The sequence below is a fragment of the Marmota monax genome, unplaced genomic scaffold, assembly GCF_021218885.2.
Source record: "Marmota monax isolate L192 unplaced genomic scaffold, Marmota_monax_Labrador192_F-V1.1 WCK01_AAM20220418_F8-fsc00365, whole genome shotgun sequence".
NCBI lineage: Eukaryota > Metazoa > Chordata > Mammalia > Rodentia > Sciuridae > Marmota > Marmota monax.
In genome coordinates, this window is record NW_026694544.1 from 88,984 (window position 1) to 233,162 (window position 144,179).

At 35.8% G+C, this 144,179-nt stretch overlaps 1 protein-coding gene across 1 annotated transcript; it reads left to right on the top strand.

Annotated features, from left to right (window-relative positions):
* Positions 1-32,769: 32,769 nt before the first annotated feature.
* On the top strand, positions 32,770-97,780 carry Lca5 (lebercilin LCA5). The gene is made up of 8 exons (XM_046420695.2): positions 32,770-32,913; positions 55,856-56,214; positions 60,808-61,337; positions 88,920-89,057; positions 90,096-90,192; positions 91,175-91,317; positions 93,253-93,385; positions 94,975-97,780. The coding sequence occupies exons 2-8, from the start codon at positions 56,016-56,018 to the stop codon at positions 95,817-95,819; spliced, it is 2,085 nt and encodes a 694-aa protein (XP_046276651.1). The 5' UTR covers positions 32,770-32,913; positions 55,856-56,015; the 3' UTR covers positions 95,820-97,780.
* Positions 97,781-144,179: the final 46,399 nt, after the last annotated feature.

A 144,179-nucleotide genomic window follows, 5' to 3' on the forward strand; every position in this document is an offset into this window, starting at 1 on the left:
TTCTCTCTTTCCCCAACTCTGTCAGATACACAAAGAGGTACATGTCTTCTTCCACCAATACCACTGTATCTATATGTTGATGATGCATTGAAAATATTTTGGATATAGAGGACTAAATAAAATTTATCTCTAAAATTATTTTTGTCCTCTCCTCTTTTAAAAACATGGCTATAGCCAGGCATGGTGGTGCTTGCCTATAATCACAGCAGCTTGGGAGGCTAAGGATCGTAAGTTCAAAGCTAGTCTCAACAACTTAGTAAGGCCTGAAGCAACTCAGAGAGACCCTGTCTCAAAATTAAAAATTAACAAAAGTGCTGGAATGTTGCTCAGTGGGTAAGCATCCGTCGGTTCAATCCCCGGTACCAACCAACCAACCAACCAACCAACCAACAAAAACATGGCTGGTAGAAAAATCTAAGCACATATGTGGCTTGCATTCAATTTCTATTGGGCTGTGCTATTTTAGGTCATTATGATTTGTTTTTCTGTTCCTTGCAATAAAGGAATACTAATAATTGTAGGATCAGAACTAAAATGTTTCAAATGTTGTATCCTAAATCCTTATACACTCTGTAAATTATAATTTAAAAAAAATTTTAACTGTATTTGGACACAATTCCTTATTTTATTTATTTTTTATGTGATGCTGAGGATCCAACTCAGCACTTCGCACACGCTAGGCGAGTACTCTACCACTGAGCTACAACCCCAGCCCCCATAAATTACAATTTTTATGCCTCTTTTTTTCCTCATTTCACAAATACTTGTCTCATAGTCCTATAGGTGCTTCTAGTCATCGTTATCCAGTCTGCGGCTATTACAGGTACTTACTATCAATACATTAATTAGCCCTTCTCAGCCTCATTCTAACCTTTATTTTTTCCTTCTCATTTAAATGTGTTTCCTTTCACTAATTTCAATATCTAAGCTACCCCTTTTCCCAAATTTATGTCTTGTTTAGGGCATGCTAGGAGTTTACTTCTTATCCTCTCTTCTTTATTCCTTCAGTTTCCCAAGATGGAGTACTATTTTTCCCACATTGAATTCCTTCCTGAACCATTGGCAAAGCTGTCTCCTTCAAAGTACCTCTCTCTTTCCTCCTGCCCTACCTCCCAATCTCATTCACCTTTCATCTGGAAATAATTTCAAGTCTAGAAAAATTGGAAAAATAAGAAGAGTACAAATAACACTCATACATTACTCAGTTTTTGCCTACTGTTTTACCCCCATTTGATTCCCCTTCTGGGTTCAACACATCGCTATTTTTCTTTCTTTCTTTTCTTTCTTTTTTTTTTTTTTGAAATCATCTGAAAGTTATATGCATCATGTTTTTTAGCCCTAAACACGTCCAGATATATTTCCTAAAAACAGAGGTTATTATGGTTTGAATATGGGCTCAAGTGATCCATCTTCCTGCCTCCCACGTGGCTGGTACTACAGGTGCACACCACCACTCCTAGCTTCATTGATCTAATACTTTTATTTTGGGATTCTAATTTTGTCAGTTGACCAGCCATGTCCTTTATGGTATCTTTGTTTCTTCTAGTAAGAATTCAGTTTAATATCAGGTATCACATTTTGTTTTCATGTCCCTTTATTCTCTATTCTGGAAAAACATTTCCATAGTCTTTCATGACATTTACAACTTTGAAAAGTACACACACACACACACACACACACACACATGCTGCTTTCTAATAGAACATTTCCAATTTTGAGTTTGTCTTGTTTCTTCATGATTAGATTTGTGTTATCCACTCTCAGCCAGAGTGTTTGAGTGGTTTTGAATGTTTTTTCAGGTGTCACATCACATGGTGAGACACACAATGTCTGTCTGTTCCTCATCGATGGTGTTAATTTTGATCATCCATCAACATCTTGAAAATTATCATTTTTTTCTTTGTTAACTATGAAGGAATCTGCACAAGACAAATATCCTGTTCTGCGAAGATTTAGAATATATTGATAATCTTGTCTGTTCTATTACCATAATGGTGTCAAAAAATGAGGATTTTTCTCTCTTCAATACTCCCTCCACATTTCATAGTCAGCACTCTACATTTTACTGGAAGAAAATGTACATACATATGTATTTATTATTGGTACAAACTCACAGATTCCTATTTTTTTCAAAGGTTTATATTCATTACTGTACATAAGTTTTTGATGGTCAAATCATCCCAGATTCGACCAGTGGGAGCTCCCCTCATCTGGCCTCTGTGTCCTTGTGACAAATTGACAACCTCCTCTTCCTTCTCCTTCTCCTCCTTTCTCCTTCTTTCTAGTGCTGCTTACTTTCCGGCATATCCAAATGTTTCAGATTCATGTTGCGCCTACCTTGTCCCAGCAATGGAACCAACCATTCCTCCTAAAATCCCTGGTTTCTTTCTTCATTAGAGACTAATACCTGAGCTTGATGTTATGCAATGTCAGTTCCCAGGTCTTTTCACTGAATGGAAGTCTTCCTGTTTCCTTTTCTCAGCAGTACCATTTATGTCAGTCATCCCTAGCTACATTTAAAAATATATATTTTTAGTTGTAAATGGACACACAATACATTTATTTATTTGGTGCTGAGAATCAAACCCAGGGCTGCACACGTACTAGGCAAGTGCTCTACCACCAAGCCATAACTCCAGCCCCCCTAGCTACATTTGATTCTTTCATCCTGTGTGCATCGGCAATACACTGTTATTCTACCAATCAATGTTAATTCCTGACTTTGCTCATTTACAAATCCAAGATAGCTTTTCCGTTATTGTTTGGAAATTTGGTACGTGCTTGCTTCGTTTCTTCTCTCATTTTGAGCCCTGGAAGGCACATCAGTCTTTTGTGTGTGTATGGTGTATATGTGTGTGTATGTGTGAGATCAGGTTGTGATTTGTTCCATTTTACATTCTCATTTTGTCAGTTCATACATCAAATTGGTCTCCCATTTAGAGAATACTATTCTTCCATCACCTTTAGTCCTTTTTATCTTGTTAAACCTGATGGACTAAATCTTTTTATCTTGACTTGAATTTTTTCATTAAGTCATCCATTCAATTTATCAGGCTTGTGTTTGGTATTCCAGATAATATGTGAAAGAAAGACACACCATGTGGTAGTACTTCTATTTACAATGCATGCCACCAAAATATTGATAGTATTTTTCACTCAGATAGATATTTATTTTACTAATCTAATGTTGCAGATGCTTGAACGTTTTCATAATTAAAAGGTAAATTTGAAAATACCCAAAGTACCAAGAATATATCGTATAAGTCCACTTCCGCTCATCATCAGAAGTTTTTGCAGAGCAACAGCTGTCACACCACTGATCTGGTGGACAACTAGGAATGCTCTTGTGATACATCATTCTTATATAGTGGAGAACTGAAGTAGAAGGTTTTTTTTTCTATTTATTTTAATAAATATTTAACAATGTTTAATTAATAGTCTCTATGGTTTAAATAACCTCAAATATATGACTTTCTCCTTTGAAAAAGGATTTTTAAATTTGCATATATATGATGTATTTATGCAACCATGTAGAACTGGATTTGACACCAGCATCTAGCGTTAGTTATCCTTATTCAGGCAACACCCTAAGCAATTGCTTACATGGTTTATAGAGGTGGGCCCTTCTATATGTTAATACTCTCTTCTGCCCTAACTGTGCTGTCTACAGTCTCTCTATCTCTGGAGCTGAGCCTTATACAGTAGTTCCAGCAGTGGGTTCTGCACACATCCTCTTACCTGTTATTCATTCCCTACAGTTAGGTCCCTTCCTTTCTTGAATATATCACTCATTTAAGTGAAATTCATTTGACTTTCATAGGAAAACAATGTGCGGAAGTGTTCAAATCAGTTTTCTCTCCTAGGAGATTCACATTTATGATATTAATTTGCATAGTAAACATTTTCTTCCCTGATAGCTCCAAGGAAAACAATAACCTGGTCTATTTTGGGTGATCATAAGTTCTTAAATCAGTGAGGTTCAAAATAATAAACTATAATATCTATAATAGCTTGTCCATTCCAGCCTGATTAATTCCAAACTTCCTGCAATTAGGGTAACTTTCCTCCTGGAATCACTCTGGGGAAAGTTTTACATGCCAAATGAGACATATAAATGAGTAATTGTCTCGTAAAATATTAAAATTTACTTAGGAAAATGATATTATTTGGACATCCAATGTTTGTTGGCTGAAGCAAGGTTGTGTCCTAGCAAGATTATCCACAACTAATTACAATGCACTTTCTTTTAGTGCTCATTTAGTCCAAATGTAAATATTCCAAACATAATTATCTTTGGAAGGCTATGCACAGTAATGGTGCTACAATCTGGGAGCATTCCCAGTGGAATAGCTCTAGTTTTCTCATTTCTCTATTAATAGTTCCTCACATTTTTTTCACATTACAGATGTTCTTTGAATATTTGTGCTGGATGCTTTTTTGTTACTGTATGAATTTACATCTTATATATTTTAATAATTTGGAAAACTCAATATCTTTATAGGTACAAGTTAGTTTTTCTCTTTATGAACCACCCAAATTGTCATGAATTTTTTTTAAAAAAACAGGGTACGTATTAATTTTCATGATAATTAAAATGTGACCCACAATAATAATTCTGTATTTTCTTTTCCCAGTTATCTTTTTTAACATCACTTAGCTTTGAAATAAAAATACAAATTGTAGATACTTTGTAAATCTGTTGATTAAAACTCAAAGACTTTTATGAATTTTCCTCAGAGATAATTAAAATTTATATAATATAATTTAACTTGGATATCTAGGAGTCTATGATAGTGCATCAGAGAAGGAATCTAAATTGACAATTAAGTCAAGTATGTCCATGTTAGACAAATCAGAACATTTATCTTAAAAACAAATAACAAAATTCTTGTAGTTCTAGAATTCGAAGACAATGTTTTTGCACACCTAATAAAATTTTAGTTAAGCTTATTTCTTTTTTAAAAAGTTGCTACATTTGTGTTGTCTCATCATTTTTACAAATATTCTTAATGATTTCTCAAATTTAGAGGAACTGATGGTGTTTTAAAAATGAAAAATTTCACCTGGCATGGTGGCGCATGCCTGTAATCCCAGTGACTCAGGATACTGAGGCAGGAGGACTACAAATTCAAAGCCAGCCTCAGGGATTTAGTAAGGCCCTAAGCAACTTAGTGAGAACCTGTCACAACAACAACAACAACAATTAATTGCAAGAAAAAATATGCCATGTCCAAATATTAGTGCTAAGAATTTTTTGAATAGTACTTAAACAAAAATAAAAAATGTGATAAATAAAACTTCCTAAATAAAAAAGAAAGGATTATTCAGGTTATTTATCAAATAATTCTGATTTCAGGGTAGTAGGAATCTTTGTTTATAATCTGTATCTCATATAATTTCATCAAACATACACCAAAAGTATTTAAGAATTTAATAAAATTCAAATTTTATAAAGGAGAAACATAAAATAAAAGTCAATATCCAATCTCAGCAAGTAGAAAACAACTAAATTTGAAATAATGAAAGATGGCACACATACAAAAATGACAAATTTGATCTTAAACATTACAATTTTCGCAATAGCAAAAAATATAATCACATTTAAAAGACAATAAGCTGAGGAAAAAAGACACACTACATATTATAAAATATTAGTCTAAAAGCATAAATTTATTATTAAAAATACAAAGTCTCCACTAAACCTATTCATAGAAGTTATGAAAAGACAGTTGCTTAGGTAAAAATTAAACATGTTAACAAAAGCAGAAAACTCTAATGCCATTAGAAAACTCTAAAAACATTATCAAAATTAAAGTACTAGGTACAAATAGATAGCTCTTTTATCTCTCCATTTCATATTTCAAAAATAAAAATACTGAATGAGGGTATGTGAAGGAGGTGGAAACTTACAAGGGGAGGGATGCAGGGGGGATGAGGACTGAGGACTCTGACCTTTAACAATTTCCCTTATCTGCCAAAGTTCCCCTGTCAAAAGTAAGCCCACCAAGAGTATCTCACAAACACCTTCCATAGGTGCTAAACCCTATAAAACCCATACCCTTGTTGTAGCCAGTCGCCATTTTCCTCTTGAAAATGTGACCCTCTGCTGCTTAATAAAGTATTGCTGATTCTTCGGGGTTTGTCTCTCTTTCTTTTTCCTTTTTGGATTCTCTTTCATTTGCTTTCGGTAAGGATATAAACACCAGACATTTTCATACTTGTTGGGAGTATAAATTTGTTGAAATGTTTTTGTTTCTAAAATATCAGAAAGTCTTAAAATCATTGCATCCCTTTACCCAGTTCCACTTTTTTAAACTTTCACCTTTGAAGAAATTCTTTTTAAAAAGTTTTAATATACAAACATAAAATTATTATACAAGTATTTATTTTAAAAAAAAAAAAAGGTGGGCTGCGGTTGTGGCTCAGTGGTAGAGCACTCACCCAGCATGGGTGAGGCACTGGGTTTGATCCCCAGCACCACATAAAAATAAATAAGTAAAGGTATTATGTCCATCTACAACTAAAAAAATATTAAAAAAGAAAAGAAAAGGAAAAAAGGTATCATAAGTAGTAATGTAGTTAAATATGTTATGTTATATGTCTAAATTAAACACATTTTAAGATCATTTTGAAGTGTTTAAAGAAAATATTTTGGGGAGTTATAATTAGCCTATAAATCAATTTGAGATGATTTGACCTCTTTATTCAGTTTTCCTTTCTAGAGACATGATATATTTTTAGCTTTTCTGTATGTAGGCCACAGAATATTACTGTTGTTAAAGAAGTATTTTTCTTTTACATTATCTAGATAGATATTGCTAAATATATCAATATCTGTAATAACAATATTTATCTACATAATAATATCTGTCATATTCTCTAGCTAGATATTGCAGGTATGTTACAATAATATAATACATTTTCTTTGTAATTCACTAAGCAATCATCTAATTTAATTTTCAAAATAACTTGAGGAAATTAACATTATGCTTTTCATTTTACAAATAGGGGAACTAAAACTTAGGGACTGTGAGCAACTTGCGCCAATTTGCAGCTCCTGAGTGACAGACCCAGGTCTCTCTGACTTCTGACTTCAAATCCTTTGCTCTTAACCATGCCAATCTGAAATACGAAAGCTATTGAATTTTATATTTTTTCAACTTATATTTCAATTGACTGAACTTTAAGATTTAGAGAAAAGTACATTTGAATTACAAATTTCAAATCAGCATTCTTTATTCCCTCTTGCAGATTCCTCAATAAATCTCCTATTGAATTTCAAAGAATACTCCAGAAACAAGAACTCTCAAATGACTGTCAGTAGTGTTTGTCAAGAGAAGATTAGAAAGGCTCTATTAATATTTTTGCATACATTATGTCCTTTAGCACAAACTTGTGATTTAGAAGTTATGCCTCCTCCCCCCAATCCCTGGAATTTATTATATTAAAATCTTCTAGAAATTCCTACTTAATTTGTTATACATTAGACAACCATTATAATGATACAGTATTAATAAACCTACTGTAGGTCACAACAGAGAAAATAAAAGGGAAAGATAGGCCATTTGCCTCTTCGAAGCTCATGGAGATTTGAACTTGTGAGCTGAAGTTTCTCAACATTGTGACTCAACTGACTACATAATTTTTAAAAATGTCATTAAAAAATGGATGGTGACATATCATATAGAAGCTTATGAATAATAACTGTAGTATTTCCTTAAGATGAAGGGGGCTTAGAACACAGGATTAGATCATATAATTTTTCCCAGAACATTGTGCCTTAACAGAAATATTTAATAGGAAAAAAGACAATCCATCTGTCTTATTAGATTTAATTACATCAGGACCTTGGTGTTCTGATGGTCTCTGTTCATTATGATTACAAGAATCATCTTTGCTTTGCTCTATCATGTTTGCACATTCATGCAAGTGGTGAAAAACAAACATACAAATAAGTCCAAACCAAAACACATACTGAAGTTTTGGGTCTCTTTTCACTGGCGCCACAAGTTTGGATTAGTTTTCCTGAGTTGATGAACTCTTCTGCACTCAGTTCATCTGGAACATATGTCTATTTAATCTAAAATTGAGGTTTTGTTGTGATTTTGAAGAGGTTTGTAGGAATCCAGTCTTGCAGAGTATTTCTATATGACAAAACATACAAGCACCATCTTTCTTAGTATTCTGCATATTTTATCAAAGAAACTCTGGGACTGGCAGGTGAAAACTCAGAGGCCATGACAGAGAAGGTGAGTTCTAAAACTAAAACTTTGTTCTTTGACTCACATCAATTGTTAAGTCTGTCTTTTCTTCCTACATCTGGCTAGTAGATAATGTAAGTGCTTTTCAAAGAAATAATGCAATAATGAGCAGAAAGCAGATTCCAGATTAAAATCCTCTCTGATAAACTTTGATTATGATTAAAATTGATAGTCTGAATCATCAAAGTAATGAAGGGGCTGATTCCAAATCCTAGGGCACTGGGTCTCATGCTTAGAATACCTTCAATTTTAAATCCTATGATGTTCATGAGAAGCATCTACCTTAACTTGAATATCAAATGAGTGATATAGCATGCTCAGAAGCTGGTTGTGGTTGGGCACAGTGGTAATTCCAGCTTCATGAGAATCTAAGGTGGAGGATCCCAAGTTAAAGACCAGACTGGTCCACTTAGCATGACTCTGTCTCAAAATAAAATTTCAAACAGGGTTGGGGATGTGTCTCAGGTATCTCAGTGGTAGAGCACTTGCCTAGTATAGTACACTGGAGGCCCTGGGTACAATTCCCAACACTGAAGAAAAAAAAAATAAAAGAAAGAAAGCTAGGTATGAAATTCATAAGATATAGAGTCTGTGTTTTGACAGATTTTTCCAAAGCAGCTTGGATTATCTGAAACCAATGCTTTACTATGCGTATGAATTACCTGAATTGAAGATCCTTATTTCATAGGTGTGGACTGGGCCTAAATTTCTGAGTGATTCATAGTCATGCAAATACTGCTTGTTTGTGGATAACACTTTGAAAACCAAAACCTTGACCAAGAAGATCCAGCTGACTTTTAGACAACCCAATGTACAGGCTGCCCCTGCTCCCTGAATATGTCAAAACGTTCTACAACTCCACAGAATCTTCATCCATAGAACCTATAGATGAAGTTTTGCAATTCTGCAGAAATTGTGTATAGTTTAAAATATCTTTATAGCCTGCAATGGAAAAAGTCCACCAGAGGGATCAGAAATAGACCTCCAAAATGTAACAAAAAAATGTCCTTCAAAAAGTAAAAGTCCTTCAAATTTTGGAAACATTGCATGAAAACTCCCGAATGACCTTCATTTGGCTTTCTTAAATGGTGTATATTTCTGAAGGAGCTCTTCAGATAATAGATGGGCATAGTACCCTTTTCATGTTCAACCAACAGTGCACCCTTGACCACTGACTTCTATAGATACTCTGCTAGGTTTTGCATGAAGTAATATGTCCTTCTAGGGCATTCACCAGTGAAAAATGAAAAGAAAGGCAAAGACAGAGACAGATGCCATGAGGATGACATTAAAGTACATGTAGGACAGTTTTGCTACACAGTCTAATAATTGATCCAGTATTACAGCTGCTGTGAAAAGACACCTCCTGCAGCAACCAGATGCTTCCTGATAATATTCTACCCTAAATACACCATGTGTAGCAACCATCCCACAGAAGTACTGAACACCCTGACTCCTTGGCCTAGTGAGAAGAGCAATGGGTGATCATGAAACTAACTCTGTAAAATCATGTCTGATTGGTGGCAGGCCAAAACCAGGAAAGAGCAATTTTTTAAAAAATAATCTATTTGGTGGCAGATTTTTATCTGGTTGTAATAAATAAGAGACAGGGGAAATGGATTTGATAGTCTCATCATATATAAAAATCTAGATGGGCAGAGGATACAGCGGTGAGAAATCCAGGAGCAGCTCAGTAAGCTCCATGGCTGGTCAAACATTTTTTCCCAGTGCATAGTCAGAAAGAATATATTACTTTCCTGTACCAGTTCCAACTCCTTCCCTTTAGTGCCAAATTCCTCTTCCTGCTATCAGCAGCTACAATGCTCAGTCTCTCCTCTTGTCCTTCAATTAAATATTGTTTTTAATTATTTATTTGTATGTATAATACTTCACAGAAAACCCATGGTTTTGACATTTTCTTAATAATGATTTTTTTCTATTTATACAAGTAATAGAGATACCACGGAAAATGTGGAACTGTAGAAAACCAAAAACAAAAAAAAATGTTTTTGTTTTTGTTCTTAATTCTTTTTGATTACAAACAACCACTATTGAGCTGAGGGATGTGACTTGGTAGCAGAACACTTGCCTAGCATAGCTGAGGACCTGGGTTCAATACTTAGCACTGCAAAAAACGAAGAATAATAAACACACACACACAAACACACACCACCACCACCACCAACAACAACAACAACAACAAACCACTACTAATATTTTGGTACATTTCCTTATATTTTTCTCCTACTAAGCATTTAAAAATTAGCTTGTTTTGTTGAAGAACTATTAAAACACAAAAGAAATTTAAATTATACAAATGTGTTTGTGTGAAACTCCCCCTCTCCCCATGCCTGCATTTCCTGTACCAAAGTCTTACTCCCCAGAGATAAACTTTCAGCAGTAACCCTTGTATGTTTTTAAAAGCATTCTTGTTTGTTTGTGGTAGTTATTCTTAACCTAAAATAATACATATCACTTGTAGTTTTTGACTTGCTAATTTTAGACAGCATTTATCTACTTTTTGGTATGAAAGATAAGGAAATTAGGATACTTATAGAGACACCCTATCTTTCCCCTTACTGTTTTTTAGTTATTTTTTTAATTGTTGAAATTTGTATTGTGGATGTTGTTTCATAGTTTTAAGTAATTCTCATATGCTGAGATTATACACTAAATTTGGAAATGTAATCCCAGGGGAAAGACAGGAAAGGGGGAGTGGGAGGATCCAACTGTCTTCAGAACTTTTTAAGAACATTTCAGTGTGCTTGCCCCATCTTGAACAAAATTTTGCAAATGCTGCCTTTGAAGTTAGGAATTTTCCTGGGCATCCTTTGGAAAGGATCCCTCTTACCTCTGAAGTTTGGGGCTGTCATTTTTTTAATTTTCAGTTTATTCCTTTAGTCTAACCTGGTTTTATTTCTATTTTCTAGAATTTCCTCAGACTGGTGATTAACTGCTGACATTCTCTGCCTCTCACCCTTAATATTATGCTCTTAATCTTTAAAACCTTTTTTTTAAAAAAATTTATTTAATGTCTTTCTATTCACTGGGATAGTGGCCAGCAGAGAGCTAGATGTGTGAGTTCTGTCCACCACTTACCAACACTAGGAATGATATTCTTCATATGGCCATTGCTTGGTTTCAGTCATCTTGTTACAAGCTTGATTCTTATTAATGAAATTAATTAATTTGGATCTTTCAAAGAACAAGGTCATAGGACCACATCAATATTTGTTCAGATGCTAGGGACCTGATCTCCTTCTTGCCTTTTGTCTGTCTTCTGCTACAGGACCTGGTCCTCTCATTGTTTCCCTCATTAGATCCAAAGTTGTTCCACCCAGGTACTTATGTGTTTCCCCCAAACCATTCTGCAAAAACCAAAGGGAAGTTAAGGAGTAATTAGGTCCCACTTCTATTTCAAACCACATTCATTTATTTACATTCAAAAATATTTATTTAAATGCCTTTCTAGTGCTGGGCCCTTTTCTAAGATCCTAGGCACAATGTAGAGAAAGAAACAGAGAACTGCTGTCCTCATGCTTACATTCTAGAAAGCAGGGACACAATATATCTTATTTGACTGCAGCTTTTAGGTCTACACAAATTGTCAAACAATGGGAGGAAAAACCATGTAATGCTGCCAGATTAGTAAACACATTATCAAGATTCCTAGCTGGCTTATCAATACCCCAAATTGTCTCCTGTTAAAAAATAAATAAGAGTCTTTGCCCAAAGATCGGTAGATATTTAATAGTGATAATAATCATATTTAAAGAGACATAAATTCAAATATTAAAAGTTAAAAATACCACCAATGTTTTACAATGCAGTATAGTTTAAAAATTGACATATGTATAAAATGGAAATATGAAAATATTATAGATGACATTTATAGAGATTTTTTTTGGCTTTTTTTTTATTGGTTGTTCAAAACATTACAAAACTATTGACATATCATATTTCATACATTAGATTCAAGTGGGTTATAGAGATTTTTAAGATGATAAAATTGTATAATTATTAAGCAAAAAATCATGATTCAAAATTATGTATGTAGTCGGATTCTATATATTAATTGAGTAGTCTCGGCTTAGCAGGATATTAATTAAAAGTGTATCCTGCCTACCCCCCCCCCCCCCCCCCCGCCATTCACTGCTCTCAAGTATGCTTTGTTGAATTCCAGATTCCTATCATTATAACATTTTGGACAAATTTCATGATATTTTACTTTCTACTTCTGAAGCATACTATTAAAACTTCAGTTTCATTTCTGAGTCAATTTCTTTTCCTTCCCTGCAGCAGAAGCTAGAACCTTGACAGTGACTGAACTTGGGGAGTAGTAGGGAGGTAGAACCCTGGCTCTGGAAGAGGGTGAGGGTAGGCACCAACTTCTTATATGAATGCCTCCTGTGGGGGGACTGCCCTCACTCCAGTTCAGCATGTGCAGGTTTGATCCTAGTGTCCCAAAGGCTAAGATGGTCTACAAGCAGTCAAGTGTTCCCTTGGACAATAATCATCTTTACAAAAGTCTGCTTTGTCACTGTGAGGAAGAGAAGGACTTCCCTCAGGTTTACTAGCAGTTTACCCTCCCAGCTTCTCTGGGTTGTGCATCTATCCCACCAACAGCCTGAAGGCTCTTATACTTTTCCTTGATATTTTCCTCCTTCACATGGAACTACTCAGAGTTCATTGCCCTGTCGTTTAATGTCATGGAGAACCCAACTGGGGGCAAGAGTCCTCATCTTCTCAGGCATATTATCTCTTTAGCAGTCGTCTTTCTACTTCCACCTTCAGAAAAATTTTAGATGAGAAATAGATATTAGTCTCCATAGATGTTCCATGAACTATGGGGAACTCTCCCAAAGACTGTATCAAATGCTTTATTCCAATGGCAACACAGTGACAAAGAGGCTGCAATTTAGCAGGCATCTGCTATGAAGTGAGATGTCAATCTCCTCTTCTTTGAGGCACCCTGGATTTCCTCCACTCAGTCCACCCACTAGGCTTTGGCAGTGTTAGAACCCTCCCCAGAATGCAAATCTGGTTTCTTACCTCATTTCCTGTACATAGATCTACCTCTCTTTTTGTGAGGTAAAGACCCAGAGAAGAGTTTCCTAGGGTGTAGGTTTATGGTAATAAGGTTAGCTGTACACTTTTTAACTAGCCATGATGAAAAGTTTTGAATCCTAATTATTGATGGCTCAGCTTGGACAGTAATTACAATTCTAAGGTAACAGGAAAAATCCCACCCAACATTCCACTTAGCAAAAGGGGTAAGGGGAAGATTAGAGACAATTTCAAGCTTTCTAAATTTTACTCCACTCTATGTATTGTTTAATTGGTCTAGGGAGAAAAGTTCTTAGTTCATTCAACTACTATGGTTTCCCTGTGTCACAGTATTAGGGTCTAACTTGCTTTTATTTCCAATTATTAATTTTGATAATATGGTTGGAGCAAAGCACATGAAATTGCTGTTCTGTTTTTTCTACACTGCTACCTCATTAGTATACCATGACTTCAATTCCATTTGTTTCCTCTGTACTGTTGATTACTTACATTTTTTTAATGTAAGAAAATTTTACCATTACTGGAAAGTCAGAGTCATTCATACATGAATACTGACAGGATGGAGACATATTAGTTAGAAACTATTGCTTGCAAAGGTTATGTGCAAAAAGCCTGCCTTTCCTTGTTAAGAAAAAAAATAGCATTGTTAGCAAGGTGCTAAAGAGGACAATCAGGCTGTTTTCTCTTTCCTGAATGTGAAAAGATCTGAAGCCAATGTTATTTAGTATTCTATCTAAAGACCACAAAAACAGCTTCAAGTACTGCTATTGCTAAGGAGCCAACATTTTGGGCAACCCTATTTTGTTGTCATGGTTTTTTGTCATATTTTACGTTGCATTCTGTTTTTTTCTTAGCGTAAACAGTTATGTACATGCAGCGAGAGGGAACGTTAACTAATAATCCCCTTTAGACTTTCTTTTCCTTTGGAATCACATTTCTGAAATTACTTTCTTATTGATTTAATTATAAAGATAACATTTTCAGATGCTGAGATAAAGAAGATTAATGGAAATCACCAAGGCATAACATTGGTTTAAAAAAAAAAAGGAAGGAAAGAAATTTAAAAAAAATGTTAATTCCTCTTTAATAATTCAATACTTGGTGATTTGAAAGTTTTGGGGAAAATCACCTGAATAATCAAGCCAGAATCATTTGGACGGATTAAAGCTCAAATTGCTGCAAAGCAGCTTATTTTTTTTTTTTTTTTCATCCATCACCATGGATACAAAAGGACAGCTGAAGTGCAGGCGTCTGACATCACAAGCATGCCCAAACAGGCCCGGAGCAGAGCCGCAGGAGAGCGCAGCAGCGCCACAAAGGACCAGGAGAAAAGCAGCGAGGAAGGGGAGGAAGAGGAAGACAGAATCAGGTCGTTGTTAAGATGAGTCAGGAGTTCAGATGGGAGGATTAAAACCGAGGAGACACCAGGCCAACCGGGAGGCCTGAAGACTGCTGCAGTTGTTTATACCGACCTCTCAATAACCTTCTTAGCCAGGAACAGAGCCAGGAGGCTGAGAGAAGGTATATCAGGTCGCCTGCTGCTCGAGCGGCAGTTTCGATAGTTTCTCTTCACATTTTGCTCAGGCTTTAATTTTAAATCATTTGAAACGTTTGTAATGTGAAATATTTAAAAAATAATGTTCTTAGAACTTTTACTTGCCTAGCTCACCTAATATTAAAAAAAAAAAATCAATCCCCAAAGTAGCTGAATACTCCAAATAACAGCTTGAGACAATCAAAGGAATCAATATCCACTGGGCAATAGGCAATGGTAAATACATACTGAGAAAAATTGCTCTTTTAAATGTTGACTTCGAATTCAACAGTCACGAACAGACATGACTTCTATTTAGGGTTATCTTTTATTTGTTTTATTAACTTAAATTTTTGTTTCCTGTTAAAATGCAGTGTATTCCTTCTCAGGATGCTGTGTGGAATGTAAAGACCTGGACTCAGGAACCTGGATTCAGAGGTGTGCTGATAAAGGTGTAACAAGGGCTCCCAGGGCTCCCAGGGGGAAACTGGGATTTTTGTGGCAATTGATTTTTATGGTGAAAATATTTTCACCATGGCTGATTTCAACATTTGGCTTGAAAAAATTCTGAAAATATAATAGTCAGCGTTTGCAAGCTAGTTCCTCCTGACTTCGGGGCAGGGGTGATGGGGTTCTAGTGTAGTTCTGACCCCCAGCTGGGGTGGAATTTTGAGCACTTTACTGAGTTTCAGTTCCCTTATCTGATGAAGGAGCTGGAGCTGAGCTTAATCTTTGGTTATGGAATTGTACATGGGTCTACTCAGTGAATTCTTGGAGGCCACTTATGGAAGAGGGCATGTCCGAGATCCTGAAGTGTTGAGGTTTTGCCTCTTTACAACCACTTAGACTTTGCACAATGGTCCTGATTTTAGCTATCATATAGTAATTTAGATTTATTTATATCATTTGAAAAGAAAAGTCCATCACTAAGGGAAAAATAACATTAAAAACCACTTGAATAATTGATCTTAAAGGTCTACTTACATTTGTAAAAAAATATTGATGCAATAAAACTAAAAATGTGAGACAGACACCAATGTACTGATGAACTGATTGTGAGTACTGGACTCACAATAGTAATCTGTATTTCATTATTAAATCTTAAAAACTGGCTGAAAGAGACAACTGTTTGAGTGAAATTTTACCCATGGAATCATAGACTTGTTTAAAACGAAAAAGATCTTAGGGATAATTTCCTCTAAGAAGTTTCAAATATGCCCAAAGTTTTCATTAGAACCCCCTCAGAAGTGTGTGTGTGTGTGTGTGTGTGTGTGTTTAAGTGTAGGCTAAACATTTGTACCCAGCCAGCTCCCATGCCTTCCACATAGAAGCAGTTCCTATGTTTTAAATATGGGCTTCCATATAAGATTTCACTTGAGAAAAGGGTTATGTGGTAGGATAGTAAAGATGCCATTTGCTTGTTTTTCTTAATATATCCAGAAACTAAGCTTTAAGGAGCTCCTGGTCTACTATCTCACAACCAGTAAAAGGTGAAATCATGAGTGGAATTAAAGTCCTAGGTTTCCATACCAGCATTATTTTCCTTTCTAGAAGCTGGTCAACTGAGACCATCATTTCCTACTACATGCCTCTGTGTAAATAATCTGAACTTTTGCTTTCTCATAAGGTAGACACGACCCACATGTGACTAGTGAGTACTTGAAATGTGGCTAGTCCAAATTGAGATGTGTTGTAACTGTGAAATATATAATAGGTGTCAAAGTCTTAGTACAAAAAAAACTCATTGATGATTTTAACTGCTGATTACAGGTTGAAATGGTAATACTTTGGATGTATTATGTTAAATAAAGTATACTTCAAGAACAAATTTCTCTTTTTAAAAATTTATTTTAATGTGACCACTGGAAAGTTTATAATTAAATATGTGGCTCACATTGTATTTCTACTAGACAAATCTGACTTAATGGTAGGGTCAATTTCCTTATTGATACAAATGGAAAATATCCATCTGACCTTCCCATTTCTCAGGGTTGTTTAAGATCATATGAGGTAATCTTTTTGAAAGTACTCTGCAGAGTGCTACACATATGTAAGATCACATTTCAAAATGTTTTTTGTTTATTTGGTCACTAACTGTGGTAGTTATTCTCTATAAGGCAGTAAATATTTTATAGTCTTTTTTTTCATATATATCCATCCCATAAGGGAGAAATAGTTGTGTAGGCTACAAACATAATAGCAAACACATTCATGGAACCTCCTCATTTATATACTGTGAACACAAGACTGTTAGACTAGAACCAACTGCTGCTAAATAGTAACAAGTACATTCCAGAAACTTCTTTCTCCTCAACTTTCACCTTCAAACTTTTCCCTTGGAGTTTCTTTTTGGTAGTACTCAACAGTGAACTAAGTAACAAGGTAGTCTGGGAAGTGTAGTTGCTAAGTCCTAGCTCCAGCATCATAGAACAGGACACAGAAAGGTAGGGAAGGGTCTGAGAAACAGTAGCCATATAACTGGCACAATTCCAATTAATCTTTGGCACTGATATAATGATAGCATTATATCATTATATATGACTGTGACTCAGTGACAGTCACCAGTGGAAGCTGTTGGGTTCTAGAGAAAAGAGGAATAGACTGCTGTCTGATAGAGCAGTGGTCCTGCTTTCTTGCTTAGCAGGGGTTAACAGTGAAGACAGACATGTCCATTATTAGGAGACACTTTCTGTGAGGTCCCACAAATTATTGACAGGAAAGCCTTTTGGGGATGGAGTACTTAAAGCACAGGGAGTCAAAAGATGACAAAATTTGGTTGAATTTATCTGTATTTATAGACTGGGAATTTAGAATTACCAGTGTTTTTCTTAAATTTAAAAACAAACTCACCAGACTGGTCTCTGAACATATTTGATTAAAATTATCATTATTATTTTTGGAAACATATTGGTTTGGTCTTGTAGTTCTAGTAACAATATTCCAGTTCTTCTTTGGAGAACCACTGCTCTTTTCTGGAAGAACATGAACATTTTGGTTACTTATTCACACACTTTCCCCTTCCCCTGCCCAGGCAACAACTTGACCGCAATAATTAGTTCATGTTCACATGTGGATGGTTAGAATTAGATCCCAATTCTAATTCCAATTCTAGATCTGGGTCAATCAGAAAAATATGTTCTTTCTCCATTGGGGTTGGTAGGTGAATACAAGGTAAGTTTGGAACTATGGTGGCCATATCTGAAAGGACAAGTCTTCCTGAAATCAAACCATCTCATAGACAGGTATATATCCAAGAGGTCTTGGATTGTGACTCAGCGGCAGAGAGCTTGCCTAGCATATATGAGGTACTGGGTTTGATTCTTAGCACCGTATACAATAAATAAAATAAAGGTCCATCTATATCTAAAAAAATATTAAAAATAAAGAAAGGTATATCCAAGAGATAAAGGGAAGAACAAAATCTTAATGACATCACACACTGGGAGCCAACTATTTGGAGCTAGGTCTTCTTCTAGATTTTTCTATTATATAAGCCAATATATTTTTTCTGTTTAAAATTATTAAAATTACAGTTAAGTTTACATATAGCAAAAATCACTTAAGTTAAATGTATATTTTGATGAGTTTGAATAAAGAAAACCTTATTTTAACCACTATCTCAATCAAGATTTAGTAGGTTTATATTATTTAAAAAAAATCCCTTTTACTCTTTTTCAGTCAGTCAATGGCATGTTTTTACCAGCATAAATGAATTTCGCCACTTTTTGAACTACTTATTAATGGAACTAGATGGATTCTTTTTAAAATTGAAATGTAATAATTATACATATACATGGGCCATAATGTGACATTTTATATAGAATACATTCTTTTGTATCTGACATCATGTCCTTGAAATTCATCCATGTTGATCAGTAGTTCATTCTGTTGATGACTAGCATTATGTTGAAAGGAGATATTGTACTTTTTAAGTGTATTTTCATTTTGATAGATACTTAGGTTTTTTTCTGTTTTGTTTACTATGAATAAAACTGCTACAAACACTGTTGAACAAGTGTTTTTTGATGTTTTTATTCTCTGTAAATATTTGGAGTAAAATCACTGTCATGTTAGAGTTGTATGTTTAATTTCATAAGAGAATGCCATCTGCATTTTTCACCTGCATGCCCTATAGATATCTCAAACATTGTCCCCTAATTGCTTATTACTACCATCCTTTACCCTCTCACACTTCTGTTTGCAATACCTTGGTGAAGGATGCCAGGTTTCTTAGAAATTTAGTGTCAACCTAGGCTTCTCTTTCACTCTCTCCCATATAAACCAGTTACCCAGTCTTGTAACACAGGTGGAACACATCCTTTTTTTCTTTTTTCTCATACTATGACTGCAGCATGACACAGTGAAGTTATTTCCAAATGTTATTTACTTTGATCCATAATGTTAAAAAATACATATCAGATGTATTTATGAAGAAAAAGTTTCACAAAATGATATTTATCCCTACTGTATACAGTATAATCTGTTATATTCTACATCCATTTAAAAATTGTGTTTATAAACTATTAACTGATTTGATGATTCATTAATGATTTACAACTTCAATTTTAAAAGTAGGTGATTGAAAGTCAGGTCTTATAATCAGGCAAGAATTTAAAAACTTACTCCTCGATTTTGTAACCTCACGTTAAATAAAGCACTTGCCCTCTTTCAGTCCCAAGTTCCACTTATAACAAAGAAATAATAATAATAATAATAACAACAACAACAACCACCACCACCACCACAACAACAACAACAACAACAATAATAATAAATCATGGAGTTGTAGTAAGGATTAAAATGAGTATGTAGAACTATAAGCTCTGGGCCAGGAACAGATCCTGCTCAATATTATTTGATCCAGACCTTCCTCATTTCTTGCCTGTTACCTGTCCTTTTGTGAAGTTTTTTAAGGTTTGAGCTGATATTTCTGCTTGTCTCACTCTGCATGATGCCACTGAGATAATCTGTCTAAAATGCAGACCCAATCATATGAGTCATCTGTTCAAAAATTCATTTGTTGCTCCTATGACTTTGGGGACTAAATATAAACTTCATAAAAAGGCATTTAAATATTTACCCTTTGAATCCCCCCAGTGATGACCACTTTCTCTTCCAAGGTACCCCCCTCTCCCATCTTGCCTCACTATTTCTTCCCCTATCACATCTTACTAAATGATTTTTCCTGACTCTGTAGTGTCTGGGAATATACTAATTTGTTTCTACCTTATGTATCTTCCAGCTTCACTTATGATGTGCTTTTATGTGACATAAACTTCATTTCAAGAGTTATTTCTGGGAAGCTTACCTGGCTACCAGGCTGAGTTGAATATCTCTTCTAAGTCCCTTATGTATACCTTTTATAATCACCCTTACTACACAGTACTTGCAATCAGAGTTTGACTTCTCCTCTTTGTTCATTAGACATTGAACAGCTTGAAGATATGTCTCTATTCTTTATCTCTGTATTCCCCAAGGTGACTGATAAGTGCTTCAGTATGTATTTAATGAATGAGCCAAAGTTTCCTTCTAACTTAGAAATTTTCCATTGCAAATATGGTATGCCATTTTCCTGTTTACACCAGAGAAATATCTGGCTATTTTATTATGCCATAATACCAAATAACAAAAATGCTTTTTAAAAATCTAGCATATTTATTGTCAATTAAAAATATAGTGATTGCTTTTAACAATTTCCTGTGCAATATTTTCAGGTGAAAATAGGCAATTGCTTACTAAGGAACTAATATTGATATATTCTTCCTTTCAAATCTAAAAATGTGAATACAAATAGAACTGCCATAGTTTCCCTTAGTGTTATTCCTACTGCTTTGGAGGTAGGATTTGATCTATAGGCAAATCTACTTAAAGATGTAATTGTGGAGAAACAGATTCTGAAAACAAGTTTTTTTATGTAAGACAAAAGCAGAAGTACCCCAAATTTAAAAAAAATCATGAGATTCATATATTATTGATTTATCATCCAGTTATATGAAAACTACTAGTAAACAATATCAATGGTTTAACTTCTTTACCAACAAAATAACTCCAAAATTTCATCAAGCATTTTAAAAATTTATCTTTTAAACAACAATAATCGAATAGCATTATCGTTCTATACTGCAAAGACAAATAATAACAGTCAAATTAGACTAAGTTTGCTTTTGTAAAAACAGTTCAATTTCTAGGTCTCCAGTTACACTGCAGTGTATACCCAACTCAATTTTTCCTAATCCATTCAATTTCTTTTATATACCTGGAATGTTAGTACTGTTTAAAAGTTAATATTATATGCTAACAACCTATTATTTATCTATAATCTATTAATAAATAATCTCACACCAAGAGTGAGATTTAAATTGTTTAATTTTATTATTCATCACATTTATGTGAAACATAGAAAATTGACACTGATTTATTTTTTTTTAAAAAAGAATGGTATTAAATGGACAACTGAACTTAATAATTAGATTTGTGTGCTTTTCAACATATTATATATAGCATGTCTTGCCTTTAAAAATTGTGGTCCTTGTAATTCTGGATGGTCTACAGGTGGAAAAACTACTTATTACTTTGCCTATTAACAATAAGAAGACATTCCTGTTAAAGATAATTTCAAGTGATAGAAATGTAAAAATGTGGTTTTGTTAGCTTTCTTTTTTCTTTTATGAAAATAAGAATCTTATGTAGAATGTAGTGAAATGAAATGGCAAATCATATAATCTGAGAAAATTCTAGTCCCATAAAAAAATGATTTACATGAAAACTATATAACATCATGTAAAAAAATTTTTTTTTTTTAGGGGGGGAGGAGTACCAGGGATTGAACTCAGCGGTACTGGGCACTGAGCCACATCCCCAGCCCTATTTTGTATTTTATTTAGAGATGCCTTGCCATTGCTGAGGCTGACTCCCAGACTCCTGCTGGAGATTATAGGTGTGTGCCAGTGCACCTGGCATGTAAAAACTTTTTAAGTTGGTATCACATACTTAGGGATAATTTAAAAGTTAATTCAATAAACTGTTTTTTTATTTCTGGAAGTTTATAATTTTTTTTCAAGATCAGATAAAGTCACTGTTATTTTTAATATGATAGGATGAATAAAATTGTATCTTGAAAGGATGTGTAATATATGTTACAATTAGATGATTTTGTGGAGATGGGTTGGCCTTTTAGATATTTTCTTGCTTACCAGTAATTCCTTTAACCTGTAGGTAAAAGATACTTCAGGTGCTAAAATTTGAAACTGATGGATTTTGAATTTGACTGGGTTTGTATCCTACTGTTACCACTTATCTGCTGCTCCACCTTCTAAATTTCTGAATCTGTTTTCTCAAGTATAAACAAAGACTAACAATACCTGTCTAGAACCACGGATGAAGATGGAATGAGATTGCATAGCCTGTAATATTCTAAGCGCTGAATAGATGGTTAGTTTCAGTCTTAGTTGTCCTTGAGTGCCTGCAATCCCTATTTGACTCTGTGATAGTCATTCATTTGTCCACATAAATGTAGTATGTTTCTCGATTTCACCCAGCAACTTCCTTTAAAAGCAATACACTAAGACATTTATTCAACTATCCAGTACTACCAGAGTCAATAATAACCAGCAAGCTATTTTAACAAAGAGTATTAGGAGATAGATTAACTGATGAAAAATGTTTCAGCGCAATTTTAGAGATTGCTCATTTTATTTTCACTAACAGTCGATTGTCATCTTATACAGATACGTTGTGTATAACGAAAATTAGATTTAATTACAGTGTTGTTTAGGTGGGTTAGTCTGTAACTTGAAGCAAAATATATTGACAGGATAAAATGAAATCTCTGAAATAGTGCACAGGTGGAAAAAACGGAGACGCAAGAAATTACCATATTTAATTACCACATTTAATAGTCAGAAGATTGATTAGAACTCATTTGCACTCCAGAATTAGATTTTCTGCAGGTAAAAATCCAGTGAGAAATGAACTGCAAAAGCAGCAGAGTATGGGGTTAAATCATCTTGATGAGAAGGCTTAGAGAGATTTAAAATCCTTAAGAGGATTTTCTTTTTATTGTTTCCTACCTTCTATACTTAATGCTTTTTAAAGCACCGCTGACGTTTAAAGGGGAAAATACAGCATAGAACAAGTCTTAGGCTACTAACATGCACTTTGGTACACTTCCTTTAAAAAGCAGTGTGTGCAACTGTATTTCAAAAACGGTTCCACTGCAAACCTGTTTCACAACCTAAAAAGCCAAATTTAAGGCATGTTCGTCATTGACGAAGGCCCAAACCTTGCCACAGGAGCATTAATACACCAACCTCAAATGCTTCTGAAAATCAGGAATTTCAGCAAACAGACCGAGAAGTACGAGCCACTTATAATTTTTTTCTGCCTCATTTAAAATCATGCTATTTCCAATGCTTTTTAATTACGCCGTCGCCAATTTTACATTTCATTTCACGGATGCTATTCCCCTCCGCCCGCGTTCTTCCCCCATCACAAAGGGCCCCAAAAGCTTCGCAGCAGCGCTTCGCGGGGCACAGACCAATACGCCCCTCAAGCGCAAGGAGCTTCGTGGCGAACACCCTCCTTCGCGAGCGCTGTTACAGCTAGAGTGATCGACCAATAGCCGTCTTCTGTCGCATTCGTCGTCCCGCCTTCCAATTTCACTGAAACCAATAGAAAAGGCCATCTGGAAAGAGAGGCCAATGGGAACCCAGCGAGAAGCATCATTGGCTGAGGGAATCCCGCGGTGCAGTCTGGGCCTCCGCCTCCGTTACCCTGGAGCCGAAGTCGCCGTACCGCTGCCACCCAGGAGCCGCCGTCCCCGCCCCTACCCCTTCCCAGTGTTCAAACTTCCCGCACCCCGGCAACCCCGGCACCCACCCGCAGCTTCCGCAGGAGCCTGGCACCCGCACTTTGGCGGCTAGACGTCGGGGTCCCGGCTAGGAATTCGGTCCAGTGAAGAAAGGCAAGGAGGCGGGACGCCGCGTTGGTCTCCTGAGGAGCCGAGGAGGGTTGGGTTTGGGGAGGGCGTGGAGACCAGGGTAGGCCCGGGTGTGAGGAGAGACGGGTTGGGCGGAGGGGAAGCTGACCACCGGACGTTTGAGGATGGGATTGCAAGCGGAATTATTAAAGCAGGGGGTTTGAAAGGATTAGGGATGAGGGAGGATTTGGGGACCTGGGGGAGAAGAAAGTCGTAAGAAAATGATCTCGGCAGCTGGGAGAGTTGGGATGAGAGGAGGCTGACAGGCAGATGGGGAACTGGCAAATTAGAAAGAGAAAGAATTGGAAAAGGCAGGTTTATTTGTTGGGAAGAGAAGGAAGCAAGCAGATCTAAAGAAGCGACTAACGTTATTAGCAATAAACAAAACCCAGGAGGCCTGTAGAGACTCAAGATGGTACAGAAGGGACGGTACCAAGAAGGGGGAGACTTTTGGTACCTCGGGGATAACAGGTTTATTGTTATTAGACCATGATTGGAGTGGAAAGGCACTGTTGTCTAGGTTGTGAATTTTTAAAACATCATTCAGGGATGGGATAAAAAGGCGTAAGTTAATTGAAGTGGACACTCAGCGTTGTGTTATGTATGTTGAATGAACCTGGGTACATTGTTTTAACTGGTTCTGTTCACCTGAATTTAAATCCCTCTTTTGTTTACTCTGTGGTCCGGAACAGAGTACTGACATTGATTAGTAATAAGTTACTAACTTTTACAGCATATCTCAATTCTGATGAGCTACATTTCAGGTGCTTAGTAGTCACAGTATTGGACAACAGAATTGTAAACTATTTGCAGCTTGATAATATACTGTGGTTTCCTTATGCCTTTAACTTTTGCATATGCTGCTTCCTCTTGTAGAAACAAGGTCTTCCCTTACTTACTGCTTTCTTTTACTAACCTCATTAAACACCCATTCCCCTAAAATTTACAGCCTGTCCCCTAAAGTTACATTTATGCATAACTTTTACTAATACCCTGAGACTCAATTTAGGTATTATTTCCTGTGGAAAGCATCCCAAAGTTTTCTTTCCTCTTATCTTGGTTCTGTGTTTACTTAGCCGCTTATACTTCCTTTTACATCATAAGTTCTTATACTCTGTTACATTATCTTTCTCTTCTTGGCAAGAGTTTCTTAATGGGAGGACAGCAGAAGTATAGGGCTGGGATTGTGGCTCAGTGACAGAGTGCTTGCCTCACATATATGAGGCACTAGGTTCGACCCTCAGCACCACATAAAAATAACTAAACAAAGATATGCCCATGTATAACTAAAAAAAGAAAAAAGAAGAAGAAGAATCATCATCTTACTCATTTGGTATTTCCACTTCATGTGTAGTTTAGGTTGTAAACAAATGTTTTATGTTTGAATGAAGAGAGGTTTTGTGATGACTTTATTTGACTGACTAAACTCTAAGAATACATACTGCAGCAAAGATGCTTTCATTTGACCCGTTATTTCAAAATACTGTTTAAAAGAAACTGATAATACCTTAAATTTTAAATCTAGCATTTACCATGATCTGACTGATGCTATTTAAAGTCATACTTAAAATCTACAAACAGTTTTAATTTTTTAGATGTTTTACAAAGTTTTATTTTAACATAGTTTGATTTTTAAGGAAGAGTAGTTATTGTGAAAATAAATGTAGTAGGACAAGAAGATTGTTTATAAATATGAAGGAACATGTAAATAAAGAAATGAGAAAACTTTACTTGGTTTATTTGTTTCTTAATCTTTTCTGTTTTGTAGAATAAGCAGTTATAGTTTTAATGTAGCAATATAGCTTTTACCTTTATCTCATCTGTAGAAACTTCCTTTTGTTTTTGGGGAAAGAGAACTCCTTGGTTGTATCTTTCTTTTAGTTTATTTTCATTTTACTCACCAGCTGCCTTTTGGGTGAGCTCTTTTACCAAAAGCAAAGGTAGTTAGGCAACAGTGTTTCATATAAAGAAACTTAGCATAGGAACATGTCAAGGTATTAAGAATTCTTTGTTGCATGCAGTTTCCCCTCTTAAAATGAAAAAAAAAAAAAAAAAACCTTAAAAAAATCAAAAGCCTTTCTTTGAATCATGTAAATAAGATATGATTATGATATTATATACTGTAGGTTTACTTTGTTTCATTTGAGACTGAATATAAAGAAAACATTCTAGCACTGAAAGAATTTTTGTTAATCTTTATTTTCCTGACCTGTTAGATGTAATATATATTGCTTGAGATTTTTTTAAAAAGGAGTTTATTTTGGGATAAAAAATGACAAGTATTAGATTTGACAGTTTTGTATCACTGCTGTAGTAACACTCTAGGCCAGTTTTAGAAAAGAAGCTACATTACCCAACCCCCACTCAGCCACACATCAATAGGAAAAACAGATAAATAACTAATTACTGATTCAATCCTGGTCACAGTGAATTAGGTTTAATTAGTTGGAGAACTACACAGTGTATAAATCTTCAGTGTGCTACCTATTAACCTAGATAATTTTTTTCTTTTCAGAGAAAAAATTCATTTAATAATATAACTAGATTATATTAGTCAAATAGAAATTATTAATATAAATGCAGCTAAAATTTATCATTCTGAATCCCTGTTAGGTCTCTCGTTATTTATGTCCAGAAAAAAATATTCCAACTTAATGATGGCAGAGTTTCTGAGCAAAAATTTGATTTGCTAACTTTTCTCTCAGGAATTTTAGAGATTTATTTATGTCTTAGGCAATTATTTTTTTTTAATTGTTTATTGTTGGCTGTTCAAAACATTACATAGTTCTTGATATATCATATTTCACACTTTGATTCAAGTGGGTTATGAACTCCCATTTTTACCCCATATACAGATTGCAGAATCACATCAGTTACACATCCATTGATTTACATATTGCCATACTAGTGTCTGTTGTGTTCTGCTGCCTTTCCTATCCTCTACTATCCCCCCTCCCCTCCCCTCCCCTCCCCTCTTCTCTGTCTGCCCCCTCTACTGTCATTCATTTGTCCCCCTTGTATTATTTTTCCCTTTCCCCTCACTTCCTCTTGTATGTACTTTTGTATGACCCTGAGGGTGTCCTTCCATTTCCATGCAATTTCCCTTCTCTCTCCCTTTCCCTCCCACCTCTCATCCCTGTTTAATGTTAATCTTCTTCTCATGCTCTTCGACCCTACTCTGTTCTTAGTTACTCTCCTTATATCAAAGAAGACATTTGGCATTTGTTTTTTAGGGATTGGCTAGCTTCACTTAGCATAATCTGCTCTAATGCCATCCATTTCCCTGCAAATTCTATGATTTTGTCATTTTTTAATGCAGAGTAATACTCCATTGTGTATAAATACCACATTTTTTTTTTATCCATTCGTCTATTGAAGGGCATCTAGGTTGGTTCCACAGTCTAGCTATTGTGAATTGTGCTGCTATGAACATGATGTAGCAGTGTCCCTGTAGCATGCTCTTTTTAGGTCTTTAGGGAATAGACCGAGAAGGGGAATAGCTGGGTCAAATGGTGACTCCATTCCCAGCTTTCCAAGAAATCTCCATACTGCTTTCCAAATTGGCTGCACCAATCTGCAGTCCCACCAGCAATGTACAAGTGTACCCTTTTCCCCACATCCTCGCCAGCACTTGTTGTTGTTTGACTTCCTAATGGCTGCCAATCTTACTGGAGTGAGATGGTATCTTAGGGTGGTTTTGATTTGCATTTCTCTGACAGCTAGAGATGGTGAGCATTTTTTCATGTACTTGTTGATTGACTGTATGTCCTCCTCTGAGAAGTGTCTGTTCAGGTCCTTGGCCCATTTGTTGATTGGGTTGTTTGTTCTCTTATTGTCTAATTTTTTGAGTTCTTTGTATACTCTGGATATTAGGGCTCTATCTGAAGTGTGAGGAGTAAAGATTTGTTCCCAGGATGTAGGCTCCCTATTTACCTCTCTTATTGTTTCTTTTGCTGAGAAAAAACTTTTTAGTTTGAGTAAGTCCCATTTGTTGATTCTAGTTATTAACTCTTGTGCTATGGGTGTCCTATTGAGGAATTTGGAGCCCGACCCCACAGTATGTAGATCGTAGCCAACTTTTTCTTCTATCAGACGGCGTGTCTCTGATTTGATATCAAGCTCCTTGATCCATTTTGAATTCACTTTTGTGCATGGCGAGAGAAAGGGATTCAGTTTCATTTTGTTGCATATGGATTTCCAGTTTTCCCAGCACCATTTGTTGAAGATGCTATCCTTCCTCCATTGCATGCTTTTAGTCCCTTTATCAAATATAAGATAGTTGTAGTTTTGTGGATTGGTTTCTGTGTCCTCTATTCTGTACCATTGGTCCACCCGCCTGTTTTGGTACCAGTACCATGCTGTTTTTGTTACTATTGCTCTGTAGTATAGTTTGAAGTCTGGTATCGCTATACCGCCTGATTCACACTTCTTAGGCAATTATTTTGAAAGAGGGAAAATTTAATATTTCCTTTAAAACAAAAAAGGTAAATTTTATTAAATTAAACTGTTGATATCCTGTTCGGAAAAAAGCATTATGGAATAACCATTCTTTTCACAAATAATGCGTAGTGGTGTCATTATCATGGTAATGATGACATGGTTTCTGTTTGCATGGGTCTCACATTTAGTAGGACTGGTAAGATCATAAATGTAAGATGATTTGTAGTGGTGACAGGTCTATGAAGAAAACAAAACTGAGTAATAGGATAGAGTTAATGAACTCAGTTTAATAGACATGCAAGTGGAGCTGATTTTGAGAAGGTAGCATTTGTGTTGAGAAAAGGAATAAGAGAAGGAGCCACCTTTGAAATTCTAGGTAGAGGGTGCAGCATGTACAGAGACTTGGCATGTTGGAAGCACAGAAGATCAGCTTGCTTGAAAGGGGAGATGGGAGGAGTAGCATGAGATAAGGGTGGAGGAGGAGGCAGAAGTGCTGAATCTTATAAAAATTTGTAGACCTCAAGGAATCTTATGGCCTTAGGAGGCCATTGAAGCAGGAGAACAGTGCTATCTGATCTGTTTCAAGTTGCATTTTCTGACTGCTGTGCAAAGAACTGGCTGGAAATTGAAGCTTGAAAGCATGGTATCAGGAGGCTATAGCAGAATTGCAAGTGAGTAAAGATGATGACTCAGACTTGGGCTCTAGCAGTTTAAATGGTAAGAAATAGTCAGATCTGGAATATATTTTGGAGATTAAACCACCAGGATTTGTGGATGACTTGGTATATTATGTGAGGGGAAAAAGAAATCCAGCATGATCCTAAATTTGTGACGTAATTAAGTAGATAGAGATGCTACTTAATGAGATAGGGAAGAGTTGGGGTAGAAAGGAGACTGATGGCCATTTGAGTTTTGAAAATGTAAATTTGAAATGATTTGTCAAATAGGAAGGTGGATATATCAGTCTGGAAGTCAGATTTATATGTGATCACCTGAGAGAGAGTGTACATAAAGAGGGCTGGTGTGTGGTGCCATGGGTATTCTAGCATTTAGAGAACAGGAACAGTGGGGTAGTAAGAAAACCAAAAAAGCAGATGGCTATGAAAACTAAGAAAAGAGAATGTTTTAAGAAAGGGAGGATGATATGGGTTGAATCTGCAGTATCTCTCACAAGCCCCTGTGTTGGCTTGGTCCCTAGCTGGTGGTACTCTTGAGATATGGTGGAACCTTTAGGAAGTGGGGGCTAGTTGGGAGAGGTAGGTCACTAGATTGGGGGTCATGTCCTAGAAGCGTATATCTTGACTCTAGCTCCTCTCTCTCTCTCTCTGCTCTCTGGCCACTATGAGGTGAGCAGTTTTGCTCCATCACATATTCTCTACCTTAATGTTCTGCCTCATCAAAAGCCCACAGCCACAGAGCCAGACTGTGAAGTGAAACCTCTGAAACTGAGCTATATAAATCTTTCCTTCTCTGTGTTGATTTTCTTAGGTCTTTTGTCACAGTAACAAAAAGCTAAGAGAGGGAATGGTTCAAACACTGCTGTGAGATCAAGTAGGAATAGGATAGAAAATTGACTATTGGATTTAGGAAGATGAATATCGTTCATGATCTTGGCAAAAGCTGTCTCAGTGGAGTGGTGGGCATGAAAACTTGACAAGTGTGTGTTCCAAAGAAAATAATTGTTGAAAACCAGGTGGAGTTTACATTCTAGATTATAGATTACTTTTCAAAAAAATTAATTGGAAAATTAGAATAGAGAAATTGGGTTGTAAATATTATAGGACATGGAGTCAAATATCAGCTTCATTAGAGCTTCTTTGTTGATATGAATGATCATATAAAGAAGGTACAATTGTACAAAGCAGAGTTTTTGATATGGAGAAAAGCGCATGGTAAAAGGTTTAACTTTCAAAAGGAACAGAAATACTCCTTCAGTTTTACCAGGTTGGGAGGGCAAGGAGTACCAGGATAAATACAAATGGAGGAGGCTTCAAAGATGAGGTAATGCTCATCTGATTGTTGTTTTTGAAATATGGATTTGGTCACTCATCTAAGAGTTGGAAAACTTATATTTTATTTCATGTTTTATTAAGTGAGCTTTGTGACCTCAGATAAGGTACTTGTGACCTTGAATAAGTCATTATTTTTTTCTGGGCCTCAGTTTCCTTAATCTTTGCAAAGAAAGAAGTGATTCCCTAGAGTCTTTTCTAGTGCTCCATTGTTATATAATCTTATTAGGCTATAGTATGGTTTTTATTTCTTTATACTGTGTAAGAAAAATTAATAATTATTGTTCTAATAGTGGCTTTATCTGGTCATTATCTGTTTCCTCCTCTCCCCTTTTGGTCCAAATTTCCGGGTCTTTTTTCCTTTAACTTGTCTTTCATTTGCCTATTTCATTGGCTTGTTTGAGTTGTTTTTCTGAGAGCTCTGCCAGCCCTGCAACCAACAGTGTTTCTGCAAGGACTGATTTCTTAACAGTGAATTTTTGTCTTAAGTTTTCATTCTCAAGGAAATCTTAGCTATTTGAGTTGCCATATTTTCTGAGGAATATTTGTTTATTAAATGTCATGAAGAATTTTAAAGTAGTATGAGATGAACAAAATATGTAGATTAGAAATGCCCCTTATTTCAAAACAGAACTTAAGTAATCAGAAATGACAAAAATAAGAATATATTCTATAGTGTTCCTGGGGCTATTCTTCATTTATCATTAAGGGACTATTTTTTCTTCTTCTTCTCCTTTTTTAAAAAAAATATATTTAGTTGTAGATGGACACAATACCTTTATTTAATTTTTATGTGGTGCTAAGGATCAAACCCTGTACCTCACATGTGCTAGCCAAGTGCTTTACCACTGAGCTACAAACCCAGCCCAGGGAAGTATTTTCATGTAATTAGTATGTAATCTTTTGGGGGAGCATGTAAAGGATACATACATAATTTATTGTGACTGTTTTTTAAAGTGTTTTTTCTACGGAAGAGTTAGATCCTGTCTCAGTATGTTGCTCTTCTTGGTTTCCTCATTGTTTGAAATGTCATCTGTATCTTCAGTAATTTTTTTTTTGACCCAATGGGTGCATGCATTGAGTAGTAGCTTCATGAACTTTGGAAAATTGATGGTTTATGTCAGATTGTTGAAAAGGGTAAGAATAATTTTTAGAAATAATTGGCTCAAAAATGACATATTTGTTGTTAAAGATATAGATCTGACCATATATACTTGGTCTCTTATCTTTTTGGAGATAACACTAACATAATAAAGAAAAAGAACAAGCCTATAAACATTGAAGAACTATCAAGATATTCTCAGTAGATGTTTTAGTCCACTTTTTTTTTTTTTGCTGCTGTGACTTAAAGATCTGACCAGAACAATTATAGAGAAAGAAAAGTTTATTTGGGGGTTCATAGTTTTAGAGGTCTCAATCCATAGACAGCAGGCTTCATTCCCCAGAGCTCGAGGTGAGGCAGGACATCATGGCAGAAGAGTGTGGCAGAGGGAAGCAGCTCACATGATAATCAAGAAGCAGAGAGATTTCACTCACCAGATGCAAATATATACCTCAAAGCCATGCCCCAATACCCACTCCTCCAGCCATACCTCACCTGTCTCCAATTACCACCCAGTTAATCCCATCAAGGATTAATTCACTGCTTTGGTTAAGGCTATGACCCAGTTATTTCTCCTGAAGCTTCTTTCATTGTCTCACACATGAATTTTTGGCACCTCACATCTATACCATAATAGTGGACAAGAGATTATAACATGTTTCTGAAAGGGGCAGAGAGTAGTAATGGAACAAACAGAGAAAACTTTGTCCAAAAATAATCAAGAGAGAGCGGCAACAAAGGAAGAGTCTGATGTATCTAATAAAATCTCAAAATCTTGAGAATTAAAATGTCAAAGAGAAAGGATGATTGAAAATTGGAAGGGAGGAATAAATGAAAACTTTGTAAAGAACAATTGTGCCTCCTTTTCCACCTAAGCCCATGCAGTGACAGTTACTATTCTACTCCCTGACTCCTCACTCCTTTCTCTCTTTCTACAAAATATACAGAGGTTATTTCTTCTGGAAATAAAAATAAAGAGGAATAGTAGTATTGTCATGGTGGATATTTGTGCCTGGAGATAGTTTTTAGGCAGTTTCTTATATAATGACTGATTCTTTACACTTCATTTTAAAACAAAATGTACCAGTCCAGAAGCCTCACTAATAATGCACAGTGTTTCTATTTATTCTTGTTAAATGTGAATGTTATGGTTTAGATATTAGGTGTCTCTCATGGGTAAGACAATGCAAGAAAGTTTAGAGGTAAGATGATTGAGTTATGAGAGCCTTAATCTAATCAGCGCAGTAAATCTAATAGGAATTAACTGGTGGTAACTGAAGGCAGATAGGGTATGGCTGGAGGAGGTGGGTCATGCCCATGGGGTATATATTTTGTCCCTTTGAGTGGAGTAATTAGTCTTTCTCTCTCCGCTTCCAGGTGCCATGTCTTTAGCTGCTTTCCTCTACCACACTCCTCTGCTGTAATGTTCCATCTCACCTAGGGCCCAGAGCAATGGAGCTGGCTGGCTGTGGACTGAGACCTGAAACCTTGTGTTCCAAATAAACTTTTCCTCCTCTAAAATTGTTAGTGTTAGGTTTTAAGGTCACAGCACCAAAAAAGCTAACTAAAACAAATGGCCAACGAAGAATTCTCTTCAAAGAAATAAAATTAATAGTGTATAAATAAAAAGCCTATGATAAACAGAAGAAACTGACACTATGTAAAAGAATCCTCAAATTAGTAGAGACAAACAGGAAAGTGCATGTTTACTATTCTCAGAAATGAAAATATATTGCCTCAATAAAGCAAGAACAAAGTAATTATTTTAAAATCAGAAAGGAGAGTTCTTTGAAGTGAAAATGTTGGCGCAGTTTTTATTTTTGCTTATTCATTCATTTATTTTGGTACTGGGCATTGGACTTGGTCTTGAGTGCTTTACCACTGAACTACATCTCCAGACCTTTACAGTTTTAATTTTGAGAAAAGGTCTTGCTAAGTTGCTGAAGTTAGCCTTGAATTTTGTGATCCTTCTGGCTTTGCCTCCCAAGTTACTGGAGTTGTATGTGTGTGCCACTATGTCTAGTAGCACAGTTTTTAAAAGTTGATGGTTATGAGGATAAACCAAATTAAAATTCTTTGAAAATAGATCAAAAAGATGAAGAGAGCAGGTCTGTTATTTAACCAGCAGAAGTTTCAAAATAGTGGAAATAATAGAGGTCAATTATCAGAAAAAATACAAGTTTCCGTATTAAATGAAAAAAGTTTTCTGCTTATCTTGGGTGGTTTTTATTTCCTTTTTTATTTCAAAGATAACTTTGCTAGATATTGCAATTTTGGTTGATAGGTATTTTCTTTTACGACTTGGAACACATCATTCTAAACCTTTATGGATTTTAGAGTTTGTGCTAAGAAAGCAGAAGTAGTTAATGTTACTTGATGTTTTTCTCTTGAGGCATTTAAAATTCTATTCTTGTTCCTGTGTTAGGCATTTATTTTAATTATACTATGTTGTGAATCAGTTCTTTTTTGATCTTGTCTAGGGTTGTTAATGCATTCTGTATTTGGATATCCATCTCATTCACAAGGTTTGAAAATTCTAAAAAGGTTATCCATTCCATTAGTCTGCATCTCATACCTCTCTTTGATTCCAGTGATTCTTTAATCTGGTCTCTTAATATTGTCCCAGTTGTTCTATATTCTGGTCTTGGTTACTTTTTTCTTTTCTTTAATACTGTCTGAATGTTCAAGGCCAGTCACATTGTCTTCTAGCTTTGAGATTCTGTGTTTAGCATGATCTGCTCTATCATTAGAGAGACTTTCAACTGAACATTTTTATTTGATTTATTGTCTTGCATTTCTAAGATTTCTGTTTGGTTCTTTTTCAGTATCTCTTATCTCCTTTTTGAATTTCTCATTCATATCCTGTATTGACTTGAATGTTCAAAATGTGAAGAGAGAGAAAGTAAAGTGATGTAGCAAGGGATTGCTATAAATGAGAAGGAGAAAAAAAATGAAAGAAACAAGTAAAAGAGATAAAAAAAGAGAATTTGTCTATTAAGGGAGAAGGAGAGAAAGAAATAAGAGAAACAAAAACAAAACAAACATTCTAATGCTCAAAAGACAATACAAAGAAAAACAAGTTTTAAATAAAAAGTGCTAAAAATGAGAAAAGAAACAAATATGTGTATTATGTATCCATGAACCATATATTCATGAATCAATCTGTACAGTAAGAACACACACACAAGATTCTTAATGAAAAATGGAAGAATTGTATCCATTGAGGTGGTTGAAAGTGTTAACAAGGATGAATAGTAACTGCCTATGCTCAACTGCCCTTCTTTTCTTTTCTTTCTTTTTTTTTTTTTTTTTTTGTGGTGCTGGGGATTGAACCCAGTGACTTGTGTAGTGAGGCAAACACACTTCCAACTGAGCTATATCCCCAGCCCCCTTCTTTTCATTTTGTCTTGGGCTATATACCACTTAAAGCAAGGGCTGGGGTTGTTAAACTCTTCCTCTTATTGTGTTGCTCACTGAGCTGTCATCTGCAATGGCCTATTACTGAGGCTAGTCGAAATCACTCTTAGCTTCCCTTCTCACCAGGGAAGGTAGGATGGAATGGAAAGTAGTGTCAATTGGAGTTTTGTCTAGACAGACCAAATCAGTGTACTTGCAGGGTAGAAACTGCTGGTGGATTTCTAAGTGGGGAATTTCAGTGCCTGGAGTATAGCAGTAGTCAGGCCTCTAGAGGGGACTTCATTGGGTGGTGGTGTCTGCTCTGTCCCTAAGGCTAGGCAAACCCTGATCTCTGCTGGAAATCTGGATTTTAGAAGCCTCCTAAGAATTCTACTCAAAGGGTAGGGGAGCCAATCCTTCCACATGTCTCTCATAGTCTACATCAATGAATACAGTTTTCAAGGCTTAGTCCCAAAATGTTTCCATGCCTATCTGTTCAGTTTCTTGACCCTTTTCAGCAGGTCACATGAGCTGCTTGACTCAAAAGCGAAGTAAGTTGTACTCCCCTCTGTATCTGTGATTTGAATTCCCCTAGTTACAATCTTCTCTGTGCCTGTTTCAATCATGTAGGCACTTGCTGGGAAAGTATGGCAATATTTGCTTTGATTTCCTGGGCTTTTGCAGCAGCAAACTGCAGTATGGCCTCCTCAAGATGGCTCCCGGCTTCAGTTCTTTGCTTGCCAGTTAAGAAACCCAGAGCACTTTTCAAATACCATTTGCTGTGCAGCCTCTGAATCTGCTACATTCAGGCCACTTTTCTTTTCTACAGGTTTTTTCATCCCATGTTTGTTGGCGTTTGTTATCCTTCCCCTCAGTAGTGACCCAGTGCTGCCACCACCACTGTAACCAGCTTGGTTCCAATGTACTCTTCTTGTACTTTGTTCAGTGCATGCAAATTTCTGAGTCTCTAAGATACTCTGATATCCAGTATTGAATTTCAGTGAGTTTCTGCTTTTACCCGCCTCGATAAGAAGTAGTACTCCTACTACTTGAATCCCAATCCATGGAGCAAATGGAAATGCAGCCTTCTTCTAATCCACAATCTTGAATAATCAACAATATTTAGAACATATGAATTATTTATTTCTGGAATTTGCTGCTAATATTTTTAGACCCAGTTGACCATGGGTAACTGAAACTATGGAAAACAAAACCATTGATGAAGGGGAAACTACTGTAAGCATAAAAGTATAAGCCATTAAAATGCCTTTCTTAGGGAATGGGACTTGGATAATGGGACAACGTACATTTCCTTTTTTTGTTGTTGTGTAACTGTAGATGTATTTGGGAGGAGGAGAAAAAAGAGTGTATTGTGGATTCTTCCCATTGACATTAAAAACTGCTCTGATTTAGATGGAATAAATCTTCTGTTATGCAAATATGAACAGAATGACTTATTTTTTCCATTAATTTACTTTTAATTTTTAATAGAGTGCTAAATTTTATTTTTGTATTATATTTCACATATAAATGATGTATAAATAATAAAACACAAAATTATATTTTATTAACACATTTATTTTCCAAATTAATGAGTTTCTGTATGGCATTTCCATACACATGTATAACAGTGCATTGATCATGTCCACCTTCCCTTCTACCTTCTGTCATACTCTCTACTCACTCCCCTCCTACGAGTACCCTTCCTAGTACCTAAATTGCCTCTATTTTCAAGTTATCTTTTATTTAGTTTCCATATAATATATATTTACACATGTATATACACATAAATGCACACACATATGTAATAATGTAATATTATTATTATTATTATTATTATTATTGTTTTGTGACTGTTGTGAATGATTTACTTGCCTGATTTCTTTCTCAGTGAGTTCATTATTGATGTATAGAAAACCTGCTGATGTTTTGTGTTGATTTTATATCGCTATTTTACTGACTTTATTAGTTCTAAAAGTCTTTTGGTAAAGCATTTAAGATTTTCTATATATAGAATCATTTTAGTAAACTGGGATTATTTGACTTCCTTTCCTATTTATATGCATTTTCTTTCTTTCTGTTAGTGATTGCTTAGTTTAAATTTCCAGTACTATATTGAAGAAGAGTGGTAAGAGTGGGTACCCTTGTCTTGATCCTGATCTTAGAGGAAATGCTTTTAGTTTTTCCCCATTCAGTATGATTTTGGCTATGGCTTTGTCATATATATCATTAATTATATTCAGGTTTGATCCTTCTATACCTATTTTATTCAGGTGTTTTACTGTGGAGGAATGTATTGTTCTGTTAAAGACTATTTCTGCCTTTGAAATGATGCCAATTGAGATTTTTCATCAAATGATATCAAGTGATATTTTCCCTTCATTCTCTTTATGTGCTCTATTATGTTTATTGAATAATATGTTGAACCATCATTGCATCTCTAGAATGAAACCAAGTTGATCATGGCATATATGATCTTTTTGGTATGTGCTATTGAAAACTATTTGTAAGTATTTTATTGAGAAGTTTTATATCTGTGTTCATCAGATATGTTGGTCTGTAGTTTTTTTTTTTTTCCTTTTTTTTTTAGTTGTAGTTAGACACAATACCTTTATTTTATTTATTTTTATGGGGTGTTGAGGATTGTGGGGCTCTCTCTCATCCAGCGAGGAGGTCTGTGGAACAGATTAGAGGACAGTGTGGCTGCAGAGTCCCTAATCAAGACCTTTGGAGACCAAGCAGGAAGCAGGTCTGATTTTACTGCACAGTTATCATGTATATATACTCAGGCAGTAGTTAAGCAGATTATAGGAAGCCACCAATGCAATTTCTGCTAACTGTTCTTGCAGCGACCAGCTAAGGAGTGGGCTATGGAGCAAGCACAGGAACTTCAACACATGGCCTCACCTCCAGGGCTGTGCCTTCGGGGGTAATATAATTAGTGATAATGATATGATAATGTACCTTCGGGGTAAGGAGCCTGCCACTCACACACCTAGCATGAGGGGAGTGGCCTACCACTCAGAGCCCTTAATGTATGCCAAGTATGCAGCACTCCATGCACTTGTCCCCACAGAGGATCAAACCCAGGGCCTTACACGTGCTCCATGATTGTTCCACTGAGCCACAACCCCAGCCCCTGGTGTGTCGTTTTATTTATTTATTTATGTCCTTACAAGGTTTTGGTAGCAGGTAATACTGGCTTCAGAGAATGAGTTTAAAAAGGATTCCTTTCTTCATTTTATGGATAGTTTGAGAAACATTGCTGTTTTTAAAAAATCTGATGAGATTTAGCAGTGAATTCATTGGGTCCTGGGCTTTTCTTCATTGGGAGACTTTTTTTAATGACTCAATCTCATTAGCTATTGGTATACTTTATATATATAATATATATATATATATATATATACACATATATATTATATATGTATATATACACACACATATATGTATATATATGTATACTTAAATATATTTACATATATGTTTGTGTATGTACATACACACACACACTCTTGGTTCAATTTTGGTAGATCATATGTATCCAGAAATGTGTCTGTTTTCTCTGGATTTTCTAGTTTTTTTAGCATAGAGTTTTTTTTTGTTTGTTTGTTTTTTAACAATATTTCCTAATGATCTTTTGAGTTTCAGTGGTGTCTGTAATAGTATTTTCTTTTTTTAACCTCTGATTTTATTTATTTGGATATCCTTTTTTCTTTTGGTTAGTTTTGCCAAAGGTTTGTCAATTTTGTTTGTCTTTTGAAAGAACCAACTCTATTTCATTGATCCTTTGTATTGCTCTTTTGGCCTTTATTTTATTTATTCTTTCTCTGATCTTTATTATTTCTTCCCTTCTACTGATTTTGGATTTAGTGTATTCTTAAGACCTTGAAATTCATTACTAGGTTATTTATCTGAGGTCTCTGTTTTTTTTTTTTCCACTAAAGCATTCATCACTATCAACTTTCTTCTTGATACTCCTTTCTCTGTATTCCATATGTTTTGATATATTGGGTTTCCATTTTGATTTGATTCAAGAGGTATTTAAATTTCCCCTCTGATTTCTTAAACGACTCAATGTTCATTTAATAGTGTGTTTAGTCTCTATGTATTGTATCATTTCTACAGTTTCTCTTGGTGTTGATTTCTAGTTTAATTCCATTGTAATCAGATAAGATGCAGAAATTATTTGTTTCAAGTTTTTGAATTTGTTAAGACTTGCTTTGTGAGCTAATATATGCTTTATTGGGGGCAGTGTTAAATGTACTAATGAAAAGAATGTACATTTGGTAGCTGTTGGATGGAATGTTCTGTAGATGTCTTTTAAGTCCAGTTTACTTATAGTATAATTTATCTCTGATGTTTCTTTGTTGATTTTTTTGTCTGGATGATCTGTTAATAAGACTAGGGTATTGAAGTTAACCACTATTGTATTGGGAACAATTTATTCATTTATGTAGTGTTTGGTATATGAAATTAGGTGCTCTAATGTTTGGTGCATGTGTATTTATAATCATTATATCTTCTTGATGAATTATTCCATTGATTAACATGTAACAACTTTCTTTGTCTCGCTTAATTTTGTCCTAAAGTGTATTTTATTAGATATAAAAATAGCTACTCCTGCTTGCTTTTGGATTTCATTTGCTTCGGATTTTATTTTCTAGCCTTTCACTTTCAGTCTGTGTATGTCTTTGCAGAAGAGGTGAATTTATTGTTTGGTCTTGTTTTTTAATCTACTCAACAAATCTGCATCTTTTAATTACAGAATTAAGGCCACTTATATTCAGGGTTATTATTGAAAGGTATGTATTTGTTGTCATTTTATTGTTTTTCTTGTGGTTGTTTTAAATATTGTATGTTCATTTTTTTCTCTTTAGAAGTTTGATAGTGTACTATATTGATAAGTTTTAATCTTTCCTGTTTCATTTGCATGTCTGATGTTCTGGTTATATTTATCCTTTCCTATACTCTGTGATTATATTTATCTTTCTTCCTTTTCTGAGTGTAGGATTTGCTGTTATCTAATGCTGGTCTTGTCATAAATTCCCTTAGTTTAGGCTTATCTTGGAAGGTCCTTATTAATCCTTTGATTCTGAAAGAAAGATAATCTTGCTGACTATAACCTCTTGATTGGCACTTGTTTTCTTTCAGAATTCATAATACCTCATCCCATACTCTCCTGGCCTACAGAATTTCTACTAAGAAATTTGTGTGTGTTTAATGGGTTTGTCTTTAAATGTGCCTTGGTACTTTTCTCTTGAAGATTTTTATTTTCTTTCTTCATACTGAACTTTTAGCATAGTAACTGTATTGTGAGAGATTCTTTCTGGTCATGTATATATGCAATTCCAAGTGCCTTCGTACCTAGATGTCTGTGTCTTTCCCAAGAGTTGGGAAATTTTCTGCTTTTATTTCATTGAATAGGTTTTTTTATGCCTTTAGCCTGTAGCTCTTCTCCTGTGGGTATACCTGCTGTGTGGATGCTTGGTCTTTTAATGGTGTCCTGGAGATTTTTTGTTTTGTTCATTCTTTTTTTTCCCACTTATTTCTATCTTAATGTAATATCAGGCTTGTCTTAATATCTCCGATAGTCTTTCTTCTGCTTGATCCAGTCTGTCCGTAAGACTTTCAACTGAATTTTTATCTGATTTATATGAACTTTTCATTTCCAATATTTCTATTTGGTTCTTTTTCAAAAACTCCATTTACGGAAATTCTCATTCATATCTTGCATTGTCTGTTTGAATTCATTCAGTTGTTTATTTGTATTCTCTTGGAATCTATTGAGCTTTAAAAAATCATTCTTTTGAATTTTTGTCCAGTATTTTATCTAATTTGATATCTTTAGAATCTGTTACTATACAACTATGAACTTTAGAAGGTTCTTATTGCCTTATTTTATCATTTTTTGTTTGTATGTTGTGTTTGTACATCTCTTGGGATGGATAGCTCTTCCATTTCTATATGAGAAACTTCTTAACTGGCCTTCTTTTGATGATGTATCTTGAATATCAGTTTATTGTGTAATGCTGGGTTTAATTCCAACTGGACTTTGTAACATGGTCTCCCTGTGGCGTCTTCAGCTGTGATTAGTAAGTTTTGACACAATGTGCAGTGTATTGGAGCCTGAGAAGCCCACCTTTTTTTGAAGGCATTGCAAGAGTGGGATCCCTTTGATAATTTAACTAAATGTGGCATAGACAGAAGGGTTGAGTGGCACTCTCTGTGGTTACTCCTACAGTGGGAATATATGCCTCTATCAGGTGGTAGAGGTTTCCATAGTCACTTGAAAGCAGTTCTCATATTGACCCTTCTAATCATGGTGAAGGACTTGAAGCTTTTTATCCTCTGTTTAGACATTGGTCAGTTTCTGGTTTTTCAGGTGGAAATGCAGGGACCCAGATCACAGCTCCAACTCTGTGGCACTCAGATTCACACTTGTCAGTGATGTGCCATCTTTAGGATGTTTTTAAAAAAAAAACAACACTGAGGACTCACATAGGCACAATGTCCAAAATGGTTTTGTTATTTCTTTCTGCTATTATGGAGGGGGTACCCAGGAGGGAAATGGTAGAGCCTTTCCCCCATTTGTGCCCACTTTGGGATGGGCCATTAGCTAGGGGCTTCTGTTCCCTATATTCTTTAAGTTGAAGTATCTGCCAAGGTTTGAGCAGGACCAAGTCACAGCTAGAGCTAGGTGTAATTCCTCTTAGTGGGATTTGCCGTGTAGTTCAGGGCAGAGCACCTTCTCAATATGTGTAAAGTCCTGGGCTTGATGCCTAGCACTGTTGGGGCTGGGGGGAGCAAAACCAAGAGATAAGGGGGAAACATGTAGCATAAAATATTTTAAAAATTTAACGTTAAAATTTTAAAAAGTTCAAAATGGGGGAAAATTAAAGAGTAGAAAAGAAAAAAGGTATAAATAAAAATTTATTTCGGGGGAAGAAAGGATGATTGCAGCTTATGCTGATCAAGCCTTCTCTGTGGGTCTTCTTAGGCTGTGCACCCTGTGGACAGAGAGAAAATTAAGGATTATTCACAGGCCCCCATTCTCCATTCCTTTTTTTTTGTTTGTTTTGCTTGCCAGGTGGCTAGCAGGAGTGATTTGTGGCTGAATCTAGTTGGAATTCCACTCAGCTTTTTTTCATGCTGAAATGAGCTAGCACAGCATGCAGAGCTATCCAGGCAAAGATTGTCTCCGTAGCTTTTTGGGTTGTGGATCAAAGACTGAAGCTGCAGTGTGTTAGCAAAGTAGTACAGAATTCAGATTTCATTAAGCAAAGATTCTCTCTGGAATTTTTTGAACTTTCATTCCTTGGGCCGAGAAAAATCCAGTTTGTCCCTAGATGCCCCAAGTGGGTAGAGAGAGCTGTGGACTGCCTGAGAGCTGTACTGGGAGGGTGGCAGTGGGTTCTGTATAGTTCACCACCCACAATCCTGGTGCTCCCACACATGACTTGCATACCAAATCATATATGACTGTTTACTCTCATGGACTTGTCGGGTTTCTCAAACTATAGATTTTAAAGGGAAGTACCTTCCATTTCCCTCCACCTCACAATCTGGTTTCTCATCTCAGAATTCTCATCAGGTTTGTGTTAGATCTCTTACCTGGGCCAAACCAATTCATGAGGCAAATACCCACTTAACCAGTATTGTGAAATTGCTACAGGGTCTACTAGGGTCCTTGAGAAAGGAAAATGCTGGGCCCTTTGATCTCCACAGCAGTAAGCTCAGACAACAGACCCTTCTAGTATGGCTTCCAGTTACAACTCTGTGAAAATACACTGGGAAGTGGGGAGAAGTTTTTCAGAGTTAGCTCACTATGCAGTTCCTGATCCTTTATCTGTTTAGAGTTTATGGCTGCAAGATTCCAAATTCTGTATATGCAGCTCTCTGGGACTCCCCCTTTCACCTATACCCTGGTGGTGAAGTATTTCTTCTCTCCTTGCCATGCTGCTCTGAGGTCAGTTCTGGGATACTGTTTCTTCCACTATTTCAATATTCAAAATCCCAGGGTTTCTCAAGGTCTCTTTCTCTCTACTCTTGAATTCCAGCACTCTCTCATAGCCACTCACCTCAACAAGCAACTACACTCATTATTTTGGTTCTGCCTTGTGGAAAAGCAGGCAGGTGCTAGGTGCCACTAATCTGCCATCTTGAAATCATCTTTTTATTATTAGCAAAGCAAAAGTCTTTGACAAGGACCTGTCAAAGACTTGTGTTTGAATTATAAATAAATCTTGTGTTGAATTATAAATAAAATTGCTGATGTTTACCAAATACTTAATTGTGTAATAGTTATTGAATTATCCCATTTAATCCTTACAGCAATTCTCTAAGGCAGTTACTATTAATAGTCCTATTTTACAGATAAAAAATTTTAAAATTTTAGATTTAGATTGATAGATTAGGTAAAATCCAGATTTGCACAGCCAATGAGGTGTGAAGATACTTCCTTGCTCTTACTCATTATCCTTTTTCTTATTCACATACTTATTCATGTGGAAGTGTTTTCTTTCAGGATTGCAGAGTAAAAGATTCGGGCTGATTAGATTTATTTTTAAAACATTAGTATTTGCTGATTTAAGATATAATAGTGAGTTTTAACAGAGATTGAGTTTACTAGATATTACTATATCAGAAGTAAGATCAAAGTTCTAGGTTTGGGTTTGGGATACGGCTCTGTGGAAGAGTGTATGCTTAGTATGCAACATGACCCCGTGTTTAGTCCAGCACCAAACAAACAAAATACTTAAATTTGTATTTCGTTTTTTTAAAATCTTTTTTTTAACTAAGGAAAATTTTGAACAAATACAGAAGTAAACTATCAGAAAATGAAGCTGTTAAGTCTTTATCACCAATTTACAAAACTATCAACTCATTGCAAATCTTATTTCATTCTCCCTAGTTTATTTTGAAACTAACCTCAAACATTTAATTTTACATGTAAATACTTGAACATATATCTCTAAGATATAAAAATTCTTAACAACAAACAAACCATAATATCACTATTTTATCTAAAGCAGTTATTCCTTAATATTAAATAGCCAGTGTTTAAACTTTCTCACTTATCTTTTTGTTTTATACAACTTTTTGAATCAGGATTGAAATAAAGTCCATAGGTTACAATTTTTATGATTTCTTAATAATAAAAATCTTATTTCTTAAGACTTTCTCAATATATAAATACCATCTTCCTATTCTGCTTGTAATTTATTTGTTGAAGAAACATTTTTCTTGTAGAGTTTGCCTCAGTTTGGATTTTGCTGTTATTTTCCTTGTACTTCTATCCTTCTGTCAGGGTGGCTGGTGCAAATATCCATGAGAGACACATCTCTGAGTTCAAACAAAGATTTATTGACAGAGAATATCTGCCAGGCTGCCCTTCTGCAAGGTGCAGTAGCCTGCTGGAAAAAACTTATTTATTATATAGTCATGTACAATGAACTAGTAAAAAATAACCCTTCTGGTCCTATGATTATTACTTGGTATCTGTATTGTGGTTTCAGTAATTAGGGACTCTTTGGGGGCAAGCCTAATGGGAAGGTCATGCCTGGGTGGGTAGGTGATGATTTTTAAAATGGAGTTACTTTTGCGTAAGAATCTAACACCTTGTATTTTCTGTAAATTGTCATTTACATTTAGAGGATTGATCAGATTTAGATTTAACTCTTTGGGGAGGGAAGGCAAATACTTCAGAGGTATTGTTGTGTACTATGAGGAGGCACATAATATCTGTTTGTTTTGTTTTTTTTTTTTTTTCACAACATGTTAGCTTTGCCTTTTTGTAACCAAAATAGCTGATAAGAACAACTTAGAGGAAGAAAGTTCATTTTGACTCATGGTTTTAGAGGTTTAGTCCATAGCAGGCTGACTCCATTGTTCTGGGTGCAAGGGGAGGCAGAATACCATGGCAGAAGGGTGTGGCAAAGGGAGCACTGCTTACCTCATGGCAACTTAGAGCTGCAGGGAAGATGAACCCTTTCAGGACATGCCCCCTATGACCACTCCTCCAGCCATTTTCCAATAGCCTACAGTTAGCATTCAGTCCATCTAAACTAGAATGGACTGATAAGTGTATAGTGCTCATAATCCAATCATTTCACCTCTGAATATTCTATTAATAGCAGCTTTTGGGGGGATACCGTATGTCCAAACCGAAATACTTGGTTATAGCAATTGGTATTCATCATCTAGCTTTATTATTTCATTAGTGGTTACAAAATGTCAATATTCTAATTCCTTCACTGCAATATTTTCTTTTCCCTTTGTTTTCTAAAATAATTCTAAAGAAATACTTTCCCTCATGTGCTACATTGTTATTTTAAGATACAGCTTTTGGCATTATAGGCAATATACTCATTTTTACCCCTTTATGTATCAATTTTAAGATACAGCTTTTGGCATTATAGGCAATATACTCATTTTTACCCCTTTATGTATCAATTTTCTAATTAATGAGTTGGTTCTCTAGCATCTTCCAAAGGTGACTGATTTTTAAAAATATATGATATGAGATTACATATATTTTATCTGTTTTAATCACTTATTGATGCAATTCTACGCATGATGAACATTTCCCATCTTTGGCTAGCAGAAGCGTCTTCAAATTGGCTCTTCAGCCCTTTTGGTAGTTCATCAGTAGTGTCTGATATCTTCCTTGCTTTCTGAAATGACCAAACCTCTAGATTTCTGATTTATCTTTTATATTTCGTCCCTCAGACATGGAATTAGACATTTACAAGGAGCTTTAGTTCTTTTATTGGGAAGTGGCATTCAGAAACCACATTTGGGTGCTAGTTTATTACAACTCGTTTGATTTTTTTTTTGTGTGTGTGTGTGTGTGTGTGTGTGTGATTAAACCCACAGGTGCTTAACCACTGAGCCACATTATTTTTTGAGATAGGGCCTTGAAAAGCTGCTGAGGTTGGTTTGAATTTAGAATCCTCTTGCCTCAGCCTCTCAAGCCACTGGGATTACAGGCATGTACCACCACACCTGGTTCATTTGTTTTTTATTTCTAGAATTTTTGAGTGGACAGCTAAGACTTTTTTTTTTTTTTTTTTAAAGAAGTCATCTTAACTTCTTAAAATCTGATCTTATCGGAGTGAACACGGAGCGCTGGGCGGCCGAGTTCCGGCTCCCGGAACCGTCCTGGAACCGCCCTGGCTCCGGGCTGCGGAGCCTGCGGAGGCTGCTTCTTGGACCCTGCTAATATCAGAGCAAACACGAAACACCAAGAAGCCGAATTCCAGCTCCCGGAACTGAGCCCGCGGGGACTGCTTCTTGGAGCTTACACTTATAGGAGCTTACACCGAGCACAGAGCGGCCGAGTTCCGGCTCCCGGAACCGTCCCGGAACCGCCCTGGCTCAGGGCTGCGGAGCCCGCGGAGGCTGCTTCTTGGACCCTGCTACTATCAGAGCATACACCAAGCACTAAGCGGCCGAATTCCGGCTCCCGGAACTGAGCCCGCGGGGGCTGCTTCTTGGAGCTTACACTTATAGGAGCTTACACCGAGCACGGAGCGGCCGAGTTCCGGCTCCCGGAACTTCCCTGGACCGGGGCTAGGAGCCCGCGGAAACTGTGTCTCGGTCCGGGTCCTGCTGAGGGCAGGTCAGGACTCACCCATTGCTTGGGTAGCCTGGCAAGGGGAACGAAATGCTGCCATTCGCATAGGATACCAACATGGCAGAGATCTGATGTCAGCAGAAAGCGGTGGAGGAGAGATCTTCATCAATACCAGCGGTGACATAAGCAGTTGGTCTCCTGGTAAGGGGGGTGAGGCTCAGTCACCCGAGTCTCCTCAATTTGTCCTCGAGCCAGAGGGAAGGAGCCGGGCCGCCGCCAGCCCCCGGAGCAGGCCCAGCGGCTCGCCAGCGTGGTGACCGCGTGACCCCAATTGGAGAGGGGGCGGAGCGGAGCCGCCACCCACACCCGCCAGGTGGGCAGACCCACGACCCAGTAGTACATGGGCGTGGTAGGAGGGGCAGGGCAGAGCCGCCCTTCGCGCTTGCAAGGTAAACAGACCTGTGACAGCCTGGCGGGTCAGGCCCAGTGGCCTGCCAGTGTGGTACACACGTCACCCCAACTCGAGTAGGGGCAGAGCAGATCCTTATCCCACGCCCGGATCAGGCCCTGCCGGTGTGGTGGTCACGTGACCCCAATTGGAGTGGGGGTGGAGCGGAACCGCCACCCGTGCCCGCAGGGTGAGCAGACCAGTGATCAACCTGCAGATCAGGCCCAGGGGTCCGCAGGCGTGGTAGGAGGGGCAGGGCAGATCCGCCGCCCGCGCCTTCAAGGTAGGCAGACCTACAACAGACCGGCGGATCAGGCCCAGGAGCCTGCCGGCGGGGTACAAACACCACCCTAATTGGAGTAGTGACAGAGCAGAGTCGCCTCCCTTGCCAGGAACAGACCCAGCATCCTGCAGGCGGGGTAGTCACGACACCCCAATTGGAGTAGGGGCAAAGCAGAGCCTCCACCCGTGCCCGAAAGGTGGGCAGATCTGCGACCGACCAGCGGGACAGGCCCAGTGGCCTGCTGGTACGACAGACACGTCACCCCAATTGGAGTAGGGGCAGAACAGAGCCGCCACCAGCTCCCAGAACAGGCCCAGTGACCTGCCGGCGTGGTAGCCACGACACCCCAATTGGAATAAGGAGAGAGCAGAGCCGCCGCCCGCACCTGCAGGAAAGATACGCAAGCAGTATGAAAAGACAAGGAAAGAAAGGACCACAAGCAATGCAGGTCAACGCAACTTTAGAAGAGGTAACAGCTGCAGCAGATGGAATGTCAGATAAAGAATTCAGGATATACATGCTTCAGATGATCTGGAGTATCAAGGAAGACATTAAACAGCAAAATCAGACAATGAAAGATCACTTCGACAACGAATTACGCAAACAAATCCAGGAAGCAAAGGATCAACTATACAGGGAGATAGAGGTTATAAAAAACAAGCAATCAGAAATCCTAGAAATGCAGGAAGCAATAAACCAACTTAAAAACTCAATGGAGAATACTACCAACAGAGTAGAACACTTAGAAGATAGAACATCAGACAATGAAGACAAAGTATTTCAACTGGAAAAGAACATAGACAGCTCAGCAAGACTGTTAAGAAACCATGAGCAGAACATCCAAGAAATATGGGATAACATTAAGAGACCAAACTTAAGAGTCATTGGGATACAGGAAGGTACAGAGCTCCAAACCAAAGGAATGAGCAGTCTATTCAATGAAATAATACAAGAAAACTTCCCAGACTTGAAGAATGAGACAGAATCCCAAATCCTAGAAGCCTACAGGACGCCGAATGTGCAAAATCATAAGAGATCCACACCTAGACACATTATAATGAAGATGCCCAACATACAGAATAAGGAGAGAATTTTAAAAGCTACAAGAGAAAGGAAGCAGATTACATTTAGGGGCAAGCCAATCAGGATAACAGCTGATCTTTCAACACAGACTCTGAAAGCTAGAAGATCCTGGAATAACATATTTCAAACACTGAAAGATAATGGGTTCCAACCAAGAATTGTGTATCCAGCGAAATTAAGCTTCAGGATGGAGAATGAAATTAAAACCTTCCACGATAAACAAAAGTTTAAAGAATTCGCAGCTAGAAAACCATCTCTTCAAAACATCCTAGCCAAAGTATTACAGGAAGAGGAAATGGAAAATAACAATGAAAACCAACAGTGGGAGGTAGGACAGTAAAGGGGGGGGGGAAACAATCAAAGAGGAAAACAAACAATGTTTAGTAACAGAAATAAACAAATATGGCTGGAAGAACAACCCATATCTCAATAATAACCCTAAATGTTAATGGCTTAAACTCACCAATTAAGAGACACAGGCTAGTAGAATGGATCACAAAACAAGACCCAACAATATGCTGCCTACAGGAGACGCATTTGATAGGAAAAGACATACATAGGCTGAAGGTGAAAGGTTGGGAAAAATCATATCACTCATATGGACTTCGGAAACAAGCAGGCGTGTCCATACTCATATCAAATAAAATAGATTTCAAGCCAAAGTTAATCAAAAGAGATAAAGAGGGACACTACATACTGCTTAAGGGAACCATACACCAACAAGACATAACAATCATAAATATTTATGCCCCAAACAATGGTGCAGCTATGTTCGTCAAACAAACTCTTCTCAAGTTCAAGAGTCTAATAGACCACCACACCATAATCATGGGAGACTTCAACACACCTCTCTCGCCACTGGACAGATCTTCCAAACAAAAGTTGAATAAGGAAACTATAGAACTCAATAACACTATTAATAACCTAGACCTAATTGACATATATAGAGTATACCACCCAACATCAAGCAGTTACACTTTTTTCTCAGCAGCACATGGATCCTTCTCAAAAATAGATCATATATTATGTCACAGGGCAACTCTTAGACAATATAAAGGAGTAGAGATATTACCATGCATCTTATCTGATCATAATGGAATGAAACTGAAAATCAACGATAAAAGAAGGAAGGAAAAAGCATACATCAATTGGAGAATGAACAATAGGTTACTGAATGATCAATGGGTTATAGAAGACATCAAGGAGGAAATTAAAAAATTCTTAGAGATAAATGAAAACACAGACACAACATATCGGAATCTATGGGACACATTGAAAGCAGTTCTAAGAGGAAAATTCATTGCTTGGAGTTCATTCCTTAAAAAAAGAAAAAACCAACAAATAAATGATCTCATACTTCATCTCAAAATCCTTGAAAAAGAAGAGCAAAACAACAGCAAAAGAAGTAGAAGGCAAGAAATAATTAAAATCAGAGCTGAAATTAATGAAATCGAAACAAAAGAAACAATTGAAAAAATTGACAAAACTAAAAGTTGGTTCTTTGAAAAAATAAACAAAATCGACAGACCCTTAGCGATGCTAGTGAAGAGAAGAAGAGAGAGAACTCAAATTACTAGCATACGGGATGAAAAAGGCAATATCACAATAGACACTTCAGAAATACAGAAGATAATCAAAAACTATTTTGAATCCTTATACTCCAATAAATTAGAAGATAGTGAAGGCATAGATAAATTTCTTAAGTCATATGATCTGCCCAGATTGAGTCAGGAGGATATAGAAAACCTAAACAGACCAATATCAATTGAGGAGATAGAAGAAACCATAAAAAGACTACCAACTAAGAAAAGCCCAGGTCCCGATGGGTATACAGCAGAATTTTACAAAACCTTTAAAGAAGAACTAATACCAATACTTTTCAAGCTACTTCAGGAAATAGAAAAGGAGGGAGAACTTCCAAATTCATTCTATGAGGCCAACATCACCCTGATACCTAAACCAGACAAAGACACTTCAAAGAAAGAAAACTACAGACCAATATCTCTAATGAACCTAGATGCAAAAATCCTCAATAAAATTCTGGCGAATCACATACAAAAACATATAAAAAAAATTGTACACCATGATCAAGTAGGATTCATCCCTGGGATGCAAGGCTGGTTCAATATACGGAAATCAATAAATGTTATTCACCACATCAATAGACTTAAAAATAAGAACCATATGATCATCTCGATAGATGCGGAAAAAGCATTCGACAAAGTACAGCATCCCTTTATGTTCAAAACTCTAGAAAAACTAGGGATAACAGGAACATACCTCAATATTGTAAAAGCAATCTATGCTAAGCCTCAGGCTAGCATTATTCTGAATGGAGAAAAACTGAAGGCATTCCCTCTAAAATCTGGAACAAGACAGGGATGCCCTCTCTCTCCACTTCTCTTCAACATAGTTCTCGAAACACTGGCCAGAGCAATTAGACAGACGAAAGAAATTAAAGGCATAAAAATAGGAAAAGAAGAAATTAAATTATCACTATTTGCAGATGATATGATTCTATATCTAGCAGACCCAAAAGGCTCTACAAAGAAACTATTAGAGCTAATAAATGAATTCAGCAAAGTGGCAGGATTTAAAATCAACACGCATAAATCAAAGGCATTCCTGTATATCAGCGACAAATCCTCTGAAATGGAAATGAGGACAACCACTCCATTCAAAATATCTTCAAAAAAAATAAAATACTTGGGAATCAACCTAACAAAAGAGGTGAAAGACTTATACAATGAAAACTACAGAACCCTAAAGAGAGAAATAGAAGAAGATCTTAGAAGATGGAAAAATATACCCTGTTCATGGATAGGCAGAACTAACATCATCAAAATGGCGATATTACCAAAAGTTCTCTATAGGTTTAATGCAATGCCAATCAAAATCCCAATGGCATTTCTTGTAGAAATAGAGAAAGCAATCATGAAATTCATATGGAAAAATAAAAGACCCAGAATAGCAAAAACAATGCTAAGCAAGAAGTGTGAATCAGGCGGTATAGCGATACCAGACTTCAAACTATACTACAGAGCAATAGTAACAAAAACAGCATGGTACTGGTACCAAAACAGGCGTGTGGACCAATGGTACAGAATAGAGGACACAGAAACCAATCCACAAAACTACAACTATCTTATATTTGATAAAGGGGCTAAAAGCATGCAATGGAGGAAGGATAGCATCTTCAACAAATGGTGCTGGGAAAACTGGAAATCCATATGCAACAAAATGAAACTGAATCCCTTTCTCTCGCCATGCACAAAAGTGAATTCAAAATGGATCAAGGAACTTGATATCAAATCAGAGACGCGCCGTCTGATAGAAGAAAAAGTTGGCTACGATCTACAGTCGGTGGGGTCGGGCTCCAAATTCCTCAATAGGACACCCATAGCACAAAAGTTAATAACTAGAATCAACAAATGGGACTTACTCAAACTAAGATGTTTTTTCTCAGCAAAAGAAACAATAAGAGAGGTAAATAGGGAGCCTACATCCTGGGAACAAATCTTTACTCCTCACACTTCAGATAGAGCCCTAATATCCAGAGTATACAAAGAACTCAAAAAATTAGACAATAAGAGAACAAACAACCCAATCAACAAATGGGCCAAGGACCTGAACAGACACTTCACAGAGGAGGACATACAGTCAATCAACAAGTACATGAAAAAATGCTCAACATCTCTAGCTGTCAGAGAAATGCAAATCAAAACCACCCTAAGATACCATCTCACTCCAGTAAGATTGGCAGCCATTAGGAAGTCAAACAACAACAAGTGCTGGCGAGGATGTGGGGAAAAGGGTACACTTGTACATTGCTGGTGGGACTGCAGATTGGTGCAGCCAATTTGGAAAGCAGTATGGAGATTTCTTGGAAAGCTGGGAATGGAGCCACCATTTGACCCAGCTATTCCCCTTCTTGGTCTATTCCCTAAAGACCTAAAAAGAGCATGCTACAGGGACACTGCTACATCGATGTTCATAGCAGCACAGTTCACAATAGCAAGACTGTGGAACCAACCTAGATGCCCTTCAATAGACGAATGGATAAAAAAAATGTGGCATTTATACACAATGGAGTATTACTCTGCATTAAAAAATGACAAAATCATAGAATTTACAGGGAAATGGATGGCATTAGAGCAGATTATGCTAAGTGAAGCTAGCCAATCCCTAAAAAACAAATGCCAAATGTCTTCTTTGATATAAGGAAAGTAACTAAGAACAGAGTAGGGACGAAGAACAGGAGAAGAAGATTAACATTTAACAGGGATGAGAGGTGGGAGGGAAAGGGAGAGAGAAGGGAAATTGCATGGTAATGGAAGGAGACCCTCAGGGTTATACAGTGGAGGGGGTAGAGAGAGAGGAGGGGAGGGGAGGGTGGATGATGGGAAAGGCAGCGGAGCACAACAGACACTAGTATGGCAATTTGTAAATCAATGGATGTGTAACTGATGTGAATCTGCAATCTGTGTATGGGGTGAAGGTGGGAGTTCATAACCCACTAGAATCAAAGTGTGGAATATGATATGTCAAGAAATTTGTAATGTTTTGAACAACCCACAATAAAAAATTAAAAAAAAAAATAAATAAAATAAATAAATAAATAAATAAAAAGAAAAAAATAAATAAATAAATAAATAAATATTAAAAAAAAAAAAAAAAAGAAGTCATCTTAAGTTCATACTGATACTTGTAATTCAAATTTTGGACTTCAGAATTTTAGAGTTTATATTATTAGATAAATTTTGTCTTTTCCTGTTGAAAATTCTAGTGACCATGCTCAACAACAATAATTACTCATTTGCTTTATCTTAATACATGTATTAGTCTGAGAATAACAATACCAATGATACAATTACTGAAAATAGCCCTTAATTTATTGCTTTGTCACTGGGATATATCTCTCTGGGGAAATAAAGTCAAGTTGTGTTTTAAAGTTATTTGAACTGGTTACTTTGTATATTTTTGCCACTAATTATATATGCAGTTAGAGTGATTTGTTTTATTTTCTTTTGATTTATAGGAATTGCTTTATAAAAAATTTTATTTTTAAAAATTTATTTTCAAAGTCAAGTCTACACATAGGTTTATACAAGAGTTTAGTTTCCATCCCTTTTCCAAGCTCTTTTTCCTCTGTTATGCTGTAGTTGTTTTTTTCAATAAGCTAACCACCATACATTTGGCCTTTACATTTTAAATTAATTAAAATTAAAAATTTATTTCTCAGCCATAGTAGCAACATTTCAAGAGCTCAGTACCACATGTGACCAACTACTACACAGGACATAACAAATTATAGAACCTTTACATCCTTGATGAAAGTTCTATTTGGACAGTCTACCCTAGATAACTCATTTTTAAAAATTAAATATTTGATTTATCTTTCCACTTTTTAAAAAATATATGTTATTCTCCTTTGATAAATAAGGCTGTGTACTTATAAAGAAATAAATTTATTTGAAAGAACTTTATTTAGCTCATAGTTTTATGGGGTGTTCCATGAATGGGTAGCCCTGGTTCTTCAGCCTTTGGTGAAGGCCTCATGGTGGATGTCATACACTGGATGAAAGTATGAAGGATGAAAGAAGAGATCATATGGTGAGATAGGAAGCAGAGAGAATCAGGGTGCCTGAGTCTTTTTATAATAACTCATTCTCTTGAGAATTTAATGGAAGATTAACATTCATCTTTTCCAAGGGTGATGCTCCTGTGACCTAATTACCTTTTATTAGACATCATCTTTTAAATGTTCTACCAATCTCAACACTGCTCCACTGAAGACCAAGCCTCCAGCATAGGAACCTTTGGGGAAAAAACATATCAAAACCATACTACACACTATATATGCTCTTATCTATCTACCTTTCTTAATATATTTTGGAGAATTACTCAGATTGCTAGCAAATATACAAAGAAAGTCCTCATTATTTTAATAGCTCCATAGTACTGCATTGTGTGGATGTTTCCAGTTTCTAAGGTCAGTTTCTTATTGATGGTCGTTTTGATTATTTTAGTCTTGTGCATCTGTTCATTTATTCCTAGGATTACTATACTATTAATGCTAATTTCATCAATAAGATTATTTTTTCCAAATATTAAAAGCAACTGTTCTCATTTTAAAAGTAGTCTAATGTGAATGTATTAGAAAACAAAATATTTTAAAGGAGAGATACAAAAATCTAAACCAAGTTGCTTAGGCAGACACTATATCCATGAATGTATGATAAGTCTCCCTTCCTCTTCCTTAATTATAGGGAATAAAGTGTATCTTCTGGTTGCTAATGTGAATGTGGACTAAATTGTAAATTGCTTTGTAAATTGTTTTCAGTTATTTTAAAAGGAGGATCAAGGCAGGAGGATCAAGAGTTTAAATAGGAAGAATACTTAGTAATTTAATCTTCTTTTCAATAAATATGTGCATTGAGATCATACTATATAAACTAGTTGGAATTTGTTTATTTTACCACAATAGCATAAGCATTTTTCTTGAACACAAACTTTTTGTAAACAAATACTATGCTGTATGGACTTTATAGTACATAAATTATATTCTTAATTAATCTGATGGTTATATATCTAGGTTGCTTCCATTTTTAAAAAAATTGTACTGTCCTCCATTAGACATTTGCATATGACTTTCTCCCTATTTTTAGAGTCATTTTCTCAGAATCCAGAAATGGTTTTATTGAATCAGAGATTAAAAGCACAATTAGCCCAGCATGGTGGTGCACACCTCAGGAGGCTGAGGCAAGGAGGATCAAGAATTCAAAGCCAACCTCAGAAACTTAGCCAGGCCCTAAGTAACTTAGTGAGACCCTATCTCTAAAAAAAAAATATAAAAAGGACTGAGGATGTGGCTCACTTGTAAAGCACCCCTGGGTTCAATCTTTGGCAATAGAAAAAGATGATGATGATAAAGAAGCCGGTTGCAGGGCGAGAAGGAACAACAATTAAAGTCTTAATACATCTTACCAACTTTTTTCCCCCAAAATTCCATGGATTTTTCCTGATGGCAGCTCTGCAAACAGTGTTATTGTTTTGAAAAAAATTTAATAATATGATAGCTTTAAAAATGTTATGAGGATGAACATTTTTGTGTATCATTTGTATTGCCTTTTTGGGTCTTATATATTTTGTCCTCATATTTTTCTTCTTAGGTAATGTGAGGTATTTGTTTACATGTTACAAATGGTAACCATTTTCCTGTCATGTTTGGAAATATTTTTTGTCAAATGCCTTTTCTTTTAATTTTTTAAAAGTATACTTAATTTTTACATTTTTTGTAGTAAATATTAGGTATTTTTCTTTGCACAGATTTGCAAGTTCGTTCTCCCACTAAGCAAAAAAAGAAAAATATTGGTGGTTATTGCCCTGTTAAGATTCAAGTTTTATGTTTATTATAACTCTTAAGATTCAAGGGAATCAAATTAGTTAACACTTATTTAAGTACTTTGCATGTTATCTTCTTTCTAGGCCATGACAGAAACTGTCTTTTGTCCAAATACTGTCAAAAACTTATGTGTGAAAATAGATAAATTATAGCATCTTATAAAAATTATAAATGGTATATTATTTTTCTTTTAGTATTTTACATTATAATTAATTGTAGAAATGTATTCCATGAATGCATGATAAGTCTCCTTTCCTCTTCCTTAATTATAGGGAATAAAGTGTATCTTGGGTGCTAATGTGAATGTGGACTAAGTATATATCGTGGAAAAAATAAATTGCCTGGAAATAATATTATGAAGACTATGAAAATGTTCTTCAGTGTTGTCATCAATCTATGAATTTATGTGACTAGAGACCATTTTTCAAAACAATGGGGGAAAGAGCAAAAAGTCCAAATGCTGATCAAGAAAGAAAAGCAGACAAACAACATAGCTCTAATTATTCCTCTGAGTTTGGAACTACATCCCAGTCTTCTGGTCAGTCATCGCCAGTTAGTCCTTCTTCACCTACAGTTACTATGGGAAAAACTTCTAAAAAACAAGCATCAGATAACCAAGTATATTACCAATGTAAGTATTCTTTAGAAGAGTTCTGTGGATCTAGAAGATTATGTACAATGCTTAAGGAAAACTTGTACGAATGGAAGTCTTCTATTAGTATGTATAGTGTTATACACGTGGATGTAGGCTGATTTACATTTTTAATAGGCTATATTTTAATAAATTTATATAAGCCTTGCTAATGGGTCTATCTGTTCCATTTTTAATATTCAAAATCATGCATTATACAAAATAAAATAACGTAAGGCTGCTTATTTTCTCTTCCTCCTAAGTAAATATTTATTTTTGGATCTCTAAGGTATTTCCTGTAAAGGCAAAACCAAAAGAAAACCTACGAGACAGTTGTACTTTTCTGTATCTTCATTTTTAAAAAGTAGTGAAAGATATTGATATAAAGTCGCTAGGGGCATTTTTATAGTTTGAGTGAAATTATTTACCCTTGGTAATTTATTGCTGACTCCAGAAGTTTGAATTAAAACTAGGAATACGGTTGGAATTTTGGACTACCAGTCTAATTTTTTTCCTTGTGTTACGATCTCCATTATAATCATTAAAAATATTTTTATTATTAAAATGTTACTATTCTGGAACATATTTGGTTACCTAGTGTTCTATAATTTCTTCATTTTATTAAAGTTCGGGTCAAGAAATCTCGTTGTACTGAGTAACAACAGCCTAGAAAAATATGGTAAATGTATGTGAGGTAATTATTGTATGCATTTAAAAAGCACAGTTATAACAGCAGTAGCTTAGATTGGTAAAACTTGCAAGGCAGAAGAGTGATAAAAATTAGAGGCTGAAAGAATAATAGAGGCCATATCATGAAATACCTTGCATCTTATGATAATATAATTTAATTAATGTCTATTTCTGTGGGGAATAGTTTTGAAAAGATATATGCATGGGTATAATTTAATTTGCTTTTATAAATTTTTACTTTGAAAAGTGATGATACTATTAAAAACTACAAAGAATATGTATTCCTTTTGAAAGCAGTCTTTTCATGGACCCCTAATTTAGCCCCTATCTGGCTACTCAGGGATGCCCATATTTCTAACAATTGAGTGCCTCCCCCTGCCACAAGCACAGTGTTTTGGGGGGATGGTGGGGTATGGATCCCTTCCTCCAAACCTGTTTCAGTGAGAAGATCTTGTTAGTTTCATAATTGAGAGCATGATCTTAAGCTTCTGTTTTATAATTAAGAGCAAATATCTTTTAGAATTGGATCTTAGAAAATGCCTGTTATTCCTAAGAAATTATTAACATACTTAAGGTATTATTAAGTAAGGAGTACTTTAATTTTTCCTTCCTCCCCCAAAAGCAACTTACCAAGTCACCCAATTAGAGTCAGAATTTGGTAAGCCTTATCTTTTTGAGAAGATATGGAGAAAAAGCTGTGAAAAATGGTTCCAGTATCAACCAGGAATTATCAATTATCATTTTCCATCTGTCTCATATTGTTTTCTGTTTTCCACTGTCTTTTGAATTAAAACCTGTGTTCATTTGTCCATCTTAGATCAAATAATAGAACTAAACTGATATTTTTATTTGAACACCAAGTTAATTTCTCTAAGTTTTAATTGCAACTAATATAGATTAAGGAAAAACAAATATGATGAAAGCAGTATCTTAATCACTTGAATTCTCAGGTTTTCATGTTTTATAGTATATTCTTTCTTTTCTTATAAATTTTCAGCAAATCTTATTTTTAAAATAAAATAATATTATTAGAATTTCTTTGTATAATAACATATTTTAGGGGAAGGCTACTGGGACTTTAACTCAGGGGCACCTGACCACGGAGCCATATCTCCAGCCCTGTTTTGTATTTTATTTAAAGACAGTGTCTCACTGAGTTGCTTAGTGTCTTGCTTTTGCTGAGGCTGGCTCTTTATTTGAGCCGCTGGGATTATGGGAGTGTGCCACTGCACCTGGTTGTATAATAACAATAATAGTTTTGGTTATACATGTTTGTATATTACATATTTATTTCTTATCAGTAATATAAACGTATCTTGATTTTTTGTTAGATACAGAATTTATTTTTACTGAATTTTAAAAATGAGTCACATTTCATTTTGAACAACTGAAGTAAGAAGAAAAAACCCAGTATCTTTCCACCCATTTTTTGATAGTGACATAACAAGGGAGAGAAGAATGTCAAACAGGACAGCCAATTATCTTTTTTCTTCTTACTTCTATTAACATTATATTTCATCTCAATTTGAAAACTATCAACATGTATCAATCCTTTCAGAGTAGATAGTCTATAACTCAAAACTCTGCTATCTCAGTTGTTAAGAAGGAAAGGAAATTTAAATAATGGACATTCCAAATTCAAAATTACATTCTAAAGCAATGTTGTCTAATGGAAATGTAATTCAAGTCACAAATGTAAGCAACACATGTCATTTTATATTTACTAGTAACTACATCAAAAAAGAAAAATGGGTGAAATTAATTTTACTTAACCCAACATAAAGTATTATTTCTGTATAGTCAGTATGAAATAGTATAATGTTTTGCATTTTTAAACTAACTGTTCAAAATCTAGTATGTATTTCACAGTTATAGAATATCTCTATTCAGACTACCACATTTCAAGTTTCTCCAAAGCTGTATGTGGCTAGTGTCTACCATCTTGGATAGATATAGTTTCAATCAGTCATTCTCTCATTTCTTTTATTGCTGCCACTTTTTTTTTTTATATCTGAACATTTATAGAGCTAGAATTCTAAATCAGTGTACATTCAAAACAGTCTGTGAAATTTTCATATTTTCAATGAAACTTTATAATGTAAAATTATAAAAATTAGTTGTTATTTTTTCTTGTTTCCTTAATGAATCAGGTATCCATGAATAGTGAGATGGGGAAGGGTATAAGATTGGATCTTTCAGTTTTTCTTTTCTTTCTTTTTAATCTGGAATGTATTTCTTCCTTGAGAGGAAAAAAATGAGGAGAAAAAAACCCCTCAGAGATTAAAGTTTATTATCTTAACTCTGGCAAATTTTCAGATGACTCTTTTAAAGGGCAAGTAGGTACTTCTGTATATTGAGGCTTAATTTTAATGAACTTTTAATAAAAATAAAACATACCAAATTTTTGAGAATGTTACAATTTAATATGTAGACTTTAAAATATTTCATATGCTTATTTTTAATAGAATGTGATCTTTTTTTCTTGTTCTCAAATTATGTTGATGTTTTGATATGAACATTACACAAAAGAAATTTCCCAAGAAAGTATATAGAAACACACTTGTACAACTGTTTTCCTTTGTTCAGTTTCTGATAATTGGGATATAAGTTCTTATTACTAACAGAGAATACTTTGAAGAAGTTCCTCTTTTACATGTATACCTTACTTAACAACAATCTATTTATGTATATAGTGTTATCTTCATCCTGTGTGTTGAGAAAATAGAATTGAAAAGGTTTAATTGAATTGCCCAAGGGGGTTATTAAGTGGTAAATCTCGAATCTCAAATCTTCTCACTATACTATAAGCTGCCATTCTGTTTCCCCAAATGAAGAAAAGGAGTTGTAATTAATACAGAAGAAAACTTTTCATGTTTAAAATAAGGATTACAGCTGGGCATCATGGTACATACATGTAATCCCAGCAGTTTGGGACGCTGAGGCAGGATTGTGAGTTCAGAGCCAGCCTCAGCAATTTAGAGAAGCACTAAGCAACTTAGTGAGATCCTGTCTCAAAATAAAAAATAGAAAAGGGCTGGGGATGTAGCTCAGTGGTTAAGCCCCTCTAGACTCAATCCCTAGCACCAAATAAATAAGGATTCCAATTTTCTTGGCATAGATGACTTAAATATCACAATGTTTTGGCCAATGTTTATTTTATAGCATTCTAATGCTAATGATGCCCCTGTTTGAATTTTGACTTGTCATCTCATAAAATTAAAGGTGGTTAAAGCCTGATACTGCCATCTTTTTTATTAAAATTTTTTTAGTAGTAGATGGACATTATACTTTTATTTTATTTATTTATTTATTTTTGTGTGGTGCTGAGAATCGAACCCAGTGCCTTACACATGCTAGGCAAGCACTCTACCACTGAGCTACAACTCTAGGCGGCCATCTTTTTAAGCAGTGTGAATAATCCTTCCCCCAATGGTGGGGATTGAACCCCAGGGCCTGGTTCATGCAGGGAAAATGGGATGCCATTTTTGATGGATAGAATATTCTTTATCTTTCTTAGAAGACCCTAAACCTTTCTTAATAGAAATATATTAAGAGCTCTTTAGGGAAGTGAGTACCTAAACCAATATGTTGGCGCTCGAAATAAAATCTGATATTTAACAAAATATTGGAAAAAATCTTTTTTTTTTTTTTTTTTTTTTGGTTACTAGGGATTGAACTCAGGGGCTCAATCACTCATTCACTCACCTCCCCCTTGTAAGGCTGGCTTTAAACTTGAGATCCTCCTGCCTCAGCCTCAGGAGCCACTATGCCTGGCAGGAAAAATTCTTTTTTGAAAACAAAAATAAAGAATGTTATGGACTCACATGTGTTTGGATGAATAAATGATACTACATATACATTTGGTATAGCTTTCACTGTATATTATTATTGTCTCTTTTTTAGCCTCTAGGAAACCAAGCCCTAAGGGTCTACCAAACAAAAAAGGAGTCCAAGTGGGGATTCGTTCCCAAAGCCTCAATAGAGAACCACTTCGGAAAAATTCTGATATTGTCACAAAACGGGTTCTTTCTGCAAGACTGCTAAAAATCAATGAGTTGCAGAATGAAGTATCTGAACTTCAGGTCAAGTTAGCTGAGCTGCTAAAAGAAAATAAAGCTTTGAAAAGGCTTCAGTACAGACAGGAGAAAGCCCTGAATAAGTTTGAAGATGCAGAACTTGAAATCTCACAACTTGTAGTTCGTCATAACAATGAAATTACAGCACTCAAAGAACGCTTAAGAAAATCTCAAGAGAAGGAACGAGCAACTGAAAAAAGGGTGAAAGATGCAGAATGTGAACTATTTAGGACAAAATTTTCCTTAGAGAAACTGAGAAAGATCTCTGAAGCTAGACACCTACCTGAACGAGATGATTTGGCAAAGAAACTAGTTTCAGCAGAGTTAAAGTTAGATGACACTGAGAGAAAAATTAAGGTAAAATTTTCACAGCTTCTAATTGTGCTGTCTTGGATTGTTTTTCATTGGACATTTCATATGCTCTGATTAAATAGCTTGTTGCAATTTCATACTTGTTTATAAATGAAAATGATTTTTAGTATTATCCAAGTAAGAAACTACAGAAAATTTAAGATTGTATATTTAAGAGCAAGATGCCAAAAAGATTGTATATGTTAATAAGCCACATATTGATGAATGAATATTTAATTCCAGGGATCTTAGTCATTTGAGGGAAAAATTCTTATTTGGCTATTTGATTGTTTCTTTAAAATTGAAAATTATACTATAGTAGTGAGGCTACATAAAACTGACCTTTCAGGACTATAACATAAGAAACCTGATCTATGATTTCCTTTTTGTTCATTTGTAATAGATATGCATAATACATCATTTGGGGCAAGGTATGTTCCGTACTCCCCAAAACAAAACCTTATATAAGGGTAGATGGTAGAATATTGAATAACTAATAGGCCTGAGAGTAAAAATCTTTGGATTTTTTTTCCTTTTTTTAGAGAAAGGAAGAAAAAGAGTCCTATTTCATGACTTTTACACATGGAACTTATATTAGATTGCCACTTGCTATCTAACAAACAGAAACCTTATGTTGGGTTCTGTTACTTATAATTAATAAGTAGTTTAGAAAGTAAAGGTAAGCAAAATTTATGGGAATGATGTCTGCTGTGAGAGCTTTCTGAGCAAAGAACACCCAGAACTGTAAGTAAATTAAGTTTCTGTACTGTATTAATTATTTTTTAATACATAGCCTGTTATAGTACTTAGTCTGTATAATAAGCATGGCTGGTATACCAATGCCATGCACAGGGGCAGTGGCTTATTAAATACAGTGTGTATTAGTGGACAGAAAAGATTCCTAGTTTATTCTCTAAATTTTGCAGTCATTATGTTAGGGTTATTTACCATGGGGTGGGATGGGGACTGAAAGCAATTATCATCATTCAATAAGGAATTGGCACTTGAATTACTTTCTTGTTTTTAAAGTACTTTCTTTCTTTCTTTTTACTTATCAATGGACCTTTATTTTACTTATTTTTATGTGGTGCTGAGAATTGAGCCTCGTGCCTCACACATGCTAGGCAAGTGCTGTACTACTGAGCTATAACCCCAGCTCCTTGAATTATTTATTTATTTATTCATTCATTTATCTATCTATCTATTTATTTATTTGTTTATTTAAGCAGGATATGAAACATTTATTCACAAGCTGTTGGTGCAGATTCACCAGCAGGTGCGCCAAGGAACAGGCTGCAAGTCCATATCCTTAGACCCCCTCAAGGGGTTAGAACAAATTTTTGTTTTTTAACTGATTTTATTTTTTAAATACATGACAGAAGAATGCATTACAATTCTTATCACATATATAGAACACAATTTTTCATATCTCTATTTGTATATAAAGTTTGTTCACACCAGGGAGGGAGTAGAAGGTTATCAATAATGGTGGAATGTGATGGACATCATTATCCAAAGAACATTTATGAAGACATGAATTGAATTACTTTTTAAAGGGAATTAGAACATGTGCCACATAATGGATTTTTAAATTAGGAATAAATAAACCATGGCCTGGTGTGATGGCCTAGGCCTGTAATCCCAGTGGCAAGCGCGGAGGAGGGAGGATTAAGAGTTCAAAGCCAACCTCAGCAATTTAGCGGGGCACTAAGCAACTCAGTGAGACCTTGTCTTTAAATAAAATACGAAATAGGGTTGGGGATGTGGCTCAGTGGTTGAGTGCCCGTGACTTCAATCCCTGGCACCCCAAAATGAATAAATAAATAAATAATCCAAAATGCTGATTAATATATGTGGTAAAAACAGAGAGGATGAATAAAACTACAGAGAAAGAAAGAAATTACAGTGCATACATACATATAAACAGCTGTAAATTGCAGTTCTCTCTTATAGCCAGTTATGAAGGAGGTTGATGGGTGGGTGGTAGAGGAGAGAGCAGAAACAAGGATAGGAAAAATGGGAATAAGTGTGTGGATTCCAAGTTGTAGATGAAAATAAGTTGTAGATAGGACTGTTCACTTGGGAGCACAAAAATCTTTCATCTGTAATGATAAGTCTTTGAAACAGTTAACAATATAGTGTCCTCAATCTGTTTTTCATACTGGATTTTTAAAATCTTAATATTTTAAGTTCACTGTAGTTGGGCATGCATATGTAAGAAAATTATAAGAAAGATTCCATATACTTTTTACTTAGTTTTCCCCAGTGGTAACATATTACATAACTATAATACAACATTCTAATGAAGAAATTGGTTGTGATTCATTAATATAATCCATCAAACTTATTCAGCTTTTGATGATATATATATTTGTGTGTGTAGTTACATAAAATTTTATCAAATGTACAGACTTGTGTGACCATGAACACATTCAAGATACTTAATAGTTTCATTACAGGGATCTTTTGTGTTACCCTGATATAGCCATTGCTACCTCTTCCCTTCCCCTCTAACTTCTGGCATTTACTAATCCATTTTCCATTTCTATAGTTTTGTCATTTTAAGAATGTTATACAAATAGAATTATACAGCATGTAACCTTTGATGTTGGCAGATTTCACATATACACTCATCCAAGTTGTTGAATGTGTCAGTAGTTTCTTTTTATTCCCAAGTATTATTCCATGGTATAGATGTACTGCGGAGTGTTGCAATGTATCCTGTTGAAGGGCATTTGGTTTATTTCCAGTTTTTGGCTATTAACTAACAAAACTGCTATGAGTATTCATATACAGATTTTTGTGTGAACAAAAGTTTTTATTTCTCTGAGCTATATGTCTAAAAGTATACCTGCTGGGTTGTAAGATAAATATATGTTTGGTTCTGTATAAAACGCCATTCTGTTCTAGAGTAGTGGTACCATTTTACACACCAGCAATATTTAACTGTCCATTTTCCATATTCTTGTCAGTGTTTGGAGTTTATGCTGTTTTTAATTTCAGCCATTCTAATAGCTGTGTAATACCATCTAACTGTGATTTAATTTGCATTTTCCTAATGGCTGAGGATGGATAATCTTTTTATGTGCTTATTCAATATCTGTAGGTCTATTTATTTTCTTTGTTTTGCCATTTAAAAAATTAATTATTATTATTATTTTGTGGATGGGCACAATACCTTTATTTTATTTATTTATTTTTATATGGTCCTGAGGATTGAACCCAGTGCCTCACATGTGCTAGGCAAGATCTCTACCACTGAGCCACAACCCCAGCCCTGTTTTGTCATTTTTCTAATTGGATTATTATGCTTTTCCTGTGGATTTTTTAGAGTTCTTTATATATTCTTGACACAAGTCCTTTTTCAGATGTGTGATTTGTAAATATGTTCTCCCAATCTGTAGCTTGTCTTCTCCTCCTCTTCACAGTCTTCTGAGAGAGTTTTAAATTTTGATGTGATCATATATATCATATTTTTTTCTTATTGACTGTGCTTTGGTGTTAAGCCTAGGAACTCTTTGCCTCTATCCCAGTTGCCTCAGAGTATCTATCGCCTGTACTTTTCCCAAAAGGACTTTCCTCCAGTTTTACTGAGGTATAATTGACGAAAATTTTACACACACACACATACACACACACATTTAAGGTATACAATTTGGTATTTTAAAAAAGTTTTTTTGTAGGTGTAGATGGACACAATACCTTCATTTTATTTTTTTATTATATGTGGAGCCAGGGATCAAACCCAGTGCCTCACGCATGCTAGGCAAGCGCTCCACTACTGAGCCACAACCCCGGCCCCACAATTTGGTATTTTATAAAGATTTTGTTTTAAGTCCAGGATTTATATTTTGAGTTTAATTTTGGGGCAGGGTGTCGAGATTTAGGTTCAGGCTTTTATTTTGGGGGGGGGGGGGGGTCTGTGGATGCCCAGTTGCTCTAGCCCCATTTGTTAAAAAAAGGCTATTCTTCCTCCATTGTATTGCTTTGACACTTTTATCAAAAATTAGTTGGACACATTTTTGTGGGTTTATTTCTAGATTCTCTGTTCTGTTCTATTAATCTATGTGTTCCTCCTTCTATCATTACCATACTGTCTTAATTTAAGGATTCCTAGTATGCCTTAATGCCAGATATAGTGATTCTTCTCATGTTACACTTTGTTTAAAAATTTTTAGCTACTTTAGGTCCTTTGCCTTCCCATATAAATTTTAGAATAAACTTGTTTATGTGTACAAACACCTTCCTGGTATGTTGATAAGAATTGCATTAAATTGATTTGTGAAGAATGACATCTTTACTATATTGAATCTCCCAATTCTTAAACACAGTATGTCTATTTATTTAGGTTATCTTTGATTTCTAAATGGTGTCAATTCTTTCTGGGTCAGAAGGTTACTTTTAAATTTTTATTTTCTTATTTCAAAACTTCTGTTGTAAAAATTATTTTCACAAAGAGCTGTGAATGTTTTATGCACACAGAGGAATAACTTGATTTTAGTTTACTCCCAAGTTTTAAGATTATTTGGTTTATAAGTCTGAGCCTCCAAATTTAATTGATAGATATAAACTGCTTCCTTTCTGCTATAATTGAAATTATATTGGAATCAACATTAATATGTAATTATGAAGTTACTTTTCTGAAATCAACAATTTCACTTTCCTGTCACATCTTACTAGCTCCATTCTGAATGGTATAACCTTTGCAACCCATCTGAGAGCATCTATTCTTTATTCTAGCTTGCCTTTTCAGACTTCCTAAAACCTTTGGCTTTTAACTATTAAATATAGTTATATCTTTCATAATCTCAGTAATCAATCAAGAATTTGAAATAGTTTCTACTGAATTTCTTACTTGGCTTTGAAATTTAGCTTTTGTCTTTGTGCATTATTCAGTTTTCCAAATTTTACTTTGTCCAAATTAAATTAATCTTCTTTTTTCTAACAGTAGGTTAAAGTCACTACCACTAATTGACTAAGGGAAAAAGCTAAGAGCTTGTTTGTGGTGTTTCATTTTGCAAATTAACTAAAATGGAACAAGTCCTGGATATTGAAATTGTGGTAATATTGCTGGTAGCGTTCTCAGGTCTATGCTATCCTTTCCTAAGGATGACTATCTGTATGGTGTTTGATTTTTTATTTGTTTTTCTTTTGGTATATCTTTCTGTTTTAAGAGTTTGTCCTTAAGCTAAAATTTGTGGCAGGCAGCTTTGTTTATAGCTTGTCTCATATCTAGGAAGTTTCCAGCTACAAATTCTTATTCTTCTTGTTATATTTTATTCTTAAGGGGAGGATAAATTGTCACTTTAAGTGTACACTGAGCTACAAAACCTTTCCCTCTTAATATCAGTTTGTAAGATGGGTGCAGGCTCATTTTGTTAGTTGATGGAAATGACAGAATATGTAGGTACTCAGTAATTTAGAAATGGATACATAGTTAGGAACAGCCAAAGGTGTCAATGGAGACAGCCTCATGACAGTTGCCTTTCCTCCTGTAGGAAATCAGTCCACCTGTATGATATGGTTTGTTTCAATCCCAGGACAATACCAGGGATGAAGAACTACTTGATGGGTTAACTCTTTTGAGTTCTATATAAAGGATAAGTAGCTATGTATTTATTTATTCAGAATTGACTTTATACCCTTATTTTGGCTTCTGTTTTGACAGATATATTTATTTTTTTCTCATAAAATAGTGCTTTTTAAAAGTTAAACAAGGGGCTGGGGATATAGCTCAGTTGGTAGAGTGTTTGCCTCAAATGTACAAGTCTCTGGGTTCAATCCCCCGCACCCCCTCCCCACGCACACACAAATGCCTGGTTTCTGTTCTCAAGACTAAAAGGTTCAGGGGTCACTCCAGGTGAACTGGGCTAACTGGGCTGTGCAAAATAACCACACAAGAGATACAAATACCTTTTTCTTTGGGGTCGCTGTGACGGTTCCGCTGACCTTAAGAGTCCACAGGAAGAGAGAGAGAGCACACACCGACCCCTTTTATTGAGGAGAAGCTATTCAAATGAGGCAAGGGGTCAGGTTTCAGGGGGCTGAGTCTATCTTCATGATGTCCACTGTCAGCAGGTTGACTGACACCTGAGTAGGCCACACCCAAGGGCACAGTAAGAGAAGGGGACACACACAAGGCACTTCCATGGAAGATTCTATCCTAAACAGGGCAAGGGGTTATATTACAAAGGAACAGGGGAGCGTAGCTTCACCCATGGGGCTGTAGCAAGACACACCCATGCACGAGACACTGACTCTCGAACCCAAGAAGGGTGGGGAAATCTCTGTCACATTTCTGTGACTGAGCACCTCAGCACTCAGCCGGGGAGTGTGACTCAGTTACGTACAAGGTTGGTCTCCCACGCACAAAAGTTAAAAACATTAACTGATGTACATATTAATGGGGTACCATGTTGTGTTTTGATACATTATATGTTTTGATACATATAATGTTTAAATCATATTAACCATATTTATCTCCTCATATTTCTTTATGGTGAAAACTCCTTTCTTCTAGCTTTTGAAATGAACAGTACATTATTGTTATCTATAGTTACCTTACTATATAGGAACATACCTTAATAAATTTATTCAATAGAGTTCTCTAATTTATCATTTTAATCTTTAATATTTTATACATATTTAATACTTAAAACTGCAAAGTATGCACAACCTAACTTTTAGAACAGAAAACTTTTTAAAATTATATAATGCAGTGATTTTCAAACTTTTGCTGCAAAGACTCAGTAGTATTCTTAAAAATTATCTAGGAACCTCTCTAGTAAAGCTTTTGTAAAGTCTATCTATTGCTGCTTAATCACATTAGAAATTAAAGTTGAGAACATTTAGAAATATTTATCCACTAAAATAGAAGACAGCTCATTACATTTTACAAAATCTTGTATATTTTCCAAGCCAAAAATAAATCAAGTTAAGAGTGGCTTGTTCCATATATTTGTAAATTTCTTTAATATCTGGGTTAATAAAGGACAGCTGGGCCCTCACATTTGCTTCTGCATTCAATCTGTTGGAGTATGTTGTTGTGTTGATAAATGTGAAGAAAATTCAGCCTCACACAGATGTCTGTATTAGTTAGAAATTGGAGGAGTATTTAATAGTCTTCTCATATAACTGGATATTTTTCTTTGATAGAATATCACTTACACCAAAATGTAACAAGTGATATTCTATCTAAATAGTTATAAAGTGGAATCTGAAGCCATATTGGAACTTTGTATATTCAGTCACATTAAAACCTATTGGTGTCTAATCTCACTGGATTAGATGTTTTATCCTTCACACATTGGTCATTTGGAAATATTGAGTTATGTAGATTTTTAAAACGTACATGTTTCATTATATAATATCACATGGCATATAGCCTTTGGAAAACTTCACGATACTCTCATGACACGATGTGAGTGAAATTAGCAAATAATATCTTATTATTCTAAAATAATTTTGACCTTGAAGACTCTCAGAAGTATCTCAGAGATCTTTGGGGGTTATTACACCATTCTTTGAGAATCACTGATTTAATATAAGCAGTTCTTTGTTAGCATTTCCTTATTAGTGATTCCCCAATCAGCAATTTCTTTCAGTGACTATCCCAACTGTACCATCTCATTCTGGGCCTGGGATTGGCCTCAAATAGGGGCTCAGGTCATGTTTTTCCACCCTCTTACCACAGATAGTAGCAGGTTATACACATTGCTTGACATGTTGTTTTTCATGGAAAAGTATTTTTTTGGCACTTTGAACATAGCATTGTCTTAATTCTGTCTTAATTCCTTTGTAAAAAAACTTTCATGTTTCTTCCTGATCAAGAATGCAGTAGCAGATTAATAGGTATAACCAACAACATGTCATAAAGCAAATATCATGAATTGTAATTATCAAAATAATCCATGATCATTAAATAGGAAATTATCTTCTAAGTTTTATGAAAAGATAAAAAAAGTAATTACATGTACATAATTATTAAAAGAACTCCAGTAAACTGTAGGATATACATTGAGAATGTTAAAAATCCAACTGTATTTTTAACATCAGATGGCACAGAGTGAATTACTTTTTAGGGATAAAATAATGAAACTCTTAAGATTTTATCTCTTTTTAGATATTTGTAAAGATTTTGGGAAATGGTTTGCGTATCATAGAACACAGGATCACAGAGCTGTGAAAGAAGTTTGATAGATTTTTTTCCTATGAGAGACTGGAATTCAAATTCCCTTGGCCCTGAAGCTACCCTTATGTATTTCTTGTTGATAAAATCATTATTTTATTTTATAGTTGTTCCTCACTATAAATAATTTTCAAAAGTAAGAATTCACCGTTATCTTCCCATTACTCATTGGGCCAAGTAGGTCCATTTTCCTTCCTCTTTCCCTGCCATGACTTAACTCTAGTTCCTTCTCTGAAAGATTTTCTGCCCTTTTGTCCTTCAGAAACCCAAATCACAAAGCCCTATCTTTGTTTCAGTTACCTGTTCTGAATTATTTTTAAATAAGAACATCTAATTAGGACAGAAAATGGAGGTAAACCCAATAGGTCAGCTCTGTTCTTGTCTTGCTTTGACGTAGTGTAACACTTTTAACCCCAGGTTCAGTTGATTTGTCTGAGGAATTAAATGGTATGATTTCTGAGGCAACTTTCAAATCTAAAATCTGAGGAGCCTGAAGTCATGCTTTTAAAGTTTTCATGTACCCAAAATGTTTTTAGCATGGTGTACTTTTATTCCCCTTTAACAACACCAAAATTAAGGACCTATTGATGAATGTTGAAGAGATGAAAAATTCCTAGTATTGAAAAACAAATTGTTTGTAAAATAAAATTTTTACAAAATAACCCAAGGAATTGCTGAGTTTTATTTATATATATGTGTGTGTGTGTGTGTGTGTGTGTGTGTGTGTGTATATATATATATATATATATATACACACACACACACATATATATTTATATGTATATATCATACATACATACACACATACACGTATTTATATAAATAATATATAAAAGCAGTCTTTTATATTTCTGGAGAGAAAAGACTTAAATGAAATGAGATCTGTGATCAAAGAGTAAATTTTAGAATGATTTCAGAAATTAACTTTTTCAGGGACCTTAGAAACTACCCATTTATTTTTAGACAGTTATTAAAGCAGTTTTATGTTAATATTCAAGATAAATTTTATTGAAAAAGTAATAAAACCACTAAAAATGGGCTTAAAATTCAAATAATACAAAAAGGTATGCAATGATGACTTGTTTCTTTTCTATACTGTTTGTAGACCCATTTCTAAGAAACACTTTGAAGAAATTGTCTTTTCCTATGCAAGCTTGTATCTGTATATTAATGTCATGTTTTTCCATCCTCTTACCACAGATAGTAGCAGTTTATACACATTGCTTGACATGTTGTTTTTCATGGAAAAGTATTTTTTTGGCACTTTCAACATAGCATTGTGTACATGTATATCATGTACACACATATACACAAACTTGCACTTGCATAATCAGTTTCATGCTTTTTTTTTATAAGATGCATACTAGTCTGTATAGATGTGTCATAATATGATGAACCTTTATTTTGATTTTTTTTAGTTATAGATGGACACAATATCTTTATTTTGTTTATTTATTTTTATATGATGCTGAGGATCAAACCCAGTGCCTCACATGTGTGAGGCAAGTACTCTGCCACTGAGCCACACCCCAGCCCCAAACCTTTATTTTTAACATACTGATTTCTTGTTCTGGAGTAGCATAAAAGATGCCTGGCATTAAATATATATGTGTGTATGTGTATATATATGTATGTGTGTGTGTGTGTGTGTGCCATATAGAGATGTATATTAGTATAATGGAAAATTCCTAGAGGAGGAAGTCTTTGTCTCAGTAAAGCATTTTAAAATCATCTTTTGTTATTTGTTTATATAAGGTTTTAAAGAGTGCTATAGGCTAATAGTTTTTTTTTCTTAGAGCAATTAAAGTTAAATCCTTCCTATTGGGGGAGGATTAAATTAGTTTTTCTTGTGACTAGTATATCATCAAGAAGATTTTAAAGCATTTTTATTTTTATGACAGCATCTTTAATATGGAAACATTGATGGACTTTGCCTGTTTAGTTGAGTTAGAAATTTTTGGCTTAGAACTCAAGGTCAAATAAAAAATGACTTAGTTTGTATCTAACTATGCTATTAATTAACACTTACCTCTTAACCTGTTAAGTTCCTAATGAAACTTGAAATTTTATACACATACAAATACATATGAACAAGATTCAAATTCTTGTTATATACCATGCTAGCTTTATGATATAAGACACTTATATTATCTGAACACTTATTAAATTATATTATTATATTATCTGAACCTCAGTTTCCAGTCTATAAAACCTTGCAAGTGATAAACAGTGTTAAAGTTCATAATGAGTGTGGATAGCTCTGTGCCTTGTACTTATTAGGCAGTATATGAAAGAAGGAAAGAGGGGAGGGAAGGAGGGAAAGAAAGAGGGGGAAAGAAGGAATGCACTAGAAGTAAAGTACATTAATTAAAAGTAAATACATCTCTGAGAGTACTGTAGTATTTTGGAGTTTGAAAAACTATTATAGAGCATTGTTTTTCAAATTGAGTTTAAGGATTCTTTTTTTTTTTGAAAGGTTTAAAACTACTACTGATTTGTTCTATTGGCTTTTCGCGTTTTGTCAGTTCCTCACAGGCAATCAAATGCAGGCCCTGAGATGTTCTGTGATGGTGACTGGTGAGATAGTTTGTAAACTGAGAAGGCTTTAGAAACTCACTTTCCCAGCAACCTGAAGCAGCCCCTGAAACACTTCCATGGGGAACTCTCTAATTCAACTCAAACATTTTAACTGTTGAAGAAACATAAGCAGAGGAGTTATTTGCCTTTTTCTAGGTCACAGAAAATTGCATAGATCATTAGAACCATGTGTCTAGGACTAGAATTATATTCTTTTGTCTCCCATTCTCTTGCTCTATTATTCTATTTTCTTTTTCATAAATTTCTTGGAATTTTGTCACATTTAAAAGCTGAGTGATAGTTTCCTCTGATAATAGTACTTTTTATGTTATTTTTAATTATAACATAAGTAATTAAAATTTTGGCTATTATCATTATTATTGATGTACAAACTATAAAAGAGACAAATCATTTTTTAATCTTTTCATATGCTCATTTTGTATGTGTGATGATTTATTGAGTAGGAATCACCTCTGAAATCTGTTTTATTTTCAATACTAACTATAATAAATATTGTGGAGTAAATGCGAACTGTTGGAAGACACAAGTTCAAAGTAAGGAGAGACCTGCAAACATTTTAAGGAAAGCAGGTTTCATGAGTGCATGGATAAGTCTCACTGCTTAGGATAGGCTGTGATGCAAAGAGGAAACACACTATTGGATTACAAATTTGCTTCTAATCTGTCCTGCTCAAAAGCACAATAAGAAACAGCTCATATAAATGAGCTCAGTCTCCAGATTCAGATGAATTATACCCCAGAGGACTGAAGAATCTTGCAAATGTGATTTCTGATCCTTTGTCAATATACTTTCAGGAGTTAGGAAAACAAGGAGAGTTAACAAAATAATAAAAGGCAAGTAACAATTTTTTTAAGGGTAGGCAGAGATAGATGTTAAATTATGAATTAGTAGCCTGCTGCCAATCTCAAATTTTGAAACGTGTTTTGGAAATTATTGCTCTTTCAGAACTATTCTTTATTTTATTTCCTTTAGATTGGTTCATGAAGATATATCTATACATTCTATCCTATAAACATGTATATGTTATACACTTATATTCCTATATATACTATATATTTATAAAACATTTGCATGTATATTTTATGACTATACTGTATCTACTATAGTCCAGTGGATATGTTATATAGTAGATATACTATAGTATATAGTTAATGTTGTCTGTCTTTTATGTTTATTTTTTTAATGGAGTAATGTGGATTGCTTGAGAATAATGTTAGCTTCATAGTTAGAGCTTTAACTGTATTCAAAGGGTGTAGATAAACAGTTGCCAACTTGGAGAGAAAGTTTCTAGGTGGGTGTTTTGGGCTACCATCTTAGGTCCTATCCCTTTCAGTTTATTGGTGAATTTCATCTGGCTCCTAAAGGGCAAAAACAAGTCTCATTTGATTTTGTATTTGCAACATCTGACAGTCTGGGATAGAATTAGTTCTTTATAAAAGAATAAATGGATGGGTGGATGGATGAAATAAAATGTGGCATTCACAGCAGGTTCACCAATAGGAGGGACCCCTAATTTGATGATGACAACATTAAGATTGAGTTGGTCTCCCTAGGCTCAAAATCTGGCCCCAAATTTTGATCTGGTTAAATATTAAGTCTTCATTTTTTAAAGATCTGTCATATATGATCTCCTAGCTTGAAAGTAATTCAGTTTTTAAAAATATATTTTAGTTTATGAACCTGAAATCATATTGCTACTTAGAAAGTTAATAGAAGGGAGAGAAGAAATGCTGGGAAGCAATATTGGCCAAATTTTATTGTCTGCATGTATGAATATGTAACAATAAATCCCATCAATATATACAACTCTAAAGCACCAATAAAAAATGAAGAAAAAAATTAATAGAAGATGTTTGTTTTTCTATTCCTAGGAGGTAATAGTAACTATACCTTTACTGGTCAGATTACATGTATTAAGGTACCAAGTTTTAGGTAACAAACTAATGTGTGGAGAGCAAATAGGATAACCATTATGTTGAAAAACTATTATATGAGAAACAATGTAATAAATATGGAATCATGGATTAGATTAGGGGAAAATATAACTTACTTCTTTATTTAAAGGCCTATTGCATGGAAGAGGAGAAATAGGTCTGCTTTTTTGAGGTTGTTTTTTAGATCAGTGCAAATCCAGTGAATATTACTAATTTCCACTCATCTATATGGAAGAGCTTTCAAATAATTGAAATTGCACTAGAAGTATTTGTGTAGAGGCTGGATGTTCCCCTTCTGGAAATATAAAAAAAAAATTCCTAAAAGATAGGCCAGTGAAATAAACTCCAGTTTCCTTGCTTATACTAAGTCTGTCTTCAGAGTTGAGCTACCACAGTACTGAACAGGCATTAAAACAACTGAGATGGGTAGTCCTGTTTTAATAAAAACTGTATTATTTAAGTGTATATTACTTTATTAATTAATAAAAAATAAGGTAAAATCTAATATCCTTTGCGTTTGTAAAAAAATTGTTATGTTAATTCTTTATTTCTGTTAAATAGTAACAATTCTGTGATATTATTTTGGAAAAAAGTTTTGAAGTACCTTAAAATTTTTTCTCTTGTTTCAAGACATTTTGAAATTTATAGTATAGTAATAAGAAAAATATTCTTAGTCCTACCAGCCAAAGATAACTACCATTTGCATTTTCTTCTTTCCTCCATTATTTTTTACTTCTTAAAGTAATTTCAACTTTTGTCCCATATATGGAATATTTTGAACATATGGAAAAAGAGAATATTAAAGGTTTAATGTTCCTATTTGATATTTTTCTACTTTTGCTTTAGAACTTATTTTTAAAAATAAGATATTAAAGTTCCCCTGTGTCCTTTCTCCAAACAGCCTTCTATTCTTCTGCCTCAGAAGTAACTGCTTCCCTGAAGCTTAGATGTTTCCTTCCTAGCCATTTTAGTTTTTATTTGAACATATTTTTAGAAATTTCATTTTTATTTTCCATAAGTAGTACATGTACATTAGTAAGTAGCATAAATTTATTGAAAATGAAAAAATAGGGGTTGGAGATATAGCTTAGTTGGTAGAGTGCTTGCTTTTGCATGCACAAGGCCCTGTGTTCGATCCCTAGCACCACCAAAAAAAAAAAAAAAAAAAGGAAAAGAAAAACTAACATTCTATCAGCTGGAGATAACCACTTTTAGCTTCTTAATGTGTATGTTGGATATTTCCCTCCATTAATGTGTGCCTTATGTAAGTATTCATCTGTATGTTTGTGTATATGCAGAATAATTATTTTAAATGATATGTTGAACTGTATGAAATGCTTTTTTTTTCCTACTAAAATAATTATTTTTTTTTCTCATTAACATGGCAAATTACATTTAGATTTCCCCCCTGTGACCTTGATACTAAGGATTGAACCCAGGATGCTTTACCAGTGATCTACATTCCCTGCCTTTTTATTTTTACTTTGAAACGGGGTCTTGCTAAGTTGAAACTGGCCTTAAGCTTGTGATCCTCCTGCTTCTGCCTCCTACGTATCTGGGATTACAGGAATGTTCCACCATAACTAGTCACATAATAAACTACTTTGATTCTTTGCTTTCTTGGGATTGATGTATTTAGTAAGATGCAATTTTTATTCATTGCCTAATTCTTTTTGCTAATACATGGGATTTTTGCAACAATATTCATGTATAAGAATGGTCTATGATTTTACTTTAAGCTATCCTTATCCACTTTTTTGTGATTTAGTAATATTGGCAGTTGTAGCTGTATTCATTTAATTAATTAGCATATATTTCTTATACACTTTTTTATTGGTTGTTCAAAACATTACAAAGCTCTTGACATATCATATTTCATACATTAGATTCAAGTGGGTTATGAACTCCAATTTTTACCCCAAATACAGATTGCAGAATCACATCGGTTACACATCCACATTTTTACATAATGCCATATTAGTAACTGTTGTATTCTGCTACCTTTCCTATCCTCTACTATCCCCCCTCCCCTCCCCTCCCATCTTCTCTCTCTACCTCATCTGCTGTAATTTAATTCTCTTCCTTGTTTTTTTTTCCCTTTCCCCTCACAACCACTTATATGTAATTTTGTATAACAATGAGGGTCTCCTTCCATTTCCATGCAGTTTCCCTTTTCTCTCCCTTTCCCTCCCACCTCATGTCTCTGTTTAATGTTAATCTTTTCCTCCTGCTCTTCCTCCCTGCTCTGTTCTTAGTTGCTCTCATTATATCAAAGAAGACATTTGGCATTTGTTTTTTAGGGATTGGCTAGCTTCACTTAGCATAATCTGCTCTAATGCCATCCACTTCCCTGCAAATTCCATGATTTTGTCATTTTTTATTGCTGCGTAATACTCCATTGTGTATAAATGCCACTTTTTTTTTTATCCATTCATCTATTGAAGGGCATCTGGGTTGGTTCCACAGTCTAGCTATTGTGAATTGTGCTGTTATGAACATCCATGTGGCAGTATCCCATAGTACGCTCTTTTAAGGTCTTCAGGGAATAGTTCAAGAAGGGCAATAGCTGGGTCAAATGGTGGTTCCATTCCCAGCTTTCCCAGGAATCTCCATACTGCTTTCCAAATTGGCCGCACAAATTTGCAGTCCCACCAGCAATGTAGAAGAGTACCCTTTTCCCCACATCCTCGCCAGCACTTGTTGTTGTTTGACTTCATAATGGCTGCCAGTTTTACTGGAGTGAGATGGTATCTTAGGGTGGTTTTGATTTGCATTATTCTGACTGCTAGAGATGGTGAGCATTTTTTCATGTACTTGTTGATTGATTGTATATCCTCCTCTGAGAAGTGTCTGTTCAGGTCTTTGGCCCATTTGTTGATTGGGTTGTTTGTTCTCTTATTGTCTAATTTTTTGAGTTCTTTGTATACTCTGGATATTAGGGCTCTATCTGAAGTGTGAGGAGTAAAGATTTGTTCCCAGGATGTAGGCTCCCTATTTACCTCTCTTATTGTTTCTTTTGCTGAGAAAAAACTTTTTAGTTTGAGTAAGTCCCATTTGTTGATTCTAGTTATTAACTCTTGTGCTATGGGTGTCCTATTGAGGAATTTGGAGCCCGACCCCACAGTATGTAGATCGTAGCCAACTTTTTCTTCTATCAGACGGCGTGTCTCTAATTTGATATCAAGCTCCTTGATCCATTTTGAATTCACTTTTTTGCATGGCGAGAGAAAGGGATTCAGTTTCATTTTGTTGCATATGGATTTCCAGTTTTCCCAGCACCATTTGTTGAAGATGCTATCCTTCCTCCATTGCATGCTTTTAGCCCCTTTATCAAATATAAGATAGTTGTAGTTTTGTGGATTGGTTTCTGTGTCTTCTATTCTGTACCATTGGTCCACCCGCCTGTTTTGGTACCAGTACCATGCTGTTTTTGTTACTATTGCTCTGTAGTATAGTTTGAAATCTGGTATCGCTATACCGCCTGATTCACACTTCCTGCTTAGAATTGCTTTTGCTATTCTGGGTCTTTTGTTTTTTCCATATGAATTTCCTGATTGCTTTCTCTATTTCTACAAGAAATGCCATTGGGATTTTGATTGGCATTGCATTAAACCTATAGAGAACTTTGGTAATATCGCCATTTTGATGATGTTAGTTCTGCCTATCCATGAACAGGGTATATTTTTCCATCTTCTAAGGTCGTCTTCTATTTCTCTCTTTAGGGTTCTGCAGTTTTCATTGTATAAATCTTTCACCTCTTTTGTTAGGTTGATTCCCAAGTATTTTATTTTATTTTTTTTTGGATATTGTGAATGGGGTGGTTGTCCTCATTTCCATTTCAGAAGATTTGTCACTGATATACAGGAATGCCTTTGATTTATGCATGTTGATTTTGTATCCTGCCACTTTGCTGAATTCATTTATTAGCTCTAGTAGTTTCTTTGTAGACCCTTTTAGGTCTTTTAGATATAGTATCATATCACCCGCAAATAGTGATAATTTAAGTTCTTCTTTTCCTATTTTTATGTCTTTAATTTCTTTTGTCTGTCTAATTGCTCTGGCTAGTATTTCGAGAACTAAATTGAATAGAAGTGGTGAGAGAGGGCATCCCTGTCTTGTTCCAGATTTTAGAGGGAATGCCTTCAGTTTTTCTCCATTCAGAATGATGCTAGCCTAAGGCTTAGCATAGATTGCTTTTACAATGTTGAGGTAAGTTCCTGTTATCCCTAGTTTTTCTAGTGTTTTGAACATAAAGGGATGCTGTACTTTGTCGAATGCTTTTTCTGCATCTATCGAGATGATCATGTGGTTCTTATCTTTAAGTCTATTGATGTGGTAAATAACATTTATTGATTTCCGTTTATTGAACCAGCCTTGCATCCCAGGGATGAATCCTACTTGATCATGGTGCACAATTTTTTTGATATGCTTTTGTATTCGATTCGCCAGGATTTTATTGAGGATTTTTGCATCTAAGTTCATTAGAGATATTGGTCTGTTGTTTTTTTCTTTGAAGTGTCTCTGTCTGGTTTCGGGATCAGGGTGATGTTGGCCTCGTAGAATGAATTTGGATGAGCTCCTTCATTTTCTATTTCTTGAAATAACTTGAAAAGTATTGGTATTAATTCTTCTTTGAAGGTTTTGTAAAACTCCGCTATACATCCATCCGGTCCAGGGCTTTTCTTGGTTGGTAGTCTTTTGATGGCTTCTTCTATTTTCTCCTTTGTTATTGGTCTATTTAAATTGTGTGTATCTTCCTGACTCAATCTGGGCAAATCATATGACTTAAGAAATTTATCGATATCTTCACTATCTTCTATTTCATTGGAATTTAGGGTTTCAAAATAATTTCTAATTATCTTCTGTATTTCTGTAGTGTCCATTGTGATATTGCCTTTTTCATCCCGTATGTTAGTAATTTGAGTTCTGTCTCTTATTCTCTTCATTAGCATGGCTAAGGGTCTGTCGATCTTATTTATTTTTTCGAAGAACCAACTTTTAGTTTTATCAATTTTTTCAATGGTTTTTTTTGTTTCTTTTGTTGATTTCCACTCTGATTTTAATTATTTCTTGCCTTCTACTACATTTGCTGTTGTTTTGCTCTTCCTTTTCTAGGGTTTTGAGATGAAGTGTGAGTTCATTTATTTGTTGTTTTTTTCTTTTTTTTGGGGAATGAACTCCAGGCAATGAATTTCCCTCTTAAAACTGCTTTCATTGTGTCCCATAGATTCTGATATGTTGTGTCTGTATTTTCATTTGTCTCTAAGAATTTTTTGATTTCCTCCTTTATGTCTTCTGTAACCCATTGATCATTCAGTAACATATTGTTCATTTTTCAGGTGATGCAGGATTTTTCTTTCCTTTTTTAATCATTGATTTCCAGTTTCATTCCATTATGATCAGATAAGATGCATGGTATTATCTCCACACCTTTATATTTACTAAGAGTTGCCCTATGGCATAATATATGGTCTATCTTTGAGTAAGATCCATGTGCTGCTGAGAAGAACGTGTATCCACTTGATGATGGTTGATATATTCTATATATGTCAGTTAAGTCTAGGTTATTCATTGTGTTATTGAGTTCTGTAGTTTCTTTATTCAGCTTTTGTCTGGAGGATCTGTCCAATGGAGAGAGCGGTGTGTTGAAGTCACCCATAATTATTGTGTTGTGGTCTATTTGACTCTTGAGAGTTTGTTTTATGAACATTGTAGCACCATTATTTGGTGCATACATATTGATAATTGTTATGTCTTATTGGTGGATGGTTCCTTTTAACAGTATATAGTCGCCTTCTTTATCCCTTTTGATTAACTTAGGTTTGAAGTTGATTTTATTCGATATGAGTATGGCCACTCCTGCTTGCTTCCGAGGCAGCATATTGTTGGATTTGTTTTTTTAATCCAGGTTACTACTAGCGTATGTCTCTTGATTGGTGAATTTAAGCCATTAACGTTTAAGGTTACTATTGATATATGGTTTTTATTTCCAGTCATGCTTATTTATTTATTTATTTTAATATGGCTAGTTTTTCCTTTTTGGTTATTTTTTTTTTCTTCCCTTTACTGAGTTACCTCCCACTGTTAGTTTTGGGTGCTGTTTTTCAATTCCTCTTCTTGTAGTGTTTTGCTCAAAATGCCTTGCAGTGCTGGTTTTCTGGCTGCGAATTCTTTTAACTTTTATTTATCGTGAAATATTTTAATTTCATTGTCAAATCTGAAGGTTTATTTTACTGGATACAGTATTCTTGGTTGGAATCCATTATTTTTCAGTGTTTGAAATACGAGGTTCCAGGATCTTCTTGCTTTCAATGTCTGTGATGAAAAATCAGCCGTTAACCTAATTGGTTTACCCCTGAATGTAATCTGCCTCCTTTCTCTCATAGCTTTTAATATTCTCTCCTTGTTCTGTATGTTGGATATCTTCATAATTATGTGACTTGGAGTTGGTCTATTACGGTTTTGTATGTTTGGGGTCCTGTAGGCTTCCAGGATTTGGCAATCCATTCCATCTTTCATATCTGGGAAGTTTCCTAAGATTATTTCATTCAATAGATTGTTCATTCCTTTGGTTTGAACCTCTATGCCTTCTTCTATCCCAATGACTCTCAAGTTTGGTTTTTTTATGACATCCCATATCTCTTGGATGGATTGCTCGTGATTTCTTAGCATCCTTTCTGTGTTGACTATATTCTTTTCAAGTTGATAAACTTTGTCTTCATTATCTGATGTTCTGACTTCTATTTGATCTAGTCTATTTGTAATATTCTCGTTTGAGTTTTTAATTTGGTTTATGGTTTCCTGCATTTCTAGGATTACTCTTTGATTTATTTTTAAATCTCTATCTCCTGGTAGAGCTCATTCTTTGCCATTTGAATTTGCTTATGTAATTCGTTTTCAAAGTATACTTTCATTGTTTGAACTTGCTGTCAGATGTCTTCTCTAAGATTCCGTTCCATCTGAGTTAGGTATGCCTTGAGTTATTTCTCTGTCCATTTTTCTGATTCCTCTAGATTCTCCTGTGAATTTAAGTTGTCCTGCATTGTTTGTAATCCTTTTTTCCCTTGTTTTTTCATGGTGCTTAAGTTACTTTCCAACTCTGTTTGACTGCTGTGTTTCTGTTTTCTCCTTTAAATTTGTTTTGGTTTTTTTAGTTCCAATATCTCTCCTTTGTGTTGGGAGACAATGTTTAGAGATGTTGGATTTAATTGTGATTTAAGGGAAATTCATTAATTTCATTAAAGGCCTACAGATTTTGATGGCATATAGAGAATTGAGGTTTGAACTTTGGATTTTATATTAAGGTCGGGCGATTTGATGGTATGGAAATTGTGTATGTTAGCTTCTTTGGGGGGTTGCTCGAATGCAGGCGGATAATAACAAGAGAATAGACAGGAGTACTTGAGGGTAGTTAAGGGCTTAGGCGGACTATAGACCGATTCGTAGTATTCATCTATTTGCATTTAGTAAGTTATACGTAATCTGGGTGGTCATGCTTAAGAGGAAAGATGGGGAAAAGGTAAGGAAGTAAACCAAGAAAGATAGAGGGAGAGAAGAAAGAAAGAGAAAAGAATAGAAAAGAAAAAGAAATGATAAAAAATAATAAAATGCAGTAAAATAAAAATTACAATTAAAAAATTAATTTAAAAAATTAAGATTAAAAAATTAAAAAAAGAAAGAAAGAAAGAAAAAAGCACTGTTAGGCTTCTATTTTCTTCACTTCCAGTAGGTGTTGCTGTGCCTTCCGGACCAAGATTTTGCCCTCCAGCTGTAGGAAACAATCCGTGTGAGGCCACTCCCTCCTCCCCCCCCCCCCCCCCCCCGTGTCTCTCAAAACCCGTTAGCTTAGGTTTATTCCTGGTCTCTAGTCTTGTCGCTTCTCCTGACAGCCAGGCCTTCCCCAGTGTGATACCTCTCGGCAGTTCCAGCTACACTCTAGGCCTGCAGTTTCTTGGATGTGGAGCGCAGCTATTGGGAACCAGCCCCTATTGTTTTGATTCCCTCCGATAGCCACTCCTCCGAGAGGTGGCGAAACAAGTTTCGTTTTCGCCGCTGGTGGGAGGGGGGAGTTGGAGGTCAGGTGCCTTTACCTTTCCCCACGCCTCTGTTCACACTCACCCTGTTAATCACGCCCCCGGAAAGCTGGGGAGAGATTTTATGTGATTTCCCCGCTGTATGGGAGATGTGCTAAATGACACACACCTGTTTTATCGCTGAACTTGCTGCAGTCTGTCTGAAACTGGCGATGGTGACGTCAGCTCTCCAAGATGGTGGCCGCTGGCTTCCTCGGTGGGCTGTCCGGTGTGGAGGACAGAACTGGACCGCTTCCTTCCCTTGTCTCAAACCCAGAACTCAGCCCGACGCACAGTGAGGGCACAGCCGGCAGGACCCCACAGAATCTGCAGCACCGTTCCTCTGCATTGCTGGCACGCTGTTTCCCGGCCCGCCGCAGTCTCTAGCAGCGGGGCGGGCCGTCGATAAATCAGCCTGAATCTCCGGACGCACAGTTCACTCGCGATTGAGCCCCAGTAACCGATCCTCGGGTGATGGAAATCCTTCCTCTAGATTTCGGTGCACCCCAATTTTGCTGGAAATTCCTAACAAGATAGCTTTTGGCCGTTCTAACTCGTTATTCACCTGCGCAGTAACGTGGTACACGGGGGTGATGCACTCTATTCGCCGCCATCTTCCTCTTATACACTTTTGACATCAAGATTATAAAAATTCTGGGCTGGGGGTGTTGCTCAGTGGTCGATCACTTGCCTAACATGTACGAGGCTCTAAGTTCAAGCCCCAGCACTGCCAAAAAAAAAAAAAAATTATAAAAATTCTCAACAAGAATGATTTTTTTTATAGGTCTTTCTCCTCTTTCTCCTCCTCCTAGTCCTCCTCATCATCATCATTCTTCTTCCTTCTCCTCCTCCTCTTCTTCCTTTTATTCAAATTATAAAAGATAGCTATATATGTTTCTTAAAATTTTTTGGATTTTTACCTTCAAAACCCTGTGAATTTAATGTTTATTCAGAAGTTCATTTTTGTCTTTATTTTTCCAACTTATTCGTTTAATAGTTTATAAATAGATTCATGTCTTACATTTCATTTTTAGTTATTTGATTGTTTATTTTATTTGAGATTCTGTATTTATTGTCATTAAGTTTTTTTTAATATCTATTTTTATTACCATTTAGGATTCACTGTGATATTTCTGTATATGCATACAGCATAAATTCATCATTTCCATCTACCCTTCATCCACCCTTAACTCCTCTCTCAACAAACCATTCCCAGTTTCCAGTAATCACTATTCTGCTTTCAGATTGGCTTTTTTAAAAATGTGATATACGAGAGAGTACATGTAGCTTGTCTTTCAGTGTCTGGCTTATTGCACTTAACACTGCATCCTTCAATTTCATCCATTTTGTTGCAAATGGATTTCATTCTTTGTGGCTGAAAAATACTCCATTGGGTATGTATTCTATATTTTCTTTACCCATATATCTGTTGATGGGCATGTAGGTGGATTCTGTATTGTAGCTAATTGTGAACAGTGCTGCAATAAAAATGTACATGCAGTATCTCTTTGTATTCCAATTTCATTTCTTTTACATATATAAGCAGGACTATGATAGTTTGATCATATGATACTTGTATTTTCAGTTTTGAGGAATCTCCATACCATTTTCCATAATGGCTCTACTAATTTGCCTTCCTACTGACAGGATATTAGGGTTCCTTTTTTCTCCACATCCTTCCCAGCATTTGTTATTTTTGTATTTTTTAAAACAGCAGTTCTAACTGGGATGAGATGGTATCTCATTGTAGTTTTGATTACCATTTCCCTTATGACTAAAGATATTGAGCATTTTTTCATATATTTATTGGTTGTTTGTATTTTTCTGAGCAATGTCTATTTTGATCATTTGCCCATTTTTTAGTTGTATTACTTTTCTTAAGTTTTTTGAGTTCTTTATATATTCTGACTATTAACCTTCTTTGAGAAGAATAGCTGGCAAATGTTTCCTCCCATTATGTAGGTTATTTTTTTTTTATTCAGTTTTCTTTGCTGTTCAGAAGCTTTTTAAGTTGCTATAATCCCATTGTCAATTGTGCTTTTATTTCCTGTACTTTGGGAGTTGTAGCAAGAAAATGTGCCTATTCTAGTTATTTTGAAGTGTTTCCCCAGTGTTTTCCTCTAGTAGTTTCAGGGTTTTATGTCTTATATTAAGGTTTTGTATTTATTTTTTAAGTCGATTCTTCTATAGGATGAGAGGGATTAGGACACTGGATAACCAGATTCCCCAGCATCATTTGTTGAAAAGGCTGTCTTCTTCATTGTATTTTTTGGCACCTTTTTTTGAAAATCAGTTGGCTGTAATTGTACGGATTTACTTGTAGGTTCTCTATTCTGTTTCATGGGTCTATAATATGTCTGTTTTTATACCAATACCATGATGTTTAGTTGCTATAACTCTGTAGAATGCCTTGAAATCATATATTGTGATGCCTCCAGCTTTGTTCTTTTTGCTCAAGATTGCTTTGACTATTTGGGGTCTTTTCATACAAAATATGGGTTTTCATACAAATTTTAGGATTGTTTTTACTTGTTCTGTGAATGTCATTTTTATTTTGTTGGGGTTGTGTTGAATCTGAAGATGGCTTTGGGCACTATGGACATTTTAACAGTGTTGAATCTTGCAATCCATGAACATATAGGTCCTTCCATCTTTTAGTGTCATCTTCAGTTTCTTCAGTGTTTATACTTTTCTTTGTAGAGGTCTTTCACCTCCTTTATTAGGTTTATTCTAGGTATCTTATTTTTGTGGCTATTGTGAGTGAGGTTGCTCTCGGAGTTCTTAGCATATTAATTATTGGTATATAGAAAAAGTACTGATCTTTGCACATTATTTTTGCCTATTGCTACTTTACTGAATCTATCAATTCTAACAGTCTTTTGGGGAATTCTAGATTTTTCTACTGACTTCTTCCTTTCTGTGCTCTAGTTTTTGTTTGTGGTTAGGTCTTACTGTGTTGTCTAGGCTGGTTTCAAGCTAGTGGACTTAAGTGATCTTCCCATCTCAGTTTCCTGAGTTGTGGGGACTATAGGCATGTGCTATCACACCCAGCCCTTCTTTCCTTTTTGTATGCATTTTGTTTATTTTTCTTGAATGATTGTTTTGGCTAAAACTTCTAGTACTATATTGAATAAGAGCCATAAGAATGGACACTTTTGTCTTGTTCCTGACCTTAGAGGAAATGCTTTCAGTTTTTCCCCATTCAGTATGATGATGGCTATGGGTTTATCATATAGACTTTATTTGGTTGAGGTATGATCCTTCTAAATCTATTTCGTTCAGCTCATTTTATCATAAAGGGGGATGTTGAATTTTATCAAATGCTTCTTCATCTGTTGAAAATGATATTATTTTATCCTTCTATTTATGTGATGTATTATGTTTATTGATTTATGTTTTGAACCATTCTTACATTCCTGGAATGAAAACCACCTTGATAATGGCATATGATCTTGATTTATATTATTAAATTAATTTTGCTAGTATTTTGTTGAGTCTTGCCCACATCCCACATGGGTGGTGGAAATGGGGTTCCCCTCAGTGGAATAGGCTGGCTGAGAAATAAAAGCTAGGAAGAATAGAATGACGAAAAAACCACAGAACACAGTAGTTTTCAAAAGTTGGGGCAGGATGGGCAAGCTGGTCGGATAGATCGAACTTACAGACTCTGGAATAGAGCCCACACCTGCTTTATTTATATCAGGAAACATCAAAGGCCTTCCATAGAATGTTCTTCACCAAAAAAAGAAAAGCTTAAAGTTGGGCTATTCAGTTCCCAATTGGTTATGCCCATCTCCTGAGGTGTCTTCCTAGCAGACTGGAGATAAAGGTCACATGCATTGGGCAATTTATTGCCTTGGGAGAGCAATAAATAATTCTCAATGCCAAACCTAAATCTCCTGGCTACCATACGAGAGAAGACCCTCATGTAATTCATAGATGGCTTCCTGCAGTTGAAAATTTTTTCTGTGTTCATTAGTTCTGTGGATGAAATGGTTGTTTTTCCTCTTGGCTGCTACTGTGGGCATGCCCACTAGGAATGGGACTACAGACAAATCCCCATCCCCCATGCAGTTGTGCATATCTAGAAACAGGGCAACAACAAGGACTTTTCTTCCCTCCCCTCACTTTCTTAATAGTGCCCATCAGGGATCAAGGGTAAGTGGATCACCCCTGGCAAGAGATACTGGCAGGAGAAAATGAGAGGTGAATATAGCCAGTACTGGGCAAAGTTCCTCTCTGACCCTTCTTAGGCTGTGTGCCCCATTCTTTGTAGTGCTTGACAGATATTGTGGGGGAATAGTTCATAATAGGAGCTGGGTAACATAAGTGGCAGTGCCTCTGGTCTAAGGACAGGCTTCCCATCTCCCTGATTTTAGAGATGGCACTCAGTTCACTTCCATGCCTCAACATCCATTCCCCACCATATATCACTCTAAATTTTGTGTCACTGAGCCAAGTCTGGCTTAGGAAGCAGCCACCAGCAGAGCCAATGCCATGAGTTGTTTGTGGGTCCCAAGGATAGGAATATGCAAGGATTCTGAGCCCTAAAACAGTCTAAATTCAAATAATAGATCCCTTCTCAAGATGTCTCCTGAAGTTTCCATCTTAAATGCAGTGAATTTCTTTTCCAAAACCTTACTACTGTGCATATTTCATGTGCCTTTGCTATTTGGGCTGAGCTGACAGTTTGCTGGGATTTTTACTTTTCCTCCTGCAGAGGGGAAACTTCCTCTCCCCTGGTTGTGAATCGGGCAGCAAGTGATGGGCTGTTTCTTTCTTTTGCTGTGCCACTGCCTTTTCTCATATTCAGTATTCTCCAAATGTCCCTTTGTTTGCTGTCCCTTTACCAATCCCTATCACCTATACTTAGCTCATTGTTTTGTCCCTATAAATTAATTTGCATTTAGTGGAGGCATACAGTATGCATTGTTTAATGCCTGGCTTCTTTCATTCAGCAAAATTATTTTGAGATTCGAATATATTGTTGCATGTATTAATTGTTCATCTTTTTTTATTGCTGAATAATAGAAATATACCACTTTTTAAGTATTCACTAACCTGTTGGTAGACATTTGTGTTGTTTCTAGTTTGGGACTATTATAAATGAAGGTAGTATGAACATTCATGCAAAAGTTTTGGAGATTGACTTCTATTTCTCTGGGTAAGACCTAAGTGTGAAATGACTATTATATAGTAAGTATATGTTTACTGCCCCAATTTTTCAAAATGATTATGCCATTTTATATTTCAACCCAAAGTGTATGAGTTCTGATTGCTGTTCATCGTTGCCAACATTTTGTGTGCTTAGTTTTTCTAGTTTCAGACATTTTAATAGTAAATATTGTTTCATGTGGCTTTAATTTGCATACATTATGGCGAATGATATTGAGGCATCATTCTTTGTGCTTGTCTCTATATATTCTGTGGTGAATTATCTATTCAAATATTTTCTCCATTTTAAACTGAGCTGTTTAGTTTCTAATTACTGAATTTTGTAACACATACATATATACATATACATTTTTCTTTGATATGTACTGTAGCATATGATTTGTACATATTTTTCTCAGACTATGGCTTATCTTTTCATTCTCTTAACAGTTTCTTTCAAAGAGGAGAATTCTTAATTTCAGTAAAGTCCAAGAAAATTTCTTTCTTAATATTTACCCTGGGGAAATAATAAAAGATATGTTTGAAGTTATATATGCAAGGATATTCACTATAGAAAAAATTGGAACACATTAGTGGTGAATAGCAGAACTTACAAGTTACTACAAGAAGATAGAAAAGTATTCCATTTAAAAAAATTATATTAAATTCTGCTGGCTTAGGCATTTATATTAGGAAAATATGTAAAAGTCATAAATTATGTACACTAAAATGTTGACAATCATGATCACAGGATAATGGGATTGTGACTGTTTTATTTTCTGATTTTATTTGTAGTTTTATAATATCTTAAAGTATACTGTAATTGTACCCAGGGGTGCTAAACCACTGAATACATCCCCAGCCCTTTTTGATATTTTATTTAGAGATAGGGTCTCACCAAGTTGCTTAGGGCCTTGCTAAGTTGCTGAGGCTGGCTTTGAAATTTGAATTTACTATCTTCCTGCCTCTGCCTCCTGAGCCACTTGGATTACAGGCATGTTCTTTGTGATTTTATAATACTTTTTTGCATACACAAAGCATGTTTTTTTTTTTCCATTCAGAGTTAGGAATGGTATCTTGATATATATATATATATATATATTTTTTTTTTATGTGATGCTGAGGATTGAACCCAGTGTCTCACATGTGCTAGGCAAGCACTCTCTCAATGAGCTACAACTCAGCCCGACATATTATTTTAAAAGAAAATATTTTAGCCTAAATACTTTCATAAACTTCATGGGAGATATTTAAAGACAATGGTAATAGCTGTAGTTTTTATCTAGAGATGTGTTCTGTCCTCTGCACCTTGCCTAAGCAGTGATTTCTGAAAGCCTATGCTTCTTATCCCATTCTTTGGCTATCTTTTTGCTCTATGTGTGCGTGCTTCAAATGCTTAAGAATATATTTACAAATCACTGTGAAAAATGCTAAAAGAAATAATTAAGTAGGTATCTTATTAAATTGTTGGTAAATCTATTTCCCAGTTTATTTTACGTTCATGAAGACCAAGTCCAGCCAGCCTAATTTTATGTCTAAAATTAGAATCACTAAAAACATCATTTTGACACCTCTAAGTGCTGTGTTTTACTATTGGGTTCTTTTAATTAATACTGTTTTTGAAATATGTTTGTACACCCAGGAATTATCGAAAAACCTTGAGCTAAGTACTAACAGTTTTCAACGACAGTTGCTTGCTGAAAGGAAAAGGGCATATGAGGCTCAGGATGAAAACAAAGTTCTTCAAAAGGAGTTACAACGACTGTATCACAAATTAAAAGTAAGCACTTTACACATTAAATGGCATTATTTTCTCTGTAATATAAACTTGATGAAAACCCAGTATTTTAAAACATTCTTACTATTCATGTTTTTAGGTTGGTATGGTATAATTTATAAAATTCTGTTATTATCTTTGGTGCTTAGATAGAAAATGTTTTGATATAATTATACAAAGTAAAGCAGTAAGAATAATGTGAAATAATTGTTAAATCCTGAAAGAAAACTGTAGAAAGAACTAGCATTTTTGTTGCCTGGTTAAATAATCTGTGTTCTACTTTTACATTGTTGGTAGAATTGTAAATTAGTATAACCCACTATGGAAATCAGTATGATGGTTCCTCAAAAGTCTAGGCATGGAACCACCACATTACCCAAATACACCTTTCCTCAGTATTTATTCTAAAGAATTAATTTATGACTTTTACATATTTTCCTATGATATACCCATACCCTTGTTTAAAGCAGCACAATTCATAATAGCCAAAGTATGGAACCAGTGTAGGTGTCCATCAATGAATGAATGTATAAAGATATGGTATATATGCACAATGGAGTTTTAGTCAGTCATAAAGAAAAATAAAATTATGTTATTTGCAGGAAAATGCTTGGAACTAGAAACCATTCTGTTAAGTGAAATAAGTCAAATTCAGAAGATCAAGGTCACATGATTTTCATAGTGTTTAGAAGAATCATTCAAATTATTTAATGTTGTTAAAGCACATATTCTTAATTTTATCTAATGATCAATGATGGATTGAATTTTTGTGCAGAATTGTGCAAAATCATTTATTATCTTACATAATTTTCTTTTTGTTAATCAAATTTTCAGAGTCATAGTCCCAAAATGGTCAAGAACATTGGACTTCATAGGAAAAAGCATTACTCTTCCCTAATCTAAATGTGCTAGAGACATTTTTTTCTACTTGGTAGTTAAAAAAGGAAGCTGAACTCTAGGTTTATTTCAGTTTGTTAAGGAAAATGTTGATTGGCAAAGTGACACACACCCTCACTTCATTGTATATGGATTTGTTTTCAGGAAAAGGAGAGAGAACTGGACATAAAAAACATATATTCTAATCGCCTGCCAAAGTCCTTTCTAAAGAAAGAAAAAGAAATTACACCAAGGAAGAATGGTATAGTAGACATTATTGTTGAAAACTGATATTGTAGCTATTATTTATTTTTTTAAATATTTTTTCGTAGTAGATGAACACAATATATTTATTTATTTATTTATTTTTATGTGGTGCTGAGGATTGAACCCAGTATCCCACACATGCTAGACAAGTACCTTACCACTGAGCCACAATCCCAGCCCCTGTAGCTATTATTTATTAATAAAATTAATTAATTTTGAAGTACAAGGAAAGAACAATAAACAACCCCATTGAAATACATTTAAATTCAATTCAATTTTTTAGTTTGTTTCGTTATAGTTAATTTTCAGAAATCCTTGTCAGTTTTTTCTCCTGAAGAGAGGTTATTAAAATTAAGTAACATGCTGTTTTGAAAAATTCTTATAGTAATTTTTGAATCATGCGAAAATATATAAACATACCCAAAGTAGAGAGAATTTTATTTTATCTGCTTTTTGATGCTTTTGCTAGATTAAATACCAGACATTTCATTTATAAATATTTAGCATTTTTTTAAATGAAAGTATATTTCTTCTATGAATTGAGAGAGTTTTAAAACATAAAATTTGTAAACATTCCCAGGTGTGGTTCCAATGGCTCAGGAGGCTGAAACAGGAGGATCATGAGTTTAAAGCCAGCCTCAGCAAAAGCAAGGCACTAAGCAACTCAGTGAGACCCTGTCTCTAAATAAAATACAAAATAGGTCTGGGGATGTGGCTCAGTGGTTGAGTACCCCTGAGTTCAATCTCCAGGACCAAAAAAAAATTTGTAAAAAGTAATAGAATTTACAGTGAGAATTGCCCCCCAATCCCATAATTGCCTATAAATCTTAGAAACAAAAATAGTAATAATGTGCATTTGTTGGGCTGAGCAAAACATGCAGTATCTCATTTAGATTAACATATATACCAGTGGAATTCTATGTATCTTACCACTGTTCCGTGGGATTAGAAAAATTCTTGTACTGTTTTCATGGTAGCTGCATGCCAGAGTGATTTTACAGACTTGTGTACAAAAGAAGTACAAACCATTGAAGATTGTGAGTTGGAAGAATTACCTGTAACACCACAAACAATGATGATTTGTGAAAATAAATGGGAGGAACCAGAATGTCTTACTTTGGTGAGTTCAGGCATATTTGATTATGCGCCAAACTCTGGGTTTAAAGTTGTCCCTAAAAACATAGTATCAAACATTTAAAAATTCAGTGGTGGAGCCTAGTACTATATCTGTATGAATATTCAACTAGCCTTTTAAAGAGAAAGAGGTAGTAACAACTGTGCATTTTATTAAATTTCTTTGGATTGAAATTTAGTTAGTTTACATTGCATTTTTCAGTTGCTTCACAGAGAGATTGATCATACCTTCTAGGTTGAAGATAATAGGAATACATTTTTCTCTATCTGCTTATATATTCTTAGAAAACCCTCAGTGCTTTTATTTATTTTAATAGCAAACTAAAGGTTTCAAGTGATTTTTTTTTTTTTTTTTTTTAGAACTTGACTAAATGTAATATTTTGGGGCCTGAGAATTTTATGGGTTAACTGAATGCTGAACAAGGATGGAATCTGACATACCATTCAAATTAAGAGTGGAATTTAGAGTATCATTTAAAAGGACTTTCATATTAAATCACTTGCAGATCCCTTTAAGAGGGTTTTGTCTTTAATATTTACAATTCAAAAAAACAATATTTCAGGGATCCAGAACATTTCATATAATGTTATATTTTTTGTACCTTATAAAGTTTCCCAGTGTATGACATCTCTTAAGGTATAAATCAGAAATGGACTGATTTGGTTCCTTGGTGTATTCTAGCTTTTTAATTTCATTTTTGTTTTAGAAAAATTCAGATACATAAGTTGTACTTGCTGTTTCTTCCTGTATTTACCCTTTGAGACCAGATCATGTTATGTCTTTAAAATGGTAGAGAATAATGGAGTAATTCTTAAAGTATTTTTAAGAAGTATTAAAAAGATTCATCAGGAGCATCAGCAGCCTGGTATTGTGAAAAGAATATAGCTTTAGAATTTGATCTGCTTTAAAAATTATGGCTCTTAACATTTTAGTTGTTTGACTCCTTAGAGTCTCAATCTCAATTTCCTCATCTTTAAAATGGGAGTGATTTTCAGGATTATAAAGATGACTAATTATGAAGTTTCTAAAGCTCTTAGCCTGAGCCTCTTAAGACTGAGGTCACTGTTAAAAGACCTCAGCAAGTGACAGCTTAGTTAGAGTGCAGGTTAACTTGCTTTGAGAAATATGGTGGTCAAAGTAGGATAACAAATACCCTTCTCTTTTAATAGACTAAAGTCAAATGGGTTGTCCAGGATTGGTGGTATATACAACTTTGTTTGTGGTAGTCACTCTATTTTACTGGTCTTGCATTTTAGAGTATAGTCCTTCTGTATTTTTGGAACTGGCTTACCATTCTATAAAAAAGGGAATAAACAAGTTAGAGGGCAAGCTGTTTTATAAATGTGATCAGAAGTTGCATGCACACTTCTGCTCACCCACTTTGGTCTTGTCTAGGTACAAGGGAGGCTAGCAAATGTAGTATCCAACAGAGCAGCCCCTGTGCCCTGTCGAAACTCAGGGAATTCTGTTCTTAAAGAAAGTGAATCTTACTAATAAAGATAGCTTATTTTTATTAAGAAAAATTATATATGTCTCAGTTGGCTACCATAATTGTTTAATAGCCATTTCTGGTTAACCAGAAATGGCTATTGAACAAAATCTGGTTAACATTTTGTAGTGAGAATGTATGAAGATGCTTCTGCAACTTATTTTTTTTTTCAGAATTTTGTGCAGGATGTTGGATTTGCTTCCATTATATTGGTTTTGATATCACTTATAAATGCTTCTTTAAAAATTTAAAGTAAGAAATAATCCTATGTGTTTCTGAAGCATCTTTCAAAGCATGATAACTTGTGATTTTCTGATTCATTAAAGATGAAATTTTGCTTTAATTTCTAACAATGAAAGAGAAATCTATAATATTTAAATAGTATTTCCCCTTTTCTATAAGTAAATTTACATTTTTAAAATGTATACTAGGACTTGGAATTCCAAGAGCAAGATAAGCATGAAGAAGCAGGGATTCTAAATCCAATTGTGAACAAAGAAGAAAAATGCATTAAAGATCAAGGACTGCAAATTGCAAAACAGGAGATAGAGAAACTAAAGAATGGTAAGAAAAAGACTTTGTTTAAGCAAGTAATGAATCAGCATCCCTTGGGAAAGAAATGGTTAGGATCCCTTAGTATTGTCCAGCTGAACCATGAATTGATTACAGAATAAGAAAAGGTTGATGCAGTGGTATATCAGGAGTCACAACTATTTGAATGAAGTTATTAAGGAAATAAATATATTGACTATTACTCACTATTTGGGGTTACAGAATAAAAACAGGTTACCTTCAGAAAATTCAGATGAAACAACTCAATGAAGGGGGAAAATTCTTTGTGTATGAATTAAAACTTGATGAAGAAATAGCTGAAAAATAGCTTTCTTTATTGGTTCAGCCTTGGGACTCTGTACCATGGACTAGCTTAAGTGTAAAAGTCAATGAAATACGAGGACCTGAATGTATCCTTGCAATTTTTATTTGATTTTAATTTGCAAAGTAAATCTTGAATATGTTCAATCATTATGTAGAAGTTTAGTGAAATAACTCCTATAAGTTTAGTTACTGAAATGAAGTTCAAGAATACTTTCATTTTCATCTTTATTAAATGTCATAAAAGTATGGGCAAGAGGGATTTTTTATTTATTTGTTTGTTACATTAGGGATTGAACCTAGGACCTGCCTGCACAGGCTAGGCAAGTGCTCTATCACTGTGCTACAGCCTCAGCTCAACTCTATAATCTTTTGAATGTATTCTGTTTCCATTAGTTGTATAGTATCTGCTTATAAAGAAATCCCTTTTCTTTCTTTTTCTTTCATGGAAATTCATGGAACATAAAATCATGACCCAGTGATTGTAAACACTGTGTAACTATTGAAATAGAAGCCATATTTACATCACTGTTGGCTAATGGACAGAACAAGATGCTTTCACATGTTTAACTACAGAACAGAAAATTAGGTATTATGGTCAGTTCCATCTAGGTAACAGGAAAAGGAATAAAATAGCAGAAGACTGTCACTTGTTTTTGTCCTTTTGACTATCTTTTTTTTTTTTTTTGAGTCTATATGGATTGATCTCTGACATTAATGAGAATGTATGCCATTTACTGAAGTTATCACATTTGTGGTATTCTTGTATACTTTAGTATTTTTAATGTTTAATTTGGGAAATAACTTCAAAATTATAGAAAATGGCATGAGTAGCCAAAAAACTATTTAAGAGTGAACTGTATACCTAGTGCCTGTACGCATCTGCTGTCGAACACTATGTAAGTGGTATTGTGCCCTTCTCAAGATATGACATCCAAGGGTTTAACTTTAAAACTCTTTGCTCGATTGCATCCATCCTGTCACCCACCTTAAAATGTATAGCATCATATTAGTTATTTAAATAAATGAGAACCTTCCCTATCCATACTTTGAAGAACAAGTTTCTCTATAAGTGTGATTCTTAAATGAAGTATACATTAAATATATTATTCTCGAAAAACAAATATAGAAGTGAAATATTATGATGTCCATTTGAACCCTATTTTAATACTAAAATTAGATAAAAATGGTTGTATTATAAAATATGGTAGGTTTTTTTCCCTTCTTAAAAAAATACTGATTGCTATAAAATTCAGTTTGTAATTTTTTATTTCATACAGAGTGGGAAAGAGAAGAACTTAATGAAAAGCAGAAAGAGGGAGAAGAGGAGCCTGAGTTGGAGACTAGAAGCTACCAAATGGAAATGTATGAACTTCAAAGTATTGATAAATTGGAAGAGGAAGAAGAAGAAAGACTGAAGAGAGAAATGCTACTTGCTAAACTGAATGAAATCAACAGAGAACTTCAAGATTCTCAGAATCTAAAATGTCCTCTTTTGCCATTAATACCTGATTTGGGATCAAAACTGCATTCCTCAGAGAAAATCTCCAAAACATACATGTTCTCTGAATCCTCAGAGAGATTATTTAATGGGCATCAATTGCAAGACATAAGTTTTTTTACTCCAAAAGGAGAGGGTCGGAATTCAGGAACTATTAGAAGTCAAATCTCTCCAAATGAGATTGCATTTGGTAGCTATGTGCCTTCATTTGCAAAAACACCAGGGAAGTCAAATCCATTTAGCCAAAAAAGTGGCCTTTTGGATTTAAAAAAAAACAGTATGGAAGACCTTAGTAAAGACAGTGCAGATTTCATTGCAAGAAAAGAAAAAAAAGCCAATCTGATGGAACAGCTATTTGGTACTAGTGGCAGCAGTCCCATTTCCTCTAAAAGCAGTGACCCAAATTCTCTGGCTGCCAGCAAAGGAGACTTTGAGTCTCTAAATTTTCTCCCTGGAGATAAAAGCAGCAGGGGTAGAGAACATGATGAAGATGAAGACTATTTCCTTGGTGAAGGAAAAAGTTTTAATCCAAATAGACACCGATTAAAACATGCAAACAATAAACCAGCAGTAAAAGCAGTTGATTCTGTGGAAGATGAAATTGAAGAAGTAGCACTGAGATGACTGACTAGAGTATACATTTTTTCAAATTGTAAATATTAAAATATTTTAATACAGTATTTATGATAAACATTTAGACTTTTTAATGTTAAAAGGTCCTTATTAAGGAATGATTTCAAGTAGTTAAATACAGTAAAAAAAAAAAGGATTTTTTTTAAAAGTACATTATATCTACACAACATAGTAGTTTGCCAGGAATGAAGAGAGCTTTTTAGAATGAAACCAAAAATATTCTCTTATTTTATTTTTACTTAGAAATGTTTTACCTCTTAAACTAGCTGTATGGGAAGTTTACTTCATTGGAAATTGTTTTCTACTTTTATCCCTATTTATTTTGGTTAGATTCTCAGATAAATATAATCTTCTCACTGATTACTGAATGAAAATTAAGGGTGAAAAACTCTGTGGTGAGAAAGGTAGAGTCCAGGTGGTAGAAATCTGATGCCATGTAGAAGCCTACCTTCTATGGATAGGGGTGAAGGTCCCTATCTTAAGTGGCAAGGCTGAGTTGTTCTTGAGTGGTAACTGTGACAACATTGGGACTTCCCATTCCTCTGAAAGTACTCGGTTAAACACTACTCATTTCTCAATTACAATATCCTGAAATCACTTAACTACAATTCTGTAGCATCTTAGGTGAATTTCAGAATACAGTTTCTATGTGGACTGTTCTCCTCTGGCATTTCTCCCCAGAGACCTGGGTACAGTGTAATTCTACTTGTTCTCATACATTCTTTATATCTCAGTGACTGGGTGTAAGATTTCATATCAAATACAAGAAATAGAAAAAAACTTCATTTCAACTCAATCTTGAGTTGAAAGATTTTCAACTCAATTATGTTTACAGAAAGTAGTGTCATTTGAAAATTTTAATACTTTTTAAGATTTGAACTTCCCTCACACTGAGGAGACAATAATAGTATAATACTAATTGGACTTACAGGACTAGTTTTAAAGCAGCCTTGGATAAAAGGTGGGTTTTTTTGTTTTGTTTTGTTTTGTTTTTTTGGGGGGGGTGGAGAGAGCTTCTGCCCTGCAGAGTAGGTTGGATAGTTTTCTGTAGAAATGCATTGGTTTTCTTTTGGTTATTTGTAATTCATTTCAGCTGCAAAGGAATATGCTGGGTATGATTGGGTTTTAATAGTATATCACCATTCAAGGAGAAAACACTGTTAAAATGAAGATTGGAGGAAAGAGTGTGTCCAGAAGAATAAAAACTTAAGTTTGACAGTTATTCCAAAGTGAGCTATTATTTCAAGAGTTATCTGTATAATTTGCTCATAGTATGGTTTCTGATGCTAAGCATGTATACTGATAAGGGGAAAGAATTACTAGTGTATCTGGAGATGTTACAAATGCTTAGTAGAGAATAACATTTTATGACTAATGTTTTATGTGGTTAGGCCTCTAATTAAAGGATGTACCACCTATCATCTTATAAATTGTGTTCCTGTCATTTATTGGGAACAGAAACTCCCCAGAGTGCTAAACTGTTTTAAAAAGCTTTCTTAGATTTTCTACATCTGCATTTACTACATTGCAAATCATTCTAATATGTGTAATAAGCATAATAGTATTTATAATACAGTTCTTGATAAAATATTATGTAATAATTTTGTTTATAACTGCTAATTTTCTGCCAAAACTATTCTAATTTTTATGTTTTATTTTAAAAGACTTTATAAAGGCTTTTGGGAAAGTTTTTTTATTCAGATTATTCTAATTAGCATCTTGCTTTTTTTTCTACATGATATCTGTAACCAGATGCAATAAGACAATTATTAAAATTAAACCTAAAATTGAGTTGTAGACTTAAAAACATTATGGTGTTAAAATTGGAGATTAAAATGTACAGAATAGGGTTTTTTTTTTTAATGGACAAGTTTTAGAGTAAATCATTTTTCTAAATGTCAAGTTAAATTTATTTGTACTCAAAACTCTTGTTAATAAAAGTTAAAAACATACTATGACTCTTTATTTGATACCTTAGGTTACTTAGAAATATACAGTGGAAACAAGAACTGCAGGGTTAATTATTATTTCATTATTCATGTTTCTTTTCCCTGTCCAGTATTTTTAGTTGAAGTAGATGAATTTGCCCTAAATTAGGTTAGAAGGTATGCTAGTCTTATCAGATAATTACTGTTTTAATTAATCCTTTCACTCTTATAGCTATCATAATGTATCATAATGGCAATATTGCTCATAATAATAAAAAAGGGGGGTTGAGGGTGTGGAGAATTCAGTTGGCCATAAAATAAACACAAACTTGTTTCATGGCACTCAGTTTTTCTGATCATCCTCTTCACTTATTTTCAGCTATATAGCCCTAGGCTTCTGATATCACTGGCTGGCTGTTAGGTGGCTAGATCATGTAAATCTGCCTGAGAAAGAGAGGAAGGGAAATATGTTTCATAATGACCATAAGAACATTTTAGGATTAAAGGAGGTACCACAAATTGTCAACAAAGAATGCCTTTAAAAATATTTTCTGTGCTACACAATACATGCCCTTCTCATTTTACAGTCCCCTTTTATATAATTTGAAAGTGTCCTCTTATTAGAGATAATTTTTTTGTTGTTGTTGAAGATTTGGGCACTTCCTGGGTGCTCCACAGTGTGTTAGGTGGCAGGCAAGTGTGGGGAATTAACCTGATGGGTGTGGCCCTCACACACTGAACATTGTCCTCCCACTGCTCCCTGTGCATCCAGGGACTACAGCTTCCTCAGCTCCTATTGATCTTTTACAATAGTTCTTTGTGTGTGTGTGTGTGTGTGTGTACCTGGGATTGAACTTGGGGCCACTTGACCACTGAGCCATATCCCAATACTATTTTGTATTTTATTTAGAGACAGAGTCTCACTGAGTTACTTAGCACCTTGCTTTTGCTGAGGCTGACTTTGAACTCTTGATCCTCCTGCTTCAGCCACCCAAGCTACTGAGATTACAGGCATGCGCCACCACAACAGCATACGCTGATAGTTCTGATGGTGGTTATGAGTAAATTAAATACTTAGGTTAATGTTTGGCTGGGTGCCTGGCACATTGTAAGTACTCAGTAAACATATATTATCATGGCTAATTATGCATTTATTTTAGGGAATAACTGAAAGTAGAGCAAAGATATGTATATATAACACATTGACACTATGCTTTGCACAATATATAAACAGCTTCTAAACCTCCATATTATCCTCCATATTATCTGTATATTGTACCTCTCAGATCTGCACTTATTCAATATTAAATGTGCAGCGAAATTGATGAGCTCTTCCACAGAAGAGGAGAAATACTAAACTTTGAAAACATTTTCTGAAGATGAGCTTGGTGACATAGGCGAGGTGAGAGCCTCACAGCAAAGAAAACAAAATCCAGAAAACAGGACTCTATGATTGTATAATGTGATCATTCATACCCCAGTTCTCCTGTGGTGTGTGTCTCCTTGGATAAACTACAATACTGAGACATCTCTAATGAGAGGACGTACTTCATGGTAGCTACACACATTGATGAGCTTAGAGCCAGAATTACTCAAATGTTAACTATTTTGTTGTTGTTTTGGAAAAACCAAAGAAGGGCACTTATGTTTGTTAAATGCTCAAAATGGCAGTTAGTATTCTGTGTTTTAGCTCATTTATTCCTCACAAAGCTTTGCCAAGTAACTACTACTTTATTTTACTCCCATTTTTACATTTAGGACAATGTATAAGTTGCAGATTATACATTATATTATACGGGTAGTAAATTGCATTCAACGCTCTCAATATAATAAATCCAAAGAAGACATTTTAGAAAGAGTTTTACACTAGTATTCTTTGGAGAAACTCAAATTAGCTTAAGAAAAATAAGGAAATTACTTTTTGACTTGACTTTAGAAAGTGGTTGGATTGGGAGATTGAATTAATAGTGCTTATTCTTTTTTTAATATGTTTTTTAGTTGTAGTTGGACACAATACCTTTATTTTATTTATTTATTTATTTTTATGTGGTGCTGAGAATCAAACCCAGGGCCTTGCATGTGCTAGGTGCATGCGCTATCACTAAGCCACAACCCCAGCCCCAATAGTGCTTATTCTTAAATCCACCTCTTAGCCAGACTGGGGCTCATTTTCAGGTAAACTTTCACTTGGTAATAATGTTATAATTGGCAGTCTCAAATCCACATCATTCCTTCAGCTGGTACTACCCCCCAAAAGTCTTCACTATGGCTGCAGATGTTGAATTGGTTTATGCTGTGTCTTCCTCTAAGGCTGGTGGCCTTGTGCAGGGCAAGGATGGATTCCCTGTTTCACCCCTCTTCATGGAATGAACAGGATTTTTGTGGAGTGGGGAAATATGGTTCTGCTGATAAAGCAATTTGGGGCATTTAAAAAAATCATATTTACAGTATTTTCCAATTTAAAATTTTAAAATGGATAGTTCTTATGAAAAAAACTTTAAAAGGTTCTTAATAGAATAAGCATTACTTGTCCAACACTCCTTATTCCTAGGAACTAGGCATTTCTGTAATAGGATTCTAACCATTAGGTTGTACTGTGAAGTTCATTGGTTATTCAAGTGCGAGCTCTCTCAGTGTATCAGGGATTTGCAAGATATTTATAGTTCAGAGAAAAGACTTAAGAGACCCAGGTACATACTTTCCTATGCTAAATACTACATATATGAAATATTTATCTACATAGGAGAACATATTCAATCTTGATCTAAAATAAAATAGAGATTAGAAATAGATAGCCAAAGTAGGACAGAAAAAAAAAATTGATTTGGGTGTCAGGAGATGGGTTGAACTTTGCCATTTACTAATTACAACTTGGGTCAATTTAAATTTTCTTGAGGTTCCTCAAATGTAAAATGGGCTGATAACATCTTACAAGTTTATTGTGGGAATCACTTCAGATGATATATTTTAAAAAAATTGTTGTTGTAGTTGGACATAATAGCTTTATATTTTTTATTTACTCTTATGTGGTGCTGAGGATCAAACTCAGTGCCTCGCACGAGATAGGCAAGCACTCTACTGCTGAGCCACAACCCCAGCCCAGATGGTATATATTTATATAAATATTTTTTTTAGTAGTAGTCAGACACAATACCTTTATTTTTTCATTTTTTTTCTATGTAGTACCGAGGATTCAACCCAGTGCCCTTGCACATGCTAGGTGAGCGCTCTACCAGTGAGCCACAACCCCAGCCCCAGAAGGTATATTTTCGACAGAAGAAAATACATAATTAAGCATGTCAGTAGAGGGAAAAGCATTATCTATCCAGCATTTAAAAAAATATTCTGTGTCAATACACTAAACATTTTAACAGAAGCATATTATATGGAATTGTAAAAACTAAACACATTTTCTTACTCCATAATTTTGTTATCTTTGATTGTCATGCAGATTTTATAGTCTTCCATAGAAGGCACTTTGCTGTTTTTGTAAGCAAGCTTCCTGTAGGAGAAACAGTTTTACATACACAGTTTTGTTTCACTGTTTCCATGGAAGAGTAGTAGATACAAATCAGCCAAGATTGTGGTCTTAAGGCAGGGGATTAGAATTCAGGAAGAAGCCTCCTTGCCTGTAGCTAGAGGGGTGCTCCAAACGCCATGTCCAAAGACAATCATCCTTCTTCTCACTTTAACTGACCTAAATATTAAATTTCAGATTTCCTATCCTGGTTAATATTGATCCTGCTTAGATAGACTTTTCACACAATCTATAACAAGGCATCAGAGAAGTCAGATTTTTCCCAGATATAAAGAATGCAAGAGTTACCTACTGCAGGCAGGCAGGGATGAATAGTTAGAACTTCAATAAACCTTTGTTTCCAGGTGTACCTGAAGTCTTTTTTCCTTCTAGAAGAAGGTCTCTCCAATTTAGATTCAATATTAATATCTGTGCAGATATTAATATCTGTAATATTTACTCTCTTAAGCACTTAACAGAGGAGCTCCTTCAAATAATGAAAAAAACCTGCATGTTCTTTATCTAAAATAATTTTCAATAGAGAAGTAGAATTAATAGAACCAAAGAACACTGACCAGGAGAATCTGTGTATTGTTTCACCTGGGTCTCAAATACAGAACAGTGGAGTCCACAACTCTGAAATCTGGTTTTATTATAAATATCACACACTCCCCACCATTGGCAGGAAAAAGTAATACTACCAGTTTCCTCTTGATGAACAAATTCACATCATTGAAATAGAGAAAACTGCTTTCTACTTTAGGTAATAGTCCTCAAAGCCTCTTCTCCAGAGAGCCCTTGGGAACTTGATAAGAATGCCAGTTCTCAAGCTCCAGTCCAGACTTAACTAAATCAGAAACTCTGGGGGTATAAGGCTGCAGTCTGTATTTGAACAAGCCCCTTGGGGTCCTGATACAGCTCAAGTTTGAGAATCACTTTCTAAGGTAAGTGCAGCGAGGGGTATTCTTTTATATATAGAAGGAGCTTCCTATAGGATTTTGCATATTCAAATCTAGCACTTAGGACTGTGATCACAGTGTGAAGTTATAGCATCTGGACTCCCTGCTGCTCTCACAGTCCACAGTCTCTAGAAAGAACCACTGTCTTCTCAATGGCCACAACAATCTGTAGTATGTGGCTGTTAGTTCTCTGTGATTCATATGCTAGAAAATTTGAACTAGTCAGGAAAGAAAATTCTATTAAAACAACCAACACCAGAAAAATTGGGTAATTCATATAGCATTCCTCCATTGTAGCCTTCAGCCCCCAAACTTTCAGAAGACCCTTTAAAAATGTCCTTATAGCAAACATTCAAAAAGCTAACCACTGAAGTTTAAGTTCAACACTGCATCAACATGTTTTTTTGGCAACAGATTTCTTAAAATTCCTGTTTTTCCAAAGTTTGAGAACATTGTGTGTGTGTGTGTGTGTGTGTGTGTGTGTGTGTATGAGAGCAAGAGAAAGAGAGAGAATAGATGGTCTAAGCAAGAAGTTTCTGTGCTTGAAGTTTAAGAAATACTAAAATTACCTGAAAGAAATTAGCCAATATACAGGGAATATTTTAATGTAAAATAATGTGAAGTATTCAAATTTCTCATGTGTCTCCTCCTCACCACCTGTGAACACAGATGTATATAAGCAAGAATTTGCTTATACATCAAGAAGAAATATTCATTTTACAAAATCCATCATGTTTTCATGGGATTATATTTTGTTTGCAGTACCAAGTCTCCATACGTCTTTAGCTTCCTTGATTTCTGTGTTTATTACAAAATAAAACAAAAGGCAACAAAAAACACCTCATTTGAACAAACCTGTTTCTGTGGAATCTATGCCCAGAATCAGGCCATGTAAAATCATGACATTAATAATGGGGTGGCAGTGGTTATTAGGAAAAGAGCAATGTTTCCAAATATGTATTCAAGAGAAATGTATTTCTTCTGAACTTAGGTCTCATAAGATACATCTCCACTAGAAAATGTGCATTTGTAGGCCAATGGAAATGCAGAGTTGCCAGTTTTGAATATATCCATGAAACTGATTACCCCAGTGTAATTCTGGCCTGGGGACTAGCAATCTCTTAGAGTAATTAATGTATTGGTTCTGACAACTCCAAAGAAATCATAACTTTGTTAATTTCCTCACTACTCTGCTTATTCATAAACATGCTTTAGAGTAAAGAATCCTTGTTTAGGTATGAAATTCTTCTCTTTCTCCTCTTCCCCAGTAATGTTCATTTTTGGCTGTAGCTTAATTTTTGTTTCTCTCGCTCTCTTTTTTTTTTTTTTTTTTTTGTTAACTACAAAGTGTGATGGAGTCCAGCAGCATCATTCAATTGGTGCCCATTGTCAGTCAGGTTTTCCTTAGCTGCTGAGAGGTTGCTAGGATACTCTTAAAGGTACAATTCTCTTGATTAACTGCAAAAGCCAGATTGCCCAAGTAACATTTTTATTCATTTGCAGAAATACAGGTCAGGATTGCATTTAAATTTATAGCAAGAGAAGAGCTGTGTATCTCTAAATGCTTTTAGCATTACAGGAATGTGTTTAGGGGTGGTTACAAAGAATGTGTTTTGAATAATAATTTAGCGGATGAGAATTAGTCATCTTTATTTTAGGAAAAGCATTCCTTTGGGCTGCTGGATATATATGTGGATTTGAAGCTGAAAGAATTGTGAATTTTAAATCACCACTGGGAAATGCATCTCCATTGTGTCTGTAGCTCTGTAGAAATTGTGGTTATTATGAATATTATTTATTGGTGTATTTGACTCTAAAATTTCATATAAATTGCAACTGTTGCCCTAGTTGATTTAACAGAATCAAAAGTTCAATTTTTATTTGAAAGCTTCTTATGTATAATAGTTTGATTTCATATGGACCATTGTTTCAGAGGTTACAGACTCAAATAGCTAAAACTGAGAAGTATTTCTTCTAATAGTTATTTTATGGCTAGTCAGTATTAAAATAGCTGTGTCTGAATCTACTCATTGCCCAAGATGCAGTTGTTCATTTGTTCATTCACTTAACATGGGCTTATGCAGCTCCTATTGTATATAATACAATTACTAGAAGTCATAAGAGGATTTTTTAAATGGCAATTGGACATAAGATTTTCATTTGCAAACAGTCACTTCCATACTAATGTGATAGATGGATTGAACCATTCAGGAATTGTAGATAAGAAATAATAAAATGTCTTTGGGAATATACTACATAAATGAATAGTAGAATTTATTTATGACACAGAATTGACAGCCCTTGGTATTCAGTTGGAAATAGGGAGAGGGAGCGAGAAGAGGCACCCAGTAGATAGTGACACTGACTGAAATGGGTACAAGGAGATAATAAGCCGACTTGGGTGGTAGGAAGTAACAAGTATCCACCTTAAACATTTTGAATTGGATCATAGGACATTCCCATAGTGTGCCCAGCAGACATGAGGAAGATCTCCGCCAGAGGTGCTAACTGGGAACTCAGTCACACAGAAACGGAATTCATAGTCATGGGTTTGCACAAGGTTACTAGTGCGTAAAAAAGCATGAATACAAACAAGGAAACAATCATAAAGAAATGATGATGGCAAATAGCTTCCCTATTAAAATCCCTTAAAAATCACTTCTCACTTTTGATTCTGAGTTGCATAAATACCTCCCTCATACAACTAATGGAGTTGCTGAATCTCTCCTAACTTCTTACTTTTTCTCTTGCTTTGGCTTTCCTTCTCTTTCCTCCCTCTTTCTCTCCGAGTAGGAGAGGCTATCAGCTCTCAGTTTTTTTAAACATTACTAGGAAGAAAGGAATTCTTTTATTCTCAGAAGGCTTTGGTCCTTCATTGTTTGCCTCGGCTAAACTTTCCAAGGGAATCAAAGACATTTTAAATTGTTTTTCTATTGCTAAAGAAACAAGTTCACTGAGGAAATAGGCAATGTGGTAAAATAGAATTAAACTTTTGCTCTACCAACCCATTTGAAGTGATAGTTCAGGTGGTGGGTATGGCTGTTCATTTTTTATTTTTGGACATTGTATCTTGTTTTAATGATGCTATTTTTCCTATGCCAATACCACAGATATTTTGTGTAGGTAATAAATCTGTGGTTTGAAAATCAAAACTACATAAAAAGGTATACAGTAAATTCTTGTTTCTTCCCCTAATCTAACCAGTTATATATGCACATATATACAACTAAACTTCTGTCATTGGTTTCTGGAAAATGCATCCATAACTTTCACAAATGCAAGCAATATGAATTTTTAATTTTCCTATTTTGTAAATGAAAGATAGCTAATTTAACACTTTTTTTTGGGGGGGGGGGATACAGGGGATTGAACTCTGGGGCACTCAACCATTGAGCCACATCCCCAGCCCTATTTTATATTTTATTTAGCCACACGGTCTCACTGAGTTGCTTAGCACCTCACTTTTGCTGACACTGGCTTTGAACTCAGGATCCTTCTGCCTCAAGCCTCCTGAGCTGCTAGGATTGCAGACATGTGCCACCACGCCCAGCTAATTTTACACATTGATATATAATTTGATTTTTCATTAAATCTCTCTCTTCCGGGTGGTTAGTTTTGTATGTCAGCTTGGCTCACTTTGGTGCCCAGGTAATCAAACATTACTTTAGAACACAATGCCATGTGATGATGGAGAGAAAGATTAGAGTTATGTCTACAAGCCAAGGAATGCCAGGGATTGACAACAACCATCAGGAGCTAAGAGGGAAACAGAACAGAGTCCTCCCAGGGCCTTTAGAGGATATGAAGACCTGCCAACACCTTGATTAAAAACTTCTGGTCTCTAGAACCAGGAGCAAAAACATTTTTCTTGTTTTTAAAGCCACTTAGATAATGATAATTTGTTAAGACAGCCCCCTAGGAAACCAATATAATGATCTCTTGATATAACATAGAAAGTCCTTCACTTTAAAAAAAAAATAGCTTTATGGTATTCCTTTTTACAAATATATCAGAGTTAATTTACCAGACCTATTGATGGACATTTGGATTCCTTTTCATCTTAGAATATGCTTCATTGCATGGTTTTGTATGTCAGTTTCACATATCTGTAGGATAAATTCCCAGAAGTGGAAATGATGGGCATATCATTTTTTTATTTTAACAAATACTACATAATTTTATTTTAACAGATACTCCATATTTTAACATACTCCATAATTTTAACTATTTTACACATTCCTTAAGCAATTTTACCCTTCATATCAATATTGGCAAGGCGATTTGCATTTTCTTACTAAATATGAGATTGGATTTAAGGGCCATACACTTCTGAACTACTTGTTCATATCCTCTCCCCATTTTTCTATTAGGTTATTGATCTTAATTTCTAGGCTTGACTTACAGATTAGATAGATTTGTCCTTTATCTGTGATATGATTTAGAAACTCCCAACTTGTTCCTTATCTTTTTGATTTTATGTATTTTTTTACCACCCATACTTTAATTTTATGTAAAGCTTATCATTTATTTTTCATCATTTTAGATCATAAAGGAATTCTCTTATTTTTATCTAACACTTTTTAAAGTTCTATTTCTATAGAACTTATACATACCATGAGATATGGCTTCATTTTTTTTTCCAAAATGGTTATTCAATTGTCCTGACACTACTTGTTAAAAAGTACATTTTTAGAATTAAGTTTGAAATTTCACCTTTATCTATACTAAATTATACACATTTGGATCTATTTCTGGATTTTCCATTCTGTCCCATTGGTTGCCAGTCTATTCATGTGCCAATTATCACCGTGTTTTAATTTGAAACCCTAAAATATATTTTAATATCTAGTGACACTCACCTCATTTCTCATCTCAAATTTTCATACACATTTTTTTGTTTAAAAGTTTTAGGATTATTTAACTTTTAAAAAAATATATTTTTGGTATTTTTATTAAAGTCAATTTATTTTTTTTAATTTTTTATTGTTGGTTGTTCAAAACATTACATAGTTCTTGACATATCATATTTCACACTTTGATTCAAGTGGGTTATGAACTCCCATTTTTACCCCGTATACAGATTGCAGAATCATATCAGTTACACATCCATTGATTTACATGTTGCCATACTAGTGTCTGTTGTATTCTGCTGCCTTTCCTATCCTCTACTATCCCCCCTCCCCTCCCGTCCCCTCCCCTCTTCTCTCTCTACCCCCTCTACTGTCATTCATTTCTCCCCCTTGTATTATTTTTTCCCTTTCCCCTCACTTCTTCTTGTATGTAATTTTGTATAACCCTGAGGGTCTCCTTCCATTTCCATGCAATTTCCCTTCTCTCTCCCTTTCCCTCCCTAAAGTCAATTTAAATAGTTGCTTTTATAATATTCACTCCACCTAAGTATACAGTTATATGTTTTTATTCAATTATTCTGTATGCTTTGGTGATGGTTTTTAAGTTTTGTTGTAGTTACTGTTTTTGTCTTACACATTTCTTGGTAAGCTCATTTCTAGGTGGTGGTGGTTCTTCTTCCTTCCTTCTTCCCTCTTCCCTCTTCCTCCTCCCTCTTCCCTCTTCCTCTTCCTCTTCCCTCTTCCTCCTTCCTGTTCCTCCTTCTTCCCCTCCTCCTCCTCCTCCTCCTTCTCCTCCTTCTCCTCCTTCTTCTTCTTCAAATGTGGTCTTTTCTTTCCTTATATCTTTTACCTGAATACTATATGTATTTAAAATTTTTTTTCTTAAATATTTAGGTATTAATCATTTTGATAACGATAGTTTTAACTCCTCATCTCCATTTGACATCTTTTCCTGCATTCTCTTGGCTAACTGCCTCCTTCCTCCAACACAATATTACAATGGTAATTGTGGTCATAATTATCTTGCACATAATTTTAATAGGAATGTTTCCATTGTTTTTATCAAGTTAAGTAAATATACACCTTTTTCCATTTTACTTGAGTATTTTAAAATCAAGGATGATTGCTCAATTGTTTTTCAAATGCTTTTTTGGTAGCTACAGAGAATCATATGCTTGACTCTTTATGTCTAATAATGTGATGAATTAGGTCAATGAAATGTTTCTATTCTTGTAGGTTCTTTCATTTTTGCTTTATATAATATACTTGAGTGTTATTTGATGCATAAGAGATTTATAGCCATATCCTCACTGTAATTGTTCCCTTAGCTTCTTAAGAAAATCTTTATTTTTATGGATTATTTACTGCTTTGGAGATTAAATTCTGTGTTTTTTGATATTACAATCTTGATCCTCTTTCTATTTTTAAGGGTATGTGCCTACTATTATTTTTAACTTTCCTGGATCTTTATGTTTTAGAAATGTCTCTCATACAAAGAGTTGTATAGGATTGGATATTTTTTGTGATCCAGGCTGAAAACCTTTCTTTCAATGTATAAATTAAGCAATCTGACATTTATTGATATTCAGATGTTTGATATTTGTTCCATATTATATTATGTACTGTTTCAACTGTTTAAAAAATGTCCTTTATTCTATGTTTTTCTTTGCCTGTGTGTGTGTACATTTTTGGTATTAAGAAAGGACTTTGCATTTTTTCCCAGTGCCTAATACACTTTGTCCTATATTTAAATGATATCCACTAGTTCCCTATCCAACAGTGTTAGAAAATTAGCATGTTTCTCTTTCCTGACCCTTTTTCCAACAGATTTTAGTTGACAATATTATCTTTCTTATTCTTTATCTTTATATCATTGAACATACTTCTTAGTTCATCAGCTTTAAATGCCTTTTGATTTTGAACTATTATAGATAAGGCAATTAATTTCTTTCTCCCTTCTCTTCCCAACTTTTATTAGTTTTAAAATTTCCATAATATCAGGACATAAAAACATTTGCACTTGGTTCTCATACTCTATTCTGCATGTGCTTTAGTCTTTTTTTTTTTTGAGAGAGTTTAAATGTTTATTTAAAACAGAAATGCCAAACCACTCTACCCTCAACCTTTCCAGCATCTGGCTAACAATAAGCTAGTTCTTCTGCAACAGTGTCAGCGTAGAGGAGTAACTCAGGTTATACTGTAACTCAAAAGCAATACCTAGCACCACATAAAGAAGAAAAGCAGGACAAAGGGGGGAATCAGCTACAGGAAACCATTCAAAGGCACTTCTGCTGTCTTGACTTTCACTCTCCAACGCATGGCTGCCACCTCTGAACTGGTTTCTGTTTGAATAGCTGTTTGGTGGGAAAAATCATGTTGTCCCAGGCACAATTTGGGAAAGTGCAATTGTCTCTAAGGCACAGAACTCAGTTCTCAGCCAGATTACTAGCAAACCTAGACTTCCCAAGGAAATATGCTAGAGAAACTGACCAATGTGTTCCATGGCTAGGGAATGACTCTCCTCTAGAAACAAAGCAAGGGCTTTGAGCCCCCTTCCACACTTACCATCATCCCACAGTCTCAGCAAAGTACCCATATCCCTTAGCTCCAGAGCAGAAGCCAGCCCCATGATGAACACCAAAACCATAAATGGTGAGTGTCAGGATGCAGGAACACTGAGAGGCCAGTCAGTCCTTGAGAAACCAATCATGTGCTTTAGTCTTAACTCTGTAGTTAAATATATTTAGTCCTCATAGACAATCATTTTGCAGTAATGATCCATTCATCTCTCAGTCACCTAAAGTTCATCTCACCACACTGGGACTCCTGTTGCCATCTGAATAGTGAATTGGCTCTGGATAATGTGCAGCGGGGCTGCTTTCCAGGACTCTTATCTGACTTAAATTGCATTCCTTGGAAAGGGAAAAGTGAGTCTGAGGCAAAAGCTTGTATCCAAGTAGCTAGTTGATTTGGAAAATGATTCTACAAAGTGGGAATAAGGGACCACAGAGAATGAACTAAGGAAAGGAAGGAACTCCAGCATTTGCATGCACTAGTGGGTTGATAATAGCTGTTAGATGATGGTCCTTGATCTCACAGGGACATTGGAAGGATTGTATTAACATACCTTAGAATTGTCTCCCAAAGAGACAAAGGAAGTATTTCTCCATTGACTATTATCCCCATTGGCTGAATGCATTAATCTCCCCACACCTCTGGGCTGAAAGTCTGAGTGTTGATTATGACTCCTCTTAGGTGAGATGTTATCTGCAAAAAAAAAAATGAGTTGTAATTTACATGGGAAGTTTTGCCAGAAAGATAGCTGGAATAAAGATGTCAGGTCAAGAGCAAATGAGATGATACACAAGAGGCATCAGATATAATTTAATTATCTCAAACTGTGATTTTAATTTTTACTTTGACCAAAGGGTTAGGATTATTTGGTATTTATGATCCATTTTAAATTTTTATTTTACTATTGTTTTTGTGTTGTTAATTTCCAATTTTATTTTTAGTAAGAGATTATGGAAGACAAAATTGTCACTTTGGGGAATTTATTATGATTCTATTTAAAGCTTAGTGTATAATCAAGTTTTGTAGATTTTCCCATGAATACATGAAAAAAAAAAAAACAGGATACAAAAGTATCCTATTTGTAGAGCACAAATTTCAATGTTATTTTCATTCAAATTCCTCTTTATTCAAATACGCTGTTTCCTGTGCTGCTTTTTATCCTTTTGCTCAGTGAAGTCCTCCATTAAGAATGTAACTTTTTTAAAAAATCAATTTCTTCTTATATATTGCTTTAATGTATTTTCACTAAAGTTAATAGCATCTGTTTTGGGAGTTTGGAGAGTGTTAATTACCTACATCTTTCTCCTTTTTGGTTTATAAACTAATTGAGAAAGATACTTAGAAATCAGTTTGGGATGGAATGTGCTTCATTGTGCGCTAACTGAATTGGAAAATTTAGTTTGAATTTTAACTGAAGTAGAGTTTCTACTACTCATTCACTTTAACTATTCAGTCATAACTGGAATAGTTAGGATGGGGAAAGGTAGTAGTCCCAGAATTTCTAAGTAGCAGGGGAAGGGGCCACAATTTGGTTGGAGGAGTGTGCTGAAGAGCTATCTTAAAGCTACCTTGACTGCATGGCAGGCAAGTGCATTGTTTCCTTGCTCATTCGAAGGGACTTGAGGGGCAGGGGCTCAATTCTCCAAAGCCAGACATTAACTCGACCATTCTGTGCTAGAAGGAGGTATCTATACAGGATTTGTATTGCTTTCTGATATGTGGCTCTAAGAATGTTCCTGAGAGGAGTTCATGAATGCACAGGGTGCTTTTCTGATTTCACTGATCAAGCAAGCCATCCCTGTGGAAGGAATGAAAGAGAGCTAAAGGGAAGCACTTCTGGAGACTGGGACTTAATGCTGAGAGGTGGGAGAATTTGGTCTCCTCTCCTCTATCATTCCTGTTTAATTTGTAGCAACATAAAATTTCCCTTTGGCTCTAAAGAATTTCTTTTGCCTTCAATTATATTTTGGCATTGATAAAGATTTCCTACTTCTCTTTGGTTGGTATTTTTCACATTTTTTTTCATCCTTAACTTATGCTTTCCATATATTTATACTTTTGATAGATTCTTATTAAAGAACATATATTTGAATTTCTTTAAAAGCCAGTGTAAGTATTTTTACTTTTTGCATTTTTAGTTGTCATTACTGGGTTTTAACAGTGGTCATCTAATCTTAGGAATTTTCGATTTCTCTACTACTAGGTTTTCTTTTTATTTCTATTGATTTGAAAATTACTGTTTCTAATATTTTATATTAGTTTAAATTAGGAAATAAATAAATATCTAATGCTATTCTATTGGGGGTAAGGATGAACCCAAATCTGTTGACCTCCTCAATGTAAAATACAAAAATTATCCTATATATTTTCTTCATTCCCTCTTCCCTACTTCTGACTTTTTGTTGAAATACAGACTTTTTGTTATTATTTTATCTGCCTTTTTAATACTTTTCCTTAAAATGCATACTAAATTTAATGACTACAATAACTAAATAACAATTATTTAAGCTTCATCTGTGTCAGTTGGTTTTACTGCTCATTAACTTTTCTTCTATATGTCTTCGTTTTTAAAACTTTATTCTTTTGTTTTTGATGTCTTGAGTATTTTCTTAGTAAATTATATTGACACTATAATTCGCCCTCAAAATAAACTAAAATTTCCCAAATATTGACTGTCATTCTGAAATGAATTTGTAAAACACTAGGGCAAACAAAGTTAATTATGCTTCTTACTACAGGCTTCTCTGAGTCTATGATATAGATTATGAATCTTAGGGGCACGCAAAAGTTCCAAAATTTGATACCATTCCACTTCTCTTGCTATTTAGTATATTAGAGAAGAACTATTATTAGAATTCAAACTTCCTTTCCTTCTGTGCCTAGGTTTCATTTCTTCATTAGTGAAATGAAAATGTCAACAGGGTATGTTTATTGTAGTTCTCTTATTTTTCTTGGTACTCTGGGTATCAAAGTTTTGTACATGAAACAGAATCAACTCTAGATATTTTTAAGCAGAAAGCATTTAGCACAGGGAGGGAAGCAGTTATGAAATCAGAAGAACTAGAGGAACAGAGTCTAGATTGGGATTTCCAGAATGATTCCTTGGACATTAGCTGACTGAGCCAGAGGACACCACTTCCTCTGCCACAACCAGGAGGTCACCTGGCTTCAAGAATGCTTAACCTTAGCTACAGCCCAGGGGATATAAAGCCACAATCAGAGGGCTACTGACACCACAAGTGTAGGGCAGGCACTAGATCCCACAGGCTGATGCCTGCCTCCCCTACAACAACTGGAAACTGTATCTGGGGGTCTCCACAGCCTAGGTTGCCATTAGAAAAAGCCCCAAATGGGAGAAAGATCCCTCCAGTTTTAGCTTTCTGATTCTTGTTGCTAAAAAAAAAAAAAAAAAAAAAAAAAAAAGGTTTTCTGACCAGTAGAATCTTAATCTACTGTAATTTACTCATCTGATGGAATCCAAATGTTACTTTCAGGTTCCAAGGTTTCTCTTCTCTCAGAATTCAGGATGTCCAATCCTCTACTCAGCAATATCACCTTTTCCTTTTCCAGGAACTTTTCCATAAGGATGGTAACAACTGTTCATGGTGAGCAGAAGCAACTAGGGCTGAAGTTTTGTTAGCCACCAGGCAGATGGTTTTAGGGACAGTCATGTATGCTTGGGGCCAGGGCAGCTGCTTCCCCTTTAAATGACTATTAATACTCCTTCAAACATGTTTTGCTGGTTTCAAATAAGGCCCTCCAGAGAAACTGAGAAGCAACAAGCTAAAATCACCACATCAGTCTGACTCATTCCTTTTAGATGACCTAGAGTACACCTGCTCATTATGAGCTAAATTCTCTGCCCAGAGGCATTCCCACCTGCCAATGTTTTGAACATGCAATGTATGACCTGGAACTGAGCCTGCTTAGGAATGTGCCCACCTCGACATGTGATGATGAGTCTTTCTTACATGAATAAGTTTCTCCAATTACAGTCCCTTGCTTTCTTTGGGGAGGCACTGCTTTGAGAATTATCTCCTATGCAGTCCTTATTTGCTGAAAGTAATAAACCCATTTACATTCCTATCTCCTGGATGTGTTTATAGACTTTGCACTCACCATGGGGTGAACTCACTGCTTTGGGGTATAGTTACTCTACCAGCTAGCAATTGACCATGTAATGGGTAAGACTCCAGAAATATTCCTTAGGATTTAGTTTCTTTCTCTTTATCAGAAGACATGGTAAGCGAGTCTAGTCTTCTTATCCATGAATATTCTGCTCATTTAGGTACAGCTTCATTGACTCCTTTTACTCTTCTTTCCTTATCCTCTCTCACAATACTTCAAAACTGCCCCAGGAATCCTGCTGTTCTGGTCACTCAAATTCAGTAGAAATGCCACCCAAATTCAGTAGGAATAAAATGTGAGAATAATTGCTCCATTGTTCACAAGAAATACCTGAATGACCCCTTAACTAAATAAGTAGAAGATATGGCAAAATGTTCTCTCTCTCTCTCCCAATCTCTCTCTCCCCCCCAATCTCGCTCGCTCTCTCTCTCTCTCTCTCACACACACACACACACACACACACAAACTTTCCTTTATCTGATTGATGTAGTATCCAAAATCTCTCTCCCTCCACCCCTATCCTGACAGGTAGCATAATCCCATTATCTTGACCAGTTTTCTCAAACATCCAGAAGATTCTCTGGGTATGTTTCTGAATTTTGTATAGGAGGTTCTTTAAAACATGCACATTTACTCACTGCTTTTCATCATCCCTAAAAGACACAGGAAAACTCTCCTTTCCAGTCTGAAAATTTTACCAAAACAGTGACCATTTTATTATTGCCAGAAAGACCCTACAGAAGAGAGTGTAAGGAGGAAGTACTTCTGATCTCCTCCTTGAGGTATGTGCTCTTTTGTTAGATTGCCTCCTTGATATGTCAAAGTTTCAAAGGAGAACTGACAAGTGATATGTAGAAAGTGGGCTAAGGGTGGAAGCCAGGGTTGTTAGCTGGCAGAGTGTCTTCAGGCCCAGCCAAGTGGGGATGATTATACCTCCCCTGCATACCTTGTGGAAGTGCTGACAATACCCCATGTGAGTGTCCAGGTACCGATGACCATATAGTGCAAAATAATAATGATGGCCAAAAGAACGAGTGGAGCCAGGGTGACCGTGGTAGGACTCAGAAGCTCTTTGGGCATTAGCAGAAACACGAGAGTCCCCTCTACAGCCCATACAACATGGTGGCTAATGACCAAGACACTGAAGACAGCTTCTTTCACACTCAGTGGTACTAAGGCTGTGTCTACATTGTCCAGGCTAGAATTTGCTTGTTCATTCATCCAGAAGTTCCAGAAGCAACCAACTCCACCAAGAACCACTATTTCTGTGCAGACCCTTGGTTTCAGAAAGACTTCTGAAAATGCTAAGAGAAGGCCACCCATGTCCCACCACTCACCAGAGGAACTCAGACCTAAGGAACTACAACTACAACTCCTGCCCAGCAGCCACTATGCCAGGATATTGCAGCAATAAGATCTTTGGAAGTACATTTTCAGCACCTACTTTAACGTAGGCTCTTACCCCAAAAGAAGGAATTATAGGAGGAGGGATTTTGTGTCACTTCCTGCTCTGGAGATTTAAAGGAATGTATACTGTCTAGAATCTGTCCTTTCTAGAAGCCATTTGGCAAGAAAACCTAAATGAACCTTTAAAGCCCCTTTTAACTCCAGCCTGTGAAGTTCAAAATACATCCTCAGAGGGCCTTGAGTGACAGTGAGATAGTGACACAACTGAGCTCACTGCTTCCTGCAGCTCCCACACCCCTGCTGCTCTGCTGACACACCTTGTAATGTTGGTCTTATTTTGAGAAAGCTGATAAAAATGACTGTTTGTCTTAATTCTCAGATTTCTTCAGACCAGAGTGTCACATATAATTAAGGTACAGTGCAATCACTTTGCTCTACTAACCATGGCTATTTCTGCTGAAATGTGCCTTTTAACATGGATTGCCCCCAAAGCTAGGGAACAGATTTTTATTTCCATTAACATTTAACCTAATGTATCTTTAATATTCTAATCTATTACTAGAAAATGGATATTGGAAAATTAATACTCCCACATGTTCCTACTCATGTGCCATGAGAATTGTTTTCTTGCTCCGCCAACCTCACATGGCTATTGTGAGGGCCAAGTGTAGTAATAAGTTGTAGTGTGCAGGATAAGTTGTCAAGTATGTTACAGATGTATGTACTAAGTGCCAACCTAAACTCTGATCTTTATTGTCTGATAAAACCAGACTTGAACTCTGAGGGAAGTCTTAAGAATAGACTCAATGATCCAGATATGTAGATCTGGTAACAGGAAAAATAAAGTATTTTTCATTTCCCACTATCTCATTATGACAATAACCCTACTGCAGCCATTTTATATCCAGAATTAACAATCACTGGTCCTTACTGGCTTTTTACATCTCTAAGGCAGTATTAATCTCCAAGATTTACCAATGTAATAATGTAAAATTTTACCCAACATTTCTTGCAACAGTATCAAGCAAACTGTAGATAGTTCTCTGTACATTATGCAAAACGAAAAGGGGAAAAATATAAGAATAAACCACAAAGTTAGATTGAACATATAAAAAAATCCACAAATGGTTCCTATCACTTTTTTCTTTTTATTCTCATGTCTTAACCACACACTCTACCTGTCCTCTTTTAATTCAGCTGATCTGGCCATCTTCCCAATACACAGTGCTTGCCCTGGGGAAAAACTGACAAGGTTTCTCAGCCCTCAATTCTACACATTTGCCCTTCAATCTAGCACATTTCCCCAAGACACTTACTTGGACTTGCTTCTGGGTTTCCCATCTTTCAGAAACTAGAATGCCTAATCCTTTACTCAGAAATCATCACTTTTACCCTTTCCGGGAACTTTCTTTACACAAAGATGGTGACAACTACAGTGAGCAGAAGCAACTAGGGCTAACATGGCTTTGCCCCTCGGTCCAGAATTGGTGTAGATAGTTCCTTGTGAGTCTTATGAATAGTACTAACATGAATTCTTTTTGTAATTTTGAATCCATACTGTGAATTGCAATTAAGTAGCATTTTAGCAGAATAAATGCTGAATTAAACCTAGATATTGAATGTACCTCACAAGGATTTCCTTTAGAGGGCACTATTGATTCTCTGAAACCATGGAAACCTTTCTTCATGCATCCTAGGTAAAGTTGCCCAATTTTGCAATCTTAACTGGGTTTCAAAACTACTCAATAGGAAGTTAGTACTGTACTCATTACCAATTCTATACTTTGAAGAGATTGTTCGTGTACAGAATAATTCAGAAGCTAAACCAGAATGTTCATTGTTATGACAAGTCATCAACACAATACATATAACTATATTTGGAAACTTCAACTGGTTTATTTGCTTTAGAAAAGTCTCCAGATGGGAATTTCCTTTGCTTTCAGCTTTTTCCCATAATGTATATTGGCTGTGAATTTTCTCATATATGGCCTTTTAATTTTGAGGTGTGTTCCTTCTATACCTGATTTGTTGAGAATTTTTTATTATGAAAGGATGTTGAATCCTATTGAATGCTTTTTCTGAATCTATTGAAATGAACACATATTTTTTGCTCATTCTATTGATGTTGCACTTCCTGTAAGACAGGGAGCAAGATGAGGATGTCCACTTTCACCACACTTATTTAATATAGTACTGGAAGTCTTAGCAAGAGCAATTGGGCAACGGAAAAAAATAAAGGGCATTCAAATCAGAAAGGAATAATTTTGATGATCAATATTGGCAGACAGCATGATTTTATACCTAGGAAACCTAAACACTACATCAAAACTCATTAGAACTTATAAATAAATTCAGTAAAGTTGCAGGATATAAAATTAATATACAAAACAGTAGCTTCTTATACACCAATAATGAACTTGCTGAAAAAGAAGTTCACAAGGCAATCCCACTCATAATAGCTACCAAAAAATAAAAAAAAAAATATTGAGGAAATAAACTTAATCAAGGAAGTAGAAGACCTTTATGATGATATTATGAAACAATAATGTAAGAAATTACAGAGGACACACACAAAATACATGAGTATCCTGTATTCATGGATCAGAAGAATCAATATTATTGAAATGACCATACTATCCAAAGAAATCTATAGATTCAATGCAATCCAAAAATTCCAATGACTTTCTCCATATAAATAGAAAAAAAAATCCTAAAATTCATAAGGAACCACAAAAGACCCTGAATAGATGAAGCAATCCTGAGAGGGAGAAAAAATACTGGAGGCATCACATGATCTGACTTCAAAACATACTATAAAGCTAGAGTAACTAAAACAGCATGGTGCTGGCATAAAAACTGTTACCTAGACCAACAGAACAGAGAACTGGAAATCAATCCACGTTCATATAGCCAACGGATTTTTGGCAAGGGTGCCAAGTACAAACAGTGGAGAAAAAAGTATTTTCAATAAATGGTGCTGGAAATGTTGGACATCCATATGCAGAAGAATGAAACTAGATCCCATCTTCTCTCTCTACACACACATAAAAACAACTCAAAATGGATTACATACCTAAATATTAAGCCTGAAATTATGAAATGACTATAAGGGGAAACACATCAATGCATTAGTGTTGGCAATGATTTTTTTTTTTTTTAGATTGGACCCTGGAGACAGAAGCAACAAGAGTAAAAATAGACAAGCAGAATTTTGTAAAATTAAGAAGCTTCTGCTCCACAAAGGAAATATTAAAAAAAACTAAGAAACAACCTACTGAATGGAAAAAGTATTTGCAAACTATTAATCTGAAAAGGGGTGACATACAGAATAAATAAAGAACTTAAATATTGAACACACATGTAAAGATCCAATTTTAAAAGAACTAAAGAACTAAACAGACACTCTCCAAAAAGACATACAAATGGCCAACAATTGCGTAAACATGCTCAATTACATTTATTTTCAGAAGAATGCAAATCAATAACCACAACGAGGTAGCTCGCCCTAGAATGGCTAAAAAGACACCTCCACCCCCCCTACCATGCTAGTGTAGCTACAGAGAAAGGAGAACTTTTACATATTTTTTGTGGGGAATTAAATTATTAAAATATTATAAAAACTGTATGGAGATTGCTCTTAAAACTGGAAATAGAAAAATGGAAAGATTTGTTTGCGTATTTACTTACTTTTATTTGAGTGTTTTCTATGTGCCAGGAATTCTGTTTAACACTTGGCACCCCTTCTTTCACAAATCCTTCAAGAGTTTTCCACTTCCTAGAAGTAAACTGCAGCTTTAAGAACTTGAGAGGCAGGTTCCCTTGGCAGTCAGTAGCAGAACTCACAGTTGGGTAGTAGACTGGCTCTTGGCCATTAGGTTAGACTGCAGTGGTTTTCCCAGGGATGTAGGGGATAAGCAGAGGCACAAAGCACGTGGAATGGGGTCAAGCAGTGCCTGAGGAGTGTGGCAAAACAGGGATTCAACCTGAGATACTTCGGAATGGTAGAGCAAGAGAGAGGCTCTGGAAATGGCAAATATGTATGTCATGGGTTATTTTGAAGAGTATAATAAGAAAAAATTGTAAACTGCCCCTTGACAATATATCAGTTTATCTTCATATCAAAACTGAGGAAGACTTGAATATCACTGAGTCAGGTTCAACTCCCTCAATTGTAGGTGTGGAACCTGAGCTCCAGGGTGGACACTATGTAATAGTGACATGCATCTCTTAAGCTGACCAATTCTCCCAGGGGCTGAGTTCTCCTATCCAGGATTTTTCTGAAAGCTACATTCAAGGAAATGGGCCAGACATGGGCACCATTTACAGTGGTCACTAGACAGATATCCAACTTGCTGCTCTCTAAATATGCTCCCAGATTACTTGTGTGTAATTACTAATTGATATCAGGGACTTTATTAGTTCACTACACCTTTCTTCCTTTGGAAAAACCTCTTCTCTTTACTTTTTATCTTCTACTTTTTGCCTTAATATGCTTCTTAACTAAGCTTAGTGGTGGGCAAAATATTAGAAGTATAGGAAATTTAGGTCTGAGTCCTTTCTAGGCAGGGGCCTCCTCTCTTTCCTCAGAACATCTGTCCTGCTTACCTCATAAATGCCAAATGGTGCATATCCAGTAAAATGCTGTGTGTTAAAGTGGGGATTAGAGACTAAAGGCCAACTTCTATTTCTTGCCCTTTAAATGAGTTTCTGAGATGGGTAAAAATAGAGATCTACTGATTAGTATGGGAAGGAAAAAACTGAAAAATAATATAATCAAGATTAAAAAATGTGTTAGACTTGGATATGGGGCAGAACAAATAAGATATGGCTTACTAGGGATTAATGTAAAGGCTGGAAGCTGAATCACAGATTGTTATAGCTGTATAGATCATGCTTTGGATTCAAAGAATACAAAACATTCAGATTGGGGCAGATGGTCTTTAATAATTGCTAGTGCAAAACCTTTCTGGAGGAGATTTAGTTGACTAAAAGTTGATATAAAGTGCAGACTTAGCTACATAGAGATCGAAGGAACATATAGTCCCAGGGGGTTCACGTATAGCGTAAGGTCTCCTTGAGTTGACTCCATTTATGAGCTTTCCTAATACTAGGGACCTCCAGGGAAGTACAGTATGGCCATGGGAGGAATCAGGCAATCAAGAAGAAAGACTGAATAAACTGGAGATGTCACATTGAGAAAAAGATGATTTAGGAAGAACTGGAAGCTGTCTTTAGGCAAAATCTGTGGATGCTCAAGCCCCTTACATAAAATGACTTAGAATTTGCATACAACCCATGAACATTGTCCTATATACTTTAAATCATCTCTAGATTACTTACGATGCCTAATACAGTGTGAATTCTATTAAACAGTTGTTACACTGTATTGTTTCAGAAATAGTGGCAAGAAAAAAGTCCATACGTGTTCAGTACAGATGTGATTTTTTGACAGATTTTGATCTGAGATAAGAAGAATCTGTGGATTTGGAATCCATAGATATGAAGGGCTAATTGTGTATAAAAAACTGGATGTATTAACTGCTTTCCTCAAGGACAACAGATAGGACCAGCTAGTGGAAATCAGAGGGAAGCAGACACAAGGTTCATTTAAGAAAGAACTTATAAATATTTGGATCAATATGGAAACAGAATGTGTTGGATCTGGATAATTAATGAGCAAGTGAATTAAATGATTCAAAAATCTCTTTGACGCTAATAATTAGTGATTGTTTTCTTACAAACCATGTCTGATTGAGGTAAAGAAAACCATTATAACTTGGTATAAATAGCCTTTCAGTGTTTTCCATGCACATTTACATATACTATTTATTCATACTTTACACAATTTTTCTTAAGTATTCTGTGTATACTTATAAATCTGATTTTTTTCAAATTATTTATAGTAAATATTTTTCTGTTGTTACATAATATTTTATGAACTTTTATTGTTTAGATGCCCTAGCTCTCCATTTTGGACTCTTAAATTGTCTCCAATGTTTTAATGATTTTAAATAGCTATATAATAAACCTTCATGTTTTATTTTCAGCAAAAATAGACTCATCTTTAACAACAGGTTCATGAAACATCAAGCAAACCAAAAATCACACCAAATAAGAGACCTAACCTATGCTTGACATTTTAAAAGCATCTAATTTTCCTTAGCCTGGAAACATTTTAAGGCAGGAATTCTGGTTTTTAAATGTCTATGCAGCAGAGAACACACCATTCATTTTATATGTTTTTTCCCATTTATAAAATTGTCCCCTTTATGTTAAAAATGCCTCAAAGATACTAGTGCGAAATATAAAACATAAATTAAACATATAAATCAGAACCCTAATATGGTAGCATAATCAATGTTAATGACAATATGAAAATAGTGACTTTTGAACATGTAGAAAAAAGCCCTTGGTTAGTTTTTAAAATACAGGATATGAAGTATTTCAAATTACAGTTCTGCATAATAAGTAAGAGTACCACACATGACCACATTAGATACAAACAGCATTATTTTAATAATGCTGTTTACTTTCTCTATTTATTTCATTTCCCAATTCTGAGATAAGTGCACTAAAAGCAAAACACTTAAGTCAAGAGGGTTTTCAGACCAAAGATCAAAAAACAGGTTAGGCATGAACACATTTGAAACAGTTTCCCTTTGCAAATAATGATTGTTTTTTTTTTTTTTAAATCAATTCAAGCCCTTTTATTTTTGTGCCTTATGATTTAGTTAGACAAGAGTTTGTGGAAAATATTTTATTTGCAAATAAAGACTTTTAGCATTTATGATGTAGGTATGAACCAAAGCTGAGCCCAATCTGCTTTTACCAAAGAATTAAAAAAAGATTTAAGACAGGCAACCTTTATAGAAATTTCTAAAGGTGATTGATTAGGGAGACATGAAGGTGAGCCAGGACTCGAGGTAACAAAATCTACAGAAATAAATATCTTCCTGTTCTCTGGAAGTCTTCTCTGCTGAAGCATCCACTAAAGGAAACAGGCTAAGAAGGAAGGGATTCTCAAGGAACACAGGGAGAACCTGCCAGAGTTTTCAGAGGGCCTGTCAGGGCTTTGAGACTGCCTTACCTGGATCAGATGGTCAGTTCCTTTAGGAGAAGTTAGTATATTTTAGAAACCTCATTATTTGAGACTATATATCCCAGAATAAATTTTCAACATGCTCCATCTATACAGGAAAGGGGCAGTTCCTGCATTGCCATGGAAATCAGACTTTCAGCCCTTTGACTTCTGAGGAGACTTGTATTTTTTCAATTCAAGGAGGAAAACATTCTTGCAAATGACATTCTCCAGGGACCTGACACCATGAGATTTTCCCAGGATGCTCTCTAGAGTTCATCCAGCTGAGGATGCAGAGACGCCTCTGACCTTGTTCTCATTTCCTAGAGCCCCGTCTCTATGGCCATAGCCTGACTTGACAGTGGCTGAGAAGACAGTCTTTGGGCGTAGATTATTTTGCATCTTGAAATATTTTGGGAAAGGAAGGACAAAGGGTCAGAAGCAAGAAGGAGAAGAAAAAAGGGGGCAAAATAGAAGAACAAAATGCTATCCCTGGAAGAAATCATGCACTCGCGCCTGGCTGTTCCCACTAAAATTATCTGAATAAACATTTTAAAAGACAGAGAGGGAAAAACTGTGATGCTTTGGAAATTTTACTTAAAATAACTTCAAGGTCAGTTGTAAGTAGGTTGGATTCCAGGAGAAGCAACAGTCTGTAGAGGGAGGTAATGCAGTAGAAACACCACCAGATATCGCCAACACCTAAGCCTTTCGTCTTTTGTCTTTTTTTCCAGAATAGCCATAATTGGTTGTAATATAATTCTACTGGGGATTCTTACTACCAGATGATGAGTTTTGTGACTAGTCTTCTGTGTCCACAAAAAGCACTGTCCTCACACCTAGAGGACAATAGAAAAACATTTGGGACTTCCTCTGTTTTAGGTTAAAGATATTTCAGGATTCGAGGTCTCTTTATTACAAAAGTAAGAATTGATTGAGGCAAAATTTGTTTCATTCCCAATTTTCTGAATGTATTTTTGGCTCCCCTTTTTCTATAATACTCAATTAAGGAATAAAATGAAAATACAAATTCACACAATTGTAATAATTAATACCAAAATATAAAAACATACAAACTACCTGGAATGGTCACAGATTTTGGATTACTGATGGGAACACACTGATCCTTCCTTGGCCACCTGCCCAAATGTGCATGGCTCTGTCCCAAGGGCTCAGGTGGAGCCCCTGATATCAGAGACTGGTCATTTGTAGTCCAGAGGATATACCATCAATCCAAGCTTCCCCTTGCTGCAGACCACCCTATAATGATTTATATTATAGGCTATGTATATAATTTATATTGTGTTATAATTATAATGACAGAGTTACTAAATGGATAATCACTCAAAGATCCTTTTGAAATGATTCCATGTCTGGCTTGCTTTCAGTATTTCAGTTCCTAAATAAATGATCTTACATCTATATTTATTTGTTCACTAACAAAGGATCTGATATTTTTAAACATCCTTTTCCACCTTTGAGGTTAAATGAAATTTCCTAAAATATCATGTAGTAGGATGTTTACAGATAATCTATTCTGTCCTCTCATCTCAATACAGACAAGGAGGAGAGACACCTCCAACAAGGTTACTCTGCCTTCTATCTATTGGGAGTTCTGCTGTGCAGCCACCTGCTTGTGTTTAGGAGAACCCCAGTTCTTCCTCACGAGGGAAGAAACTGTAACAGCACATGGCTCTTCCACCTCCTTATACTTTAGAGCTGCTCCAAAGTTCACATGTCCTTAGGCAACTGTCAGATTTATCAGATAATGTATAAATAGCTGCTTCCAACAGCTCAACTCCTACTCTCAAGAGGCTCTTTCTAGTGTATTCTTTTTTCTCCATCAGCATCGACTGCCCTGCACATGCCCAGCCTTTCCCACAACTTTGACTTATTCCTACCCCCTCCCCCACAGAATAACACATAGTCCTCATCCCATCTCCCAAACCTAACAGCCCTTCAAGGCAAGCCCTAATAACCTTCTCCATTAGGAAGGTCCTCTGCTAAAACGCCTTCTAATCTTCATTTCTCCCTGACCTTCAAATGAACTTACATTTATATACTCAAAAAAATGTTTAGCTGGAAAAAACTTTGGAGAACTTTCAATTCAGCTGCCCTGAATTGAAATTTATTTATAGCTTTTGTATCTATTACCTTTTCTTAAGAATGGCCAGTTTTTTCCCTTCATTTTTGGAACAGATTTCCTTCATTTTGGAACAGATTTCTATTTATCTGGATAAGTGGTAAATGTAGCTGTTGACTTCACACTAAAAGCCACTTTACATAAAATGCTCCTTTTTTAATACTATAATCACATAAACAGAGAGATGCCCATAAATTGGGAAGCCTCAGGGAACTGAGATCACAGAGGGAATAGTAGGTATCTGTTCACTGTGGGATACATCCACTCCCTCTCACATGTGGCAGGCTTCAAATAATAGTACCTCTTAGCTGCTCCCCGAGGATTTTCATTATTTTTGTCACTTTGATGGTCCTGCCACCTTCCTCACTGCTTTTTCTCTTTTACCAAACAACTCTGATGTTGATGTTACATGCATCCTGATTTTCTGAGAAAAAGCATCATTTCAGGTTTAGATATGTTGAGTGGAGGTAAATAGGAGATGCAAGCAGATTGTCTAGGAGGTAAACAGGCAGAAAAAGTATTGCAGTGACATTCAAGCAAGAGATCAGAACTGAAAAATCTAGATGTTTGGAGTCACTCTCAGGATGATGACAGTCCTGGCCTCACACTTAGATTTGCAATTTCTTGAGACAGGGAAGTTTCCATCTATTTCTCTAAATTCGCACAGCATAAAAGCAGCCCAGCAAGCGCTAAACAAGTGTTTGTTGGATTACAATTGAATGCAATTTCTAAGGAGCCCAGAATATAAAGGCAAGTCGTTTAGAAAAAAGCAGGGAGGAGTTCTGACCATGTTACATTTTTATGAGCAAGAGAATTGCCTTTTTTCCATCCTACCTCCAAACAGGCGTGCATGCCTGCACATGCCTACCCTACCCTCACAGTCCCTGAAAACTGGCCTGTGCAGAATTCCTCAGGTGTAGGGAGAGGAATGTGATGGGTGAGGAAAGGAAGAGGCTTTAGGTTCTCGCCTCCAGCACAGCAGCTCTGTTTTTTAAGAATTTCTTTGATGAAAAGATCTGAGAATAAGGATGAAGGGGAAGTGAGGGAGAGGGAAGGGAACAAGAGAATGATGAGGGGTAGAATAGAGAGGGGGAGGAGGAAAAGGAAGAGATGAAAGCGGTTGCTCTAGTCCACAGCAGAAAACCAATAGGAAACAGTCATCTGGGCACAAGAGTTCTCTAGGCTGGGAGTATACAGCCATCATTCTCAGGGTTAATAGCTAAAGGATGTCGGATCTGACTCTTGTCTCCACTCTGCTCACTAACGGTCCTCTTCCTTTATTTTATTACTTTATATATATTGTTGAACTGATAGTGTTCACTACAGAGAGCTCTGTCAAGCCTACTTTTTGCACTTTGGAAAAAATAAATGATTTTTTTCTCTTTTCCAGGTTCTGTCTGACTTCTTCTAAAGAGAAGTCTTTAGAATATATCCAAATACCAAAATACCAAATGCACCTGTGCACAGAAGAATGCATACACGGCAATTGGGATGGGTGGTGAGGAGTGAAAAAAGAAATTGGATTTTGCATGGATGGAGGCAGGACCCGTGGGCATAGCTGAGTGATGGTCAGGAGACCCAGCCAGCTAAAGGGAAGAGTGGAAGATCAAGCTGGGAAGAGGGCAGGCACCAGAAGGAAAGCCCCTGAATGCTCAACTGAAAACTTTGGACATTATTCCTTGGGCAATGGGGAGCATCTTTCCCTTCCATTCTTTCTAAAGAAATAATCAAAATGGTACAATTAGAAGATTGATCTGATGGAGGAGGTGTTTCTGTTCTGAACCTCTTTGAGCCTTAGTTTCCATATCTCTAAAATAGGGAGAATCCTGCTTCTGTCATAGGGTTGTAGCAAGAATTAAAGAGAAGCTATTGCTGACATTGCTTATAATTAAAGAGAATTATTGCTGCTATTTTTGTTATTATTGAGGCTGTGTGGCAGGAACTTATGCATACTTTCTCTGGCATTAGACTGCTTATAAACTCCAAGACCTCAGGCAAGTAGCTATCAAACAGGAGGATAAAAAGAGTTCTTACCTCATAGGCCTGATGTGAGGATGAAGGCTAATATATAATGAAGTGCTTACAAAGTATAATGCCATTGTCCAAAAGACGCATAATTAAGATATTGCCAGTGGGAAAAGAATTGCCAGTGGAAAAGAGCAATCACAGGTAGGCAGTATTATTACGATAGAACATGATGACAACTGAAAGATAAGGGAAGGTAAAGATAATGGTGTGGTTTCTCTTCTTACCCAAAAGACAGTGGTGTCACTGACGGGAACAAAGATAGCAGGAGGATGAGCTGGGCCCGCAGGACAATCATGAGTTGGTTCTGGTGTATACTGAGTATACTTGCAAGATGTCCACACGGAACTAGTTGGCAGGGCTCATTACCATAGGACTAAAGATCAAGGTAAAGGCTGGATACATACAGCCAAGGTGTGTAAGGGGTTAGAATCAGTAGTTGCAATTATGACATTGACTGAGATTGCTTAGAAAATAAAGAGAAAAGATGATGGGAGACAGACATTTTAGGAATCCTAGAAAAGCCTCAAAAAATGTGTATTTAATATATATAAAGTGTTATTTTTCCCAGTGTAGTTTGAGAATGCAGGGGGAAAGGTATGTCTTAGGAGTTTTAGAAACTTTTCAAGCTATAAAAGTAATGTAGATGTACCTCCATATCTGTGGGGGGATTGGCTCAGAACCTGACTTGTATCTGCAGATGCTCAAGCTCCTTAAAGTGGTACAGTATTTGCATATAACCAATGCACATCCTCTCATACACTTTGAATCATATCTAGATGACTTATAATACCCAATACAATACAAAATGCTATATAAATAGATATACTATATGGTTTAGGAAATAATGGCAAGAAAAAAGAGAAGTCTTTAGAATATATCCAATCCTCTTCAGTCTGTGTATGTTCAGTATAGACACTTTTAAAAATTTATTTTTGATCTGCAATTGGTTGAATCCACACATGAAGGACCCAGGACAAAGAATCTACATATATAGAGTGGACTGTGCTCACTGAAAATAGCTCATAAGTACAGCAGTGTCCAAGAGGGGCAAACATCACCCAAATCCTATTATTAACGGCGAGGTGTATTTCCTTCCAAATTATTCCTGTCTTGATGGAAATCACACTACCGAAACAGCTTTGCATTCTATTTGTTTCACTTAGAAATGGCCCAGTCCTTCTCTCAGAATTTTATTATGTCATTGAAGAGATCTTAAGGAAGCCTCATAATGAATGGCTGCCAAGTACTCACATACATAATCCCTAAACCTGGGAAGTCAAACATAGTTAAAGAGAGCAATCGTTTCTATATGGATTTTAGAGGGAATAGCAGGAGCTAGCACTTCCTGTCACACTGCACCTTCTGTTTCTGGGGCTAGGTGGCAGCTCCAAGGAAGTATAACCTCCATGTAAAACACTTAAACCAGAATTAACAAGAACAACTATCAACAAACTAATTGTATTATTCATACTCACTCATTGCCCTTTGGAATTGTCTTTCTAGAAACAAGTACAATCCCACTACTGTTTGAAGTCCATATTAAGGACTTTTAAGAAAGGTGCTCTGTGGCTGTTGGACCAGAAGGATTCTAACAGTTTTACACATTACTGTTCAAGACTTGATCTCCAAGTGTTTCAGCTTGGCCAGGTATATAAGATACCTTTGAACATAATTTATAACAGCATGAGGATAAAAGTGTCAATTTTATTTACTTTATTATCAGAATCTCACAAGCTAAATAGACTATTCAGGAGGGAAGAGTTGGTAAATGGTTCTCCTAGGTTTCATAAATTTGCATTATCTACAAAGGTGTAATACATCAACTTCTCACATTGTCTCTTTATCAAAACAGTCTTCCTTAGTTTACTCACCAGAAAACAGAAGAAGGTAAATTAAAATTTTGCTGGCTTCTGATAATAAAACATGCAGGCAAAACTATGGGAGGAGATGTAAATTTCCCTTGAATTCTGCCCCACCTGCCCAGCAGCAAGATAAATCTCTCAGTATAGGTTGTGTGTTTTCCAAATTATTTATCTTTAGTAGGTGCTACAAAATTGCTTGGACAGTGCGCAAGACTGGCTTGTCAAAAGAAGGGGGGAGAAAATCATAATCAAAGTGAATTTGGACCTCAAGGAAATATTTCTCTATTCCCATGTGGCCATGTTGTTTAAGATTCAGATAGTTGGGTGGTACAGAAGGGAAGTAGGCTGTTTGAAAGAATGGAGGACATCAATGTCTTTGATTGAAACATGAATTTGGTTCACAAGCCAAATTAAGTGGATAATAGTGTTATTCTCTATTGAAATTTCAATAAAAGTATGGAAGTTTATAAAGATAAAAAATACAATTAAAGCAACAAAAGGCCTTACTTTGAAGAAAGAGATCAACATCTTATGTTTGAACATTTTGCTGTGAGACAAACATGCCTTATTTAGCAACTAGTCCTAGGAAGATGCAAGACTTGGAGCCCCCTTGGACTCAACCTGCAGCTTTAGGCAAGTCTAACCTGTGCAACAGGTACAGAGGGCGAAATAAAGCTTATTGCCTTTTTTTTTTTTTTGGCCAGTGAGATTGTGTGCTTGTTTATTTTGCAGGGTTATTATGGTAATGGCAGAGAGATACAGCACATATTTACATAGTATCATTTTAAGCTTTTTCCATACCCTGGGTCATATAATACTCAAACATCTGTATGAGATAGGTGCTAGTGTCATCTCCATTCTACATTTCATCAAGCTGAGGCACAGCAGCTAAGGAACTTGTCACAGTCCCATAGCAGGTGAATGGTAGAGCATTGAACCCAGGCTACCTGGCCTCAGGTCTGAATCTGTGCTGCCTGTCATTACACCCTGCTTCCTTATCCTACCTTCGAACCTGCTCACCCAAACTAACTGCTCCCCCAGCTTAGTAGGTGCTAAATTTACCTTCTTCCTCATATCCTTTATGTCATGGTTTTCAAATGTATTTGCTCCTGTGCCTTCTAGAAAATTTGAAAAACAATTAGATTCAATCATATAAATTTGTCATTTTTGACATATTTGAAAAATGGCCAAATAGCAGCAGCAGCCTCATTTGATTGAGCCTACTCCACCACACATTTTTAAAGTAACATCTAAATTCTTTTCATCCTAGTTTAAATCATCACAAAGATGGTAACTTCAAGAATATTGAAAGTTATTAAATTTTCAAATAAAAATTTATCACACTGTTAATATAGACAATGGATCTAAATACCTTAGTAATTTTTTTTTAATTTGAGGTAAAATTCACACTATTTAAGCCATTTTAAAAATGTAGAGTTCAGGGCCATACACCGAGGTCAGCACTTTTTCTTGACTAGGAGTTATCCTGGTTTGTAAGCTTTTGTTTGAATTCCTGAGACTGATGTTTGCCAGTCTATTCATGCTTTTGTGGAAGAAAAGACTTTTGGAAATCAGACCGTTCACTGACATCTCACCTACCATAGTAACTTAATGCCCATTTTATCCATTTACAAAAATACATTTTGATAAAACTCAGAAAATCCAGATATTTTACATTAATTATTTTTCCTTAAACTTACACGCCCATTCCTCTTCCTCTGTAGAATTTTATCCTAATAAAATTTATCTTTATGTTTAAAGTTTTTTTGTTAATAACTGTATATGCTCCCTCTGAATATATTTAAATTGAGTTTTAAAATTTCTTTGACTATGATTTTGCTATTGAAGAATTTCCTCTGGATTAAACTGTAATTACAATTATTATAACTCCTTATTGCATTAAATATTGCATATGTTAAACATTTAATAATTTCAATCATTTTTTAAATACATCTGAAATGAATGGGGCTTTCCCTTTCAATCAGCTCATGTACCTTTGGATGAATCACTTATTGCTCAAAGGAGACAGGGTTCAGAAGGAGAGAATCTTACTTATATAAATAAGTAAATAATAGAGTTCACTTATAGCAATGTCTCTCAGTTGTTTAAATTCCAGTTAAGTCAGATGCCAAAAACATGTATATAATAAAAAATGACTTTATTATAATTTTCTCTGTGTTGGTTATCTCCTACCCTCAATGTTACCCTCTTCTCTGCTGCTTTCTGTCTAGAGGCTGACCTTAGGAATTCCATGAGTATACTTGGCTTTTAGCTTCCAGCTGTATTGAACCAATGAATATTCCTTGGCTGAAGACCAGAGGAAGAAAAAAGATAGATGACAGTTTATTTATTCCACTTCTTCCCAGAAAAGTTACTTCCCATTTCAAGGTGACTGACTCTGCAAGGACCATCTCCTGGATTCTGATAAACTCTCCTTCTTCATGAACCTTCAGAGCCCCAAATTATAACAACCTTTCTGTTACTACTCCAGGATATTCACTATCTTTGGGGTTTTTTTCTTTGTTTGTTTTTACATCCTGTTCATATTTAAATAGTCCACTTATGAAGCCTTTCCTGAACTGATAACCTTATGTGAGAATCTCACACATCTTTTGCCATTGGTGATGAGTGGTAGCCATGACTGACTCGATCTATCTGTGGGCAGCACAATTAAGTTCTCCAACAGTTCTGTGGAAAGAAAAGAATCAAATACCACCTAAGTTACAAAGAATATGCTAGACAACTTAGGTGGTATTTGATTCTTTTCTTTCCACAGAATTGATGGAGAACTTAATTGTGCTGCCCACAAATATGGAAACTACTAATCACATTTGGCTAAATTTAAATGAATTTAAATGAAATACAATTTAAAATTCAACCCCTCAGTCCTAAACCATATTTGAAATGTTCAATATTCACCTCTCTAGCAACTACAACATTGGACAGGACAGATAAAGAATATTCCTATCACCCCAGAAAGCAATGCAGTAGACAATATTTGCATGATAACTCCTAAATTAAAAATATGCAGTGAAAATTCGGTAATTTTTTAAAATATTAAAATTATTTTTCTTATATTCCTTGACCTATGTAGCCATTCAATTAAAAAAACTTTTCAAATAAATTTTCTAAGAAATTAATAATATGTATCTGATCTCTACATTAAAGCAAAAACAAATTTTAAAATTTCTTATAGTGACTGTCTAAACATTAGATTAACTCAAACATAGCTGTGACTGCCATACCAACTACCATATAGTTGGTGGTTTAAAACAGAAATTTATTCTCTCACAGTTGAAGACCAGAGTCCAAAATACAGATATCAGTGGCACCATGTTTCCCTCACAGACTCTAGGAGAGATTGTTCTTGCTCTAATTCTAATGTCTGGTGGCTTTTGGTGTTTCTTGGCTTGTGACTGCATTTGCCTCAAACTTCACGTGGGCTTTTCTTCATTTGTCTAGATACCTCTCATTTGTGTGACTCTTATAAAAACACTTTCATTATATTAGGGTCACCTGGATAATAAAGGATGATATCCTCAAGATTCACAGATTAATTACATCTTCAAGGATCCCTTTCCCAAGCAAGGAAACATTTGTTCTTTCTCTGTTTAGGGCATAGATATAATTTTCTGGGACATTTAATTGATTATAGGAATCAACAATGATGGCATATCTATATTTTCTTGTTGCTTCTCTTGTCCAACATGGGAGTAAATTGTATGTGATCTGATCTTGACACTTGCTTTGCCCAGTAGAATGCAGCAGAAGTATTCTACCACTTTTGTTCTAGACCTTCAAAGGTCACATAGCCTCTGCTTTTGATCAGGGGGAAAACAGATGTTATATAAATCCACTTACTCTTCTGGACAAAGTGGCCATATGGAGAGAGAGAGAACCATTGAAGGATGACAGAGTATGGCGGGAGATAGAGGCTTGTTCAGTCTCTGGACTACAGACAAAAACTATAAGATCAAGGGACTACTCAGCAAGATCAAAGGGCAATGAGAAAATTACTAGTGAAGGCTGGAAAGAATGGGCAATATTAAGTAGCAGAAAACATTTAGAAAGAAGTGGAATGTGCAAATTCAAAATGTACTTCATAAATTTGTGGATCTGATTAAGCAGGTGTCCAGACAGAATTGTGAATGTGCCAATTGGCTTCTCATATATCACAAGGTAAAGAAGGAACTGTTCAGTTTTCAAGTAGAATATAGAGAAAATACTTCCAACCCAGGACTTGCTGAGTTGGAAAATAAAACCTTTTCTTTCACTCCCAGTTTCCTCAGGTAGAAAAATATTCTTAAAGAAAGGGCTCCAGGGTAAAGATCAAATCCAGGATATTGTCATGACCTTAAGGTACAGCTATACAATCTCTGAAAGATTTAAGTCAGTGCAGCACCAATCTTCTCAGCCATACCAAATAGTCTCTAAGAAGTTGACATACAGTTTGATACATGGAGAGCACACTATGTTTTTAAAAGTATTATGTCAGCTTGGACTAAAGAGGATATAGATGGTACTAAATGAAAAGAGGCTTCTGGATCTCCAACTTTCTTTGGACAATGAGTAGTCTGAGAAAGCTGCATAATGGCAAATTTGGAACATTCCTTATAAAAAAAGGAAATGTAATTCAGAGGGTGGAGCTCAGAGTCCACCTAGGTACAACCAGGAGCTATGGGAAGAAATGGATTAAGGGACTCACTTCCAGAAAACTGGAACCCAATCAAGAAACAATCCTTCCTTTCACATTAGAGAACACTGATGAAACTAGTTGTATTTCAGAATTTCTTTTCTAGTGGCTGCTTTGTGCCTACCTTTCTCCCTTTAAAATGAGAGCGTCTATGGTGCTCATCCTGTTTTTGTCTTACCACTGTATTATTGGGCATGGAGGTGAAGAGAACTTGCATTTTTGCTTCATAATTCTGTATCAAAAGGAATTGCACCTATGAATCCTAATACATATCTGTATGATTCCAGTGTAGACCAAGAAATACTGGGCATAAAATCTGATGTTATAATTTGTTGAGAGTTTGGGAGTCTCTGGAATAGGTGACTATAATTTGTATATTGAAGTAATATAAACTCTTGTGGCCAAAGGGCAGACTGTGGTAGGATGTCTGCAACTATGGCCAGTTATTCTCATCCCTGGGTACACATGCCACTTCTCTGACCAAGAGGTCAGATCTACTTACCTATACCTAGAATCTTCACTAAACTTGTGATTTATTTTGACAAACCAAATGCAGAGATATTCTGGGATTTTTGATCTTAGATATTCAAAGGTTATACAGCTCATCTCTGTTTTCACTCAGAGGGGGATCCAACAGCCATATAAAGAAATCATGAAAGGGAGATCATGTGGAGAAAAAAAAACCCTGGAATATCAGAGCCCAATAATGGGAGGGGGTGCCCAGCCAGCTCTCAGCCATTTTGGTCAAACAGCTGAGAAATCAGACATGTGAGTGAAACTATTATGGATTCTCCAGCTAATGCCACATGTTGCAGAAATAAGCTTTCTCTTCTCTGCACTTCTTTAATTCCTGAACAGCAGCATAGTGAGAGTTACACAGTTCTTTTAAGTCAATAATATGATGTTGGCTCACTGTGCACCAACTCATCTGAGTTCTTGTGAGATGGAACACTTTCACATAATGAGTTACATGAAGTAGTTTTATTACTTTTACTGGTATGCAGCAAGAGACAACAGAAGCCCAGGATTCATTGGGAGCCAGTTCCCTAATGCAAGGCTTAGATGGAATCCTATCTGCATGTGACCCCCTTTCCTGGAAAGTAGCCTGTTCTGGGTTTTATACACTAGGAAAATGTGAATCACTGGACTAAAGCAGGACATCTTGTTTGAGGTTGGGTGTCTGGAACCCAGCCTGGGCTGTTCTGGCCAGTCCCTTCCTATTTAAGGATGTCACACGCCTAGTACATTCCACAGTTATTTTCAACAACTATAAGTGAGAAAGAGGAGAGAACTGCACTAGTGTAAGACTATTCAGAGAACTGTCCTGTAAATCAGTACTGGAGAAATTTGATGTGTAGGATTCCTCAGCCTCTATATATTTTTGTAAATATTTGACATACACCTAATAATCATTTCCTATTGTTATGGGCTGGATGTTTTTGCATCACTTCAAATTCATATGTTGAAGCTTTAAACCCCCCCCCCCCCAGTTTGGCTATATCTAGAGATGGGACCTCTAAGAAACTGATTAAGGTCTAATAAAGCCAATAGGGAAGGGTTTTCATCCAATAGGATTTGTGTCCTTATAAGAAGGGACACAAGCTATCCCTCCCCTCCACCCATCTCTCTCTTTCTCACCTTCTTCCCTCACAGAAGCACAGAGGAAAGGCCACGTAAGGACACAGAAGGTAACTATCTGCTAGAAGAGAGCTTCCACCAGAAACAATCAGCCAGTACCTTGATCTTGAACTTTTCAGTTTCTAAGCACTGTGAGAAACAAATGTCTGTTGTTTAAGTCACCCAGTCTATTGTTTTTATTATGGCAGCCTTAGCTGAACAAGATACCAAGTTTGCTGCTGACTTTGCTGACTGACAGACTAGGCTTCATGCATCCTTCAGGCCACTACACAGGTCAAGGCACAACTTGCTGGAAAACTGGGTGATCAGCTGGCGGCAGAAATTGCAGCATTAAATACTTCCAACTATCAACTGAGACTACAAAGAGTTCACTGTCCCTAAACCATTGGCATTCTAGAACACTTACTTGGTTTTATCAGGAATTGCCCTGCATGCTGTCTTTGATGGGGAAGTATTAGTTGAGTTTGAAATGATGGGTAAGTGTTAGTTGAGGGTCAATGAAAGAGAGAATGGGTTATTGCAAGCCATCTTTCAGATTTAATCAGTGTTGAAGTAAAGACTTCACTGCACATGCATTGCAGAGATTGGAAGCCAAAGATGGAGTTCCATCAAACCCACTCTAGCTGACTTGAATGCAACTATTGATAAGGATATTTAGTTAAAATAGGAAATATCTGGGACAAGAGCTAAACTAGATGAGATGCTGACACTGTAATCTAGTATTTTGCCAAGCAAGCTAAGAACTTTTCAGTTTCTCAGGTTCTTGTAAATATAACATAAGTTATATCAAAGCTTACCAATTGACAGTTCGTTATCATTATATTTATTATACTTTTTTAAAAGAGGCATCCTGTTTTGTGGAGCCAGATTTAGAAAAAAGCGGGTAAGAACAACTTTATAAAACTAGAAATTACAATTTTTTTTCCTTCGTCCATGAACAAAGACCTATTTTATGCCAATGTCAATATTTCAGGTTGACTTGAAGGACCTTAAAAAGGCATGACAGATGGCTCTATTGAGAGGCGCTTGAGAATCATTACATATGGATTGCTTAGTAATTTCATTTCCTGGTTGAAAATTGTTAAGTTTATGATTACACATTTGACAGTATTAAAATATCAACATCTGAGAGGAAGGAAGTAATCCTAATTAAATAAAGATGATTTTCTAAATTTTAGGATATTATACCCTAGATTGCATTTTGAGAATATTTTGCGAATTAATGATAGCTGTTGAGTGTATTATGTATAGCACTGCAATGTTAAATACACAAACCAACAGAATGACTGAGTGATGATGGCGAGCAGGAAGGAGGCTTGTGTCTAAATGAAAAATAAAAATGTATTTCTGTTGTAATCTTTTTGGAAAAACTTGATACAAGTAAACACAAACATTTCTAGCTTTTCTTCCTCAAAACCACACAAAGATGCCCTGAGACTTGGGCCATGATGCATGTTAAAAACACAAATCACCAAGCTCATTATCACTACTGAGAAGCATAAGCATGCAGGGAGGAAGGCGCCTCTTAGCTGAATGGAACTTTCAAGTAGGTTCTTCAGTTACATTCTGTGATAAATAAAAATCTTTGACAAAAAAAAAAAAACAACAAACATTTCATAAGTTTATCACTTGGGTGAAATAATGTACCCAAGCTGTCACTTACTGGTTATCCTACTCTTTTACTCTGCCAACATTTCATATTTTAAATCATATCCTTGGTTTGATGAGAGTCTGTTTGTCCATCCTGGGAAAATGTGTGATGGATAGGGTCAAGTAGGATAATACTTATTCTTCTTAGGTAAAGTAAGAAAAAATGACAGTGGTAAGAAGGAGGGAGAAAGCCTCCCAAGGGTACATCTGTAGTCAGGAGTGTTTTGGGAAAGGAGGACATGTGGAAGATGAGGATCTGATCCCATAAAGCCTAGGTCTCTTAGGACAAGCTCCACATACACTGATGTACACAGCCCCAGTCTGAAGAGTGCTGCCCTACTCTGTAACATTTGGTAACAAGCCCATTAACTGGTGACCTACAATGGGTTAATGTGTACTACACTGTCACAGCCTGCAGTGTTGGCGTTCGCCTTTCTGCTTAGAAAGCCAGAGAGATTTTGTACCATTCCTATTTGGAGGACTTCAGATAAGAATTTGAAATCGCACATTTTCCTCCATTATATGCTTAAATTCTTTAAAGATTTATTAAATCCAGGTGTTTTATTTCTCAGTAATCACCAGAACTTGCCTGATTTGATTATGCCAATCTGTTATTTTCAAGACATTTTAAAAATTCCTTTTCCTAGTTAATAGGGTGTTTCTGTGGCTTTCTTGATCTAAAAATATTTTATAAAATTGCACGATCTTATGAAAGATTCTTTTCTTATGCTTTAACAAAGCTTAACAAAGAATGGTATTTATAGATTAATATTTGGGGAAAATTCTAAAATGCCTTTCTAGCAATGACCTCCACACTTTCCTCAAGAATACAGAGCAATCTGCTTCTGTTTTTCTAGGACTAGAAGTATTCAGCAGAGTGATGTAACTCCTTATTCAAAACACTGCAGCTCCATTTTAAAAACATTTTTGCTTAAACAATTAACATATTTGGTTGTCCATAAAGAACCCACATGAAAGCTGGGTGAGTGCCACACGCTTGTAATCCCAGTAGCTCTGGAGGCTGAGACAGCAGGATTGCGAGTTCAAAGCCAGCCTCAGCAATTTAGCGAGGTACTAAGCAACTCAGTGAGACTCTGTTTCTAAATAAAATACAAAAAAGGGCTGGGGTGTGGCTCAGTGGTTGAATGCCCCTGAGCTCAATCCCTGGTATCCAAAACACAAAGAAACCACATGAGACAGAAAAAAGTATTTTTTTCCACATGGTCCTTTTTGCACTAATATTACTAATCCAGACATCAAAAACAACCAATAAGGCGCTGAAATGTATAATTTGGGCCAAAATATCAGCCTTGAACTTCTGAGTTCTTTGCAATTTTAAGAGCATAGATGAGTATGCGAGTTCACCCTGGCTCTGACTCTTATCTCTCTTGTCTTTCTTTTTTCTATGTTGTCACTATGTGTATACTTTCCTTCTTTTGAAATGAAAGACAATTATAACTGTTCTTGAATTTGGGAAAGGTATAGAGATTTGTTTGCCAGTTATAAAAAGGGGTCTCTCTCTCTCTCCATCCCCCCTCCCCCATTAAAAAGAGAGAGAGAATCAGTTGGTTTTTTTTTTTTTTTTTTTTGGTCTGGTATCCATTTGATTTTTTGGGGGAAAGTAATCTGTATCTTGGAAAACCACTCCTTTTCCATTTATATTCACCTGGGACTGAGAGCCCAGATCTGGGCCCAGGATCCATCCAGGTTGGCCAATCAGAGAATTAAATTCCTCTGGCTCCTGCAATTGGTTCAAGAATGGTACATCCTCCATATTGGCCTAATGAAACTAAATCTGGGGACTTTTACAGAACTGTTAGGAAATGAAAAAAATTTTGACTAGGAATTGCTGAGTCACTACGTGGAGATAACAGCACAGAGGAAGGTAGAGCTGAGATGTGGCAGGTGGTGGTGGAGGGTGAGAGGGATAAGAAAGGGCGGTGGTGGGGAGAGGGGAGATGAAGAAGGAGAAAGGAGGCAGAGGAGGAAGAGAGGGAGGCAAACACAAAAAATTAAAATAACAAGATAGAAGAGACCTGCTCTTGGTTATTTTAATTATATAAGCCCCAAATTCCCTTCTCGTTTAAATCAGTATGAGCTGGGTTTTTTTCTGTCACTTGCACCTGAATGAGTTCAAAAACAAAATCTATCCTAGATGTGATCATGTTCAAAATGGGACAATTTATCAGAAGTCAGGGCTGTCTACGTGCCAGGCACTCTGCTGGTCCCTGGGGACATGCAGGGATCAATAAGACAGGGCTTCTCTTATTGATCTTCTCCAAACACTAGAACTTATTTCCACCCTTCTGGTGACAGTAAGCTTTATGGATCTCTCTCTCTCTCCCCCCCTCCCTCTTTCTCTCTCTCTCTCCTAAATAAGATATCCTTTTATAAGGATTTTTGCAGGTAAGGAGATTAGAGGGGGAGAGAATCCTGATTGTGTAATGTTAATATAAGGTAAACATATTTATTACCTCCTAGAGAAACAGTTAGTACTTCAATAACTTTCTTTTTGAAGGTGAAGAAGAGTCTTTATTATTTAACTGGTAGCCTTATGTAGCAATCCTTGGAGGGGGAGGAACATCCAGGGCCAGACTCAACGTAACTACCCAGCTGAATTTGTGCAGTTACATTTTCATTCTTTCAGAATAGCTGATGATGGATTGGAGGGGAGATTACAAGGTTAGGCATTCAACTAGACTTAAATTTGGTATATTTAGCCACATTTTGGAAGGAGGGAAATAAAGTCATTTTTTTCTAAATTATTATTGGCTTATAAATCAAGACTTTAATCTGCCTAGGATTTCTCTGTTATGGTTTGAATGTATCCCCTGAAAATTTATATATTGGAAACTTAACCTTCAAATTCATGTGTGAATGGTATTTGGAGGTAATGCCTTTGGGAGGTAATTAGGATCACAGGAGGTCATGAGGGTAGGGTTCCCATGATGGCATTAGTGGCTTTATAACAAGAGAATCCCCCATGGCTGCCTCACCAAGTGATGTCTCTGCTGTTATGATTCAGCAAGAAGGCCTTCACCAGATACCAGCACCACACCCTGTCATCCAGACCTTAGAGCTATAAAAAATAGATTTGTTGTTTATAAATCACCCGCTTTCAGGCATTCTGTTAGACCAGCAGAAAATAGACTAAGACAACTCAACAATTTCAATAAGATTCCCTTTTCTACCCCCTCCCCCATATCAATAAAAGGGAACAGTAATAGTTATCCTCATGCTGTATTTAATATAAATTTTATATTATAACATTTTAATTTATACATTTTCCAATTTATAAGATTAGAAAATTTAAAACCCCTCAAAACCATTGTAGACCATGATGCAACTTCATCAAAAGAGCAGACTATCCTTTTTCAGGGATAAGGGGGATCAGTGGAGATGGCCAGAAATGGACAGCACCTGGTTGGCTCAAGGAATTCACCAACACAGAAATAGCTGTAGTATAGTGGGCAGTATAATAGTGTCATTTAGGGAATTACCACAAGTGGATAGTCTCATTGCTCCAAGTCAGAAGTTGTCAGGGTCTGTGTACATCTATCAAGAGGGGCTCTTTTGACAATCTCCTACCCTTACCACTGTACATCTCTATTCTCTCACTTCCTGACCAAAACAGGTGGACAGCATAGCCCACTGTGTCCACTATCATTGTCCCTGTTCTTCAGAAGCAATAAAAGTTACCCCTGCCTCTACAAACTCAGCCATGAGTGTCAGACAGGAGAGGTGGCCTGCACTCCAGGGGATCAGCTTTACAGATCAGCTATTTCTAATCACACACTCAGTCATTTCCTTGGGACACATCACAGTGCTGGGTGTACTGGTCCAAGAAGTTCTGATATCAGTCATGCACTAAGCCCAGAATTGTGTTCCCCTCAGCTTATTGAGACCCTAGCATTGAGTCAGGATCACCAATACAGCCTCTTCTCTTACAACAAACTGCATTTGGGGACTTAATTACTCTTGCTGGTCATCTGGCCTCCACCAGGGTTTTGGGCCATTTTGAATACTCTAAACCTGGAAATGGGAGTCCACTGTGGACACTTAGCTTGGGGAAGGCAATAAGACCCCGTCTTCTCACAGAGCCAGAACTCCAGAATTAGACCCTGCAAAGACCCACTTATGTCTTCCTCTCCACACATGAATGGCTATTTCCTTTATGTTTATGTCATAGAAGGGACAATTTGGGAATTCCAAAATTTCCCTCACTTCCAAAGGAAGCCAGTTCCCACAGTGAGATGACATCATCATCAGAGGCAGATAATTTGCTGAAAATTTTTAAGTAATCTGTTTCTGATTTAAAAGAAAGTAGTAATAAATGTATTGTACATCTTTAAAAGAATCAGTGACAAATACATTTAATATTGAAACTATGATGAACACAGGTTTTGTATAATTACACAGTGACCTCAATAGTTCCTGAGATCCATTGTTATAGAAGAACGAGAGTACCAATTATAGAGCATTCCAGTTAATAGAAGCTTGAGTACAAGATCATTTGTTGTATTTATTATATAGTCATATGTACATCACAAGATCTTAATATCACAGAACAGTCATGACCTTTGCCTTCTAGAAATCTCAAATATGAAGTTCAAAGAATACTACTATTAAACCATCTCAGTGTAAACCTGACACTCCTCAGCATTGTTAACATTTTTTTCAGATGATGTTTTATTTCCATCTTTCATTGTGAATATTGGGGTGGGAAAGAATACAAAAGAACAATTTGGGGACTGTATAAATGTGGAATATGGATTTATGAACCATATCCCCCAAAAGAGACAGCTTTTGCTGGAGCAGTGGTTTCAGTGGGGCTCTGTTTAAGTGTTTGGGGACTTTGAACTTCCCACTGGTGCAAAGGGAGCAGATGCCAAGTAGATAGGGATGCAATGTTCTCAAATGCTACAATGAACTTGTGCCCTGGAAAAATGCATATATTGAACTCCTACCCCATGGCATGTTAGTATTAGGAGGTGGTGCCTTTAGGAGTAATTAAATATGAGAGTAGAGCCCTTATGGATGGGATTAGTGGTCTTATAAAAGATGCCCTTGAGAACTTGCTTCCTTCTGTCATGTGAATATATAAGACAGCAGTCTGCAACCTGATAGAGGGTCCTCTTGCCAGAACCTGACAATGCAGGTACCTTGATCTTGGACTTGTAGACTCTAGAACAGTGAGAAAAAAAATTCTCTTGTTTATAAGCCATTAAACTATAGGACTTTGTTACAGCACCTGAACTTGCTAAGACAGATGCTGTGACTTCTAGGTTCTATGATTCTTACTGTCCTCACAGTTGGGAACCTTCCTTTTAATTATATGTGTATTAAAATCACCTATCAACTTAATCTTCTATTTATATGTTGCCTCAAAAAGTGCAATCAAGACACTGAAGAGGTGCCCAATACCCAACTCAGCCACTGAAAAAGAATCAGGGTAACAAAGGAGAGTGTATTTTAAGGAAAGTGATTGACAATGAACCCAGGAATTTAGCAAAGAAGAATGGAAACACTAAGGAGCTGAGTGTGGAGAGTCACAAAGTTAAAAAGGAAACTTAGAGAAAAGGACAAGGCAATTTGCAACTTAAATTGTTGCCTCACAGCTTGGGGGAACCTGACACAGTTCTACTGGGGAAAAGCTGAGCAGGAAAATACTGGCAAGCCTGATCCCAGAGGTGGACTGGCAACCTCGCTAGAAGAGATTATACAGGTCCTACAAGCTTGAGATTCAGTTGGAGCTGTCTGGTCAAAGGATAGCTGATCTGCACCAAAAATGGAACACTTTTTGAGCCTCCCCCACTCCTCAGAACTCAGACTACTACACCAGCCATTAGATACCATCTTGGCTCAGGGGTCAGCAGCCGCTACCTGATGAAGCCAGAAGCCTTGGGCTGGGGAGCACTGTATAGAAAGTAATATTGGAGAGCTGCCCCCTCCCCCGTGCCTGCAAGGTAGGCGGACCTGCAACCCACCGGCAGAACAGGCCCAGCGGCCTGCTGAGGGGCAGAGCGGCCCCCTCCCCCATGCCTGCAAGGTAGGCAGAACTGTGACCACTGACAGAACAGGCCCAGTGGCCCGCGGAGGGGCAGAGCTGCCAACCACGCCTGCAAGGTAGGCGGACCTGGGAACCACCGGCAGGTCAGGCCCAGTAACCCGCGGAGGGGCAGAGCTGCCCCACGCGCCTGCAAGGTAGGCGGACCTGGGACCCACCAGCAGAACAGGCCCAGTGGCCTGCGGAGGGGAAGAGCTGCCAACCATGCCTGCAACGTAGGCAGACCTGCGACCCACCGGCAGGTCAGGCCCAGTAACCCGCGGAGGGACAGAGCCGCCCGACGCGCCTGCAAGGTAGGCGGACCTGCTACCGACCGGCAGAAGAGGCCCAGCGGCCTGACGGCGTGGTAGGCACATTGCCCCAATTGGAGGAGGGGCAGAGCCGCCGCCCGCGCCTGCGAGGGAGACTTTGCAGTTATACAAGAGCAATATAAATATATAGGGGGAAAATTCAATAGCACAACAGTTTCACCAAGCAGAAAGAAACGCGAACAGTATGAAGAGACAAGGAAAGAAAGGACCACAAGCAATGCAGGTCAACTCAACGTTAGAAGAGGTAATATCTGCAGCAGATGGAATGTCAGATAAAGAATTCAGGATATACATGCTTCAGATGATCTGGAGTCTGAAGGAAGACATTAGATACCAAAATCAGACAATGAAAGATCACTTCAACAATGAATTACATAAACAAATCCAAGAAGCAAAAGATCAACTATACAGGGAGATAGAGGTTATAAAAAACAAACAAACAGAAATCCTAGAAATGCAGGAAGCAATAAACCAACTTAAAAACTCAATGGAGAATACTACCAGCAGAGTAGAACACTTAGAAGATAGAACATCAGACAATGAAGACAAAGTATTTCAACTGGAAAAGAACATAGACAGCTCAGCAAGACTGTTAAGAAACCATGAGCAGAACATCCAAGAAATATGGGATAACATTAAGAGACCACACCTAGACACATTATAATGAAGATGCCCAACATACAGAATAAGGAGAGAATTTTAAAAGCTACAAGAGAAAGGAAGCAGATTACATTTAGGGGTAAGCCAATCGGGATAACAGCTGATCTTTCAACACAGACTCTGAAAGCTAGAAGATCCTGGAATAACATATTTCAAACACTGAAAGAAAATGGGTTCCAACCAAGAATTGTGTATCCAGCGAAATTAAGCTTCAGGATGGAAGATGAAATTAAACTTTTGTTTATCGTGGAAGGTTTTAAAGAATTTGCAGCTAGAAAACCATCTCTCCAAAAAATCCTTGGCAAAACATTACAGGAAGAGGAGATGGAAAATAATGAAAACCAACAGTGGGAGGTAGTACAGTAAAGGGGGGAAAATAATCAAAGAGGAAAACAAACCATGTTTAGTAACAGAAATAAACAAATATAGCTGGAAGAACAACCCATATCTCAATAATAACCCTAAATGTTAATGGCTTAAACTCACCAATTAAGAGACACAGGCTAGTAGAATGGATCACAAAACATGACCCAACAATATGCTGCCTACAGGAGACACATTTGATAGGAAAAGACATACATAGGCTGAAGGTGAAAGGTTGGGAAAAATCATATCACTCATATGGACTTCGGAAACAAGCAGGAGTGTCCATACACATATCAAATACAATAGATTTCAAGCCAAAGTTAATCAAAAGGGATAAAGAGGGACACTACATACTGCTCAAGGGAACCATACACCAACAAGACATAACAATCATAAATATATATGCCCCAAACAATGGTGCAGCTATGTTCATCAAACAAACTCTTCTCAAGTTCAAGAGTCTAATAGACCACCATACAATAATCATGGGAG

Coding starts and splice junctions, on each gene's coding strand:
- Lca5 (XM_046420695.2), top strand. CDS start 56,016: ATGGGGGAAAGAGCAAAAAGTCCAAATGCTGATCAAGAAAGAAAAGCA. Junction 89,058..90,095: donor GACTGTATCACAAATTAAAA/GTAAGCACTTTA, acceptor ATTTGTTTTCAG/GAAAAGGAGAGAGAACTGGA. Junction 90,193..91,174: donor AATTACACCAAGGAAGAATG/GTATAGTAGACA, acceptor TTTTCATGGTAG/CTGCATGCCAGAGTGATTTT.